The sequence below is a fragment of the Leptodactylus fuscus genome, chromosome 5 (assembly GCF_031893055.1).
Source record: "Leptodactylus fuscus isolate aLepFus1 chromosome 5, aLepFus1.hap2, whole genome shotgun sequence".
In the NCBI taxonomy this organism is placed as follows: Eukaryota; Metazoa; Chordata; class Amphibia; order Anura; family Leptodactylidae; genus Leptodactylus; species Leptodactylus fuscus.
Window position 1 is genome coordinate 36,908,507 of NC_134269.1, and position 144,179 is coordinate 37,052,685.

A 144,179-nucleotide genomic window follows, 5' to 3' on the forward strand; every position below is an offset into this window, starting at 1 on the left:
GAGACAGCCAACCTATGTACATTAGGATATTAATAGATCCCATTGAAATTGGGATCCAATTACAAAAATAATTTTAATGACTATTCATTCTGGACTTAGTAGTCCAGTGATTGGTCATCTTCCTTGCATAGCTATTCATTGAGAGATAGTAGTCAGTCTCTGATAGGTTTACCATACTCCCTTGGCCAGCAAATTCCCCAGACTTGAACCCAATCGAGAATCTGTGGGACCACCTCAGTCAGATTGTTCGCACTATGGATGCTCAACCGCGTAACCTAGTGCAGCTGGCCATGGCACTGGAGTCGGCATGGCCCAACATCCCAGTGACATCATCACAACATCCCCTCTCTTCCTGCACGTCTCGCAGCGGTCCGCTCTGCCATAGGTGGTTATTCTGGATTTTGACAGGTGGTCACATTAATGGGACTGGACTGTGTATATATCAATCTGCTCAGTGACATGCTACGGCTAGGTTCACATCTACATTGGAATCTCTGTAGGAGAGAAAAGTCTTGCACAGAGGACTTTTCTCTCCACCAGTTTTATACTGAAACCCGATGGACACTCAGTGGACCCTATTATAAGTCTATGGGGTCCACGGGTGTCCGCAGGCCACTGCTTTTTTAGCAGACGGACTCTCCATCGTTTGGATTCCCATGTGGACCCGCATGCCAGAGATCCGAGCACTAATATAAACCTAGCCTACCCACAGATAGGTCTACATGTACTTTGTGCCAGGTTCCCTTTAACCTTGTTACAAAAGGTAAAAAAAACATTGAACGTTTTTACAGTATTTTGTCTTCTAAAAATGAACCTGTGTGCCCTTGATACATACAGGCTGTAAATAAACATAGCCTTTACCGGTGTCAGAGACCTCTAGATATTGATTTTTCCACGACATTTAATATCTTTCCTAATACGCTATCAGAAGCCCAAGGACGGATATAAAAAGAAGAATCTACCCGTTAACCTGGAACCTAATCCAATATTTTGGAGTGAAGGCTTTGTGAGGCAAGAATGTAGATAAGAGTGAGCCCATCTATTTATACCCATGACATCTAAATTGTCTCCTTTTATGACTGCTGTATTGGTCATATCCATAGCTGAGGAAGTCTTCAGTCACTAAGTGTTCTGTAAAATGCAAGGGGTTGTCGAAAATACATTATATGAGTTTTCCCATTATATAAGTTTTAAGAGTTACCATCAACTCCCTCTTCCCCATACACATGCATACTTAGCTCAGCCAAGTGAGGTGTGTATTCTCAAAGGAGAGAGGAGAGTACGTTGCTGCCAAACATGGTGGCATCTCCAAGGGGAACAAAGGATTGAATGTTTACTGGGGATTTCTAGATTATACTGTGGAAATGCCCTTTAACTTTCTCATTCTTTTGTGGGTGAATCATCCAAATTGTACTGCCTATGGATTTATAGGTGTTGTGGGGAAGGTAGTTCAGTAGCAGTAATGGTGCGGACCCAACTAGTGGGAAACAGGGACACACAAAATCTGGTGCAAACAGGTTTATTTAGAAAAACACTGCAAAATATATAAACCTTCATGTTAGGTACAAAAAAAGCAAAATAAAGCACAGCCTTAATTTCAGGCAAAAGGGAAAACAAAACTCCTGCTCGTCCGAGTGCTAATACAGAATAGGGCTAATTTTATGTGTATGAACACTAGGAAGTTGTGTTCCACAACCCTTTTATTTTCCAGTGGTCTTAGTGTGAGAAAAAAATCTTTCGATATACTGCTATTGGTGCACGGATAACCATAGAACCCTGCCGGTACAGGTACTAGTACAAAGTCCAAAGAACAAATAGTAATCCAGCATCCAATCTAGCATTGAATTAAAAACAGTTTGTCTTTATTAGTCCATTTAAAATTTCTTTTTAGTGACAAGAAACCAGTGGCGGCTCCTGCCAAGAACGTATGTGCATGATTGTTCCGAAAAGTAGCCTATCTTTCAATCCTGCCTCCGAACTATGTTTGTGGAAAATTTCACACAAACACACAAACTTTCACCTTTCTAATATTAGTAGGATTATTGAGTTTGACCCATCAGCTCCACAGTCCTGTTAGTAAATCCAACAGACCAAATCACATATAGAAATGAATGGGATTGTTTATCATTAGTGATCTTACACTACACAGTTATTGTTATGATTGACTCATAACAATAATTGACAGGTGTGAACAAGCCTTTACACACATACTATTATAATATACATGAGCGTGCAGACGCGCAGTGCTTTACGATATATGCAGTGTCATGGCTCTCTGCTCGCTCCTTAGCTCAGGTTCCACGTGCCAGCTCTTTGTTTCATCAGCAATGATTCTGCGGAAGGAAAATCTGCAGAGTGAGGAGGAGGAGGAGGGAGCAATCGAACACCTTTTACGACATGGGCCTAGTGCAGAGCGTGGTGTAACCTACATGAGATCTGCAGAGCGGGCCGAGCCTTTCCATAGGTCATTCTAGTAACAGAATAATGTGCTATGTAAAGTATAATCACTGAAGATAGCCTTATAGCTTGTAAATCTCATGCCCTTCCATCCCAGACCTGCAGCGTATAATGTCAATCTTGTACTTCTCCCAGGACAATAACATTTCACAGCATTATCCAGTGTAATCCTCCTAGGCTGATCGTGTTCCTAGACTCTAGTACTCTTGGAAACACTTAGTAATCCCCCTAGACTCTAGATAAAGGTACATACACGGGCGGCCATGCTTTAGCAGACATCTAGATCATATAAAACCTGTACATCGTAGACTGGCGCAGAGACGCTGCAGAACGGAAAATACTATATTAAAGATGGTCCTCTGGAGACACAGTAAGGGAGAGAGCCGCGCTGCCTAGAGATGCTAGCTTTTCGGCAGATTCTGCTCACTAGCTCTTGCCTATAGGTGTCAGCATACCCTGTTCTTTCTGAAAGAAACAGACTGTCGGCCATTTTAGATTCCGTTCCAACCAAAGCTATTTTGTTGGAGGTTTCCAGCCGTCTGCCAAACCCCCTCCCTCCATGAGTACAACAGTCGCACCCTGAGTCAAAAGTGCATGTTAATAAAAGAGATGAGGGATGATAACAGCAGGCCATTAGCCTTCATCTGCCAGCGAGCTATAGTTATGGACAAATACCACACAAGCAGATCAGGATCTAGACCCGAATAGACGTATAGAAATATAGGGGTCCATATAGAATTAAAACCTGCAACACAAAGTGACTGCACTGCGGATTTCATTCCCCAACGTGTCATGTGGGTTTCTACCATGAATTTTGCAGTATATGGGATGAAAACCAAGGGTGGCCACAGAGAAACCTGCAAAACCTACAACCTATGTTCACATCTGTGTTGGGGACTCCACCGCAGAGAGAGAAGTCCTGCACGGAGAACTTTTCTTTCCACCAGTTTTATACTGAACCCGATGGACAACCGGCAGACCCCATTATAGTTTATTAGGTGGGCAAGTAACCGCTTTTTTTAGTGGACAGGCTACTAACCAACACTACAGTGAACCTAATATCAGATGGGTGAGGGTGTGGTGGGTGGTAGAATTACAGTGGTGGTCAGCCTGAGGCCGGCTTCACAGGGGCAGATCTGTAAAATATGGACTGGATGTCAGCCGTACGTTCCAGACCAAACCCTGAGTGAGGACCGAATGCCCAGCTTTAGGGTAATCTCTGAGGCTAGGAGTCCCTGCTTCCCTTGGGCACTACTGTCCCCATATTGTAATTGTATTTTCAGTATAGGATGGTGTCAGAGAAGCATAGATGAATATGACGCTGGGAATCCGGGTCCTGCTTCGATCCAAGAAATACAGTCACTATCCGGCCCGTGTCTCACAGAACCATTACATCCATGTAGAACTGGCCTAGGGCGAGTTGCATAGTACCTGCATGTGGGAAATCTGGAGTGTGTCTATACTTTTATTGGTTTTCAGTGCAGACATCACTCTTTACAGTTATGCTGTGGGTTGAATCACTTTAAACAATCCTATTAAAAAGTAACTTTTAGGTTTTCTTCACATAATTTTTGTAGTGTTTTTTGGGATTTGTAAAAATTTTCTAGTTTTAGGCTTAGGCCCCATATGGTATCCTGCAGCAAAAACTGTGGCGGCAACGCATCGGGTTCTTCCCACAGCACTTTAGACAGAACGTTTGCGGAGGTTTCCTCTGCAGACTTTCTGTTTCAGTTATACCTACGGGGAAATCACTGGCGTTTCCACAGGTATAATTGACATGCTGTGATTTCCAAAAATGTGCCACAAAGTGAGCATGGGATTCAATGGAATCCCATTCACTTTGCTCTGACTGTAAAACACCATGATTTTTTGCGCCTTGGGCAAATCACAGTGTTTACGCCACATGGGCCCCCCCGGCTTTATTGTGGCTTTGTTGGCAAATTAACGTGCCTATAATTCAACACATGATAAAACACCATACCTAGAGCATGAAGTATTTCATAATTCCTAAAAGGGCTCTTCCATTAAAGACACTTATCCCTTACCCACAGGGTAAGTTTCACATGGCTGGTGGACCTCCAATGATAAGGAGAATGGGCCTCTATTCACTGTTATGGGGCTGATGGTGCTGCCCCGTTGTAGTGCATGGAATACTGGTCACTCGCACTTCATTCACTTGGAGGAAGAATGGGAAACTTTCAGTCCCCTGTTTTCCTCATTGCTAGGTCAGCAACCTTCTCCTCATTCATAATGCATGCACACGAGGATGAGCATGCATGTCTTTGGGGGTGGAAGGAACAAGCATCCTTGGGATGGCCTGCTAATGGATGGAACGGCGGAATTACTGCCCTTCTCTCCCACAATAGTCAGGCTCTCCTCATCTATGAGGTGTTGCAGTTTCCGAATTGAGTGCCTAGAATTTAAAAAGCTACACTGACTAGGGCCCACTTAGCTCTGTGACCAAGATGATTGTGAGAATAGGAGATAGGGTCCAGGAGGGGGCATAATGATGGACCTTCCTCTGTGCCTAGATGCCATCTTAGCCACCCAATGCAAGTGCTGTATATAAAATACCCTATAGATTGTTAAATATTCTACAGTGTGAGATGCTGTACACTGCCTATCTGTATTCAGTGCAGTGCATGTACTGTGCCATACACCAGTCTTGCAGGGGTCTAGGGGCCCACAATCCTCCACTAGGTCAGGGGCCCACCGGGGGGATTCACCTGTACCCCTGTGGATCAGTCCAAGCCTGGGTCCGTGTGAGGTATGATGAAATGAACACCATGGGGCCCCCTCTCCTCGTTTTAAGAACCTGGACAATGCATTTCCCACATCCCAAATTCAATACCATGGAAACTAAGTATAAAACATCCCTGCAGCCTGACTGGATCAATACGGCTATCCAAACAGTAATAATGCACTTGTACATGCACTGTAAAAATCCTATTGAATACACGGCGGCGTCTGTGGTGCAGCCTCGCGCCATTATATTAACCCCTACCTTACCTCTAGGAAATGTCTCTACAATGACCTCTGCAGACCTTACCGTACATAATACTGTACATAAGGCTCTGCTCACACTTGCATTTCTCATGTCCAGTATTCACAAATTGGACGGTCACATTACACCCCCTGAGAGACCCCACTGATTTATAATGGTTTCTGTCATTTATCTGCAAATATTATCTGTATATCTGCACATATATCTGTGATGGCTTATAGCAAGGCTGCAGGAAAGGACCAGGTAATATAATATGCCACACTCCACAGTGTATGATGGGATTTACTACTAGTTTATCTTTTTCACATTTAGTTATTGGTTTAGAGGACAGGACACGGTTATACTGGGACATGTGTCACCCTGAAATGTTTCACCCTGACTGACTAAGCCCCGCCCACTACCTTTAGCCTCTTTTTTTGGACTGTACCAATACTCCAGTCTCTATAACTACACACCTTACACTATAACCTCCCCTACTGTATAATAATCTACTACTGACCAACCAGAGCTCTAAAATAATTTAATATTACCGGATCAGTCGTTCCTTTCTTAGCGCTACTATCCGCACCCCCCCACTTGACGAGTGGTAGGTTCCCTTTAGCTCAGCCCACTCTCACCAGCGGCTACGTCATGCTAGGTGGGGACTGAGGAATGGCCGATCGGCCTCGCGCGGGATCCGTGACGTCACGGGAGGGAAGCTATAAAATGCTCCATACCTGGCGCCATCCTGCATTCCACCCGGCGAGGACCAAGCAGAAGCATCCGGTGTATAAACGCTACAGAAAAACCTACACTAGAAAAATGAACGGACAAATTCTGAACGGTTTCCACGATTCCCTGATCGATGAGGGCAGCTTCCTTTTTACCTCAGAGTCCGTTGGGGAGGGCCACCCTGGTGAGTATGGGGGCTAGGATTATGCCGGCTAGCCGGTGCTCGGGGTGACGTCATCGATTGTTCAGTGGCGGTTTTTAGACGATAAAGTTTTTTGAAAACATTATGGAACGTAATGAGGTTCAAAAGTGTTGTAATGGCGTTGTGGCGTGTCAGGGAGCGCGCCTGTGGCGGAGGCTCCGCAATGCAGCTGGAGAGCACGTGGTCCGGGGCGGCCCCTCCTGTCCTGTCTCCCCGGCTGTCTGAGCAGCATTGTCTAGGGCTAGAGTAGTGGGGGCATGTTATACCAAGAGGGGCTAGGCTAGCTATGGGGATAGAGGACATGTTATACTAGGGGAGCTAGGCTAGAACTGGGGGGGGGGATATATGACATGTTATATAATAAGGGGATAGCCTAGCTTCTAGTATGGGGGAATGTTATACAGAGAGGGACTGGGCTAGCTATGGGGATAGAGGACATGCTATACTAGGGGAGCTAGAACTGGGGGGGGGGGGGAGATAAATGACATGTTATATAAGGGGGATAGCCTAGCTTCTAGTATGGGGGAATGTTATACAGAGAGGGACTGGGCTAGCTATGGGGATAGAGGACATGCTATACTAGGGGAGCTAGAACTGGGGGGGGGAGATAAATGACATGTTATATAAGGGGGATAGCCTGGCTTCTAGTATGGGGGGGCATGTTATACCAAGAGGGGCTAGAGGACATGTTATATAATAAGGGGGATAGCCTGGCTTCTAGTATGGGGGGGCATGTTATACAAAGAGGGACTGGGCTAGCTATGGGGATAGGGGACACGTTATATAATAAGGGGGATGGCCTGGCTTCTAGTATGGGGGGGCATGTTATACCAAGAGGGGCTAGAGGACATGTTATATAATAAGGGGGATAGCCTGGCTTCTAGTATGGGGGGGCATGTTATACCAAGAGGGGCTAGAGGACATGTTATATAATAAGGGGATGGCCTGGCTTCTAGTATGGGGGGGCATGTTATACAAAGAGGGGCTAGGCTAGCTATGGGGATAGGGGACACGTTATATAATAAGGGGGATGGCCTGGCTTCTAGTATGGGGGTGCATGTTATCCTGGTGGAGCCAGGCTAGCTTTTAGGAAGCTTCTAGTAAAGGTGGACATGTTTACACCAAGGGGACCTAGGCTAGCTTCTTGTATTGGGGTGCTTGTTACACCAAGGGGAGCTCAGCTAGCTTTTAGGAATGGAGCACATGTTCTGGGGTTAGCACATGTACCCTTACTAGGAAGTGTCTTGTGTAACAGTGTACGGCACTCACCTCCTATCGGCATTGCATGATTAAGAACCTTCTAGATTTGCGTGGCCGGCTTCTATTTTGCTGTGTCACTGCTAAATGTGTCCCAGTAACCCTTTGCATACCTGTAGGCTGTCTATGCCTTGCTGGTAATCTGTAGGTTACACATGATCGGTATAATCTCAGAAGCAGTGTATGGATTATGCAACATGGGATGGTTAACCCTTTGCCTGTAGGAGTCGTGTTGTGATGCATATCTGGGAAGACTATTCTAAATGGATGTCTATTTGGGTTCCCACATTTAGGATAGGGGGTAAGTGACTGATTTACCCCCCTCAGTGGCTAGTACAGATGTGACCTCCCCTCTTATGTAAAAGTGAGGTGGTCACATGTGTGTACTATACTGGAAATGATGTTGCCCTGTAATCACACTTAAAGCCTTTATGGGCTTAAGACTTTCTCCAAGCATTCACTAGCTGTCGACTACTCATTTGGCTGGCAACCGGTTTCCCTCAGACCTGTAAACGCGGTTCAGATGAGCAGTTTATCCACTTGATTCCAACAATGTCAGGCTTTGGAGTATGGGCGCCTCCATTTTGTCCAACAAATTCATTGTATAACTAAGGTGGTACCTCGTATGCAAATGTCAGGTTGGCAAGGCTCCAAAGCATGTGACTGCACAGGAAGTGTGACGCCAGCGATACACAGGGGATAGGTTTAGATCTGTCTAATCTAAGCCTGTAGCTATAAAGTAGTCTATAGGTACTTGTATATCTAGCAGCCATGATGGCCGCGTGAGGCAAAGTCATGTATCAGTGCGTCAGCCCTGTGACTGCCCAGTCTCCTCCTGTTAGGTAGGTGTGGGAGGGGATGGCCCAATGGCTGAGTGCGGCTCAGGTTTCAGGTCTGACATCCATGTCCTGGACAGCTGCACACTTAGGATTGCTGCGTTGCGTATTTGCCTATATAATCTATATTTGTTGCTGATGTTGGATCGCTGCCAGGATCTGTATGCTTTTCAGGATGGTTGTCAGCGGCAGGCCGGGCTGGTGTACGGCCTCGCCATTACTTGGATCTGTTCCTGGCTTTGTTTGGCAGCTCTAGTTTCCTTGGGAAGTAAACAGACAAGCTATGTGTTAGTTATCCCAGTGTTTTGCTTGCTTGCGCAATATTTATCAGTGGAGTTTACTCCTTGTATAGGGATTGAGCAATAAGTGTGTACGTAGAAAATGTCTCCCTATCTCTAGGCCCCTGCTATTTGAGTTCTGGATACTGGGAATTGTGCAGGCAGTTATTCCAGAATTAGTCAGTGATTTACAGGAACTTTAAATCTCCTTCCACCTAAAGTGGTTGATAACAGGGAGGTTTGACGTCTGTTTCCTGAGCAGAGGGATCGTGCAGGGTAACGTTTCAGTCACTACAGATGGGTAACTCGAGCCCTTACCCTGTATGAGGGGAGCAGGTGTTGGGTGAAGCCTCCTTATATGGAGCCAACATTTGGTAATCTCATTCTGAATTGCAATGCAGAAAGGTCAATGGCATGAGCGTTACAATGCTTAAAGGGGAAACTTACACAAACTGACACCTATCTGCCACACTGGCCAGACCTTGTAAATGCTTGTACTCCTGGCTGCTGTAAATCTGACTACTTCTAGGCTAGCTGTACACATGCCTGGAACGTAAGCCATGGCGGGACACCTGTCCTCTGTGACTTCTCTGGCAGCTCTTCCCATGAGAACCAAAACCAGGCATGTTGAAAACCAGCATGTCCGATTTCCTTTCTTCCCAGACATCCGCTTGACAGAAGTCAAAAGCAAACACTTGTCCTTTGTAGAAGTATATCCATGTAAAGCAGTGTAATCTAGAAATTATGGTCTGAGGTGTCTTCATTCCAGGAGCTTGTGTAGCACATGAAGACCTGTATGTCATAGGTGCACTTATATCTTTCTGACTGTTCTGGTTCTTTCTTTACAGACAAAATCTGCGACCAAATTAGTGATGCAGTCCTGGATGCCCATCTGAAGCAGGACCCAGATGCTAAAGTAGCCTGTGGTAAGTGTTGGTGCACAAGGTTTGTGGTATGAAGTGGGGAGCTTCAAGGATGGGACTTGAGACTGGTTGTTTGCGCTTGCAGAAACTGTGGCCAAGACTGGCATGATTCTCCTGGCTGGTGAGATCACCTCAAGGGCATCTGTGGACTACCAGAAGATTGTGCGGGACACAATCAAGCATATCGGTTATGATGATTCCTCCAAAGGTAAGTGATACTGACCTACGTGACTTCCTATAGTGATGAGGGGACGATCTGGCAATTAATGTTATGTAATGGATTCTTTAGGTTTTGACTACAAGACCTGCAATGTGTTGGTTGCTCTTGAGCAGCAGTCTCCTGACATTGCCCAGGGTGTCCATTTGGATAGAAATGAGGAGGATGTAGGAGCTGGGGACCAGGTAAGAACAAACAAGATTGAGTCACTAAAGAGTGTTCCCTCTGAAGCATGGCTGCCATACTAAATTCCTCTTGTCTGCAGGGCCTTATGTTTGGCTATGCCACTGATGAGACAGAAGAGTGCATGCCCCTGACAATGGTCCTGGCACACAAACTGAATGCCAAGATGGCAGAGCTGCGGCGCAATGGCACCCTGCCCTGGCTGCGTCCGGACTCTAAAACCCAGGTGAGGAAGACTTGCTAAGCCTGTTTGTTCCCTGCTCTTATCTCATGATGGTGCACACTTTGACAAGAGTTCTTGCTTTTCCAGGTGACAGTCCAGTACATGCAGGACCGTGGAGCAGTGATTCCTATTAGAGTGCACACCATTGTAGTCTCTGTTCAGCATGATGAGGGAATCTGCCTGGATGAGATGCGTGATGCACTGAAGGAGAAGATTGTCAAGGCCGTGGTTCCAGCTAAGTACCTGGATGATGACACAATCTACCACCTGCAACCCAGTGGCCGCTTTGTCATTGGTGGTCCACAGGTCAGTAGATGTAATACAAAGGAGGAACCTAGTTTCTGCTTGGTGCTACCTTCAATTTAGCAGGAGAATCAGCTGCTAGTGGAATGACCATCTTGTTGCATGTTGTTTCAGGGAGATGCTGGTTTAACTGGCCGCAAGATCATTGTGGATACTTATGGAGGATGGGGTGCTCACGGAGGCGGAGCCTTTTCTGGCAAGGACTACACAAAGGTGGACCGATCTGCTGCTTACGCTGCCCGTTGGGTGGCAAAATCCCTAGTTAAGGCTGGCCTTTGCCGCCGTGTCCTTGTGCAGGTATGTACAGATTCTTGGGATTGCCTGGTAACATATAAAGGTCGGCTAGACGGTATCTAGAACGTGCCCTTTGCCTGTGATGTTCACACTGTAGATGTTAATCTTTCAAACAGGTTTCCTATGCAATTGGTGTTGCCCATCCTCTGTCTATTTCCATCTTTCACTATGGGACCTCCCAAAAGAGCGAGAGGGAGCTGCTGGCTATCGTAAAGAAGAACTTTGACCTTCGCCCTGGTGTTATTGTCAGGTAAAGTCAGCAACAAGTACTGCTTTGTTTACCAAGAAGGTGGGAGGGAGGCGTTATAGACGTCCTTGATATAGATAGTCTGAACTCGGTAAGGGCTTGTCCTGCAGTGTATGCTGAGCACTGTAGGCCTGACGAGAAGACACAAAGGGGTTTCAGGCCACGGGTGGACCCTGCTGTAGGCATTAATTAATTTGGTAAGTATAGTGTCCGGGATGTCCCCAGGGTAAGTGCCTGGTACAGGAGCCATGGGGCAGGATCCTGCCATAGCTCATATTTATTTGATGACCATTTGTTCCTTATACTGTACATTAACAGGCAAACTTGTATATTCCAGGGATCTGGATCTGAAGAAGCCAATTTATCAGAGGACTGCAGCCTATGGTCATTTTGGTAGGGACAGCTTCCCCTGGGAAGTGCCCAAAAAGCTGGAGTATTGATTGTTAGGCTTTTCCTCCCCTGAGCTGCTGGCGTTATATACAGAGAAGCCTGCAGATTCCTAGGGAGGAAAAGGCCCCGTATTAATCTTTCCTGTTCTATTGGTTCACTGTAGTTTCCAGTGCCATGTCCTGCTAGTCACGGAGACGGTACCATGTATAAGCTCGTCACCACCCCCTGCATCTCCTTGCTGTCAATCTGTCTTGGTGCATTTAGCAGTCAAGGATTTTTTTTTTTCCCAATAGCCTTAAGTGTTGTATCTCTCGACCAAGTATATGATTCTCTCCCTCCCCCCAAAGCTTTCCATAGACCTCCTTAAGCAGAATTGTGCTTTCTCTGAATTAGCATATTGATGACCCATCAGGTCAGGGGGTTGACAATTAGTGCTTCACTAGTCATCTGCTTGTTGCAATGCTGCTTCTATCTACCTGCCATTTGTCTGATTGGTGCAGGATCCTAGTCACAATGGATTGGGATAAATGCTTAAGATGCCACAGCACTTGCACCAATTGTGGGGTATCTGGAGTCAAATCTTACCCTCCAAATCAATCTGGTATTGATAGCTTGTCCTTCAGATGGCCCATTAATATACTGATCCCAGAAACCCCTTTAATGCACTCTATATTTTCTGTATGGCTCTCACGTCCTAGACGTTCCTTAAGTATACAAACTATCAGTTGCAACATCCCATGCATGTCTAGTGTGCATATAATTCCTATGCATACAACTCAGCACTTTGCCAAAACCATACACTTGTAATTTCCAGTAGCTGATAAGCAGTGCACACTTGTCCCCCCCTCCCCCCCAAGAAAAGTGGCCTCTTAGTGCTGTTATTTCCTCCTGGTGCCTGTATGTGCTCCTTCCTATTTTATTTGAAGAAACCTTTTCATTCAGCCACACTGCACAACCTCTCCTTGTCTGGTATGTAATCTTCTGCCTAGCGGTGCAATGTTCACTATAGATTCCCCTCTGCAACTGGCTGGTGTGGCTACAGAGAAACTAGCCCAGTGCAGAGGCAAGGCATGCAACTAGCAACAGGCAAGGAGAGGGTAAAAGGATCTTACTTGAAAAATGGATGTGTTAACTGCTTTATTTATTGTGTTGCCATGCACGGGCGTAAGTACAGAGTAGCCTGTGTCACGGGCAACATCTTATTTTATTTTTTTTTTTATACACTTTCTGCTGTCTCATTGATACATCACCTATCCAGTTACCTCTGGCATGCTAAGGTGTAGTACAGAAAAACCTTAGCTGTGCCTTGCAGAGGTCCTGGCATGTTACCGTGTAGATCTCATTCAATCGGAGCTTCCCCTGCAGGAATAAGCACATCATACCAGTGTTGTACAGAGAAACTGGGTGTTTACACGCTTGTCCTGGAGGGGACGCTCTGACTGCCAATAGGTTACACAAACTTCCAGGTTTTTTTTTAAACTATTCCATGTGTCTGGTTCTGGTAAAAGAATACAATCACAGCAAGATTTCATGAATAAAGTATTAGGTGCTCCCTTATCTGGTGTCTTGTGTGGTTTTTAACTTCATTGTAATAAAGGTTTTTCTTTTTTTTAACCCATGCAATATCTTATGAGCATCTCTACTTGTTAGAACTATTTAAGGGGTCTTCATAGCAGCCACATTACTTGTTTTCTCACTTGCGTGTAACTTCAATGTAGTCCTGTTTAGTGGTGGCCAGGTACATGCTACATAGCAAGGCAGGTGAAGACTAGCAATAATATAGCCCTAGGAATCTGGCTAAATGGAACCAACCCACCCTGTGCGCTGGGTACTGCAAGTGTGGCCACCAGGATTTGGTGTAAGGGCGTATTCACACAGCAACAAACTTCTGTCCTGGACCTTTTCTTAGCTTCAGGATTACCAGCACAGTATAGCACACTGGGATTCATGGCATAGTCATAGTTTGAACTCTATCTCAAAGCTGGTGCTTAATTCATAGTGAGCAAGCTTATCCAGGGCAGGGGCTGTTCTGGATGACTTGTAACAGCCCCCAACATAACGCTCTTCCCAATGACCAGATCTAGCATCATGCTAAACTCTTGAGAATCTGCTAGATGTGAACACAGCATTAGAACCACACAGACTTGGGTGGCTGCAGTGACATGAGCTGTCTGCCATGGTTTCCAGGGATAAGAAATTAGAACAGCAGACACCATTGATGGCCATGGTCACTCTGAACTATCCAGTGTTCAGATATCTTAGGCCTATCCACTAAACTGAGACTGTCACAATGCCTGTAACCTACATTAGGGTTTTTTTTTCTGTCCTCCACAAGTCAATCACTTGCATTGTATAAGGTGCATGTAAATCCACACTAAGCCCAGGGCCATACCAAGAACTAGATACCAGGAGCCACAGAATAAGGGGTAAAAAAAAATTTGAGTTGCTTCCCTACACAAAAAAAGGGTCAGACTTGCTACAGGATGACTCCTCCCAGATATTGACCAAGTTTAATTTTTCACATTGAGAAAGCAGATAGGTTCTGATATTTGCACCAAGACCACAAAATTTATTGTGTCCAATGCAAGTCTATTCCTATAACGCTGATGCAGAGTATTCACAGCTGTATGAAAACAATGACAGTAGGGCTAAGCCTCATGTCAGATGGCAAGGTTCTGGATTTCTTCTGTAGATAGTGATTTACCTAAGCCAAACGCTGAACCTCTTGGATATGCACGGGTTCTCCACCTTTTTGATGGATTTTGGTTGGAATAGTCCTTGATTTTTGCTGCATCATATAGTGTAAAATCCCATGTATAAAAGTATTCTGGCTGATGCTCTGTACAAAAAACACACCCTTCCCTCATAGAAAACAGTCCAACAATCCAGGCCAGGGTCACAAGTCTGTATGCTCTGGTTCTTTCACAGTTTGGTCTTGCTGTTTAGTTTCCTGCCGCCTTGGATCTTCATACTTTATGTTGGCGAAGGCCACCTCGGCGGCCAGCTGCTCCAGGGGCGGTCTACCGATCAGAAGGTTCCGGAGCGAAATTGCCGTCATCAGAAAACTGCACAAGACAATTTAGAAGGTGAATTCCTTATACATATAGAACAATACACTGGTCCTGTAGGACATGCACATCAGCAGCTAACCTGCAGGGTAGTAAATTACATTTTACTAACCATGTGCTTTATTAAAAAGAAAAATGCACCAAGAAGTTGCTGTCCTGCACATATCACTATTAAGGATATCCCATGGCTCCTTAGATCATCACACAAGCATTGAGGAAGAGTCCTGCACTCATTGCTAAAGAGGATATGGGGTTGCAGTGCAGATTTCTCATTCTTGACAACAGTTGCAGGATCTCAAATGGGAGTGTAACCATCTGCTAAGGCAAAGACCATGTTTATGAAGATGTCTTATGTCTGGATTGTCCATGCATCACTGGATTATCGCTACTGGTGGTGGTCTGTCTGGCACACTCACATAACTTGCTCATAAGTCAGAACAGCCTAGGTGGTAGGTAAATTGTTGAACCTCTCAGTTCATTGAGGTGGGAGACAAAAGCAGCAGTAAAATATCTTTCACCAAGAAGTACACTACCCAAAAGTAACCTCCTAGAGCTTTTTTTTTTTTTTTTTAAATAGGGCAGCAGGAGAAGCACATTTCTGCCCTCTTGTGGCCTACCGTATATACTCGAGTATAAGCTGAATTTTTCAGCACAGTCCTCAAGCTCAGGGAAGGGGCAGACAGACAACCAAAACACCCCCTCCCCTTCTCCAGCAACTACTGCACCCAAAAACTCCAACCATTTTAATTCTTGAAATTTTCCAGTAGCTGCTGCATTTCCCCCCCTCGGCTTATACTGGAGTCAATAAGTTGTCCCAGTTTGTTGTGGTAAAATTAGGGGCCTCAGCTTACACTCGAGTATGTACGGTAACTAGGCACTAGGTTTTGCCACACCTGTAATCATACATACCATAGCTGCCTGAGACACAGCTATACACCCAGTTTGGCAACAATCCGACAGTTCTATCTGGGTACTTTTTTTTGTTTGTTTGCCAATGGTTGAATATTTGTCTGGGATTTTCCAGACTTCACTGGCAGATACGGAGAACGTGTAGGGGCCGATGACGAGCACCCACGGTTATTCAAAGCAGTCCCTGCTTGAGAGCAGATTCTGCTTCTCAGCCTGTGATTTCATGGTCATCAGACTCATGGCCTGTAGCAGTTCAGTTCTGTTAAGGGGTTGGGACTGCCATCGCAAACCCAGCTATACAATGTACAGCCCTGTTCTTCTCTGAGCGCTGTGACCTCTTCTCAGCTGACTGTTGGGGTTGCCAAGTGTTGGACCCTCACCGATCTAATATTTATGTCCTACCCTAAGGATTTACTTTTTTCCATATCTGGTTTTAAATAACGCAATTGATATCCTACCAGTCTTATAGCCATCATACTCCTTTAAATAACAAGCTCCACTTATGCTTAAGCTACATATGATCCTGCCGCCAGGGGAGCAATAGTCTCCTATGTATGTTATACCTACTATGAGTCTATACAAATGTATACGCTTTGCAGGATATTCATGTAGATGTAATTAATAGTCAAAGTGCCAGAAGCTAAGTCAAGACAGGACATTTCTGCCATATGTTAGAAAAATGCCACCATTGTGCATGGCGAGACAACCCCTGAATGATCCTGCATAAGACGGTGCGGATACTGGCATCCCCATTGTACTTGGTAGCGGCAGATCCTAGACTGATTCGACCGGTTTTACAAGAGCAAATACAGCACTAAGCTAAGAAAATATATATATATATATATGTATATATATATATATACACACTACAGTCACATTTGTAGGATTCGTTGCACATACAAGGCCCTGTGAATGAGGAAATACTAAACTTCCTTTTTGTCTGATACTTTGATAAGTCGTCTCCCATCTGCAGGCTCAGCAGTGACCCAAGTTCACACTTCTATTCTGTGCGTGAAAACCTTGTGGCAGAATCTGCTCGTATAGACTGAACTAAATCCTATTCTCAGGCTTATAGGAATGTTATTTCCACGTCCACAGCTCTTCAATAGCAGGCCATATCCCAATGTCACTATTCACATGGTTCTGTTCTACACACATAGGCATGCATGTTATGGCTGTGTTCACATCTGCAATGGAAGCAGAATCAATAACCTCAGACAAAACCAGAGCTGCGACTCCTTTACCTGACCGCCATGGTCAGACGGGAGCAGATCATAGCCCGTGATTGCCTTCCTATAGAAGTGAGTGTGTGACACACTATACAATACTGATCATTGTATAAAATAATTCACAATCCTTGTTTTATTTTGAACCCGGAGTAACTATTTCCCCAAATTCATCCAGGACTGAACCCGACTCCAGCTGGCACCATGACCGATAATCGACAGACCCCAAGTCGATGGAGCCCACTCAATGCTGTTTGCATCAATTGGATCAGCATTGACTGGCCAGGGGTAATGCAATGCAGTGGTCTCTGCAGGGTGCAGAGTCTGGGCCCATTTTGGGTGGCATCGGAATAAACAAAGTCACCGACTCTAAAAATTATGTCATTTTTGTTTTGAAGCCGAATTATAAAATTATTAATCTTGCATAATTAATTAGATCCGCAGCTTGTTACATATTTCTTAGGAAATCAGTCACTAGATATTTCAAGAATTAGGCTAAGTTCACATTGCACTTGGCTTTCCGTCATTGCCGCTGCCAAAACAGGGGTTACCTGCGGACATCGTAGACTATAATGGGGTCTGCCGGGGAGCAGTCAGGTTTCTGCTTGTTTCTCTCTGCTGATTTTCAGAGATTGTGATGCACATGTGAACCTAGCCTTAAAGGAGCTTTAATGCTTCTGACTGACAGTGGCTATCAGCCATTATGAAGAGTTGGAGTAAGCCTGTGTAAATATAGAGGAGTCAGACTCAGTGACTACTGACTCTAGAGCCCTGGTTCTCTGTTACTAGCCATTCCAACAGGGTAGAGGTTTACTAAAGTTCCTCTCAGAGAGTTGCTTGAGATGTTCTACATGCAGAAAGCAAGTTCAGGGCAGAGTGCCCCCTGTGGACCATATGTAATACATCTCCAGTACTGCTGCACTTCCTGAACAAATATATGTGTCAGTGCCATTGATCTAATGCCCTATTGAAGTGTACAGGGCTCCTAGAGGGGGCGCTACACTCAGCATCCCTTCGTTAAGCCAAAGCAGATTGTTTAGCAATAAGCAGTATTTCTGGCTATGGTGGACTGCCATGTACTCCATATTACCTCACTACACTTCCATCTACCTTACTGCACAATGCCAAAAGAAAGTTCCCAGTAGAGTCAGCTGGTTTGATAGTGATGGGAGGGCCTTGAGAAATTCTCCTATTGAAGTGGTTATCTCTGAAGGCCTTTTCTGCAGACTCTAAGGCTGGTCTTACACGACCGTATTGAATGTACGGTCCGCAAGTTTCTGATCAGCAACATAGACTCTGCAGACGTCCGTGTCCTGCCGCACTCGCCCATAGAGTTCTATTGGCGAGTCCGTGCAGTGCCGCAATTCACAGCCTTACGGACATGTTCTATAAATTGCAGACCACGGTTGCGGGCTGGCCACACCACAGATAAAATATCCGGTGGTGTAAGAGGCCGCACTGAATATAATGTGTCTGCAATTGAAAATCCTCAATTGTGGACTTACATTACGGCCGTGTAAGACCAGCCTAAAGCCAGTCCCTATGTCTCCAGCATTACTTGGCTGACACAGTTGCATTATAAATACGTACAAGATACATGGCCCAAATGCTTTACTAATGGTGGTCATACGCATTTCATTGTTGGATGAACTTACTGATTTCTATATATCATTCTGAAATCGTCATATCTTAATCATTATCATAATTGTCAAATATGTCATTTCTGAAATTTCCCCACTGTGGGACTATTAAAGGATGTCGTTGGGGGGAAGCAGGGCCAGGCACAATGGATTTCAACATGCTCCATCCTTCTTGTTCTCAAGGTAAGCCTGTACAGACATCTGGGTGTGCAAGTGTATACGGGTGGGAGTTGTGAGGAAAACAAGTTCCCAGCCGGCAGCTTATCTAAGGTGTATGAATAGAGACCCTAAAAGCTGCGTCTAAACAACCAGAATCAATATAAAGCTGGGCTGGTGTTTCAGCTCAACCCTGTATGGCAACTATGCTACCAGTGTAAGACTGAACCTACAGTCCAGAGCCAAAATGCCAGACATGTTGCTTTTAAGAGTTTATAGTATGGAAGTATATACAACGCAGCTCAGACACTCACCTTCGTCGCATGAGATAATACTTCTTATTAAGAAACCTTTGAAATCTCTCCGTCACTGTCGCATTTCGCCTTCGTTCTGCCTCTTCTATCCGCCTCTGTCTGTGTAGGTAGGCAAGCACCAAGGGATCGGACACATTGAGGTCTTCTACCACTCCGGTGATGAGGGGCTGTAACTCGGGTGGCAGGGGGGAGGTTTCTGGAAAGCAAATCAAAAACTGGATTCAAGGCGAGGGTTCAAGATAACAATACATGAATTGAGCCTATCCTTCAGTGAAGACTAACATGGAACCAACACCTGTGATCCCGGCAGATAAGTAGTTTGGTGTGGAAGTGGCTCTCACTGAACTCCACGTCATAGGTCACGAGACATTACATTCATTGGTCTCATGGCTTGTACACAGCTCAGTCCCATTCAAGTTTACCAAGCACAGCTCCACACACTCAATAGAGGCTAAGCGAGGTACTGCAGCTTAACCCCTTAGTGACCAGCCTATTTTAGACCTTAATGACCAAGCCAAATATTGGAAATTTGCCCTGTGTGACTTTATCAGTGAATAATTCTGTAACAGTATAGCGCATCCAAGCGATTCTGATATTGTTTTTTCGTGACATGTTGTACTTTACTGAGAAGGTAAAATTAGACTGATATAACTTGTGTAAATTTATTAAAAAACTCGCAAATGCTGAAAATTTTGAAATTTTTACAATGTTTTCCATTTTCAGCTGCGATATCTCACATATGCACAATAATACAGGGCAAAAAAGTTACTAGTTATATATTTCCAAATGTTCCTTTTGTGTTTCAAGCATATTTGAAATAATTTTAGCATATTTGAGTAATTTAGACAATTTAGAAGTTTATGAAATTTAAAAGCAAATTTTGGAAATTTTGAGTTTGTGATTTTTTCCTGTACCAAGCTATGTTTGCAGACAAGAATAGGTGACATAATGACAGAACCTCCCATTAAATGACCCAATTTGTAAAACTAGACCCCTTCAGGTATTCTTTGAGGGGTACAGTGAGCATTTTGATCAAACAAATATTGTTTTGCAAGAATTATTACAAATGCTGAAAAAAATTACATTTTCATTTTCTTCAAATATGTGTCATTTTAAAACCAGTTTTTTTGCACACAACACGTCAAAAAGAAGAAACACACCCCAAAATATATCACCCCACTTCTCCAGTGTTAAAAAATGTTCACTTTGTGGCCTTAGTCCTATATACGCACGTACAGTAGGGCCTAAGAGGTAGGGAGGGCCAAATGGATTTCAAAGCACAAATTTGGCTTGCAGATATTTTAGGCCCATTGCACATTTGAACAAGATTTGAGTTAACAAAGCAATTGAAAACCCCCATAAATGACCCCATTTTATAAACTAGACCCCTTGAGGTATTCATTGAGGGGTATAGTGAGTACTTTGACCCCATATGTTTTTAGAAAATTTGCGTCAAACAAAAAAATGTCATTTTGTTACACAAAAGTGTCATTTTATAGGCAGTTTTTTTGCACATAACACATGAAAATGAAGAAAAAACACTCCAAAATAGATTACTCCATTTCTCCTGTGTTCAAAAATGTACACTTTGTGGCCTTAATTCTATGTACGGACGCCCGGTAGGGCCAAAAAAGAAGGGAGCACCAACTGGATTTCAAGACACAATTTTTGCTTCCAAATGTTTCAGGCCCATTGCGCATTCAAGCAAGATTTGAGTTACCTAAACAATTGAAACCCCCCACAATTGACACCATTTTATAAACTAGACCCCTTGAGGTATTCATTGAGGGGTATAGTGAGTATTTTGACCCCATAGGTTTTAAAAAAATTTGTGTCAAACAAAAAAATTGTCATATTCTTTACACAAGAGAGTCATTTTAAAGGCAGTTTTTTTGCACACAAGGCATGAAAATAAAGAAAAACACCCCAAAATATATGGCCCCATTTCTCCCGTCTTCAAAAATGTACACTTTGTGGCCTTAATCCTATGTACGGACGCACGGTAGGGCCCAAAAAGATGGGAGTGCCAACTGGATTTCAAGACACAAATTTTGCTTGCAGATATTTCAGGCCCATTGCACATTCAAACAAGATTTGAGATACCAAAACAATTGAAAACCCCCATAAATGACCCCATTTTATAAACTAGACCCCTTAAGGTATTCATTGAGGAGTATAGTGAGTATTTTGACCCTATAGCCTTTTCACAGATTTTACTAACCTTGGGATGTGTAGGTTAAAAATTACTAAAATGTCCCTTTATCCCCAAAGTTTTAATTTTCACAAGGGGTTAAATGAGAAAAAGCCCCCCACATTTTGTTACAAAATTTCTCCTGAACACGGCAATACCCCATATGTGGCCATAATCTGCTTTATGGGGACATGGTGGGGCTCAGAATGGAATGAGCGCTATTTGGGTTTTGGAGGGCAGATTTTCCTGGAATAGTTTTCAGGTGCCATGTCGCATTTGCTGAACCCCTAAAGTACCAATACAATGGAAACCCCTCAAATGTGACCCCATTTTAAAAACTACACCCATCAAAGAATGTATCAAGGTGTATTATCACTCTGAGCCTAAAAATGCTTCCCAAAAATTAATGTACAAAATGAAAATTGAAATTTTGAAAGAAATCTGCCATCTCGGTGCCCAATACGTTGCACCCACTTTGTGTTGTCAGAGACCTGCACTCCTAAAACTATTAAGGGGCCATCCCGAGGGTCAAAAAATTATATATGTGGGTGTAAACTGCTGCTTGGGAACACAGCAGGGCTCAGAAGAGAAGGAGCAGTGCGCTTTTTAGCTTTTGGGGTACAGATTTAGAGGGACCCTCTGGGCACCATGATGTTTTTGCAGAGCCCTGGAGGTTCCAGTAAACTGGAATTCCCTAAGAAGTGACCCCATTTTGTAGGGGCAATTTTAGGGTCTCGGCAAATATGACATGGTGTCCAAACACCAACAATCTAAATCTGCACTCCAAAAGCACATATCGCTCCTTCACATCTGCGCCCTGCTGTGTACCCAAATGGCGGTGTATGCCCACATGTATGACACTGGTGTACCCCGGATAACGGACTTAATGCCATATGTGGGTAGAATCGGCTGTTTGGGCACAGAAGGGAAGGAGCGCTAATTTGTTTTTTGGCGCACAGTTTGGTTTTTGGACATCACTTTTGCAAAGACCCTGAATTGCCAATAAAGTGGAATCTGCAGACATGTCACCCCATTTTGGACACTAGCCCACTGATGGGATTTATCAAGTGGTGTAGCGAGCGCTTTTAACCCTTGAGGGTTGCATTTATTTAGTTTCCAGAAATGAAATCGCAACTGACAATGAGAAGTTAAAAATGAAATTTTTCCAGAGATTCGCCATTTCAGTATCTGATATGTTGTGCCCAACTTATGTCAGCAGAGATACACACTCCAAAAATTGTTAAGTGGGTATCCCGGGCACAACAGCTTTCAGAGCGTTCATCTCTGATACAAGGTGGGCACAACATATTATGCACTGAAATGACGGATTCCTGGAAAAATTGGTATTTTCACTTCTCACAATCAGCTTCGTATTCATTTATGGATAATAAGTTATAGCAACACTTAGGGGTTAAAAATGCTCTCTGTACCCCTGGATAAATCCTTCAGGGGTGTAGTTTCCAAAATAAGGTCACATATCAGGGGATTCCACTTTACTGGCGTGTCAGCTCTGCAAAAGTGTCATGGCATCCAAAAACCAAACCGTCTGTGCTCCAAAAACCCAATAACCCTTCTTTTCCCTTCTGTGTCCGGCTGTGCCCTAATATCAGTTTATACCCACATATGACATTACGTCCGTTATCCCGGGTACACCAGTGTCATACATGTGGCATAAACTGTAGTTTGGGCGCACAGCAGGGCGCAGAAGGGAAGGAGCGCGATGCGGTTTTTGGAGTACAGATTCAGATGTTTGGTATCTGGACGCGATGTCATGTTTGTAGAGCCTGTAAGGTACCAGAAAAGTGGATTCCCCAAAGGAGTGACCCCATTTTGAAAACTGCACCCCTCAAAGAATTTATCAGGGGGTGTAGTGAGTATTAGTATCCCAGACGTGACTGCACAGCGGATGGCGAAGAGGGAATATATAAGCGGTGCGGAAAACATTGCAGACACCAAATTCCCTACTATGTCCCAGTAGCTCCTATGATTGGTCGAGTCACTTTGGGGGTCATTTCTGGTGTCCGTTCCCTCATAAGGTGTAAATATGGGGTGTCCCCTGATATCCGCTCACACAGCTTATATATTCCCTACCTGCCGCAGCCAGTTGTATTCTAATGATTTGGCGATTTTTGCGGGTTTTTGTCTTCACATTGCTGGATGCTATATTTTCTTAATTTTTCTGGTGACGTGGCCATATAAGGGCTTGTTGTTTGCGGTATGAGGTGTATTTTGTAATGACACCATTTTTGGGTGCTTACAATCTATTGAGTACATTTTATTAACTCTTTTTTTGCTGGATTTAAAAAAATAAAATCAATTCTGGCATTGAGTTTTCCCTTTTAAATTTTGCGCCATGCAGCGTACAGTATAAGTAACATATTATCTTTATTCTGTGGGTCGGTACGGTTACGGCGATACCTCATTTATAGTATTTTTTTTATGCGATACTAATTCTGCAGAACAAAAACACATTTGGGGACATAAATCAGTGATTTTTGCATCGCCACCTTCTGAGAGGCGTAACATTTTTATTTTTCCGTGGACAGTGTTGGTTGGGGGCTTATTTTTTGCGGGACAACCTGTGCTTTTTATTGCTACTATTGTGGGGTGTATATGACTTTTTGATCACTTTTTATAGCATATTTTCTAAGGTGAGATGGTGAAAAATTACTACTTCCGGCGGGTTTTTTCCGTTTTTTTCCCCCGACGTTTACTGTATACATTAAATATTATTTCAGTTTTATTGTACAGATTGTTACGGACGCGGCGATACCAAATATGTATTGTTTTTATTAATTTTTAGTTGTTTTTTTTTTACATAACTCATTTTTTTATAGAAAAAAGGAGACTTTTGCGGCTTTATAACTTTATTCATTTTTTTCAAAAGCTTTATTTATTTATTTTTCACTTTTTTTCACTTTTTTATGTGTCCCTCTTAGGACACTTGATTCAGCAATGACTTCATTGCTGAATCAGTATTACAGGCTGGAGACACAGGAGACACAGGCTGCACGTGTCTCCAGTCTGTATCAGGAAGCCAAGCGATGTAGACGCATCGCTTGGCTTCCTGACAACGGGGGCAGGATCAACCAGGTAACAGGGGGCTCAGGCAGTCTGGGGTCACTGGCCAGACCCCAGACTGCATGTTTTGTATATCGGCACCCTCCGATCTCGCCGCGGGGGGTGCCGATACCGCCGGCACCATCACGGAACCGCTTCAGTTCCGTGATCATGTTTGATCACGGAACTGAAGGGGTTAAAAAAAACCCATCGGAGACCCCTCCGATGGGGGGTTATGGAGCAGGGTCTTAGCTGTAAGATACAGCTAAGATCCGCTCCATTCACGTCGGCACTGACAGGGAATCCTTCCCTGACTGCCCGACGTAGTTTTCCTATAGGGCAGTCAGGAAGGACCTGTCAGTGCCAACGTAGATTCCCTATGGGCCGGTCGTTAAGGGGTTAATTTCATTCCCTTAAACGGGACGAAGCAGCCGTGAGCTGGTACCACTTCCATCAGCTTGTGTTAGGGGTGTTGGGAATGAAACCTAAAAGGACAAGCTGTCAATATCAGTATCCCCATGCCATGCACATATTTGCTGTATACATTGCAGAGCTGTGTTCAGAATATGGTAGGTTGCATTTAAAACCCCCCCAAAACAAACAAATGTAAAGGGGTTGTCCAGGACCAGGGTTTAATAAAATGGCTAGACCCATAGAAAATATTTCCTCCAGGCCCAACATGCAGGATAATGCGGCATGTCACCTCGTTCCTGTGATCTATCGGATTGAGGTCACTGCTACAGCCAAGAGTGGTGATGTAGGTATAAAGGGTGGGCAGCCTGACTAATGGGGGAAAGGTGGGAATTTCCGAAACTGGAGCAGACAGCCTGACATGAAAGGGGAGGTGATGTGGGAGAGGGGTGAGCTTCCAAACAAAACATCACATGACCTCAGATGTACAGTATGAATGATTTATTACCTGTGATCTCATTGCAGGGGAGAGTGGAGAAGAAGGGTACACAGAGTGAGAGTAGGGAGAGGAATCATGGGAAATGTAGTTTGTCCACAGATTCAGTGATACAAGGGGCAGCAAGTAAAATAAAGCCACGAAAAGGGCGCACAAGGGAATAGTGAATATTTAGCACTGCTGTGGATGTACTTGCAGATAAAGGTTACCCAGCTTCCAAAAATTAAGTTCCCCAATAAGGTAGCACAACATGTACGCTGGGCAAAACCCAAAAGGTAGTCAGAAACATTCATCCCTGTCCTCTACACATTTGTATTGTACAGAGTGGATTGGATAGCTTAGCCCTGGCATTAGGGATCACTTACCGCTCCCATTCTCCACCTTCTCCTTCAGCTCTTGCAGTCGGGTAAGGTTCTGTTCTAGGTTCACTGCAGTGGTATTCACATAAAGATACATGTAACACGAGGGTCCGGGTGAGATGGTGTACACTTTGTGGTATTCCCCTGCTGGCAGCTGAAAGAAGGTGGTAATATTATTCCAATACTAGTGCTACGTGCCATTCTTAATATCCTTGATGACGGCTAATAAAATACAGTCACCCAAGTCAATGCAATTTAAAGGGGTTATGCAGGGAAAAAATAAAGTTTCCTGCACTGGATAATCTTACTTGGTAATATACATGCAGGTCCCCTGGAGCCCCCATTCTTAGGTTTGCAGGGTAAGAAGTCTTTTTCTTTTTTTTTTTGATACTCTGACTCTGTTACATGAAATCTCATTCATGTACAAGCAGTATATAGAGTCAGGCATGTGACCAAGATGTGGAATGTCAGAGGCGGTAGCTGAAACACTTCCAATCCTTGTTGCACTCTGCAAACGTAAAAACAGGTGCAACGGAGGACCTCATACACCTATATGGGCGAGTAAGGTTAACCAGCGCAGGGAATGCACTGGCAAGATTTTTATTTCCCAATAGAAACCCTTTAACAATGTACTGGTGAGCTAGTATCATGGAAGAAACAGAGTGAGGCTAGGTTCACTTTAGCATTCGGTTTTCCGTGCTTGCACGACTTTTGTCTCTGCAGTTTTCAAGCCTATTTGGGGACGGAAATCCCAAGTGAAATGAGAATGCTGGTGTGAAGGCGAAGAACCTCATGCAATTCCTCACATTGTTTAAATGGGTTATGAACCTCACATATAATATGCCTGCAATGTTCTCACTTTCTCTAGTCAGCCAGGATCCCTTTTTCCATAAGGAGTGTATATTGGAAGTGATAATGTTTCATCAGAGGGGTCACTGCATTACAATCCCACATGCTCATTGACTCATTCACAGTAATATGCCTTTCCTGGACAGTGAAGGGTTTGGTCACTACAGTCATCGCTGGACACGCTCACAAATTGTGACAAACCCATGCGTAGCCCATACTGTACTCCCTGAACAAGTGACAAGATTACTGTCACAGCAAATAATGTGTCAATGGGGTTCTGCAATGTAAAGACCCCACTAACAAATCACCACTTCTGAAATACACAACCACTGGAGGATCCCATCTGAAAACAGTACGAACACTGCAAACACATTACATTTTTACATAAAAGTTAAGTGTCCTAAATATCTGTGTTGCAATGCCATCTGTGCCAATGTTAACAATAAAAACACACCTTACCCAGCAGCTGTACTATCCCCAGCGTCACTGAATATCTGCACGGACACCGGGAGCGTCCCAGACAAGTCAGATGAGATACCTCGGACTCATCGCTAGGTAAGTATAAAGGCTTGGTTACTTTAATTCAGGCACGGATAGCATTACAACAAAGATACTAAACCACAATCCAAAAGGACCTGTACCTGGTTTAGTGTCCCATACTGACCTGACAAGTTCCTTGAAACTGTAATAGAGTATACAATTAAAAAAAGCAAAAGTTAAACCTGCACTTACCTGCATATGGTCCCCCGATTTTAGGGTGAAGTTCTTCAAGTCCTTCACAATTTCCACACTGACTTCACCTTGCAGCACTTGTATACTGGTGTTACCCAGATCCTCACTAACAAAATTCTCCAGGTGAAGACCTGTCATCCGCAGGGAACAGAAGGAATAGATGAAGACATTACAATGAATGAACTAGGGAAGATGGAAGTACAAGGTGAGATTAAAGATGATCTGTCACCTCTTCTGACATGTCCGTTGTAATAAATCCATGAAGTTCCCATTAAACAACATCTTTCTTACGATTCAGCATTGTGCTGTTCCTCAGTTATTCCTCCTGGATACGTATGCAAAATAGAGACAACTGGGAGTTGCAATAAGGTGCATGGTGATACACTATGCATGGAGATGGTATCAGCATGGATGCCCAGGCGCTGTAGAAACCAGTCTCATTGGCAAGGGCTAACTTTCATTACTTTTTATATATTTCCAGGAGGAAGAGCAGGAATGGCACAACTCGGAGTTATCAGAAAATGTTGTCTAGAATTATTTAATATGGAATGACAATGTTAATCCTCAGAATTAACTAGTAATAGCATCAAAAAATTTATTTTGCTTTGTATGTTCAGCAGAGATATATGTGTGAATTAAAAGTTCCCGAAGACTTTGGCATGCAAGAATGATGGATGATAACCCCCCCCCCAAAAAAAAAACGCCAACAACTTAGTAGTTGACAATCACCATATCACACCATGAAGCAACATTGTAAATAATTCACCGCGTTGTATGGACCACATAACATTGTACCTTGGCCTGCAACATTACCTGGGAAATCTGCAATGAAGACCACATCAGTCTGATTGTCCAAACTGTCCTCGACCTCCTGGAATTTCGCTCTCCAGGGTGACAGATCTACCAGCAATGGTTTAACCCAAGGTGTTTTGTGGAAGGGCGACCATTCAGCTTTTACAATGTCCACTGTGGGGTCATACAATCTGAAGGAGAATCCAGTTAGGACACGGTTATTGGGTTCAGAGGTCCATCAGCCATATTTCAGCGGTGTAGGCATGTCACAAGACTACAAAGTACTTACCTCTGCTGGAAGCGATCATTGATTGACACCCATACATCAAAGTAGATTTCAGGCTTGGAGATATTATAGGCTCCCAGCAGGCCTTGCAGGCAGGTGGCATATTGCTTCAGCATGTCAGCATGATCTTTCCAGCGCTTGGTCTGTGTAAAAACCTAATAGAGGAATTGTCATGTCCATAGGGTATAAACATTAGGGCAATAACAGCTAGCACTTTTCTAGCTCACACAGACGTCATAATGTATACTAATAATAGGTGGAGAGGCTTTCCCATTATAGATTAGACTATAGTGACATTTCTACAGGATACAGGTCAGAGTCTAACCTCTGACATGGCTGGTTCTACAGTTCCCATAGATGCTGAAAAATACAGCAAACTACAAAGGCTGTACCAATTTTAGTAATTTTCGCAGCTTCCTGCTACATCATACTTAAAGGAGCTCTATCACTGGGAAAAGTCATTTTTAACTAATCACATCCTTGCATAGGCTTTAGAAAGTCTATTCCACACCTACCTTTAGTATGTAGATTGCCTCAGTGGTTTCTGAATAAGTCAGTTTTATTCATATGCTAATGAGCTTCCAGCCAGCACAGGAAGTTCCCAGCAGCACTTGTCTCTGCTATCATCTCCTATGTGTGTACAAACAGTAAGCCGAGTCATCAGCAGAAGCAGCCTGTGCAGTATACACTCATAAGAAACAATAGCAAAGGGGATGCACGATGTATCGTGCACCCATCTAATTAGCATATGAATAAAAACGGACTTATTCAGAAACCACTGAGGCAATCTACATACTAAAGGTAGGTGTGGAATAGCCTTTCTAAAGTCTATGCAAGGATGTGATTAGTTAAAAATGACTTTTCCGAATGATAGAGCCCCTTTAATAATAAACAGGATTGCACCAGCCCTCTGCTAGCACTAAGAGCATTACTGCTATACGCACTGTATACAAGGATACATGAATGTGAGCTTCTTGGTACTTTTACATTTTGATCAAACCTGTAGTTGTAAGCCCATCTGCCCCGTCAAAGCAACCTGTTATGTGGGTCCCTAAAATGAGTCAGCTCTCTTAGGGCTTGGGTCTCCTATGAAGTAAGGGCAAATGTGTTTCTCAGCCATATCATGTCTTGCATACAACACAAATGGCCTCTCTGGACCTGTGGCCTCTGAACGACTAGGAGTCTAGATCACATATTAAAATTACAGTACAAGTACCAAGAACCTCATATTCATGTATCCTTGTACACAGCAGCCATTTGCAGCCACGTGCACCTGCATTTCTTCTTCACATTGTTTGGCGGTGCTGACCAATTTTTGTGTCTTTTACTGAATAATAAACAGTGCCATTAGAAAGTACAATCACAGTCCCAGACTTTTCTGGAATCTTTAAAAAGCAACACTTACCCCTGGGTTAAGATAACCAACTTCACCGGTGATCCCATCTTTGTAAGTAATTTTTACGTGCTGGTGTGAACGAGAATGCACCATCATATCCCACGAGTAACCGTAAAGGCCATTTGTCCAGTTATTGTAGCCCTGCAGATAAAACGAAGAATACAGATATAGAAGACTATTATACAGATTTCCCATTGATCACACACACGTCTCCTAAAATCACACTTTCAGATTTCCTCCAATAGCAGATTATAAAAGAGGTTTTCCCACCTAAGTGATAGTGTCCTACTAGGCCACCCACTGTGCAATGATCTCCCCAAACTACCCCATACACACGCACACCCTGTTCAGCTGAGAACTCAATAGGGAGAAAAGAAGAACTTGTGGTGAGATACACGGCACAGGCACACATCCATAAGCGCCTACCTGGGTAATAAAATGTGAATAGGGCAGGAAGAGCTGCTCAGCGATGTAGATGACAGTAAAGATGGCTCCGAGCTTATGTCGTAGTCCTATTGAGCTCTTTCCCTTCTGTCCTGGGTATACACACTCAGAGCTCTTTTGTGGCGGCTGGGTGGGAGGAAGTGCCCAATGTAAGCAGCGGGGTAACTTAGACACCAGTCGGCGGGGCCAGTCAGGATAGCAGAATATTGGACTTGTGGCCAGCATAGTGTAGGAGAACATGCCTGTGAGGAGGAGATAAGGACAGAAGAAACAAAGATGTAAAAACCCTAGCTGGTGTGTAATAGGTATAGTCATACAAGGTGGTGAACGGGTAGATCTTCATGCAGTATGGCACCCACTGAAGACAATGAATGCCCAGTATCAACCAATAGTCATGTAATGGCTACCGTATTTTTCGGACTATAAGACGCACTTTTTTCCCCCCAAATTTGGGGGGAAAAGAAGGGTGCGTCTTATAGGCCGAATGTGGCGCCTGGCATCCGCTGTAATAGAGAGGCGGATGTCGGCAAGGGATAGACGCCATTACAGGTGCCGGGGCCTGCGACATCGCTGCGCTCCTTTGCCCTGCATGAAGCTAGCAGCGGGAGGAGTGATGCTATTCCGCTCCTCCGTCCCCCCGCCGCTGGCTTCATGCAGGGCAGGGCAGCGATGTCTCAGGCCCCGGCGTCTATCCCTCCCCGGCATCCGCCTCTCTAGTACAGCGGATGCCGGGTCAGCATCAGCGGCCCCTTCTCCCCCGGGGCCGGTCCCCACCAGCCCCGTACCTGTAAAGTTGCAGGCCGGCTCCTGCGCGGCGGTATCGCAGGAGCCGACCTGTTCGGGTGACAGCCGGGAGCCTAATGAGGCTCCCAGGCCTGTCACTGCTATATATTAGTATTGCGGCTGGGTCTATGACCAGCCGTAATACTAATACACAATCAAGTGACCGCAGGTTCAAGCCCCGGGGGGGGAATAAAATAGTAAAAAAAAAAAAAAAAAGCTTTAAAAATATATAATAAAAATATGAAATAAATAAAAGTTCTAAATCACCTCCTGTCCCTAGAATATATATATAAAAGTAGAAAATCATATATCATAAACCACCGGGTTTTTTTTCAATAAAAGGTGATCTAAGCAATAGATATTCCCCAAAATAGTATAACTAAAAAGTACTTCTGGACCCGCAAAAAAAACCCACTCTATGCGTCCCCGTACAGCTGCAGGGTCACCTGTCAATGTGGCCTTGCAGCTGTTGCAAAACTACAACTCCCATATATTAAATATTTTACCAGTTTTTGCTTCAAAATTTTTTTTCCCTATTTTCCTCCTCTAAAACCTAGGTGCGTCTTATAGTCCGAAAAATACGGTATATACTGCAGTTATTCCAGCAATATTAGCAGATCACAGGGGTCCACAGTAGTAAATGTCCCCATATGTATAGAACAGGGGTAGGGAACCTTCGGCTCTCCAGCTGTCGCAAAACTACAACTCCCAGCATGCATATTTGCTTTGCTGTTCTTGGAACTCCCATGGAAGTGAATGGAGCATGTTGGGAGTTGTAGTTTCACAGCAGCTGGACAGCCGAACGTTCCCTACCCCTGCTATAGAAGAAAAGTTGTCTGAACCTGGCGATTTCAACAGGCCCTGCCGACTACCTAATGTGTATGTGGCCTTTGACTCTCCAATGCAGATGATGTTAGAGGAAAGAAGTATGGAGTGGAGAATGGAGTGTGTCCTCAGGGAAGATAAGCTGCTTTCATAAGTAGCTCGCGGCTTAATCCCCCTCCCCAACACATGCACACTCGGCTGAATGGAGTGCACAAGAGTGGGGAAGACCAGCTATCAGCTGAATGAGCATTCATCCAATGTGTCCTCTATAAAGGTAACATACATCACACACTTACCTATACTAAATAGCTGAGAGTTCATGCAATGGAAGTAAGAGACGAAAAATAGAGCAATAGGACGGGTCGCATCAAAGAAGAGAAGGTATCCAGCTGTCAGGTCTAGGATCAGTCCCCCCCAGTGCACAACGACAAGGCTTGTCATCTCCTCTGACAGAAACAGCCTGAAAGAGACAGAAAACATCATGTATTTAATGCTTGAGGATAGTGAAGATGATAGGACTCCGTGTGAATGATGTGCTATAACCACAGCGCAGGCGGCTGCAGGCTATTAACTACTTCGTCTCCATCATGGAGCTACACATTGCTTCATGTACTAAAACGCACTCTGGCCATTTTATGACTTCATTTATTCTTATAAACCCCAAACTGATCAATTACATTGTATTGTGACCGTGTCTAAATCACAGCTTATGTGACTGGGGTTGTTATATATCAAGTAGAGATGAGCGAATAGTATTCGAAGCTCTAGTTTCGAATACCTCACTCCCATAGGAATGAATGGACACGGCCAGCACGCAGCTGGCCGGCCGCATAACCCCTTAGTGTTCGGCCACGTCCATTCATTCCTATGGGAGCGAGGTATTCGAAACTAGAGCTTCGAATACTATTCGCTCATCTCCAATATCAAGTACTACTCTGCTTAACCACCTCAGTATCGGGCCAATTTGTGGTCCAGGTCGAGACACTTTTTTTTTGTTTTTTTTTTGTATGTGCTGTTTTGAGGGCTGTAACATTTCTCATATGTATGAAAAACTTTATAAAATAGTTTTTCCTCTCCATTACGGTAATTTTTATTTTGTATGGTGTCATCGGGGGTGGGGCTATAACCTTTAATAGCGACATTTCATTTTATTTACTTTTTTATAATTTTTTTTTTCTTTCAGATTGTGTCCCCATAAGGTCATAAGAGACCTTTGGGACATCTGATCACTTTTTTTCTTTGTTAGGGAGAATGATTTCCCCTGCAACTGGGGCTGGTACATTTAGCCTCCTGCACGTTAGTGTATAGCTTACACAACTGATCGGGGTCCTGTAGGACTCAGCAGCTTTTGTAAGACGCTGAGCCCAGCGAATCAAGTGAGCGCCAGGTCAAAGGGTGGCCCCATCATGGCGGCACCCATAGTGGTGTATACAGCACTCATTGAGCGCTGTATACACAGCAATCGAGAAGGCAGGGAAGGTAAAAAAAAAAAAACCTTCCCTGCCTTCTCTCTGGGAGCTCCGGCTGAAGTTACAGCTAGCTCCCTGTGTCAGCAGCTGTACGAACTCGTACGGTACCGGTACGTCCTGTCAGAAAAAGGCAACCACTTTCCGGACGTTTATAGTCTATGGCCTGTCGGGAAATGGTTAAGAAATAAAATAGCTGAACCACCAGGATTTCCTCTGTTTTGAAGCACTGGAGGCATTTTGATCAAGGTGTAGGGGGTCCAGGAAACTCCCTCTAGAAGTTCAGTTCTCCTAGACCCCCACTCACTCCACTTTGTATTGGTGATTTAGTGCATAATACCGAATTCAAGAGGTTCTCCTACAATCAACGTGACACCTACCAAGTGGATATGTGACAATCGTCTGACTGCTAGGGGCCTACCGATCACTAGGAAGAGGGCCCCAAGCTCAATGCTGTCACAGCAAGGAAAGATCTGAGTGTCTAACTCACTGTGCTGAGAACAGGGGACCTGGGATCTCCATCCTATGGAGGGGGCAGAGATGGAGGGGGACACTTATTTGTGGGCGCTTACGCAAGCATGCACAGTACGCTCCTGTAGTTCTATGGAGTTCTTACTGCGCCTGCTTGCGTAAGCGGCCACAAAAAAAATGGCCTCCTGCATGTGAAGTCATCTCTGCCCGAGGCCCGCTGGCAGAGCCAACTTGTGCATGCGTTAAATTTTGACCACCCACACGCCAGAAGAAGCCGCGTGAAGAGGCCGTTGCTGAAGAAGATGGAGGCGGCACTAGCGAGTTCTCTGGCAGCATTGGGGACGCCCACAGTGCTGATTGAGCGCTGAGGACCTCCCCCAGTGCTGCGACAGAACTCATTTGTATACCAACAAAAAACGGGATTTCAAGCGAACGGTGACCCAGAGAAGACATCGAAAGGTAGGAGAAGAATAGCCTTTCTTAAGGCTATTCTGATGTGCTAGTGAGAAAACAAAAAAAAACAAAAAAAAAAAAAAACAGTTTTAATGATAGGATCCCTTTAACCTCGGCCATCTTGTGTCACTTGAGCTTGACTTCTTGAAGAGGACAGTAGTAACTTCCCAAAAATCTCAGTCTAAGGCCCCACGTATTGGGAGTCAGTGAAAAAGCGCTGCGGGAAAAACCATGACAGAAATGCATTGTGGTTTTTCCCGCAGCGCTTTTCAGATAACTTCTGCGGACTTTCTACTTCTATTATACCTATAGGGAAACCTCCAGCATTTCTGTACGTATTATTGACATGCTGCGATTTCCAAAAACACAACTGCTTTGGAATTCGCTGTATATCCACTGCCTGTATTTTTCTGCAATGTGTGGATGGGATTTTCTAGAATCCCATCCAATTCCCAGGGACTGTAAAATGCCACCTTTTTTGCCACGTGGGGCCCCGGCCTGTGAAGCCCTGTGCAATGTATTTCTTACTCATTACAAGAAAGATAAGAAATCTGCTTCTATGGACAATGTGCAGCTATGGGCATGTGTGAACCCAGCCTTATAGGTGATCCCTCATATGGACAATCCCTGCTCTACATGAGGATTCCCTGGCGGTAAACTGATGGTTACGGGACTGGCAGCTCCTACCCCCACCCATCATCCGTTATAACTGCGTCCTCACCAGGTTTCAAAATTAAAACTTGGTTCACATGCACTCCAAATATTCTACCGCTGCGGCACTACGGTCTGTTCAGCGAATATACAAGGCCGGCGGACTAACGCTTCACAGTCGGACGGCACTTCCAAACTGGTCTCAAATTGCCCTTTCCAGCTTAATCAATTCTTCTATGGGATCCCATGATTTCTATGTATCGTTAATATCGCTCGTTAAATATACGTAAAATATGTTAAGTGCTCCCTACAGAATTTCTGTCCTGAATAGTGAATTATTATTGAGGCAATGCTCCATGCGAAATATCATCAACTTAGCCCATCCCAGCAAAACCAGAATAAGCCATCTATTTGGCTGGATTAACTCATTTAAACATGATTATATGATTCTGGCTTCCGAAAAGGTCAGTCATTTCTATGGCTACCATGGGATGAGGAGAAGGCCGCCCCCTTGAAGACAAAGGGCATTTGTGGAGACATGTACTGTACATGAAGATCTCTCATCAGACATTACTTACATAGGCAGTAAAGCAAATAGCACCATCTAGTGGCAATTGTGTGCATGACAAGAGACGGTCTATAGCTGCAATCTTATTTATGGAAACGGGTGAAATGCACATAATATATTCGTGAACATATGATAAAGACGAGACAATAAGACACCAGCCATAAAGCAAATGTACTTACTTAAATGGATCAAACAGCCAGTGACGTGACAGAGAGCCCATGGAATATCCCTCCACCCAGTCAGCATCCAGCTTCTTGATCCCAGCGATAAAATACACAATGAAGATCTGGAAGATTGAGCACAAATAACAATGTTAGGTGCGCACAGTGACTTACACCAGCTGCAGCCTCATCTGTTGCGATGTACCGTAACTGCAAAGTGGATGAGAGTTAGACAACCAGCAGCAATTACATTTATAAAGCAGGTTTTCATTGTGGCTTTACAATGCAAAAGGATAAAGGCAGTGGGATCCCTGCAGAGAGTACCAAAGGAATCTAGATGCAAAAACTATCCCCCCCCCCCCAAAAAAAAAAAAAAAAAAAAAAATTTTTTTAGAATAATAAAAAAAAAAAAAAAAAAATATAGCATTGTGCCCATTTTGTGTTGTCGGCCTTACAAGTCACCAACAGGTGGTGCTCAGCAATGATACATTTCCATATGTCATGCATGCGATGTTTGTCAGTGGCTCAGTCAAGGGAGTAAAACTGTGTTTCCAGGTAGTGGATTGTCTCCTAATCTGTCACATTACAGTCATCAGAAATGTCCTCTGCAATATACTGTATAGCATCACAATGAAGGCCACTATTGGATCACTACAAGCAGAGGGCCTTAAAGAGTGCATAACTAATATGGAAAGTAAATTGGAGAACTCTATAACTTCATATACACAATGCATAACCCTTATTTACTAAAATAGAAATATTGCTTTAAAGTTTGGTTGCTCGGCAAAGCACTGAAATACACAACGTCCGGTGAGTGACCTGCGGCATTACACAACATCAATTGAAATCAATGAGCTATTGGTGCAATGCACAGACAGGCTTAGTGTTCCAGAGCTGCTCTCCGTTTGGGTGTATGAAGGATGGTGCCTATGCAGAAAACTCCCCTCTATCATATCCACATACATGAGCTGCTATAGACACGGCTTGACAAGACAGAAACTCTATTTCTCCATAAACAGGAATACATTTAATATATATTCACTAGCATGGCCAACCTAATGCCAGTCTGTATGGTCAGAAGCCATAAACCTGTGCTGTTTTCATAGGCTTACGTTGCTAGTAATGTCTGAAATCACCTGATTCCTCCTCCGAAACAAATGGGATAACTCACCATTTTACTATATAATAGTATTACCTGAGTACGAAGAAGAGTATAATTCCAGAGCGGGACTTGTGCATTGCGCTTACGAGGACTAAATAATCCGTCAATCGACCTATGAAAATAAGACAGTGTACAGAGCTTGGGATGGGCAGAAAATAAACAGATATCATAAATGCAATTAAACCTTGGCACATACAAACACATAACTGCAAAAGATGCATACATGTCTATGATGTCAATGACACAGGTAATCATTACGGCAATACAACACGGACATTGCTACCTACATGAGATTGCGCTTAGTCTGGTGCTGGTGGAACAAAACTGCAGTATATGAGGGACCTGCAATCGGGTGTTCCTACAAGGCTATGAAGGACTATTCTCTCTGCTGGTTTCAGTATAAAAATGTTGGAAACCCAATAGACCCCTTTTTAATCTATGGAGTCCATGGGTGTCTACTGATTTAGCGGATGGGCTCTCCAGCAGATCCCAAATAACCAAGAGACCCGTGCAAATGTTAACTCAGATAGTTTATTCAAATCAAATTGTTGATACAACATACAGGACCTCCACTGGTCACCTGTTTGGAGAGACCTGGGTGCTGCTTTTTCGTAGTACCTTTCCTTCAAACTGTATCAGAAGCAAAAAAACAAAAAAAAGCAGTACAAGAAAGTGAACATCCTACCCCAAGGAGAGCAGGCTGCATTGATACCTACCAGTAACGATTAGCATTGATTAAGGTGAACTGGAAGCCGATCAGTCCATAGAGATAAGAGTGGTTATTCCAGGTGGTCTTATCCAGGAAGAAGACATACCAATATGGCAGGAGGAAACACAGACAACTGAGGCGGTAAAGGAATCCAAACATTATACCCAGAGCACCTGATGGAGAGAAGATGCAGTTAGCAGGGGTAGGATCCACATTTATTAAAGGAGTTTTTTTTTTCATCCATGTACACCATAGACATCTAACAGATGAGAGACATACCTATGTGACATGATCTTCCAAAGGGGAGTCCCCCCAAACTCCATCCCCACCTGCTGAGCAGCTGCTGGCCGCAACATCCAGGAAAGAAAAGAATGGAGACTTGGCTACACCAGCCATTCAGTTTTATGGGAGTTATCCAGGCAAGCTGGGCTTTACTGGTTAAGGGACCCCCCTAAAAGTAAAGGGAGGGAGGCGCACAAGTCTGTGGATGGAGAGGACAGCAGTTCCCTCAGCAGGTAGGATGGGGTCAGGGAACTCATTCTCGAGGTGTAGATCCTAGATTTAGAAACTCACCTAGTAACATGATCACATAGGTTAGATACATCCAGTCCAGAGGCAAAGGTTTTAGGGAGGTAAAGAGAGGGAATCTGCAAACATCCAGCCCATCCAGGTACTTGTGGTCCAGGTAGCTGAGTCCACGCTCCTGGGGTATGTCCAAAACCATAAGCAGTCCTAAGAGGAAGACAGAGATACATTGCATTTAAAGCAGAGTGCAAGCAACCAGAACTGTAAGGAAACCTAATGGGTTTAAGCAGGGAAGAAATTCTTAAAACTCTAGGAAATAATATAAGATACGTGTATTGCAGCTTGATAGATCAACAGTATGCCTAAAACTGCCCAAGTGTCTGATGGGTGAAGGCTGCTGCTGTGACCCCCACATTTATGACAACAAGGGTCCTGAGTCCCCCCCATTTAAAAGGAGTCACAAACATGCATTTGTGCTGCTGCTCCATTCATTTCCAAAGAGAAGCTGAGAACAGTCTTAAAGAGGTGAATGGGATGACAGCATGTACATACAACAGCTACTACCGTACTTTCCAATGGGGAACTAGTCTCATGGTCTGAGAAGACGTCCATAGATCAAATGCTTTATCTTCAACACACCGACACCTAAGCATTTATATACCCAATACCATGCCCAATAAAGAAAATAGGGGCAGACAAACAAAAAAGCCAAAACCATCTGTAGTCCGTGCTGTAATAATCTCAGGGGATTGCTGCCTGCCAGTACGTGTTAAACTGGTTGGTAATGCTGCAGGCAGTAAGGTGCCATATACATTAGATTGGTTGCTTGGCCTCTGGCAGTCAGGCATGTTACAAGTTGTATTCCTGCAGGAGCATGAAAGCCGCAGGCTGGAAATCACAGTTAAAGAGAAACTGTCAAATCGATCTGAAACACTAAACCACCCACAGGTCCTTATAGACCTGGAGTTTAATGTCCCAAATTGCCATGACAGATTCCCTGTGCGGTTACTGGAAATGTAAGATTAAAGCTAGGGCTGCACGACATCATTTGTCGAAAAATCACGCAACAAAAACTGCAATGTATTTGTATGTTGTCGTATGTGATATGCTGCGACTGTGCTGCAACGGTCAAACAAGATCTAAACATGCTCAACCCTATGTTGTATGTGACATTGCTCCCATAGACATCAACTGTGTTGCCAGTGACTCTCAAACAACTAAAACTGCTACATTTGGTTTGGGTTTCGGTGCTTTTCTCAGTTTCTTGGGCCTTCCAAGAGGCACAAAGTTTTGCAAGAATGTGGTAAAGGACTGCACATCCACTGAGCAAGACCTTCAACATGGACGTTTCATCTTTTTTCATTCTCATGTTCTTATTCTATGTACAATGACTTTCTTTCTAGTCTTTGCCTTCGTATTGCTTACTGTCCAGATCATTGCCTGAATTGTTGCTAAAGGGTTGAACACAGAGGGTAGCTATCTCTAGGGGGCGCTACAGAGACAGTTTTCATCTTCCTGTACAAAAGCTAATTTACCTACAATGGAAATAGTCTTTAAGGTCAGTGGTGGGGTTAAAGTAGTTAAATGGTGGGCGATTTCTCATCAGTGTCTTTGGAGACTGGCAGACTAGATACATGAAGTCACGCTGTATAAACAAATGAAAGGTCAGGTTATCATTGCACAACATGCACCCACTCTCTATAAACAGGATAGTAACCCCTAGTATACACAGAACACAGGAGGAGGATGACCTCTGGTCTACTGTGTACGCAAACTTATCTTTTCCTTGTGCAGCCCTATCACATTGCAAAAATCACACATCATGGCTACAATCAGGAAGTAAGTCTGCTATGGGCTGGGGCACCATGTTGCGGGAAAGCTGTGTATTGTGTTGCTTATATCACTGCAATTTATTGAGCAAAACTCAGAAGTGAATTTAGTAGAATAAGAACTATAAGAGCTTCCTTGCAGCTTCCTATTCCTTTTGAAGTCAATCTTGGCAATATCTGCAACAAAAACACGCAACTTTTCTGCAACATCTGCAGTGCAGGTAGCTCCTAAGGGGCTTTGCATCACTGCATTACCTAAAAAATTGGTTATATATAGAATGGAGCTGGTTTAAATCAGGTACGTTGGTGGCGTTGTCTTGTTCTGGAAGTATCAGCTGTGCAATATGGAGGGTTCTTCCTGCCAGCCCATCACAACTAGCACACCCGGAGCCTTGGCATTTTCAGGTGTAGTATTGTTGATGTAGTGGCTAACTATGTCTATCCTATATGCAACCCTAACCTGCCTATTATGTGGATAAAACACTAACAGTCACAGGAACCAGCGCCCCCTAATGGATCCACAGTATACCAGGCAGCACCTCAATTTACCAACTACCCCAAAAATTTCCTCCACTAGAGAATAACTAATATATTCATACAGGACATGCAAATTAGCTCATATCAACCAAACCAGTGTCACCCATCAGTACACAGCACTGTATCGGGGTGTTTGCCCTTCAGCAGTACAAAGCAGGGATCCTGGATGGCTGAATCTTCTCATCCAGCACTGCCGTGATGAGGAAAGGAAAATACACCATAGTGTCGTCTAGAAATGGTCATCTCTGGTTTGGCCGACATTGGTCATTTACATATTAGATCCCATAAAGAACTATGTGAAAAACATAAGTTTCCATACACCACTGTGTCACTAATTAAAAACAGACCCCCCCCCCCTTGAGCTATGTACACGAGGACAGACATCACAAAACACAGAGATATTCAATGACCACATCTGGACATGTGTGTATGTATGTAAGAAACAAGAACATGTATAATGAACATCAATAAAAGACCTGCGGGGGGAAAAAAAAGTGTGAGTGACCTTGCGACTAGTCCTAAGCATCCAAGACGGTCAGATGAATTTTTAATATTGCAAGGTCACAAGCAGTAATTTTTTCCCTGGTGAAACACTGTTACAGGAATCGTGTTCAAGGACTTAAAGGGGTTGTCCCATTATGGACACTTATTCCCTATCTACAGAACAGGGGATAAGTGTCTGATCTGATCTGGGGGGGGCGATCAGTGGGTCTCCCAGTGATCAAGAGGACTGAAAATCTCCTTTGTGAATGAGCGTATACAGAGGCTTAACTAGCGGGGTAGCAGCAGTAGCTGCTGCCACTGGGCCTGGGAGACCCCTGATGTGTGTGTTTTTTTTATTTTTGTTTTTTTAAAATAGGCCATTACCTGCTGGACTGACCCCAGCAGGAAACAGGTCCTATTTAAGATAAGATAACCCTTTAATAGTCCTACAGTGGGGACATTTCAGTATGTTACAGCAGCATAGTAATACAGATACAGGATAATACACAGTAATATATTACAGACGTAGACACACATATGCTGAGAAGAGAAGATATACTAGGAGTCCATAGCAGCTAAGGAACAGAAGAAAGAAGGAAGACATCATAGTCATAATCATTAGTTCTCTGTGCGGAGTGATCTTCGTTTGGTCTGATGTAGATTATACAGCCTGGTCGCGGTTGGAAGGAAGGACTTGCGATAGCTCCTTCTCACACTTGGGGAGAAGCAGACGGTCACTTACAGTGCTGCCATCCTCTTCTTGCTCATGGCCACCAACGCTTCCTTTTCTGCGGAAGCGGTTGTGATCAGGAGCGGAGATCAGCAAGTGATGCTACAGGCCCGCGAACTCCACAAACACGGCTATCATTATACTCTGGGGTCTTTTTATACCGCAGAGTATAATGATTGGAGGCCCAGGGGAGGTGAGACAACAAACATTTGTACTTACCTCTCCTGCACTCTGGCAGGCTTCAGGCCTGTTTGGTGGTGTCACGTGCCTCAGGACAACATCACTATGTGTCATGATGCCAGCCTGGGTCAGGTGACATCTGGTCCACCAGTCAAGAGATCTGTGGGGAGTGCGCCGTGCCAGGGAGAGGTAAGTAACAGTGTTTTTTATGTTTGTATCCTCCCCTGAGTCTCCGATCATTATACTCTGGGGTCTTTTCAAACCCCAGAGTATAATTGTTCATGGGTGACCCATAATGGGGCATAATACTGTGTGCAGGGGCCACTATGGGACCTAATAGTGTGTGCAGGAGTGCGGTTTGTGTGTGTGTGTGTGTGGTGCTGGGGGGAAATGACAGGAGACCCTCACAAATGAGAATAACTGTGAGAGTGACATGTTACTACAACCACTTATGACTGGATTCTTCAAGCTGCCATATGTATTGTCCAGTGATATTTCATTTATAGTGATTCCAGCAGGACAACATATCACTGTGGCCTAGTCACTACACTGGATTATGGGATATCTGCTGTGTATAAAGAGACATGTAGGTAAAATATATCAAAAGCAGACTAGAGAAGTAACGACTGGAGGAGGATTTCCTGTGGAAAATAGCCACCCCCTCTCTGGAATGAGGAAAAGCTGGAGCTGGCCCAGGACGGAGAGCGATCTAATAATTCACAATATTCATTCTACTGTTTATAGAACTCACCAAAGAGGAAGCGGAAGACCCCGAGACCAGCAGGGTCAGTGGGCCGGTTCATCAGACTCACAAACCGTTGCCAGCTGGACAGATCTGACCAATCAAAACCAAATATCCGTCGCATGAAACTGCCCTTCTCCTGACGTGCTTGGGGTTTGGGCCTCGCTGCGGCTCCGGCGGTAGCATTGTGGCTTTTACGTTGTCTCAGCTGGGAAGCCTCGGCTTTCAAGGAAGCTGAAGGAGAAGAAAATTAAAAAAAAAATAATTAAATTTAGGCATTTCAATGTGCTACTAACTTAGGAGACTTTCACAAGAAAAGATGTCATCCATCAGATTTCAAATCTGTCTCTAGAAAAGCTGGGTGACATCATATAAATGCCATTAGCTGCTATAAGGGCCACCCAACTTTTTTTGACAAACTTCTCTCCGCACTAGGCACATACTGAATACATACTGTATACCATCCAAGAGTCTGGGATAGATAAATGTCAGACCGGCCTAATCTTCTATTCACTGCGAAGTCTGTTACAAATGTGAACAGAGACTAATGGGTTGGTTTTTTTTATTTACAAGTCCAAATTGGTTCTTGCCCAACCTTTTGCTCTTGTGAAATTCCACATTATACTGCATTTTTTTGGCAGAAAGTAACTCTTTCTGCAGAATTAGACGCTGTTCACATCAACGTTGTTATTGCTGATGGTGAGCTAGATGGGAAAAATAATATCAGTCCTAGATCTGTAACATGATCGACACCAATGAAGTCCGATGGACTGAACTGACCTTAAAGGAGTCCATCGGATCCCGGTCATTTTACTGGATAAAATATTACAGCAAGTAACACTATATTGTCTGGCATTTTGATGAAATCTGCAGCACAGATGTGAACACACCCTTAAAGGAATGCCATTGTACAGATAAATCAGGAGAAATAAAATCTAACTTATCTCCTTACACTGTAGCTTCCCTGTGCAGCCGGAATCCCTTCTACACAGCAGCCCTTTATACACTGCGGGGATGTCTACACGAATCCTAGTGCCTGAATACACACATGTAAAAATCTGACACACTAGCTAAAGAATGCCTGCTGTGTCCCTGTGCCCTCACCGCTACGTGCGGCTGGAGGAAGCACATTTTTAGGAGTTAGAAAGTAACCACTGTTCTTAGAAAAGTTTCCTTTAAAGGCGCCTCTCATCACACCAACCCGGCGATCAGCAGGTCCAGCATTATTATTATTATTGCGGGGGGGGGGGGGGGGGGGGGGCGATTTTGGTCTTTGTGCCTTCACTGTTTTCAGCAGACAGCACACGGACCCATTTAATTATATGCGTCTATTCAGACTTGTATTTTTGGACGGATTGCAGTTCTATGGAATAAAAACAGCCACATGTCCGATATTAGGAAATAAAAACGAGCCCATGCAACTCAATGGGTCACTGAAAAACATGGATAGCACTGTTAAATATTATATATTTACAATATTCTCTAGCAGACATGGGGTTAACACTCTACTGACATCATAGTCTTATATTTTGGGTGCATGGGTGCGGTTAGAGTAGACCATTTTAGAAATCTCCTTACATAGCTACAAGATGGAAGGTAACACCCACTCTCATGAATATAAATGAGTAAGAAATACACATGTCTGGGTCTGTCTTTGGGAAGACCAGGGGAAGACCAGGAGGTCTGTCTTTGGGAACACCAGGGTGGGTGGTCCAGGCAGATGGACATCCATGGACGTCGTAACCAGCCCAAGTCCACCAACCAGATGACAAGCATGAACCAAGCTGTAACTACAAGATATCCAGATGATTTAACTTCTCTGAAGATGTAAGCTATTGACAATTGACTGATATTTGTGTTATTTGGACATTTTCCCTGTTCCTGTGTTTTCCTTCAAGATATTAATAAACCTCTACACTGATTTATAACAAGCTGACTTCTTCCTATCGTGGACAAGGCCAGGTCCGGATATTTAACAGTGGACACAAGTCTCACCGGCAAATACAAGATATTTAACAGTGGCGAGCCAGCCTTCCTCCGTTAATTCATGGCTATTTAACAGTGGCGAGCCAGCACGGTCGTTTTTTTTTCCTGTTTTTCTCGTTCCGTTCACTTGCAATTAAGGGGGAGGAGAGGAGTATTTTGCAAGTTGTATGAATTGCAAGATTCAGGAAGACTTCGAAAAGAAACCTATATTGGTGAGATACAGATGACTGTTGTACGTGTTATATGATACGGAAGCCTGTGTGAGGAAAGCCTGTGAGGAAAAACAGAAGGACCACAAGTGCCAGACGTACTGAGATGTTCTGATGACAGGGACCAACTGTTCCAAGGATAAGCTGAAGGTGAAGCTTTCTACAGTGGTGAGTAAAGATTTTACTTTTAAAGTATGGAAAAATTAGAGTCATTGTCTAAAAAGTGTAACGTTGATTTTAAAATTGTGCCTAGTGACAGTATAGAGAGTATATGGCAAGATTTGTATACACAATGTGAACAGGCAAATTCTAAGATTGAAAATAGAATTTGTTCTACAAAAGAGAAGCAGGTATTTAGGAATATAGCTTCTTTGGTAAAGATTTTTAATGACATGGTAACAGAAAAGAAATTAAGTAATAGTATGCATAAATCTGTTCAGACAGATGAGAAATCTCAATATGTTGATAAAGAGCACCATGTGGCAGTAATGGCCATAGATGGTGAGGAACAAATGATACAAGAAACTAAATTGAAATTAAAATCTCAGGAATATTTGATGAATCTGAGTAAAGCCATTCCCACATATGATGTAAAGATCCATGTGTGTAGAAACTCAGAAATTTTTGAAAGCCATGCAGAGAAATTTGATCTATCTAATGAACAAAAAAACAAAATGTTTAAATTATGGCTTCCTATTGATTTTACAGAACGTTTGTCTGCAAAAATGTCTTATGATAATGAGTCAAATGAATGGTTAAAAGACAGTGATGTGGAGAGATTAAAGAAACTAATCTGGTGCACTAGAGGTGACAGCATGCCAACACCTGATATACTGAATGAGATAAAGATTGGCAGAAAAGAATGTACATTTGCATTCATGTCTAAATTTGAGAGAACATACAAAACTGTCATTCAAAAGGTGAACTCTTCATCTATGGTGAAAAGTTTTGTTAAAAAGTTCAAATTCTTGGATGCACTCACCCTTGCCAGTGCGTCAGATAAGAAGACTTTATTTGAAGCTGCTAGTTTATTGGACATGGCCAGAAGACATCAGAAACATATGTCAAATGTAAATCGAGTATGTCCAAAGCAAAAAGCAAAGCCTATTAAGAGACATCTGTCAAATCATGTTAAAGTGTCCCCTATTTATAGGAGGGAAAGTGACAAAATCTATGAGAAACGTAGGAAATTACATGTTGCATATAAACCATATGCCATGCAAGAAAATCCACAAATTGAAATTCCATTATTAACTGAAATTAAAGAATTGCAGCCAGCCAAATCTATTGAGTATCTGCAAAAGAATGTATCTGGGAATGTACCAGTTGTCTCCAAAATGTCAGATCTTCCCAGTAACCAAGAGGAATTTGAGCTACCTAATATTTTTAGGAAAAGGGCAAGCTTGGCATTCTCTAATGACCTGGTGGAGTTATTGTGGGATGTGATTGACAGGAAGGTCAGGGGTCGAGTTTAAAAGTATCTCTGAAGGAATGACTGTCTATTGAGTATTTACTTATGTACTATCTGGCTATGTAAAGAGAAATCCCTTTTATATGAGGAGAAGTCCAATGATCAGGTATAATCCACATGATTATGTGATAATGTTTGTAAAATAATCCTAATTATGCTATTGTGAATAATACTATGGATCATATTATTATATATATACACACACATATAGGAGGAGAGCCTGATGTGTGGTGACAGATTTTTGTCATAGTCCACTCTCTGGATGCAGAGAGAGGAGGAACATGTTATGTACATTATATGAATATGATCAAATAGTACTAGGGATCCATAAAGTTATTAAATTTTCCATTGGTTAAAATCATTATTGTATTAATTTGGTTTTTGCTAAAGTTTATCTATTTTTTCTCATCAGATATAGATATATGGAAAAATGGATCAGTTCAATCAGTGATGTCCATTCATTCATCATTCTTTCCTTATAGCCAAAAGAATACATGGAGTGTCTAACTATTAATGAGTAAACTAATTTCACATGGTGTGACTAATAACAATGCATGATAAAGTGATAGAAGTTCTAACTTACCTCAAGCATGTTTTTCAATAGTTTCATGTAAAGTCCATGTTTTTAGGATTTTCAAGTTATAATCCATTATGTATGAAGGCATGCAACTAGGCATGGAGCTCTTACTTACTGTGAGAATAAGTGTTTGTTCATGTGGTCAGTTGATTGACAGCAACACATTGTGACCTGTGACCCTGATGGGCTGGTCAGTATAAGTGTTATGTGTCTTATGTGTCGAGTCGACTGGTGTATACAACAGATCTGTGACATCACAAATAGGCCTAAGAAAATCAGGATGCATCCAACAAGGAGAAAAAGGAAAATATATCCAACAAAGAGACGTCTATTTTCTTTCTATTTTCTATTTCTTTCTATTTTCTATTTCTATTTTCTTTTTCTATTTCTTTCTATTTTTTATCTTATGTGATCCTCTATATTAAATTGGGAAATTAGCAAATATATGTGAAATCCATTGAAAGGAACCTCATATGTTTATACCAAGTGTTTAAGTCACATGAGCTGAGGAAAAGGTGACAGCTGCACTAGGGTGAAGGTTATTTTAGTTTGTGAATATTTTGTAGCAAAAGAAGAAGCTTTTAACGAAGATACAGATAGCTCTTCAATATATTTGTTCAAACCTGACAAATAATAAAGGTTTATTGGGGTAATTGGATCATGGGATAATAAATATATTAGGTATGGTGGAAAATCTAGTTAGCTATAGCCAGTATTGTATTATTGTTTTATTGTATTATTATTGATTATGTATTCTTACATGTATGCACACACTTGCATACACTTACACACATCAACATCCACAAACATTGGGAAAACAAACATTGGGAAAACAAACATTGGGAAAACATAAGTGTCTTATATGCAAATAAGATAAGCTAATCATCTTCATGAAAGGAGAAGTATAATATCATCAAAGGATATGGGATATCAAGAGAGATAGTCTCTGGTTTATTCTTTAAACTTCTGATTATAGGATGTGACATATTTTGAAATGTTTATGTTTTATATACTTATTTTATATATATGGTATTCATATACAGCCAGTACACAAGAATATATACAGTTAAGTTTAAGACAGAGACAAGAGTGTGTTGGCACAAGTGTTGTCTCTATTCTTGGTATTGGAGGTATCTGAAAGGTTAAGAAGGTCACAGGAGTCTGTGAAGAGACGAGGTGTTAAGAGGAAACTTTAGGCACATACGTTTTATGAATAAAGGGTTAATATTGTGTCTCAGATACAGAACACAATGATATTTAATAAAGTAATGTTCAAAATAAAATTATTTCTTATTAAAAAAGGTAAATAAAGTGACTAAACTTTAGAAAATGTATGATAAGTATGATAACACATTCATATAGGAATATATGTTTAGTATAATTGGTGAAAAGTTCTAACTAAAGAATAAATATTGTGATTGTCTATAGAATGGTAATTAATGAGATCACATTATATTTCAAAGTCATGTTGCAATTTGTCATCACAAGTAAAGTACACATACATATTCATACATATAGATATAAAGAAAGAAGATATAATCTAATTGAATGAATATTGTTGTATGGTATATCTTGAGAGTTCAAACAGATATTTCACTCTCAAAAGGGGGAAATGTTAAATATTATATATTTACAATATTCTCTAGCAGACATGGGGTTAACACTCTACTGACATCATAGTCTTATATTTTGGGTGCATGGGTGCGGTTAGAGTAGACCATTTTAGAAATCTCCTTACATAGCTACAAGATGGAAGGTAACACCCACTCTCATGAATATAAATGAGTAAGAAATACACATGTCTGGGTCTGTCTTTGGGAAGACCAGGGGAAGACCAGGAGGTCTGTCTTTGGGAACACCAGGGTGGGTGGTCCAGGCAGATGGACATCCATGGACGTCGTAACCAGCCCAAGTCCACCAACCAGATGACAAGCATGAACCAAGCTGTAACTACAAGATATCCAGATGATTTAACTTCTCTGAAGATGTAAGCTATTGACAATTGACTGATATTTGTGTTATTTGGACATTTTCCCTGTTCCTGTGTTTTCCTTCAAGATATTAATAAACCTCTACACTGATTTATAACAAGCTGACTTCTTCCTATCGTGGACAAGGCCAGGTCCGGATATTTAACAGTGGACACAAGTCTCACCGGCAAATACAAGATATTTAACAGTGGCGAGCCAGCCTTCCTCCGTTAATTCATGGCTATTTAACAAGCACGCAGACAGCATCCGGTTTTCACGTACCATTGCTAGGAGATGCTCTGTTGACTCTGATGATTGCATTTTTACAGTCGTGAACTTTTTCCATTTTTATAAACACACAATACATGCATGGTAAATCACGGACTGAACTCTGACGAAAAACAGACCTGGACATGTGAATAAGACCTTAGGCTACATACAGATGACTGGATTACTAGGAGTCTGTAAAAACAGACAGGAATGGGACCTGCCCTAAGTTTTGCAGCATGCCCTAGTTCACAACCCCTACATGGACCTGTGAAAATCATGGCTATGGGACTTAGAAATGAATGAGTCAGGCTACATTCACATCAGATTTGTCTTTCTTGCAAGGCCAACTTTATCATTTGGTGATGTCTGTGAAGAAATAATAGGCACCCAAAAGAACGCATTCTTTGTCCAGATGAATGGACAAAGTGAAGCAGATGTGAATACGCCTCAAAAAATGAATGTGCATGGTACCTTATTTATGTATATATTATAGTCCAGCCAGGGATGTAGCTACAGGGGGTGCACCGGGCCCTGGACCCTCAGGGGGCCACAAAGATCCCTCTACTACATAAAATATGCTACTATTCTTATATGGCACAAAGTCGGGGCCCATCAAGTTACGGGTCTGAGAACAGCCAAGCAGTTTACGGTCCATGAGAAGCTGCAGAACCTGTATCTGCAAAAGCCATATCTGTCACTCAGCTTTCCCAGAATCGGATACAAGCAATACATACGTTTTCATAGATCCCTTGTAAATCCCAATTTAGAGCATTCACTGCATCATTTTATGAGTTTATGTCACATTTTGATTCAGATGAGAAATAAAAACATAAAACTTTTATTATATTTTTCCAAAACATTAAAGTATCTCAGTTTACGTGGTGCAATATTACAGCCATAGGTGCAATGCTCTGCTGCTGCTATATGGCATTAGCAGCCAGTGACAAGGACTATATACACCCCTAGAAATAATACATCTCCATACATAGTGATGAGACACACAGAACCCTGCTGCACCCACACAGTACTATGGCCGCCCCGGCCTCACTATCTGCACACATAAGACTTTACCTGCTCCTCTTCCTCGCTCCATCGCTGCCAGGTTGCAACTTCTCTCCCCCACTAAAAAAAAGTGCCACTAAGGCACCACCGTGTCGCAGCTAATGCGCGTGCGCATACCATTCCAATCTTTCCGGCAGCGTTCCAAGCCTCGCTAGAGATTAGAGTGCGCACGTTCTCTGATTGGTTAGTTCTCGGACAGGGGCGTGGCCAACCCGAAGCACTGGCTGGTACTTAGCAAGTATGTGATTGTGTAACACGTGTTTACCTGCTCACTGGTGGCAGGGTGTAGTCTGAGGGATGTGTGCCAGGTACTGCCCGGGCATATATATATGCCTGTATATATGTATATACAGTATATGAGGAGGGGACACCCTATGACTTTCATTGTGAGCTGAGGTCTCCATGAGTATATATATATATATATATATATATATATATATATATATATATATATATATATATTAGATATCCAGTTTTTCTCATAGACTTGCATTGATGTGATGAAAGAAAAAAATGGGTGTCTGAATAAATACATTGATATTAATCTATAGGTGTACTGTGCATGAAAAATGCAGACGCCCCACGTAGTGAGCTGCAGCCAAAAAAACGCTGTGGAAAAGACTGTGGCGGAAATGCGTTGCGGATTTTCTGCACATACTACAGGCATCTTCTGACCATACTAGTTGTATTTAGCCCACAGTGTCACACATGGTGCTTGTGCCCTATTCATTTAACGCCACGTTCACACAGGGCACGGGACCACATAATTTGGTCCTGATTCTGATGCGGGAAGCCGCGTCAGAATAGGACCAAAATGCACCTGCCGCGGCTTCTCACTCCGTAGTAGGCCCAATTGAAGCGGCATAGTCCGGAGGGTGCTGTCGCGAGGTTGAGGCCGGGGCTGATTCAGCCGCGGAATCCGCCTGAAGAAATGGCAGCTCGCTTCTTTTTTCTGTGAGCCGCGACACACGGAAAAAAGGAAGCTAGCGGTCTACATAGACCTCTATTGTGAGGTGGATTCGGCGTCAGAATTTATCCCCTCTTGCCCCGTGTGAACAAGCCCTAAAGAGGACCTTTCATGTCCTCCTGTGGATCAGTGGCGTAACTAGGAATGGCGGGGCCCCGTGGCGAACTTTTGACATGGGGCCCCCCTCCCCAAACCGATGCCGAAGACCTCGACTGACCCCCTCCTCCGCACTCTATTATGTCCCTTAGTAAGCCCTGCACACAGTATTATCCCCAATAGTGTCCCCTGCACACACAGTATTAACCCCTATAGTGTCCAATGCACACAGTATTAACCCCTATAGTGTCCCCTGCACACACAGTATTAACCCCTATAGTGTCCCCTGCACACACAGTATTAACCCCTATAGTGTCCCCTGCACACACAGTATTAACCCCTATAGTGTCCCCTGCACACACAGTATTAACCCCTATAGTATCCAATGCACACACAGTATTAACCCCTATAGTATCCAATGCACACACAGTATTAACCCCTATAGTGTCCAATGCACACACAGTATTAACCCCTATAGTGTCCAATGCACACAATATTAACCCCTATAGTGTCCCCTGCATACACAGTATTATTAACCCCTATAGTGTCCAATGCACACACAGTATTAACCCCTATAGTGCCCCTGCACACACAGTATTATCCCCCATAGTGTCCCCATATGTCCCACTGTGGACACCTGAAAAGACCCCAGAGTATAATAATCGGAGACCCGGGGGATTAAAACCATTAAAAGAACAGAGACAGTTGCTTACCTGTTCCTGTCGGCTGTCCTGTCCGCTCTTGTCCAGCTTTAATGACGTCAGATGTCACATGACCCGGGAAGCTGGCCTGGGTCATGTGACGTCAGACACGAATGACGGAGGCCTGGCAGGATCGTGGAGAGGTAAGTAACACTGTTTTTTATGTTACCTTACCCCTCCCGGTGCGCCGATCATTATACTCGGGGGTCTGCAAAGACCCCCGAGTATAATGATAGCCTCTGTGGGCCCCGCGGTGTCACTTGCCGATCCCGGCCCAGCCAGGATCGGCAAGTGAATAGGGCCCGTAACGGACTTTTTTAAAAAAAAAACAAAAAAAAAAACGCAGCGGTAGCGGCTGTCACCGGGCCCCCTAATGGCCCGGGCCCTGTGGCAGCTGCTACTGCTGCTACCACGGTAGTTACGCCCCTGCTGTGGATTTATACACTGCTACAAAGCCTACAGTGAACTAAACTCAGCCCTTGGCAGTTTTCCTGTTATGTGTCCCGGGGCTGGAGATATCGATGCCGTTAGTTTCGGCACCAATCTCTGCCCAACGTCAGAAGGGTGTTCCTGACAGTCTAGTTGGGCTATGAGGAACGCCCCCTCTGACTGTACAGGACTATGGACGAGTACAGTATCATAGCCCAGCTAGACTGTCAGGGATGCCCTTCTGACGGTGGGTAGAGATTGGTGTTGAAACTAACGGAGGGCAGAGATCAGTGCTGAAACTAGCTGCACCGATATCTCCAGCCCCAAGGCACACAACGAGAAAGCTGACAGTTTTTTTTTCCAGTACTTTGCACAGAATATTAAATGGTACCATTATGGAGAACAATTTGTCCCACAAACGGTGAATGGAAAAATAAATAAGTTATGAGGTTTGGAAGACAAGGAGTCAAAAAATAATATTGAAAAATGCCTGCGTCGGGAAGGGGTTAAAACTGCCCTGATTAGGATGAGCTGCAATATCAGAAAATCCATTTAGGCCAGTAAGAAGTTCCCTCTAGTGGTTGATAGTGGTATGACATTGTCCATGGGACATTCTATTCGATGGATTTATAAATAGGACTTGGGTTCGATCATTTATTTCAGAAAAATAAAATCTTATTTACGCAATGCAGATTACAGGGCAGCACCATGCAGATAATCTATTAATTTGTCATTTCAAAGATTATGATATTGATCACCATCGGTTAAATCCATTTTAGAGCTCATGTACATGACCGAGTACAGGCCGAGGCTCTTCGGATGGAGGGCCTGTGCCTCGTTGCATTTTGATGATTATGGTGTAGGCCTTATCCTGCTCCGTGACAATGGAATGGGGTGGAAGCCACTCGGATTACACTCCAATGTCAACTGAGTGCATTCCGCTATGATATTGGTCCATGCTCAACCTGAGCCCTGACCCGAGTCTGACATATTCCATTCAAGCTTTGTCTGCCCACTGCAAACTATGATCAATAGTTACTTGGCTGTCATTAGGGTGGTAGGATGAGAAAGCTGCATCGGATATGCCCTGTGGATAGGTCATTGATACAAAGGAGCTGCTCCACCTTTCCTATATGGTTTTTAAGACACACTCTGTTTTTGCACTGATACAGACGTGCTATGCTTTTCCCACTAACTTTAAACCAAGCCCCACAAACATGCATTCCAGTAGTGGTGCAGCTTTCCACCAAAGACACCGCTACTACCAAATGCGCCATTTGTGTGTTATATTACATCTAAAATTGTGCAGCCGCTAGAGGTTCTGGACAATCCTATAAGGAGTTATACCGCCTCATTTACAGTACTGCCGCATGCTCCCTGCTATTCCTGCATCTGCATTATGCCCTATTGATTTAGTAGAAATCTGCATGTGTTTCTAAGGGCTCATTCACACGGGGCAAGAGGGAGCAGATTTTGAGGCCGAATCCACCTCACAATAGAGGTCTATGTAGATTGCTAGCATTCTTTTTTCCGTGAGCGGCTTGTTCCCACTCACGGAAAAAAGAAGCGAGCTGCCCTTTCTTCAGGCGGATTCCGCGGCTGATTCAGCCCCAGCGTCCGCTTCACGGCAGCATCCTCTAGACTCGGCCCATTCATTTTGGAGCGGGAAGCCGCGACTGTTGAAAGCCATGATAGGCGCATTCTGGTCCTATTCTGACGCAGCTTCCCGCATCAAAATCAGGACCAAAATGCACGGTCACTAGCCCCGTGTGAACTAGCTCTTAGAGGCACTGGAGTTTGCATTTTTAACTCAAATGTAGACATAAAATATATAAGTATAGAAGAAAATACAAAACTAAAACCAACTTGTCCATATAAACAAGAAGTATTTGGCATTCTGTGGAAGTACTTAAGTATAAATATTTAGCTAAAAAGTATATACCGTATGTTGTATATACAATGTGAGGGTGTTAGCTTGGTAGCAGCAGTGGTGCAGACCCAACCAGTCAGAGACAGAAACACAAAATAGCTACATAAAAACAGGTTTATTTAGAAAATAAAACACAACAGGAAAACAAATAAACCATGACTTCAAGCACAAAATGAGCAAAATAAAATACAGCTTTAACTTCAGGTAAAAACAAAATAAAATCCTGCTCGTCTGAGCAATTAACTAAATAGTAAAAATAGGCTAATTATATGTGTGGATTACTAACAGTCACATGAACAAACCACTAAGCACGATACAGTCTCGCCGGTCTCAGAGGACAGGGACAGGGACAGGGACAGGGACAGGGACAGGGACAGGGACAGGGACAGGGACAGGGACAGGGACAGGGACAGGGACAGGGACAGGGACAGGGACAGGGACAGGGACAGGGACAGGGACAGACCCCTCCCTCCCAGGATCTGCACTGAAACACAGGTTCTGTAGGCTTTTATGGTCCAGTAATGAGCCTATGACCCACACCTGAGCTGAGGCCTACTCAAGACCAGCACATATGTCAGAAACCTGGGGCTGATATAGCGGGACTCAGCACTTTGCGTGGCACCTTCTCGCAACAATTATTAACTAAAAATAATACCACACTTAGAAATGCCCAAATAAAGCAAAATTGGAGCTATAATGTGCTTATCAGCTCTTAAAATAGCACACTAATTGCAACAGATTATAGTATACATAAGCAAAAGCACTGATGCAAATATTTAAAACATAACATTTATTTATATTATTTAAAAAGGTCCCTTCAAACAAGGTCCTCCTATTAAGACCATATTCATGAGTAGTCACAAATACAATAGACTCAAAAACATACACCGCTCAATTCTCACCAATGCAGCAGAGTCAAGATCCGTCTCTCATATAAAGTAATTTAAAACGGTCTTACCAGGGTTGTCTCACAGGTGGGAGAATCAGATAGGGTCAAGGGTCCAGCAAAGGATTTTTACCTGTAATGCCACCTAAAGTTAACCCTCAGAGCCCAAATAACTCCCGCCCTGACAAGGGCAGTCCACAGCTGCCCCTATATGTCCCTGGTATATTACATATATAGATCCCTAGTCCCTAGGGACTAGGGATCTATATATGTAATAGTCCCTAGGGACTAGGGATCTATATATGTAATAGTCCCTAGGGACTAGGGATCTATATATGTAATAGTCCCTAGGGACTAGGGATCTATATATGTAATAGTCCCTAGGGACTAGGGATCTATATATGATGACTGTACCGCTAGGAGTCCCTACTATCATAGATGACTATACTCCTAGGAGTCCCTACTATCATAGATGTCTATACTGCCAGGAGTCCCTACTATCATAGATGACTATACTGCTAGGAGTCCCTACTATCATAGATGACTATACTGCTAGGAGTCCCTACTATGATAGATGACTATAGTGCTAGGAGTCCCTACTATCATAGATGACTGTACTGCCAGGAGTCCCTACTATCATAGATGACTATACTACTAGGAGTCCCTACTATCATAGATAGTATACAGCTAGGAGTCCCTACTATCATAGATGACTATACTGCTAGGAGTCCCTACTATGATAGATGACTATAGTGCTAGGAGTCCCTACTATCATAGATGACTGTACTGCCAGGAGTCCCTACTATCATAGATGACTATACTGCTAGGAGACCCTACTATCATAGATGACTGTACTGCCAGGAGTCCCTACTATCATAGATGACTATACTACTAGGAGTCCCTACTATCATAGATAGTATACAGCTAGGAGTCCCTACTATCATAGATGACTATACTGCTAGGAGTCCCTACTATGATAGATGACTATAGTGCTAGGAGTCCCTACTATCATAGATGACTGTACTGCCAGGAGTCCCTACTATCATAGATGACTATACTACTAGGAGTCCCTACTATCATAGATAGTATACAGCTAGGAGTCCCTACTATCATAGATGACTATACTGCTAGGAGTCCCTACTATCATAGATGACTATACTGCTAGGAGTCCCTACTATCATAGATGACTATACTGCTAGGAGTCCCTACTATCATAGATGACTATACTGCTAGGAGTCCCTACTATCATAGATAGTATACAGCTAGGAGTCCCTACTATCATAGATGACTATACTGCTAGGAGTCCCTACTATCATAGATGACTATACTGCTAGGAGTCCCTACTATCATAGATGACTATACTGCTAGGAGTCCCTACTATCATAGATGACTATACTGCTAGGAGTCCCTACTATCATAGAAGACTATACTGCTAGGAGTCCCTACTATCATAGATGACTATACTGCTAGGAGTCCCTACTATCATAGATGACTATACTGCTAGGAGTCCCTACTATCATAGATGACTATACTGCTAGAAGTCCCTACTATCATAGATGACTATACTGCTAGGAGTCCCTACTATCATAGATAGTATACAGCTAGGAGTCCCTACTATCATAGATGACTATACTGCTAGGAGTCCCTACTATCATAGATGACTATACTGCTAGGAGTCCCTACTATCATAGATGACTATACTGCTAGGAGTCCCTACTATCATAGATGACTATACTGCTAGGAGTCCCTACTATCATAGAAGACTATACTGCTAGGAGTCCCTACTATCATAGATGACTATACTGCTAGGAGTCCCTACTATCATAGAAGACTATACTGCTAGGAGTCCCTACTATCATAGATGACTATACTGCTAGGAGTCCCTACTATCATAGAAGACTATACCGCTAGGAGTCCCTACTATCATAGAAGACTATACCGCTAGGAGTCCCTACTATCATAGATGACTATAGTGCATACAGGTTTTGTTCAGGATTTATGAGACAGTTACAAGCCAGAATCAGGCATAGCTCACACATGGAGGTCACATATACAGGACAGATGATTCTTGTTCTGTTTTTCAATCCACTTCTGATTTAGGCTTCAAAAACTACATAAAAAGCTGAATAAAACCTGCATGTGTGAATATACCTTTAATAAGGATTAGCAGATCTACCATATTGTCTGACTGCATTCCTGTGATTACAGGGTTAGCTAGTGAGCTGGAATGCTCCTTGAAGCTGTACCTGAAGGAAGGTGAGCTCCTTATACCACTCCCTCCGACCAAGAAGGGAGGAGAGAAGACAAGTGCAGAACAGGAAGGGCTAGTCTCATAACTCACACACAACAGGAAGAGACCGCTGCTAAAACTCACAAAGGCACCCAGGGGGAACGACAAAGAGGGACAACCATGGACAGGAGGCCGGTAAGTGCTGCACACACACACTGGGGCTACAAACTGTAAGGGGGGGTTGCCAAGACATGGATTTGTTATAAAGAAACTGACTTGAGAAAGCTTGGAGCTTGGCGTGAGAGCAAAGTGGAAAGTTCAGTGCAAAGTGTGCAAGATAACAGAGAGCTGACTCCTAAACTGTGCTGATACGTAGGGTCTGCCACAGGGGGACTTGTAGTTCTACTAAACTCCTTGGCTTTAGAGAACCCACTGACGGAACTAAAGATTTCAAGATCTTGTGGTTCAGCTCAGGGGGACGACATTACAGAAACTTCACAAGTTCAGAAGCAAAGTTGTATTGGGATTGTAGCTCTCCGCAGCAATAGCCAGGGTGCAATGCTATGGCCGGACATGTTGGGACTTCTAGTTCTTCTAGAGTTGGACAATAAAGTCGAGAAGCCTTCTTATAAAATGACGTGGCTCGGTACACTAGCAATTGTATGTCTGAGCCAGTATGCTAAGGGTGTACAGTATAAGAGTTGGGGTGCTGAGACTTCTAGTTCTACACAAGTGCCTGGCTGAGGTGCCTGCCTACGTAGTAGAATAGAAAGCTATAATGGAGGATATGAGACACCAGGAACTCTCGTTGGACTTTGTCTGTTTACTTCAGTGTTCGTGAATGGCACACAGAGACATTGTGTGTGTATATAGCCAGGAGCCGGCTATATACTGTGTTGTTAGGGACACAGCTGCTGTATACCAGATGATTTCCTGCTGCTTGTATAACAATGAGAGTGCAGATTCCTGCACAGAAGCAAAGCTTTTCTATAGGGAGCGTCATATGTTACCACCATTATATCTCGCCATTGTCCCTACACAAAAGGCCCCTTGTGCCCGGCAGTGATGGAGTTAACCCTCCATTATGTGGCGGCTAAAGGCACTGTAGACTTTCCAGGACACAGATTAGGTGTGTGCGTGCAATGACGTCAGGTTATTTGACAGTGACACATAGGGCAAGCAGTGGCCCTGCCACCCCTTCACGGCCAGAGATGTTTGAGACATTATACTGTATATTTCTGGAATAGATTGACTCCGCAAGTTGTTCTATTCATCCATCTCTTAGCTTTGTCTGTTCCTTGGAAAGTTTGGTTGGCGTTACAGGCCCAATTCCTCCTAGAGTCCTGAACAGCAATCTGCCTAGTGCAGCTATATGGTGAAGGTGATAAGGATATTTCGGGGATATGTGGATGCCACCCATCTTTCCTAGAAGCAGATGATAATTCACATGGCATATTAGACACTTTCTTAGTGACTAGTGAGCAACAAATAAGTTACCAATGGACCTCAAAGTTGTTTCTTAGTTCAAAGGTTCTGTATTTTCTGGCGTCCATGAGGGTCAAAGTACCTGTCACAGAGGAACAGATGCCAGCTATGAAGTAGCTTCTGTCCATGGCTGGTTTATACAAGTAATACGGTCTTTGATACCACCCAAAATTGGTATTGTAGTGGGGTGGCCAGTGCGCCAGTCTGGAAAATCTGGCGTTTACTGTCTATATAAATAAAACATAAAATGAACTATGGCTCCTGCGCAAACTTCTCCCGTTGCACTGTAAGGAGTGAAACCTGCAGCGATAATTGCCATATTGGGGTTTTATATCCGCAGCGAACTTCCGTTTGTACCATGGATTTTAGTTGCAGCATATATTCTCCTACCATAGGTTGCAGAGGTTTTGCTGCCGGTGAGACAGGCGATTATTGCCTGCATTGGATTGCATGCGCATGTTGCAATTGGATGCATGTGCATGTCTTGATCAATAGAAATTTGAAAACCATCAGGGACGCCTGTTCTATCACAATGGAGTCTGTGTGTGCTGCGAATCAATGAAAAATTGGTATTTAGTCTTGCGAAACACAAAGTGGCTGTTACTAAATAACCTGTTTGTTCAATGAGCAAGAGGCCAAGATGTTTGCGTCATTGTACGAGATCAGTCACTGCTACAACTTAAGGAGATATAGAACATATACATGTTGTCAATGTTTCTGCTTCTGACGTCTTCAATCTATACAATGTATGAGCATCACTGTGTGTGTGTGTATGTATGTATATATATATATATATATATATATATATATATATATATGTGTGTGTCTATGGGACATGAATATACATACACAGTCCTTTCCCTCTCTGTGTGTTATCCCTCTTTTATATAGGTGACCTATAGGCTCCATGGTATTATATATGTTATGTACCATACTAGATAAATGCCGCAGGCGCGTCCTGAATCAACCCAGCCTAAGGGCATGTGCACACTTAATCTGTTGCCATGTATCCTTGGCACAAGCAAAGCACATTGGAGCACATAATGCGAAACTGTCAACAAATCCGGATGCGATGGCATGCACTTGATAAAGTAAATTCGTTTGGCGTGCCATATTGCGTCCCACACAAATTTCAGACCTTTTTTACATTGCGTATACATTTGCCACACCATCCCTCAGCACCTACACTCAGGCATGTAACTATAGAGGGTGCAGCGGGTGACTTCACACGCGCCCTGGAGTTTGAGGCGGCCCGAAAACTCTGTGTCCCATAGTAGTACTGCAGATGTTTGGGGCCCTGTCAGATTCTGCACCCAGGGTCAGGATAGTTACAGCACTGTGGTAAGCGGTGCTTTTTAACAAGATGTCCACTTTTGCTTTTAGTTTCCAGGAAGTTGCACCCAACTGATATGTGGCTATTGCTTAAGTCACATATAAGTTCTGCAGATTTCTAACGTATTTTCGTTCTTTGTCATTGAATCTGTAAGGGACATTATTCTTTAGATTCAGAAGCAGTTGTCACCTAATCCGGCTATCAGCTATCACACCAGACTCCCTCACACACATGCATGCTCGGATGAGTAATGCATGCATAGCATACTGAAAGATGTAGCTGGCTGTGGCTTATCTCTTAGAGAACAAAAGCCAACTTGCCCAATCCTTAACTTGTCTAGCATATGCTGCTATGTGTTGAAATCTATATGTTCAGACAATACACCTCTAATGTATATGGCCAGTTTTACTTTCATACAACTGTATGAATATAGGCAACGCTTAAAGGGATTCTACCATTAAAAACCTTTTTTTCTCCCTAACGTGTCGGAATAGCCTTAAGAAAGGCTATTCGTCTCCTAGCTTTAGATGTCTTCTCCGCCCCGCTGTTTAATTAAAATCCCGTTTTCCGCCGGTATGCAAATGAGTTCTCTCGCAGCACTGGGGGGGGGGGGGGGTCCCAATGCTGCGAGAGAACTCTCCAGTGCCACCTCCTTCTTCTTCAGGAACGTCCTCTTCACCGCGTCTTCTTCCAGGGGTTGGCTTCAAACTTCTAGGCCTCAGGCCTAGGGCAGAGCTGACTGCGCATGCCCGCGGCCACAAGAAAAATGGCCGCTCACGCAGTATTGTAAGCAACCGTTTTCTTGTAAGCGGCCCTAGCATTGGGAATGCCCCCCCCCCCCCCAGTGCTGTTTGAGCGCTGGGACCCGCCCCAATGCTGCGAGAGAACTCATTTGCATACTGGCAGAAAATGGGATTTTAACCGACACTCTGTATGGTCCTTTTCCCTTCTATATCGGGGATTGCCTGGTCGAAGCAGGGAGACTCAGATGGCCGCACGTGGAACAATAATGCCTGCCGTGATAATCAATCATGGATGAGGTAGTTGCCCTGAGAGTAGACATTGATGGTTATCATACTGTCTCCTCCACATTAGACCACTGGTGTATTCTGAAATCAATATGTGTATGGCAGGGCCGAATTTGGCTTTTCTGCTGCCTGAGGTGAAAATGGAAATTGCGCCCCATTTGCCCTGAAGTTATAAAATTAGTCTTGATTACTAGAGATGAGTGAGTAGTATTCAATCCAATAACTCGCCGCCATAGGAATGCGTGTAAGCGCCCGAACACCAAGGGGTTAAGTGCATCGAATATTAGATAGGATTGATGTCAGAGACTGCTGAAGCCTGTGATTGGGCCTCAACAGTCACCTAGTTTACACTGACGCAGCGGCACACCTCCCATGAGGCGACCGCTTCAGGCGGCGCTATGCCAGGGCCCCAGGGAGGGCAGCATTTTTGCTGACCTAAGCCAGTCCAGGACAAGCTGTCCTGGACTGGCTTAGCACGCGCTGCTCCAGCAGCCTCCCCTCACGCTCAGGCAGAGAGCAGGTCCTCTCCCTGTCTGCGAACGCTGCTAAGCCCCACCCCCTTCGCTCCATCACGCCCCTCCGCTCCGCCCCCCCACCCCCCTCCCGCTTTCTATCGTCCACCTCGAGCGGCGAAAAGGGCAGGTTCACCCATGCACAGACGTCATTATGTATCATGAGGTCAGCGTCACCCAGGTATCTGAAATTATTGAGGAAGCTGGGAGACAATGGAGTTCTGCGTCGGAACCCAGGAGAGGTGAGTAACACTGTTTTGTTTACTCTCCTCCCCTGGGCTTCAGCTCATTATATTCTGGAGACCATTTTGAACTCAGTGCTGCCCTCTCAGAGACTCAGGATTTTACCACCTGAGGAGAGATCTTCATCTCGCCTCATGGCAGAATGCGGCCCTGATGCTTTAGGCCAGGGCTGATATTAAACACTGTGATAACCAAGTTATTGTGGCTATAGACCTGTAGTGTCTTGTATAGTACTCATGTAAAAAGTGATTATGGATTGAAAAACATTTTACCGTTGGATTTTCTGCAAAACTGATGGCGCATTGAACTGGGAGGGCTGGAACAACGATGTTAAAGTGAATTTCAGTGTTCTGTACGTTAACCAGAAAGATACAGTATATGAGTCCCAGCTGTATACTATGTAATATTAGCAATAATGGGATTACTAGACTCCATGACAAGGACCTTCCCATAGAGATCATAATCCATTCTTATACATATTTCTGCAAACAACAACAATAAATATATAGCTTTATTATATTCCAATTCTTTTGGGGATTTATATTGTGTTTTGAAGAATGTTGGGAGGTTGAGATATAAAATGGAAATAATAACCTGTCTGAAACTACCCTTAAAGATCATATACCTACTTCTTTCTTACTATAAAGGGGATGTAGAAGTGTTGGGACACATTTTAGATCTGTGAATTTAAAGGGTCACTTTAGAAAGCTTATAGTGATATTAGCTGCTTTGGTCAGAAAGGGTACAGAGACCCCCATCGAGTGCTGAAACAAAGGAGCTGAGTGCTGTGCTGTTTGGCATCTGATTGGTCTTAGGGACCCTGGCACAAATAGGGTGGCTCAGTGGTTAGCAGAGCTGGAGTCCTGGGTTCAAATCTGACCAAGGATAACATCTGCTAGGACTTTGTATGTTCTCCCCATATTTGTGTGGGTTTCCTTGGTGTATTCCAGAGAGAAAGCCCTCTGGAAGTTATCTTCCCTGCGCGCTCAATGATCAGGCATGTTGAAATCCAACCTCTCAATCCTTCCCACCCACACACCGGCCTGTAAACACCTAAAATCATTGGAGTCAGCTGACCTTAGATCGAATACTCCGAGCTATTAAATGGATCATCTTACTACATTATTTTCTGTCTTTTTCAACCAAATCAAGGAAAAGTTACTGGAAAAAAATAACTGAAAAAAAATAAATATGCCCCAGCCAGATTTTACAAGTTAGGCTAGGTTCACGTTACTGTTATTTAATGTCCGTTGTTCTTATCCATCACAGGATATGAGCAACGGACATTAAATGACAGATGCAGATGGAGTCCCCTCCATTGAATGCCAGTCTACATGCACTCCAATCTAGAAAACATGATGGAAACTTTTTCATTTTTCTGATGGAAGAAAAAGTCGCGTGCAGGACATTTTTCTTCCATTACAAAAATAAACAAACAAGTTAATAAGAACACAGACACGGGGGGGCTACCGTTTGTATCCATTCCTCTACTACAGTTAATGTCCGTTGCCTTCATCCTATGATGTGTGACAGTATTGGACATTAATATCTAAGAGGAAATTCTGAGTAAACTTGTATTCCTTGCAGATTTTTTTTTTTTTTTTTTTGCCAAGGTAATAAAAAAAAAAACACCCTGAACATTAGCAATACTGGCTAGGCTAAAAAAGCGTTTTGGAGGACATATTGAAACCACAGGTATCAGATAGAAGGTGGCCAGTTCACACGTGACTAACAGTATGGCCGACCGGTTAAGCAAGCAACACTCCCAGGAATATGTCATACTCACATGTCATAAGTAATCCAGAAGACATCGGAGATACCGTAGCAGTAGCTTGGAGAACAGGCAATCGTTTGTCACCACCCATGTTCATTTCCGCCTTACCAACCCTTGTCCTCTCATTATGTCTCATCTGGAGTATGACACAAGGTTTCTTATCCTGCCTGATAAAACTGATAACCCTCCTCCTTCAAGACAGTTAAACACTTATCTAGATAGGGAGAAGTATGTAGATAGTCTTAATGATCGCCGGGTCACATATTTGTTGTGATCGCACGGTACTTACATGTCATAGGCGTGATGGAAGATATAAATAGGACTCAACCCATCAGTCTGTAAATAGCCATGATGTCAGTGTTGTTTTTATATAGATCACAGGGCTCCCTATGCTCCCAGCACAATGCTGCCGGCGATGGGACTATTGTATTATTTTATTGGACTTTCCTTTTAATTTGAAAACCTGAAAGACTAGATACCTGCCATGTGAGCGTCCTACCTACGTAAGCGCAAATATCTGTTGGCGTTCCATTAAAGCTTTTGACTTGGCACTCGAACTACAGTGCCAGGTACAGCCATATGTGTATGGATGTCACTATCGTGGGTGTTACGGGGAATACTATTGTCACTTTGTTTTTCTGATCTGTTGGGATCCCAGGAGTCCGATAATCTCCGATTTTAAATAACACCTTAAAGTGAGAACGCCCTTTATAGGGTTGTCCAACCCCGTGACATTTTTAATGGCTTACAATGGTCTTAAATAACAGAGGGAGTAATACTCACTTTACCAGTCCCTTGCTGCTTCAGTACCAAGACTTCCCTGGTCCCCACCATACTTATCAATTCTCTGTGAATATCTAGAAGGCTACCCAAAACAAGGAGTAAACTCCCAGAATCCCGGAAGAGCTATCAAATCTCCTGGGCCTGGAGGAACGCTCTCACTTAAATTGGGTTGTATGTGCTGGCCATGTACTAAGAGGGAGGCATGGTCAGTATATTTTGGGCCATGTCACAAAGTGGGCATCTTGCATCCAAATAGGGCTTGACCTTGCCTTAAAATCTTTGCTGCACCGTTCTCCTGGAAGCTTTGCGGTTGGTAAGTATATGGTCTCTATTGGTCTTTGTATCATTCTTCTACAATGAAGACTTGTTGACTTGGTCGGTTACTACTGGCGCAATTCACTGACTGTATCGGTGATGTGTTGACATGACTGCCATCCCTGCCGTAGCCATAATTGGTTTCAGTACTCGCATGTCATCGCCGGACTTAGAAGAACAGAGACCGAGACCAGGAAAGCATTGGTAGAGGAGTGCCAAGTTGAGCATTACAGCTTTGGTTTTATTACACCCTTGTAAGCTGTTTTAAGAATGTCAGGGGTCTGTACGACCCTTTTAAGGAATCTTCCCATGCAAAATGTATTTATTTATACATGGATGTTGCGGTCATATGCGCTTTTTACACTGGGAATACAGTTTTGGTCCTGACACTGTTATATGATGCTGTTCAGACTGGGTGGACTCATGGCAGTTGGAGCAATTGTGCTTTATTTTACCCTGATACCTCCTGGACTATTGGATGGGGGGAACTTTACAGTATGGTGAAAATGCTGCTTAAAGTGGACCTCCAACAACTCTAGTTGTTTGCATCCTTCAATAGCTGCTGTTCCACTGATTCCTGCACAGTTAGAATTTTTTCACTAGCTCTCACCGTTCCCAAGTAGTCACTTCTGCTACTTGCAGCACAATCATATTCTCTATATTCTCTGGGTGGGCGGTCCTTGGCTGGAGCAGACAGAAGGAACCGCCCACCTGATAGTTTCAGCACAGTTATGCTCTCTGCAAACAGAAATGATAGCTCCGGCATGGAGGGGGCTAGAGAAAAAATTCCAGCTGCGCTGAAATCTGTGGAACAGCAACTAGTGAATGAGGAAAAGAGTTGGTGGAGGTGGTGAAAGATCCTCCTTTAAAGGCTGTCTTCATCCAGAATTTAAAGGGACATAGTGGCTGTAGTTTTGGATGATAAAATGACCAAAAAAATACCACTTCAAGCATCATTAATTCCAGCTATGTACATGACAGCTAGCATGTGACATAGGGTAGAGCCGTAGTCCGTGGCCATCAGGTTCTGAAGATAGTTTTTTGGTGCATTTTTGGCAACATGGGGCCTATGGTAGCGTGTTGTAAAATGCTTCCGAGGTCAAAACGACATGAAGTTTTGGCCACTAACACCCAACCCACCTACCTAAAGGGAACAAAAATTACAAAATTGAATCCAGAATGTAGTAGGTGATCTACCCATCTGTATAGCGCACACAGGCTCCATGGTGTAATGTGTATTTATGTTTTTAATAGGGTGCGGCCCTTTATTAAAGATGTTTGGTATATAATAAAATGAAATGATTCCAGGGTGTCACATACTCTTAAATTCCCTGTTTATATTAGATACAAGTGAATTGTCATTTTTGCTGGTGGCCGGGAGGATTATTCACCCTCCAGGGCAGTGACGTCAGATGTGGGTTTAGCTTTCAGAATAAATTCCAGCATGGAGCACGCAATGCAAGGATCATTTTCTCTGTAAACAGAGATATTAGCTATCTCAGATAAATGTAATACTATACAATAATCCAAGAGCAAAGGGTTCAGATCAGAAAGAAAAGACCTACTTTTGTTTTTCTCAGATACAGCGCCTCTCTTGGATTGTGCCTGGTATTGCATCTCAGCAGCTTTACCTCGAATTGCCATATCAGACATGACCATTTGACAAAGCGGGGTGCTGTTTCTATGATAAAATGTAGATATCGGGTGTAGATATATGGTGCTGATTCTGCAATGGATGAGGACACTGAACTAATTCCATATAAAAAGGGATGTCTGATTTGGGAAGTTATTTTTTCAAAAACCCTTTTAGGCAATTCTGAGTTTCCCGGGGTGTCCCAAGTCGTGTGCCGAGCTTTGTGCGGCGTTCCCTCTGGAGGACTTTGCACAATCGACCATCCGGGTGCTGGACCCATGTGATGGGGAAGGACATGAACGGTGCACACCCAAAATGGCGCAGGATCTGTTTGGTGCTGATCTGATTATTATACATGCACATTATTTAGATTTTATATCTTTATTGATGGCACTCTGAGTGTTTATATGAGAGTGTGCACATATATATTTTTATTTATTTTATGTGTTGATGTAATTTGATTTTTATTTATTATTCCTATCATCTTGGTTTTTATAATAAGTTGTACGTCTGTTTTCTAGTCATTTTTTACACTTGAAAAAGGGCTCGCGCCCAAAACACGTAGTGCTCCATTCGTTAATAAAGTTACAGTCACCATCCATATCCTCCCTCATTGCATGGGTCCAGCACCTGGATGGTTGATTAATGTATTACATGGAGTCCTGTACAGATTCTCACAGGCATGGTAAGGGTGTGGAACCAACAAGGGCTGGTACCCCTTTTTCCAAGGGCCTCCCTATGTGACGTATAGTCTGCTTCCAAGATCCTTGGTCTGATGGATATAAATAAAATAGGTAAATGCCCACCAGCCTTTTCATTGTTTGAGATATCTGCATATTTAAGGGATTAGGAAATGGCCAATGGTACCACATAGTGAAAAAATCCATCGCAGGGGCAACACTGTGGCTCAGTGGTTAGCACTACAGCCTTGCAGTGCTGCAGTCCTGGGTTCAAATCCTGTCAAGGACAACATCTGCAAGGAGTTTGTATGTTCTCCCCGTGTTTGTGTGGATTTCCTCCCATACTCCAAAGACATAATGATAGAGAAAAAAAGCACTGCAATACTACTGTATTGTAGTATATTAAATTAAAAGAAAAAAAATCCATCGCCAACCCAAGGACTCCCTACTGATCTTGGTTTACTTGGTTACAGCAAAGACGTCTCCGTGTACCCACATGATCGCTGCAGCAAATCGTTGGCCTCACCGGTGTATGGCGTGAGACCACTGCGGTGGTAGTAGTTTGGCTATAGTAGTCACATGGTAGATGGTGGCGCCATTTCTACGGCCAAGTACAGATCAGAGAGCAGTACTGGTTGTGTGTTTTGCCATTTCCTCCATTTTTCTCAGAAAACCCCCTTTACCATATCCCGGGGCGTTAGGAAATGGTTTTATAATACTATTACATACTGTTTTGACGTTGACGGTTTTTTGTAGGAGTTTATTGTGAAATTTTTCTTTATTTGCTTTATGAAATATTGAGGTTTAGACCAATAGTTACCGCTTTTATGAACGGGGTCGACCACAGCCTTACGTTAAATTTCTTAACTAATCTACATAACTCGCAAACATCTGGAACGGTGGGTATGACGTGGTATGCTGACTGTCCAGAATAATGGATGGGCCGGCATTAGTGTGAACCTGGCGTAACTTATTTCTATGGTGGTTGTACAAATCCAGGACACTGTTATATGCACGAGCACAGGAGTGGAGTTTGTAGACATAAGTATTCATAGAGTCATGATACGTTTACATGGCATGTAGGTGGCATCTTGATCAATGTGTTAGATTCCGTATACACTCATGCTCCGGTATTGTCTACTGATCTAAAGGTGTTTAGATATAAGTCAAAATACAAAATCCAGAAGGGACAAGGGTGGGGTAAAATAAAAGAAATCCTGCTCCCCCAACCCCGTGACTGGTCCCTTGTTCCATTCTGTGTAGGCACTGGCCACGCTGGAAGTGACACCATTAAGGTTCGGTACTGGTGATGTCACCAAAGCCACCCCACCTCCGGTCTGGCCTGTGCGTGCATGAAACAACGCAGGGCATCCGATGCCACTACAGACGATCGGGGGTAGGTAGGCATTGCTTCTTTTTTTTTTTACTTTAGTCCCCTTGGATTCCCCTTTCTACCTGGAAAACCCCTTTAATTGAAAATTAAAGTGGTTCCTTGCTATTTCATGGGATAAGAGGTAAATGCCTCATTGCTGGGGATCTGACCCCTGGAACCCCAGCTGTGATAAGACTGGAGGTTTCCAAGTCCCCTGGTGATCACGCATGTGCACTATTGCTTCGTTCATACATTGGTTTGTTCAACTCGAGAACCCCTGTATTTAGGGCCATTAAGGGGTCACGGCAGTGGAACATCAAATGATCACACACTTGTTACTTATTGGTGGTATTAGTGGGAAAACCTCCCCAATCTTGTATTGTACCTCTAGGTTATTACACACAAGGCCCTATAGATCCTGTTTTATTCCCTGGGCCTGGATGTAATTACACCTTCAATGGTGGATTGTTTTACTGTAACTGAATATTCTTCCTCGAGGTTTATACAAAGAAGCCATACAGAAGACTGTAGGATTCTCTGCACACCTACAATGATGGCTTTGTTCATTATGTGCACCATTAGGACACGTCAAGGACACCTAATCATTTGTGGGACCCCCAATAATCACAGGGATAAAGGACACCCTAAAAGGGTCGTGCCCTAGCTTGAGGCATGTATAATCGCTTTACCTGTGATATAGATCCTGTATATTGCGATAATGCTTTTATATCATACCTAGGATACCACTCATTTGCCAAGTTTATTTCCAAAAATTCATGTGTGAACATGGCCTTAGGGTGCACCTACCCATTACAAAATCAGAAAAATTACCTAGAAATTGAACTCAGGAGCTCGGGGTGGAAATGGAAGAGGAATTTGAGGCAGACTTCTTCCATTCCGGCTGTCCGGCTTTCACCTGCCGGTTAGGTTGAGATGAATGACTGATCAGCGGAGGGGCTCTGCGGGTTTGGCAGCTGAATCGCGACAAGATGGAGCAGGATACTTTATTTTTTCAGCGGCCTGCTTTGATCTCTGCCTTCCACTGAAAACAATGGGAGTCGGAGTCAGGGCATAATTTGTCGCTGGTTTCGAGGCGGAATATCCCTTAAAATTGATGCCAAGTTCCCTTAGATTTTTCGTATACATTAAAGGGTTATTTTTGTTTTGTGACGTACCTGCCTTCTCACATGTTTGCTTTACCTGGTCATGTTGTCTAAATGACAATCTACTGATCTGTACATAGGTTAATGCCTTCCTGCAGACTGTCATAAAGTGTAATGATGATGGTGTCGGCAGTGACTTGTACCGAGAACCGCATTTCTCTGGAGTTAGTGGTATCATTTGTGCAGGTGGAACAAGTTGTACAACTCACTATCTTGTAAAGACGTAACCACAACACTTTGGTAGCATTTCTTTGAGGTAGAGGATTGACTATTTTCAGAAGTCCCATAAAAGTGAATGGAGACCGAGCCACCCACATGCGGCGTACACTTACTGCAGCCATGAGACATTGGACATGGGGGATCTCACCTCTTGGACATCTAATGGACAGTTATAGTATCCCATGGATATGCCGGAAATTTCCCAGATGGGAATACCCCTTTAAAACTTTTTAGTCTGTGGACCATAAATCATCTGGTGTATTTTTAGTTGGGGATATCAAGCCAGTGTTGGGAAAGTTTTGTCAAGGTAGTGTTACCGTCTCAATATTTGGGACAATCGAATGACTGCACAAACTCATACAAAATAAATCCCCCAATGGTAGTGAGTAAGGGGAGTGAATTCAGACGGGTTCCTACAACATTTACAAAATCTATATAAAACTGTTGTATTATTTGTGATTGCAAAATGGCAGATCCATGACACTGCATTGTGTTTTCCCCATAGGTTAGAAATGCCCTAGTATGAAACTTCACCAAGGCTAATGCAAAGAGTGATGTAATGGTGTAGAGGCGATAAACCTAGTAATGTCTTCAAAAATGCAGTGATGTCACAGTACAGGGATAATACACACAGTGATGTCACAGTACAGGGATAATACACACAGTGATGTCACAGTACAGGGATAATAAATACAGTAACATCACAATACAGGGATAATAAATACAGTAACGTCACAGTACAGGGATAATACACACAGTGATGTCACAGTACAGGGATAATACACACAGTGATGTCACAGTACATGGATAATACACACAGTGATGTCACAGTACAGGGATAATGCACACAGTGATGTCACAGTACAGGATAATACACACAGTGATGTCACAGTATAGGGATAATGCACACAGTGATGTCACAGTACAGGGATAATGCACACAGTGATGTCACAGTACAGGGATAATACACACTGTGATGTCACAGTACAGGGATAATACACACTGTGATGTCACAGTACAGGGATAATACACACTGTGATGTCACAGTACAGGGATAATACACACTGTGATGTCACAGTACAGGGATAATACACACTGTGATTTCATATCACAGGAATAATGCGTACAGAAACACATACAAAGATAATACACATAGCAGGGGTAACCATTGGGTTTCATAGTAAGACATAAAATGAGGTTGCATTTACTTCTCCTTGGCCTCTAAATTTGCCTTGAATATCAATGCAGGTCTATGGGAGTCAGATCGAGGATCATTTTAAAATGAAGGGGAATTTTTATTTTTTTGTTCCTGGACTGCTTCTTTAATTCTGGGTACAGATTACCTTCCTTAGTTGTTGGTCACAACAGCAGCTGCTATGCCTGACACCCTGCTAGTCACACCCATGTCGTGCAGCCATGGTCTGAAAACAAAACCATCTATTAGTCCTTGGTGTAACTATCACATTAGCAGTTGTATCAGCTTTAACAATGGTGCTCGTCTCCAGGTGAAGTCCACCTTAGGCTAGGGCCCCACGTTGCGGAAACGCAGCTTTTTTTTTTTTGTCACGGTTTTTTGAGCCAAAACCAAGAATGGCTACTAGAGGAATGGGAAATAAATAGGAAGTTCTTATACTTCTACCATCTGCTCAATCCACTACTGGCTTTGGCTCAAAAAACCCCAACAAAATCTGCAACAAAAAAAGCTGCGTACAAAGGCAATCTCCTTACCAACACCCCTTCTGCAGTGCTCCAAACTGAAAAAAACTACTTAGGAGCCCAAAAAATTTTTAGTCCCTAAACCGTAATGCTCCCCTGTGGTTACACACATGCCGTACTGTATATATAATAGTTTCCCCAGTCACCCCTCCCCCCACACACAGTATTTATAATGCTCTCCCCAGTGCAACCCTACAGTGTATATAAAGTTCTCCCCAATGTTCCCCACCATAGTATATATAATGCTTTCCCCAGTGTCCCCCATAGTATAAATAATGCTCTCCCCAGTGCACCCCTACATTGTATAGAACACTTTCCCCAGTGTACCCCCCTGCACAATAAATATATATATGATTTTCCCAGTGCACCCCCTACAGTATATATAACACCCTCCCCAGTAACTGTCCATCCCCCCTACAGAATATATGATGCTCTCCCCATATGTCATATTGGCAACCATTTTGATCACCATTTGGAGCCGTAATCCGACTGAACTGGCTGAAAGTGGTCACGATGGACTGAGGACCCCATTGTAGATGTCTTTGACAGCATACATATCATACATCATAGGTATATCTATCTGAATGAGATTGTTTCAGTGCCAAGCATGTACTTCTCCTGCTATTACCGTGTACATCTATTGTGTAATATCTGTAACGTAAGACTTGGTTATACTTTCATGATGGGGCATCTGGAACTACATACTTTACCATATTGGGTTAAATTTGCTAGCTCTGCGACAACGAATCCTTGGAGATTTCCTCAAGATGTTTGTGCATTATAGGTGCAGTTGGTCCACATATGTAAGTGATGGATAATACCTGGGTACATGAGCAGTGCAGCCCATCTCAACATGACCCTTGCATGTTATAGAACGCTCCAAAGTCCTAAAGTGTCCCATTAAGGAATTTACTTCTGCAAGCAAATGTGTCCTGGAACAGCCTGTACTGTGCATGCAGACTTATGGCACAACCATATCTTCTGTACCACTGCTGTGAGGCGCTGTCCATAGTTAGTGTCAGCAGACACTTTAACCTTCCTATGTACAGCACACAGTGCAAAGTACCGCTATAGCCTGCTCATTCTACTGGAACTTTGTAGTCCAATAAATAACCAGAATCCTCTTCTTAAAACCTGTATTCAGACTGTGCATTGCTCTTGGGCTCAGTATTTGTAAAGTCCTATGCTGGCCTGCCTGCTGCCAGGTGACATTACAACATCGAGTGACTCTGTTAGTCACAGAACTCGTTCTGCCAGCAGAACAGATACTGGCAGTGTCTATGGCCTTGTATAGTTCACTGCAGATACTTCCGGAATTATCCATTGCTATTGCAAAGAGCGATAAGGAAGCTATGGAGGGTGAAGAAGTTCTAGTACCAGACTGCTTTCTTTTGGCGAAGTGGGGTATATTTGTATTGAAGTCCGGATTCACCCAACAACTCTGGTAATGGGATAAGCCTATGAATCTGTAGGAAATTCTGGCCCCAAAAAATGCCTATAGGCCATGTGTGCAAACCTTGCTGGAAGTTACCATTTAAGTGCAAATCTATATACAATACATTATAAGTGTCCATGCTCTGACTACAGATTACAATAAGAAATCGCTGTGCCTATACCCGGAGTGAAGAGGAAATGTGAGGATGGGTAGGCTTGATATGGCCATGTGCCCATACTACGACCAGTGTTTGTCTTTGGAGATGGCATGACTATGTGCCTGATTTCTTTTGCACATTTGCCCCGGTCCTCTCAGGGGTGTTCACATACATTTGGCCATATAGTTTATATTGATGCAGTTCCTTTTCAGCAGATCTTATGTTGTAGATGTGTGGACTTGAAATATTACGTCCTTAAAAGACTCCACAAGAGCAGATGGTTATTTCTGCAAAATTCCTTAGTCCTTGTAGGCTGCGGAGTATTTTTGCTGGCATGCCGAGGACGCCAGATCTTGGATGGTAACTGAAAGCCTCTGAAGGTTTGTGTGCGGTATAAAGAACTCAGTGTAAAGGGCAGAAAATCCCCCGAAGAATGAGGAATGTGTAATTACGATGAAGCTAAAGAAAGGCTGCTTTATATTACTTCTCTCTGACTTCCAAGAATGCCCACAGCCCTTCCTCCTTTCTTAAGGGATATAAGCACTTTTGACCATGGTAAACACAGGTTGTTGCTCCCTATGCTGCCCAATATCCTAGTAAACGGAAGTCCCTGTGTACTCCACCTACATGCCTTATAAAGGGTATTCTCATCTCGGACATTTATGGCATGTTCATAGGATATGCCATAAATGGCCAATGGATGTGAGTTCCAGAGATGCGACCTGTATCTGTCTGAAGAATGCACGTCTCTCCATTTACTTCAATGCAAATTCCAAAAATAGCCAAGCAAGCTTTTCAGTTATTTTAGGAACGCCTATAGAAGGAGAGAGCTGCGCATGCACAAACTCAGGGGTAGAGTACCCCCTTTCTTGCGACCCACATCTTTTGGGTGTTTATGACCCATATGGAATAACCTATTTAAGATAAGCTAATCCTTTAATAGTCCCGCCATTGGGAAATTGTGTTATAGCAGTATGGATAATACCGTAATATATTACAAGAAAGAACACATACAAGCTCATAGCAGATAGAAAAGATATGTGTCATAGCAACTGAAAAGAAAGACTTCAGGATCATTCAGTTCTTTGTGCAAAGTGATCTTCACTTATCCTGATGTAGATTATACAGCCTGATCACGGTTGGGAGGAAGGATCTCTGATATTGTTCCTTCTCACACTTGGGGTTAAGCAGTCAGTCACTGACATTACTGCCCAGTGCTGTCACCGTCTCATACATGGGGTGGGAGTTGTTCTCCAGCATGGAGATCACCACGGACAGTATTCTTCTGTCACCCACCACCTGTACTGGGTCCAGGGAGCTCCCCAGGACAGAGCTGGCCCTTCTAATTAGCCTGTGAAGTCTATTCCTATCCCTGGCTGGTAAGCTACTCCCTCAGCAGGCCACTCTGAAAAAGATGGCTGATGCTACCACAGAGTTGAAAAAGGTCCTAAGAAGTGTCCCCTGGACTCCAAAGGCCCTCAGCCTCCTGAGCAGGTAGAGTCTGCAGTGACCCTTTCTGTGCAGCACCTCCAGGTGATCGGCCCAGTCTAGTTTATTATTGAGGAGCACACCCAGATACTTATAGGTCTTAACTATATTAATCCCTGTCCCCTGGATGTCCACTGGATTTGGAGCACTTCTCCGTTTACTAAAGTCCACCACCATCTCCTTGGTCTTCCCAGCATTAATCCTGAGCTGGTTCCGCTGGCACCATTCCACAAAGTCCCGATTTAAGTCTCTGTATTCCCTGTAGTCTCCGTCAGTGATGAGGCCTACTATAGCAGAGTCATCGGAGTACTTCTGTAAGTAACAGCTGGAGGAGTTGTGCCTAAAGTCAGCAGTGTACAGTGTAAAGAGGGCAAGAGTGCAAGAACTGTACCTTGTGGTGCCCCCGTACTACAGATCGCAGTGTCTGACACATTGCCCTGGGCAATGGTTTATTCAGGTGGGAAAGCGCTCTGTGAAGAAGACGGATGATGCCATCATCCACCCCAATACCCAGCAGATAGGCAAACTGGAGGGGGGATAAGTGTGCCAGGACCAGTCTCTCTAGGACCTTCGTCAAGTGGGATGTCAGTGCTACAGGTCTGTAGCTGTTGAGGTCCGTCGGATGAGGTGTCCATGGAACTGGTGCCACACAAGATGTTTTCCACAGTTGTGGTAACATTCCCAGCTTCAGGCTCATATGGTACATGTGTGTAATATCACCACACAGCCGGTCTCTGCACGTTCTAAGAACTCTCTTGCTTATCCCATCGGGTCCTCCAGCCTTCTCTGCTTTTATCCTCCTGATTTCCCTACACACTTGAGACTCTGTGAAGATCAGATTGTAACCAGGTGGGAGTGGGGCCTTGAATGACATGCTGGGGTGGGAGGAGTTGGTGTGTGATCAAATCTTTTGAAGAATAGAATTTAGTTCATTAGGAGCCATTGTGTGTCTCCTCCTGCCTGGGAGACGGTTGTCTGTGACCAGATATTGCCTTAAAACTATTCTAACTTTACTGCCAGATCCTTCAGCCATTTGTTGCTCCATCTTCCTTCTGTAATTGGCTTTCCCCTCCCTAATCTGTCGCCTTAGCTCCTTATGCACAATCCCCAGGCATTCCTTATCTCCAGACCTGGGTTTACACAGTAATGAATTTAATAATTCCTAATTTACAACTTCTGTAAATTCTCCAGTGCTGATCAGTTGTAGATAAAGGCTGTGGGCAATATGTACTTTGTGATTTCCATGTTTCCTGGTATTGCTTCCTTTGTTTAATGCAAATATTCAGCGTCATTGATTCTGCCACAAGTGTATCCAGTCTTGGCGATCCTCCTGATCTAAACAATCTGGTCTCCGGACATTGTAAAGATAATGAAATCCTTTAAGTGGCATAAGTTATACCCAAAATTTACACCAGCATCTTGTAACAGGGTTGCATAAGAACACAGTAACGTCTCGACTTGTTCTTACTGTAGTAATTGTATTGGCCGTAAATTGGATTTTTACAGGTTTCGATAAGTCTATATGCTGTGAGTTTCTGTGCCAAAAAGAAAAAAACCTACAGAAAACGTGTGCCCCCCCCCCCCCCCCCCCCCCCCCGCAATCATTGAACCTATAAAATGCCATACTAAACCTTTGAGTCAGAAATTTCATACAAAGATACACGGAGTATTTATTCTTACATAAACTGGTTCATTGTCTACAGAGGTGCCATATGGCGGCACACGGGCTGCCTAGTGGTCCATAATAATACTGCCGCCTACACCACAGCCGTAAATGACAAGGCCGGTATTCCCAGTAATGAACGTATCTTGTGCCCCGGCTGGGTAGGCGCTGCCTGTAATCTGCAATACCACATTAGACTTGGCACCATTTGTGCCTTTGAGGCTTCAGTTGAACTCTTTCACAGAAGCGGTTTCCACATGCTTAACCCTTTTTTTTTACATTTTTGTTCCTTCTTCATTTTCTGTCTCACCCCCACCCCACATATTATGTGATGTCTGAGCCTCTCTATCATGGCTCTGTAGAGCATGGTGTTCAGTGACTTTATATCGTAGGTTACTACTTCATTCTGTATATTAATATTGCTTTATTTTTATATTCTCAGGAAGCCGCAGGGCCGGCGGCCCAAGGGGGCACGGATCGCGTGAGAGACCTGCAGAGTGAAGTGGAAGGGGTGAAGAATATCATGTCTCAAAATGTAGAGAGAATCCTAGCTCGAGGCGAGAACCTGGATCACTTGAGAAATAAGACCGAGGACCTGGAGGCTAGTGTAAGTAATGGCACCTGAGGGTTTATATAAGATAAGATAAGATAATCCTTTAAATAGTCCCACCATGGGGAAATTCAGAGCTACATGTACAGTATGTATGTATGTACAGTCCATATATTTCGGATTTATTGTTACTTCTACGTAGTAGGTGACTTTGGTTGAAAACACAGGTCAATCCTGTCCAACCTATAATCCTACAGTGTTGATTCGGAGCAACGTAAAAAACCCCTATGAGGCTGATTCCAAATGCCCCATGTCAATGTCAATCAATATAAAATACTGGATCAATTTGTCAACTCGCAGGGAGGAAAGGACTCTGGATGACTATGATGCTTGGAGTCTGGGTCTCCACATAGGGTTTGGACCAGAAAATGCAGCCACTGGACTTACCAGTATGTATTTGGTTGGGCAGAGGTGGCGGTCTGAGATTTTGAGAATTAAGGGGCGCAGTGCTGTAACCGTTCCCTGCACATCAGTATTTCCCCGTTACCTAGCTGTGCAGGGAAACTGCAGCTAGCCCCATTCACTTGCATTAGACCTGCTACAATTTCCTGCACAGATGGTGGCCATGTGCAGAAAAACAAAGTAAAATGGAAGCAATGAAGGGCCCCTTCATTCTCAGGATGTCTGGAGGTCCTAGAGGTCAAACGCCAACCAGACATAATGTTACGGAATATGGCAATATGGCATCACTTTACAGGATGGGACGGAGAGGTGTATGGCAGCTAGGTGTTGCAATATTGCACCGGCGGTGGTTTGGCTCAGGACCATTGGTGCTTGGCCAGACAACAGGGGTGCCATTGTTCCTGCAGTAGCTGTTTTGCACAAGCATTTCATTGAATGCGGTTTTCATGAAGTGGCGACTGGACGTATACAGTATTGTCACAATATATGAGTGATAGACCCCTGTGTGTATATGTGGAGCATCTCCTTTTCTCCTCTCAAGGTTTACCAGCTAGTTGTGTCTTAACCCTATTCTTGTCTTCCTCAGTCTGAACACTTCAAGACCACGTCACAGAAAGTTGCCAGGAAATACTGGTGGAAAAACGCAAAGATGATCGCCATAATCTGCATAGTGGTTGGCATCATCCTCCTGCTCATCATCCTCCTGGCCACCGGTGTCATCCCCACATAGACGTCTTCTATTTTCATGCTCTTCTTCATCCTTCCCCCCTGAAGACTTGTGCTGATTCCAAATGAACCCCAGTGCCTGGCGCAGAAAATTGATCATGTGACTGTGATTGTGACCCCTGCCGACTGTCGGGGGTATATAAATTGCCTGTATGAATGAATGGAGCCTGTTTTTGCTATCCACAATGTCTGTAAGCATAGCCTTGTGTATATGTGTACATGTTTGTACTCGGATGTAATATCTTTTCTTCTATGGCCAAATGTAAGTGCATCTGTCTCTGTTTTATATCTGTGTTCTAGATTTACAGCCAATGGATAATCTGATCAAATACTTCTGTGTCTTACAATGTGCCATGCTCTCTGGATTTTGGTGCAGGCTGGACTGACTTACAGTGGAGGCAGTTATCAGGGTGATACACCAGGGGCACGAGACATCATGGCGGTGTGATATGCCCTGCTGTATCACATAGAGGTAGTATTTATTTATGCAGATAATGGGGCAAGTCATGGTCCAAGGTGGCCAAGAGAAGCTCCGATATTTATGGGCTTTACCTATGGATCATCAATTGGGGTCTGACACCTGTGAGCTCATCTTCACTCCCTGACATCACGTTCATGAGTCACATGGCCTGTTAGCAGCTCAGTCCCATTCAAGTGATTAGAGCTCATTTGCTATACCAAGCACAGCCATGGTAAAATATACAATGCTGTGCTCGGTTCACTACACCGGATCTATAGCTGATCCCGCCAACCTTTAATGGATCACCTATGGACAGGTCATCAATTGATAAATCTCAAAAACCCCTTTAAGACTTTGAGGGTTGAAAAAATGGCAGAGGATAACAGGGTTTTTTTTGCCAAGAGTTACCCTTTAAGTGTAGATGCATATAGGATGACTTTAGAAAAATGGCTGCCTCCACTGTGATCTGTAACCGGTACAATTCTGAAGAAACTCTTTGCCTCTGTCTGTATGATATAATGCCTTACTGCTGTAAAGAATCAACTACTGAAATAACTATATTACCAATCCAGTAAATATAGGTCCTGGAGCTTTTATAGCTTTTACAAAGCAGTGTGACAACTAGTATGGCTGCTCTTGAAGGAGATATCGCCCAGCTTTCCGAGACTCCTGAAAAGTATACCTACCTAGTTGTCCAGTGATCATGGAAAAGGTAAAGTCTCTGGAATCCGTACAGTTTGTATTAAGTGTTGCCTTGGTTGTCACCCCGCTTTCCCAAATACAAACAATTCAAGGGCCTATATTTAGCGGTGGGTTATTTTTATGGGGTAATCCTCTAGATGTGAACGTCCACCCTTACATAAGAAATTCTGTGCTGATTAACTTCTTAAAGTGGTCCTAAAACCATCGGATAGAGGATAAATTTCTGATCGGAGGAGTCCAATCGCTGAGAACCCTAGCTATTGTGATTGGAGCACCAAATGCTGATGCAGCCCCTCACCACCACATTCACAATGGGGTAAAACACCCCTGTTCTCAGGATTGGTTGGGGTCTCTGCAGTCGGACACCCACCAATCAGCAAATTATCTTCTATCCTATGGAAGTGTTTTTGTGATATAACCTCAGATAAATTTAATTGATCTTTACAATGGCCTGAGCTTTGTTCTCTAAAACAGAGCTTCAAATCCTTTGCCTAGAAATAGAATATGTATGAATCGTGACCACTAGAGGGAGCTATGGAGCCCATTGCATACATTGATCCCAATAATAACATCACATGGCGGATGCTCCCATGCTCTTGTACTCCGTGATCTGCTATCAATTCCAGAATGCTTCACCACAGCATCATATGGGCCACTAGAGACCATATCATTTGTGCCTGCTGGGAGAAAGTGTACTTATATTCTTCTAAGACTCTATGCACACAGAAGATTACGATCTGGTCAGTACATCAGCCAGTTTTCCTGGACTGAACCCAGTCAGGAGACCAGGACTTCATGCATTATGGTGATCTATGATGCTAGGAGTCCCTGCTTCCTCATGGCTCCTTGGAGTTACAAGGAGTCAGGGACTCGTTGCATCCTAGTCCTCGATAAAGCCGACGTTCAGATTGGATTTTCCAGACCATATTCTGTTGTGAGTAATTTAACAGACTATAAGTATACAGTCAGGGAGGCCGAATTGTCATCTCCTCTATTAGAAGTGTGGACAGGAGCCTGTCTGATCAATAGCAGTAACTGTGATAGAAACTTGTCTCCCCCTGGTGGAGAGCCTGTGTGGTGCAGTCTATCTTCTTTCATCATATAGGAAGTTCTGTTGTAGCACAGAGCGGTTTCCATCTCAGCAGGACAAAATGAGATCACATGACCAAACTAAAGAGAGGGATCCCATCCGTTTTTGGTTAAAAAGCAATAACTAAATTTATTTTTTTCATTTGCAGTCTATCCCTTTAAATGTAATGTTTCAGCAGGGGGTTTGGAGCTCTGTATCAGTCAAACAAAGCCGAACCTGGTTTCTAAAGATATAATACAAAATGATTTGGTGCAGCGGAGATTTTTTTCATTGTAAATGGATTGTCTTGGCAGATCAGAATTGGGGGACAGGAGAATCGCAGTATAAAGGGGTTGAGGAAGACATGTTTGTATGTACAAAATAAATATATCACTCATATGGAAATAATGTAATTTAGCAAAGTGTATTTTAATGGAAGATAAATGACTAAATATATTTCTGGCAGCTCGGCCTGAGCAGACTGTAAAGTTTTTGTTCTTTTCTTTTTGTTTTATAATATATGTTTGGTGTGAGATTACACCGACGCTTTATGACTAGGGACGTATGCCGTGTATGTAGCGTGGACTGCCATCTTGTCGTTTTGTCTCCTTCTGTCTTGTGATTGTACCTGCTGGTGTTTTCACTACAGCCCAAATACATGATCTTGCTCCCATATTGGTGTGACGTTGTCTGTGGCAGATGTTGCAGGTTACATGCTTCATATATGGCCCTTTTATGTGGAATCAAAGTTTATTAAGGGTTTTTTGATAACAAAAAATAAAGGGGAAAAAAACACAATATAAACAAAACAAAGGTACAAGGCACGCAGGGCTCAACAATGAACAAGAGGCATGGGGAGGATCTCCATAGCAGTTGTTCATATCAGTAATCAGTTTAGACTATAATGGGGTCTGTGTGCTTTCTGCACGGTCTCTGCACAAGTTATGCGGACAGGAAAGTAGATCGTGAGCTACTTTTCTGGCCGCATGTTCTGTACATTATACAGTATATTGAATGGTGCCATTACAAAGTACAATTTGTCCCACAAATAATAAGCCATCATGTAACACTGTGGACCAAAAAAAAAAAAAAGAAATGGCTCTTGGAAGATGGGGAGGAAAAACAGATACGCAAAACGAAAATTGACATAGGATTTAAAGGACTATGGTATACTGATGGGGTCCAGGCTGGAGGTACTGTACATAGGCAGACGGTACAACTCAAAAAATTATACAAAAAAATCCATAAGGGTGAAGATACACAGTAATGGGCCAAAGGTGACACATAATACACACCCCTCACACATTGAAAATTTTCAAGGCTGCCACATATTTTTATAGGGTAGGTTATTTTACCACATAAAGATCATGAAGGGGGCCAAAAATAGGAACTTCTGCAAGAAGATGTGCTCTTGATGTCCTCCTCTAGGATGAGGTCCAAACCATGCATGGAAGGGAGGGCTTGTCAAATACACCTTCAAGATGATCTAACATCTTGGCCCAGAAGGAGCCCACAGCTGGACACTACAACATCAGATGGGTGAAGTCGGTGTGATCTATGGCAATGGTCTAAATCCAAGCGCCATATTTGTTGTCACCTGTCTGGGGTAATGCAGCACTGATGGGTGATATATTGGTGTCTGCTGGACATGTCTGTAAATGGAATTCCTGGGCCTTAGCTCAGTCATCTTGAGACATAGAAGGAATCGGTGCACTTAGTCAATACCAAGAAGGGCAAGTGGCGTAACACTGTAGACAATAGATGAGTGTAGATGGTAGACACCAGGCCCTGCTGACCTTGAGAGCACAAGATCCCAATAAGGCGATATTAAGAGAACTGTCAGAGGGGTAACAGGAGCTGGTAAGTAAAGCCATGGTGTATGTGACTATATCTAGACACCTCTCGCTGAGGCACTCCCATAAGTCTCCTGCAATTCTGATGTTGGTTCTTTTTAACTAAAATGGCCGGATTACAAAAATCAGGCTTGCAGGATGTTTTTCTCCAGCGGTTTATAACAGATCTGCACCGGGTGTCCATCTGTCAACGCAACCTAAATCAGGAGAAAACTAGCCGCCACTACCTGGCTATAGGGCTTTGGATGAGTGAGGACTATATAGATCACTCCGTTGGTATTCATCCTACTAATATTATAAAGGTGAAACTATGTGTGTTTGGATGTTTGTTCCTCAATCACACCTATACGGGCGAACGGATTTGTCTAAAATTGCACACATACATACCTTGGGTCCCGGATTGAACGATAGGCTACATGGAATTCCCGTACACTACCGTAATTCACTCCCGTGCCCGGTGCTTCTCATGGTTCCATTCGCTGTAGGACCTGGGATGACATCATCCCAGCCCCTTCAGCAGCTCACCTGATTGGCTAACTCTTCTCTATGCGGGCGGAGTTATCAACCGGCCGCCGTTCACACCAACATGGCGTCTCTGAGAACTCTGGAGCGTCCTGCACAAGGGCCTCTACTCTGGGGCAGTGACAAGTCCATACGCTGCCCCACCTGTGTGGCCTCACCATGGGACCCCAGAACTCTGCCGCGGCCGGACAGGGGGTCGCCTGCACCGCGCTCTGGAACGCCGGTTCGGCCAGCTGTCCCGCAGCGTCTGCCGTCTCTGGACACTACAAGTTGGAACATCGGTGCACGGGAAGCCCAGGGTGTGGTGAGCCTGGGGCCACAGGTTGGTAGGGGGAAAGGGGACACACAATTGGCAGGGTCTGGTGGGGGGAAAAGGGGGCATGGGGTAGGAGGAAGGAGTGACCACATGGGGAAGCGGGTAGGGACAAAGGGGGGTGGCGGGCACCAGGAGGGAGAGGAGGTAAAGAGTTACAGGGGGCTGCAGGGTGGGGGGGCACGGGGTAGGTAAGATGGGGGAAGGGGGCATGGGGTAGGAGGAAAAGGGGGCACGGAGTAGGTAACATGGGAGAAGGGGGCATGGGGTTAGGGGGGAAGGGGGAACGTTCCTGGGGGGCAAAGGGGCACGGGGTAGGAGGTAGGAGAAAGGGGGGTGGCAGTCGCGAGGAGGTAAACAGTTTCAGCGGGCCGCAGGGTGGGCCCCGAGGGTCCATGGACCCACAGGTGTAGGAAGGGCCCGCTGCGGACACAAGGCAAAGGAACAAGCCTGTGCACCGCTCCAGGTGGGTCCCGCAGGGGGTCAGGGTTCCACGGACGAAGTCGCGGGTAAAAGCTAGTTTATATATAAATCATGTACTCACAATTCTCTGCAAATGAAAGTACATCCAGAGGGGGCGCTACAAGAGCAGACAAACATTATAAAGCCATACATGTGGCCTACTTGATGGCCGGGATCTATGTTGCCAGACAATGTGTAAATCCAGTACCTGTGCCAATGACGGTGTCGTCTATTTGGCCGCTGTAGATGCTTTACATAAACCAGCTTAGATTAGTAATATTCACAAACTGATTTATGAAAAATTCTCTACATTGATAGTTTATTTTCTACCATAATGAGCCTTTCCTCCTATATTGAGGATAAGGACAGTGCTCACAAAATACATTTTTTTTCCGTACCTTACTAACACATTAAACAATTTACCAAAAGAATATCAGAGGACCTGACCTGTCTGTATAAATAAAGTGACAACGGGGTGTTACCAAAAATGTAATAAAACGCATATTCACCTGTCCGCGTTGCTCCGTTGTTGTCCAGCGCCTCCCAGTTCGTTCGCTCTCCAGGGTCTCTTCTGGCGTTGTGCTGAAGCCGCTGATTGTCTCAGCAGTCACGTGACCGCTGAGGCCAATCATCGGCCTCAGGAATAGGACCCATGATGTCACAAGTAGTGACATTCAGTCCCTTCATTGATTGGCCTGACCTCAATTGGGTGGCTTTTTTTGGAGGCTGGTTTTGAAGCGGATTCAGCGTCAAAATCGGCGCAAAAAAACTCTGTGTGAACTGATTCTTAAATGGGAGGCAGAGATCGTAGCAGGACGTGGAAAAAATCAACGTCAATCTTGCCGCAGATTCCGCAGCTCTTAGACCTAAACAGCACAGGTAAGCTCTGAATTGGCAGAGGAACTTCTCTTCATTTTCCACTGTGTGGACTTAGTCTTACAGCACACACGTAAGAGCTGTCCATAAAACCCATAAAAAATAAAGGACACTTGACATCCATCATGAAACATGCAGGATTTTTTTGTCCATGAAAAATAACAGACATGTAATGGAGTTGGCGTAAACGGACACTAACAGTCACTAGATTCAAATCCCATTGAAATCAAAGGAATTTCTGATGGATTTTTGTCGATTCTGCTAAAATGTAAAAATCCAATCATTCTCAGCAATGACAAAATAATCCGTTTCTGTCCTTATAATTGTTACTATTATTAGAAACATATATTTTCTAGACAACGTCTTGAAAGCTGGATGTAGTATTTCTGCAGTATAAGTTAAGAAATGAATAAATAACTATGCCCCAGCAAGAACTTTATAAAGGGATATACCCACTTTGGGAGCAAGATTCTGCCTTCCTGCATGTTTGGTTATTATTAGAAATCCTACAGAAGAGTGTCACTCAGTGGCGTAACTAGGAATGGCGGGGTCCCCCCCCCCCCGACCGACACTGACACCTTAGACCTCGACCGACCCCCTCCTACGCATTCCTGTGCGTTCTATTATCCCCCATAGTGGCCCCTTCACACAGTATTATGCCCCATAGTGGCCCCTGCACACAGTATTATGCCCCATAGTGGCCCCTTCATACAGTATTATCCCCAATAGTGGCCCCTGCACACAGTATTATCCCCCATAGTGGCTCCTGCACACAGTATTATCCCCCATAGTGGCTCCTGCACACAGTATTATACCCCATAGTAGCCCCTGCACACAGTATTATCCCCCATAGTGGCCGCTGAACACAGTATTATCCCCCATAGTGGCCCCTGCACATAGTATTATCCCCAATAGTGGCCCCTGAACACAGTATTATCCGCCATAGTGGCCCCTGCACACAGTATTATCCCCCATAGTGGCCCCTGCACACAGTATTATCCCCCATAGTAGTCCCTGCACATAGTATTATCCCCAATAGTGGCCCCTGCACACAGTATTATCCCCCATAGTGGCCCCTGCACACAGTATTATCCCCCATAGTAGCCCCTGCACATAGTATTATCCCCAATAGTGGCCCCTGCACACAGTATTATCCCCCATAGTGGCCCCTGCACACAGTATTATCCCCAATAGTGGCCCCTGCACACAGTATTATGCCTCATAGTGCCCCTGCACACAGTATTATACCCCATAGTAGCTCCTGCACACAGTATTATCCCCCATAGTGGCCCCTGCACACAGTATTATGTCCCACTGTTGACACCCATAAACAATTATTATACTCTGGGGTCTGCTGCTATGGCGGTAGTTACGCCACTGGTGTCACTATACTATAAATATTCCAGATAGAAATACCCCATTAAAGGGGCTCTATCAGCAAAATCATGCTGATAGAGCCCCACATATGCGTGAATAGCCTTTAAAAAGGCTATTCAGGCACCGTAAATGTTATATTAAACTACCCCCTAGTTTTAAAATAAAACCCTAAAAAATAATGTTATCTACTTACGGATCGTGCACGCTGGGCAGGCATTCAGGGTGTGTCTTCTTCTTCATCCACGCCTCTTCTTCCTCCGATGTCCTCCGGTCCCGTCCTCCTCCGGCGCTCGCGAACTGACACTGATAAAAAAAAATGGCCTGGGCGCCTGCGCCTGCGTAGTAGCTACTACGGTTAATATAAGATTTATGGTGCCTGAATAGCCTTTTTAAAGGCTATTCAAGCATATGTGGGGCTCTATCAGCATGATTTTGCTGATAGAGCCCCTTTAATTATCAATAAAATATATACTTGCAGTGCTCATCTCAAACACCAGAGGGCAGCCGTGCCATATTTCAGTTTAGCTCAGACAGTGCTCATGTTGTACGCTGCACACACAAGATTTATGTGACGCTATAGGATTTCAGCCCCAGCTGTAGTTAGAAATAAGTATGATCCTTGTCTATTCTATGACTACTATAAATTTGTTGAGAATTATTGATAAGATTTATATATATTTTTCAATTATTTTTTTTTACATGCGGTTTTGATGGGTATAACATTTTCTTTTTATTTTGGTTATTAACTAGTTTTTGCGTCTTTTTTTTCAGAGACACTTAGGGCTTTATTTTTATGTTATTTTTTATTTTTCCTTTTTTTTTTCATTTTTTTTATTTCTGGGAAAATTTAAACAAAAAAAGGAGGGAATACCTGTCTGTTTTTCACGTTTTACGTTTGATTTATTTTAAAAGCTAAAAAACTTTTTAAGGCTAAAGCTCCATGTTGCAAAAATGCCATGGGAAAAAAACCACAGTGTTTTACAGTACCAGCAAAGTGAGTGAGATTCTGACTAATCCCATCCACACATTGCAAGTATGGTAAGTCCCATAGGGTTTGACTGGTGGCGCACTCCCCTTTGCCCCCTTTTTCCGTCAGGTTTCCGGCGTGTTGGCTCATTGGATTAATCTCTATAGTCTGTGTAAAATATGGACATCACGTGATGCAAGACAAATCTCATGAGGTTCATCCAATAAATACTCTTACCAATCCTCGCTCCTACCCATGGTCGCTTTCACTTCCCCTTCAGCTCTCCAAGGGGCCTTGTGGTGTCACATATCATGACATGACATGGGATGTACAGGGCCCCCTAGAGGGCTGAAGAGGAAGCGGCGGCGCCATGGGTAGGAGCAAGGATCATTAAGTAAATAGGGCTCATTACCTGCCTATTTAGGAGAAAAAAGGCAATAGGGCCCCATCAGGCCCCCTAAGGTCACAGACCCTGTAGCAACTGTTATGGCAGTAATTCCGCCATTGTGCACACTATCAGTGTACCTACTGCCTAGCTTGTCAGAGGAAAAGCTGGACTATCTTCCAAAAGTGACCATGAGGTAGAAGTTGTTTTTCTTCTATGTCTCACAGTTACCCACTCCATTGTGTCTCCTCCCCTGATTCAGGTTCATTTAGGTGATGTCATGACTAGACAGTACAGCTATGTATTGTCCTTGCCCATAATTGTTGCTCCACATATTGACGATGGCGTGTACCTTCCCCCTCAAGAAATAATGGCAGCTACATATTCTCTATTGAGACTGTGCGCTGTCATCATTTGGCGAAATGCAGTGGATTCCACTAAGAGGCACGGCAGCGAATAAGCCGGCAGTAACCTGGCCAGGAATTAAAGTTGTAGACCGGCCGGATGACTGGTTGCAGAATGCTATTTACTGGACACCCATTCCTTTATGGGTGATGACTCATGTTAGGCCTCATTCAGCTCTGCGTTGGTAATCCGTTCAGGGGAGTCCACATGGTACCCACCAACAGACTACTGAACGCATTGGCAAGCGGTGTGTGTAGTGAAAGCACACGGACCCCATAGACTATAATGGGGTCCGTGTGCTTTCCATACAGTCTCTGCACGAGTCATGCGGACAGGAAAGTAAATCGTGAAGTACTTAGACTTTTTGGCACCCAGAGGCAGCCAGTTCAGCTTATCAGTGTGGTGTCCAGGTGTTGGACCGCTAGCTATCTGCTATTGATGACCTATCCAGTACCCAGGGGTGTACCTATAATGGTTGCAGTGAGCCAGTATATGGGACAGTGACTGACAATGTATGTAAAGTGCTGCAATGTCAGGCTGGGACATCTAGTTTCACTATGTATGGCTGGAAAGTGGAATGAAATGTGCACGTCCAGGGTTTCAGACGCTGTGTCTCTAAAGCAGGACCTACTTTGCCATACTGACACGAACTTGTACGTGTTCTGGGTCTGTGGTTAAAAGGCACATGCCCACCCATTCCTCTACAGGCTCTTTAATTTCCTTCAGTGACCCCGGGCCACAAAACAGACTATAAGACCTGTTCAGAATTTCGCCATGGGCTGATACACGGACCCATGAAAATATACAGGCCTGTGTATGGGGCCATAAAAAAAGAACTGCTAGCTGTGAAAAACATGGCTAGTGTACTGACAAAGCATACAAGCCTAAAGATGAACTTGTCCGTGTCCCCCCCCCCCCCCCGATGGGACCACAGGCCTCAGAAATCAAATGGGGGCCAAGTGATGTCATCAAGATGGTGGACAGAGCCCAAAAGAGTTGGAATGGTGACTGCTGTGGTAGGCACTAGGACAGTTAAGTCATTCATTTTAATTTATAATACTGTTCCCTGCTCTCAGACTACAATAAACATTCAATTCAGCCCAAATATATTTAGTTCAAAGGGATTTTTTTTCCCTAAAATTGATCAAATATTTGCAAAATTAATCTCACAAGATTCAATCACCTCTAGCTCTGACTCCATGACTGTTGGATGCTGCAGACCCGCCCCGGTGGATGAGTATATAATTAGCATATTGAGTATTATTATACTAGTCATATATCAATTGATTATGAAAACAGCACAAATAAGAAGCCAGAAAAGAGCACTTTAGGCGGGTGGTGGGAGATACCTGTATTTTTATTTCATTACCATCACAGCAGCCCTTGGCTTGAGGTACTGATGCAGTTTGGGCTCTGTCATAACTAGAGGGATGGTGACTTCTGTGACCCTAACCCTACTGTGGGCTCTGTGCATTAGCACTACATGGGCAAACTGTATGTATGTTTAGACTATGAGCTCTAATGCGGACAGGGATTGATGTGTGTGATGACTGTCTCTAAAGTGCTATGGAATGCACTCAGGACAAACTATATATATTTTAATAATTTTTAACTTAGCAAACACTGCCTAAAAGGCTGGCCTGTTATCTAGATGCTCTTACAGTATTCGCATCTTATGAAATCGGTTACTGGAACACATGTGGATGAAAGAACTATTATAATAAATGACAGGATGAAAACAACCATCTGCAGTTTTGTCTCAACTGCTCCTTTCTTTAAGTGGCCCCTCAATGTTTTGGAAATTGGTGGAGGACATTGTCTTTATTAAAATTGCGCCGCCCCCCCCCCCCCCCCTGAGGTGCTGATGCAGCTTGGACTCTCAAAGGTCTAGAAGGATGTTGATTTTCCTGAGCCTAGATCTGGTGTGGACCCCTAATGGGGACAGGAACTAATGTTTGGTTTGTATGTGAGTCAGCGATGGTTAGACCTTGTAAAAAAAACCAAAAAAAAACCACTTCTTTCTCCACATTCAGACTTCTTACCTCTGGTTCATATTAGCGTTCGGATTCCATCCGGTTAGAGTCCGCATGAGGATCCGCTGAACGGAATACCAATGCAACTGCAAGCACTGTGCAGTTAAAGGACACGGACCCCATAGACTATAATGGGGTCCGTGTGCTTGCCGCGCACTGGCCCCACGAATGATTCATGCAGGCAGTGTGCAGCAAGCACACGGGCCCCATTATAGTCTATGGGGTCCGTGTGCTTTAACTGCACAGTGCTTGCAGTTGCATTGGTATTCCGTTTTGGGGGGTCCTCATGCGGACTCTAACTGGACAGAATACATACGCACAGGGCCGCCGATAGGCCAGTACTACTGCTACTGGCGTCAGGGGCCCGGCCAAATTGAAAAATGGGGGGGCCCGGTTTTGGCCCGCCACCGTGTGCCGACCCCTGGTGCCCGCAGCAGTCGTTTGTCCTATTTCAACTCAGATCCGCGTCCAGAGGATGCAGATCTGAGTTGATCACATACGCGGCTGAAGCGAGGAGCTGACACAGGTCAGATCCTTCCTTTGCGCGTGAACGCCGCCTACTGGCAGTGTAGACGCGATGTGATGACGTCACATCACGTCTACAACTGTGCACCAGTAAGAGAGAGAGGCGCGCAGAGAGCAGCGGGGGAACGAAGGAGAAGGTAAGTGTAATGTGGAACGTGAAACTGGGGGCAGATGAAGGAGAGGACGGCATGACACTGGGGGCAGAGATGGAGATGACGGCATGACACTGGGGGCAGAGATGGAGGGACATGAATCTGAGGGCAGAGATGGGGGGCATGAATCTGGGGGTAGAGATGGGGGACATGAAACTGGGCAGAAATGGGGGACATGAATCTGGGGACAGAAATGGAGGGGACATGAAACTAGGGGCAGAGATGGAGGGGGACATGAATTTGGGGGCAGAGATGGAGGGGGAGACATGAAACTGGGGGCAGATGAAGGGTGTATATGAAGCTGGGGGAGAGATAGAGGGGGGACATATAATTTACGGGTGACTGTAGGAGGATTATACAGTGTGCGGGCACATGAAAAATTAATGAGTGGGCAGAGTCAACATAACAGTGGGTGGGGCTAAATTTCCCGAGGCGCGTAAAGCGCACCGCACATTTTGTCCCTTTTTTGGTTCTTCAAAAGCTGGGAGGTATGGGTACAGGGGGCAATGGAAAGATGTTAGAGGGTGGACGGGGGGGGGGGGTATTGTTGGGACATCAGGTGTGCGGCACTGCGGAGAAGGAACTGGGGCAATAATATATAATATATAAGTTTTTAGCTGGAGAATAATAATGATGTAGGCCGCTATGTTACTAGCATAGCAGCCTGTTTGGGGGTGGGACTTTCACTTTAAAGGAGTGCTCACATTGAGTTTTTGGCCTCCCTTGCTGGGATACGTTGGTAACCAGTCACAATCAGCTACCCACTTATCCCTGCACGGAGAACTGCAGGCCCCCCTTTTTTTTAATGGCCAGTTCTTTGTGCAGGGATTAGTTGACAGCTGATTCTGACTGGTTACCAACGTATCCCGGCAAGGGAGGCCAAAAACACAATGTGAATAAGCCCTGAGGATTTATTAAGAGGGCTCTTATAGATGGTGTTCACACGTAGCAGATTTTACCTGCAAACAGAATCTGATTAAGCCTTGGAATGCTGCTAAATAAAGGGAAATGTAATACATATTTGGTATGTCGCAAAATAAGGTAGTTTTAAAATGGCGGGGGGGGGGGCAGACACTTAGGCTGTATGGAGCCCCAAAATTCCTGATGGCGGCCCTGCATACGCAGATGTGAACTGACCCTTACCTACTCCCCTTCCCATTCTAAACTCAGACCAGTGAAAATTTGCTGCAGTTTATATTAGTCTATGGAGAGGGGAGAAGAAAGAGCAGCAGAGTGAATGAGAGCATGAGAGCTCCATAATAACAGCAAGATACTATACAGAATTTAGCTTTGGATGTGAATGGAGAACATAACATCATGCCCCAAAAATGAGGGCAAGATGAGTAAAGCAAAGTATTTACAAAATGACTCATCCTTTATGAAACATGTGTCGGGGGAAAATCATAATACCCCAGAGATATGCTGTCTGTAAAGGAAAATTAATTAACAGGCCAAGATCGGCCTCCGCCATCTTAGCCTGGAGAACCACAAGACACATGGTGGTCGTGTATCAAAATGGATTCTGGTTTAATGGTGGCTAGAACAAAGTATATATCACATGGCATAGACAGAACAGGATTGGCTAGTATAATTAGCATACATCCATTGGTGGAGAAGTTTGTAACAATAGCCCTGATGCATATCTATTGGATAAGAAACTGGAGAGAGGTCACACCCCCCTGAGGACTCTAAAATGGAGTCTTGTGAGCACATGGTCTGGTGACCGCAAACTTCACACAAAATGGCAGCCATCAGCACATGTCTCAAATACACACCCTAGATGTCTATCTCATGGTATTCTAAAGACAATAGGCATCCTGTTGGAGACAATTAGCTTAATTACCCTTCTCTTGTCCCTTTATCTTAAAAAGGGTCTTTGGTCTTTGATCCTTTCCTAACAATGCCCGTGGTTCCTGCCGAACTGTCTCCATTTTAATTAGTTTCTTTGTAAGATAGCAACACCCAATACACAGAGCATAGTATTTACATAACCAGTCTGGCAAGATCCAAACTGCATCTCTCTGGGAGAGAGAGATGGACAGATAGAACCATCTCAGCCCCCACCTCTATACACAATTTTTCATAAGATATTATTGTTCCCCCACAATTCCCCCATTAAGACATTTATTATTTTTCATATCAGATGAGTACGTTCACTTAGTTCCCTAAATGCCAGCCCTGCTGGATTCCCCATCTGATATTTTTTTTTTATAAATGTCTACCACTTATATCTATCTTTATCATAACATCTATTAAAACATATCAAAATTAACTTGAAAGAAAATACTATATACACAATATGCCCATGGCAATTTGTACAATGTTTTGCCATATCCCCATTATCCTTTTAGGAAAGCAAAACAAAAAACAAACAAATAATGTCCATTTCTTCATTCCTGCCGTGATTCAGGAATCTTTGTATAATGGGAAGCAGGTATCCTCCAATTTGACGGAGGTGGCAGTTGTCATCAGCACTTAGGAGGGGCCGTCTTTCTGATATGTCTTTTCACTATCACTCAATCACCACCTGCAAGCTATGTGCTTCTGGAAAAAATCAAAAGATCAAACAGGGTCTAGAATAGAAGAAAACGCCTGTTCATGTGTTACTTTCAGTCTTTGACACAAGTTCTGGACATAGCTGGCAGTACTTATCATACTTAAGTTGTGAAGTCTGGGGAAAATACAACCCTTAGTCTAAGCACCCTTCCATAAAGCACCTTGAATGGTGACAGACCTGTCTTAGTATTAGGAGTGGTTCCTACTGAGTATAATGCTACAGACTCTGGCCTGGGCCTTCCTGTCTCTGCCATGGCCCTTTAGATTTTTAACTTTAGTGTGCACTTAAACCTTTTCTACTTTGCCTGAACTCTGCTCAATCCCCAATACATACATTATTTTATTCATTATTTCACCTGTGACATGTGTACTTCTATCAGACTCTATCCTCTCAGGTATCCCCAATCTACACACAAGCTCAGATATCAATTTCTTGGCAGTTACCTGCGTCGTTGCTCGGCTGATCCAACCTGAGACCAAATCTCCACACAGACCAACACATTTGTACGTTGTAAATTCAGGCAATTGTATGTAATGGATACAGGGGTTTTGGTGTGCATGCGGTGTGTCTTAACTACCTGTCCTGGATTGTGTAGAGCACATATGTGACATGCTTTTATGTGATTCCCTGCAGCCCTTCCAAAACCTGGGGCAAACCATAGTTTACCCACTAGTGACTCCATGGCATTTCGAGAGGCATGCACCTTACCGTGGGCCAAACCAGCCATTTGGGGGTATGCTGCTGCGGGCAGACACAGTCTATCCCCCATTTTCCACATTCCTTCACATTCTCTGGCACCAGCCTTTGTCCATTTCTCAATTTCCTCACCAGTCACCTAAGAGTACAGCCCCTTGGGGTCTGCTATTTTTCTCACCTGGTTGAGACCCTTCCATGGTGGTAGCACCGCTGCTCAATCAGCCTTCTAATTTCCAATACTCTCAGGGTCTCTTCCCTTTGTGTGAGCTCTGACTTTCACAATTGCCAACTGCTTAGGGAGCAATATGGCCATATCTCAACTGACTTACTAAGTTTCCATTCTTAATTGGTTTGCCCTGTGCCGTCAGGAAGTTCCTGGACCTCCATATTGGACCATAACCATGTGCAATGCCAAACGCATACCTGGAGTCAGTGTAAATGTTTGCTGTGCTATCAGGCGTCTATAAGGTCAGCCTCTTATACTGACGTGTGGTGGAAGGGCTTCTTATACTATGGTGTCATGTATAATGACTACAGCATACCCTGTATTCAAATTTGCCTTTTTCTGTTAGGTACCTGGAACCGTCCACAAACATCTCATAGTCAGGATTCTCCAATGGGGCGTCAGTGACATGACCAAAGCCGCCTCTTCTGAGAGGGAGTTTAAAAATATCTCATCTACTAAATATCTCATTATCTACTCCCCCCTTTGAATCATGAACTCCTACTGGTATAAGAGTTGCAGGATTCAAAAGTCAAATAACGCTGAAATGAGATGTTTGAGGAGGATGTAGAGCAAATTCCATGTTACTCTATCTTGCCAAAGAAATATGACATCTGTCTATCTGTGTGAGGATTGCCTTACCACCGTTCTGATAGAGGAAAACACATCAGGTTCAGGTCTGTCTATCTGTAGCACAAAAAAAAATTAAAATTATCAACATATCACCATAATATTCACTTAATTTCCCATAAAACATTTGCCTAATCTTTTAATACTCTGCCTATTTCGGGCAGTGTCACATCCCCTATTACTTCTCTTGACTCTTTTTAGTTAAGGTGACAATAAGAGACACTTCTAATTAGATTTCCAGTGTCTCACTTTAAGCTACACAGGGCAATACAATACTCTATTTGCCCTTTAGCTGTTATACAATAGGACTTTTGACACTAATTAAGACATTCTGTTGTTTAAGGGTCCAGCCATTGTAAGTGGCTGGCTGGCTAAAACTTGCCAAACCTGTATTCAGACTTATTTATACAATCCTAAGTAAATTCAATTCTCTACAACTTCTAATTATTTCAGAATTACAACTAATTCATTAAATGCTCAAAATATATCAGCAGAAAAGGCAAAAACTTTAAGGGATCAATCTATCTCCCCCCTCCCCCATCATAACAAGAATTTATACACAAAAACACATTACAGAGCAGATATTCGAGTGACTTCTAATCTACTTAGTCAGATGTCTATCACCTTGTAGCAAACAATGCCGCAGAAACACCACTTTTGTTTTGCAAAACTACGATTTATCTTTACCTGCGTGTACATATTAAGATAGCTCACATGCATTGCCTACCCCTTTATGGTGCCTAATCCCATATCAGAAGGATCAATCTGAATAGAAATGATCAATAACATTTTACAAGTATTCGATACAACTTTTTCACAAAATAATTCCCGATTGTTAACATTCATGGGTTTATAGTATAAACTCATAACCAATAAACACTGAGTACCTAGTACATGTACATGGTATATCAAGTACATCTCATATTCACCAGAAGACATATATATATATTCAACGATGGAAAAGAACTCATATCTACTTGTCACCCCCTCTGTGGGACTATCAGCATTCAATTTCTTCATCTGCTCCCTGTGGAGTCTAAAAATGTAACAATATAAACATGAACAAACAGAGCATGTACATGTAACACATATGGGCCCATTCATATACATACATGCAAACTTCACACTGGAGCTCCAGACACACACACATCCATTAAATCATAAAGAACTTGTCAAATTTTCTTATTTTCCTACAAATAATCACAGAGTTAGTTATAATTCCTGCACAGCTCAATATTGAAGAAAAATAAACAAAACATGTGATTTAGATGCCTTCGTCTTCTCCTCAATGTGTATATCACTGGAAAATAAACATAATGATGATTATCTAAAATTTATGACATTAATCCAATTCTAAAGACATTAAATATGATTTAAACAGCCAATACTGATACCAACATTACATATTAATATCTTTGTGCAGTTTTTGAATATGTCTATGGCAAACCCCTCTCTTCTAATTACCACAGATGTTCAGAACCTTTTAAACTATATTTGAGGTTTCGCCTTAAGGGCCAACTGCCAGAATTTTAACATTTTTCTTTCTGAGATTCCAATCAAAGTTTTTACCACTGTTACACAAGGTTTAAAAATCAAATACTGGCATTTCTAAAAACAGCTTAAATTATACAGTTACAAATTGTTAAACCATATATTCATAATTCTCCATACATTATACCAATGATGTTACATCGTATCACTCATAGCTGAAATCTTAGCTAACTGCCGTGTCTCCCCTCCCCCCTTCTTGCTACCAAACCTGTATACCATGATACCTCTGCTGTGGATATATACGAGTCACACTGGGGGGAGGGGCCTGACCTTCATCATCACTCACATGGCACTAACAACACAATGCCATGTGCAGAATGCATTGATCTTTTAACTGGACTGAGTGTGTGTCCACTATGCATTTCCTTACACTAAGGAAAATATACACACACTTAATACCTTATTTCTGTAACCATTCCTTACTTAATTTGTTTTTCCAACTATCCAATATCTTATCAGCAGTTTCTCACCTCCATTTCTAACTGCTCTTTCCTTAAACTATCTTTTGGGTTGATTTCCATACCGGCTGACTCTGCACTCCCCCCATTCTGTTCTTCAATCAGAGCTTATTCCTCTTTGTAACTGATGCTCCTGTATCTGTCCTGCATGATCTAATCTCCATTGGTTCCCAACATTTACTATCAAACAATCCTATCTTAGGAACCCCTGCTCTCTTAAGGATTTTTATTTATTTATTTATTTATTTATTTTTCCTTTTTTCTTTTACTTGGGCGGCAACTTCTCTCTCTCTCTCTTTCTATTAGTTCATATGGGGTGTACCCTATCTCAGAGGGTCCCTTCCCCATACTAGCTGATGGCCAGTCAGCTGTGAGCTTCCCACTCCTCTAGGGCAATTAAGACAATAGAGGGTCACCCTTGACTACTCGAGGGTCATACATACTGACCTCTCTTAGTGGGATCTCCCAAACAGTCACTCTGTTTTCACTGAACTAATCTCTAATGTACAAGTTTCCGGTATCTGTGCTCAAGGCAAAACCTATTCTGAACACCCCTGAATCTTTACACGTACTTGCGCGGATTCTACTCAGTCCTTAGTGTTTAAACAAGGACTTTTCAATCACTCAGTATTAAGGATGGAGACTGACTCTCCCTTCTATGCCTCCCTATACACTTTATAACAGATGTATCAATCAAATGACAGCATGGACAGTATACAAAGAATGAGGTATAACATTCCCACCCCCTTTACAGACAATATATTCTACTGGTTCTTCCGAGCTATATAAAAATGGCGTTGATTTTATACTATATGCAGCACTAACCTCACTTATCAACACACAGGATCCGGGACACGTAGGAACTCAGATTAATTATTTGGTAAAGCACACGCTTACCTTTCTTTCAGCGCTGATTTATTCATCTGAGGTCCTCCGGGCCCGTCTCCAAATCGGTTGGTGAGTGGATCAGTACACTATCAGCTGCACATCAAACGATCATCAACGCCCCACGTTGGGCGCCAGTTTCTGTCGGGGGAAAATCATAATACCCCAGAGATATGCTGTCTGTAAAGGAAAATTAATTAACAGGCCAAGATCGGCCTCCGCCATCTTAGCCTGGAGAACCACAAGACACATGGTGGTCGTGTATCAAAATGGATTCTGGTTTAATGGTGGCTAGAACAAAGTATATATCACATGGCATAGACAGAACAGGATTGGCTAGTATAATTAGCATACATCCATTGGTGGAGAAGTTTGTAACAATAGCCCTGATGCATATCTATTGGATAAGAAACTGGAGAGAGGTCACACCCCCCTGAGGACTCTAAAATGGAGTCTTGTGAGCACATGGTCTGGTGACCGCAAACTTCACACAAAATGGCAGCCATCAGCACATGTCTCAAATACACACCCTAGATGTCTATCTCAAAATGACAGCCATCAGCACATGTCTCAAATACACACCCTAGATGTCTATCTCATGGTATTCTAAAGACAATAGGCATCCTGTTGGAGACAATTAGCTTAATTACCCTTCTCATGTCCCTTTATCTTAAAAAGGGTCTTTGGTCTTTGATCCTTTCCTAACAATGCCCGTGGTTCCTGCCGAACTGTCTCCATTTTAATTAGTTTCTTTGTAAGATAGCAACACCCAATACACAGAGCATAGTATTTACATAACCAGTCTGGCAAGATCCAAACTGCATCTCTCTGGGAGAGAGAGATGGACAGATAGAACCATCTCAGCCCCCACCTCTATACACAATTTTTCATAAGATATTATTGTTCCCCCACACATGCAAGGTGTAAAATGTGGAAACCATCTATAATTTATTGTATTTCTATAGATACGACCGTCCTGTAATGTTTGCCTTCAGCTGCGAGTGGGAGCGAATTCTAAGAAAAATGCTGACATTTCAGTAGGAAGGCATTCGTCTGGGCTGGTATTTCCAGGCAGGACAACATGACACATCTTTTTATTGCCAAAACTGGCATTTACCGTATATTTTGTCACACTGTGGGTCAACTGATAGTAACATATTGTTCTGATAGTGAGGTCTTAAAGGGGATGTCCACTTTTCCAGTCTTGTTAGAAGGGACCTTACTCTGTGTTCAGCTTTGATCTCAAGTGTTCAGATTTTCTATAGCGCCACCAAAGGGGACATGAAGCATTACAGTTTGGAGCCTGCTCCTCCAGAACGGGAGACATTCTTTGTAGCCACTTTCTATTTTGGATAAGAGATAAAGGTCCTGAACAAGAATAGGTTTATGCATAAGCGTTGTATGATGAAGTCACTCATAGTACATTCCTAGTGTGAACAAGGCTTTATAGTAAAACAATCCAATCCTGCTAGAGTCATAATAGAGAACTGTTCCAAACAGGAAAGTCCTATCTATATCTATATCCAGCTCTTATAACGTCAAATGACTTCCTGTAACACAGAACAATACAGCCTACAGGCAGGCGGTGATGTCAGCGAGCCTCCAGATCTGGAGCACAGGACCTCATAGCCAATGGTTAGTGATCTGGACAGGTGGGTCTAAATTTAGAAACATAACTGGGAGCACTGGTGCGGGCTGTCAAACTACATAGCACTGCAGTTACAGGAATATACTGCCTTACAGTGGAGAATTGCTTAAGTAACAATCCCCCAAAGTACTTACATTGCTGGCATGTATCAGCAGATTATAGGGTAGTCTTGGGAAAAGGTAAGATACTGTTTATAAGGTGACAGTAAGGACACAATCCTTAAAAAGGAACCTCTATAATATGAGCATGCACTGCATAATAAAAGTCTGTCCTATTGAGATCAATGTGTTTGCATCTGTTGTATTGATCTTAAAGGGGCAGTCTGGGCAATGACATCCTAGAAACATCAAACTATATCTTCATCATACTTATATACAAAGTGACTATCCAGTTTACTTATTTAGAATTTATTTTCCTTAGTTGCTGCTTTGTGACTCCCATAGGGCAGAGCTCCTTCTCTACTATACTGCAGGGAATCTGAGGTAGTCTAAGACACACCCCCTGCTTCACCATTGGTTCAGGCTCCTTTCCCCCGCAGCTCTTCCTCATCTGATTGGTTGCTGAATATATACATAAGTTGTTGACAAGCTCAGCACAAAGTCAGTGCAAATAAATCTTGTGAAGACTATAAAGGATGTAAAGTACACGCTATATACCCAGCAGTGAGAAAAAGATGTATATCAGGTAAATGCTACACATAATAAGCCTTAAAGGGGTTGTTCATCACCTATCCACAGGATACAACAACCCACGTGAGAGCGCACCCTAAATCTCCTGGCTATCTACAGCAGCCCCATAGATTTTGAATGGAGTTACAGTGCGCAAGTGTGACCATCACTTTACTCAAATTTGGGACACAGGGCACCTGATCCGGTGATCAGTGGAGTTCCAAGCTGTGGGACCCCCAACAATACGACATTTATCATCACCACAATCCCACTAATCCACCGATCACAGGAACAGACGTCCTATGTCCCAAGTTTGACAGAAGTGATGCTCATGCTGTGCATTTGGCCTCATTCAAAGTCTATGGGACTGATGAAGATCCTGTGGACAGGTGTTACATTGCATCCCCTTTAAAGGGAGTCTGTCAGCAGAATAGCAACCCAGCTCCACAGATAGGTAAGAGTTAAAATGTGCTTTCAGTTGTGAATTGGGCGCCAGTGCTGAGCCATCAGTGTTTTCGTCAATATGCAAATTAACTATTTGGTGCAACAAGGGCGTTCCATTGCTCCAATGACGGTGTTTCCATTTTCATATATCACAAGATATCTCAGCAAAGGAGGCACTGAGGCATAAGGGGAAAACACGGTTTGATTCAGGTCACCTTTAGGGCTGAGTTGATATGCTGGTTCACTTTAAGGTAATTGCATAGGCGACAATTCCCTAATGTATTTTCATTATTGTATTTTATAATCAGGAGAATTTTGGTAAAACGCCTATTAGGGAATTGCCCTGCATGCAGTTTCCTAATCATTGTGGGTGGCAGCGTGGGAGTGATAGTGCCCTGCATGGCATAATATGGGTGTAGCGTGCCCACATAATGAATGTTTATTCACCAGCTATTGCCTGTACACTAGTGACAGCACAACACAAACACTAGTCCCAGCACCTCCTCCACACCAGGGCTGGGTATCTGGAGCAATCTAGGAGGGGGAGGACTAAAGGACAGGAAGCCAGGCAGTCCCTGGGAGAGAGTGCACAGAGAAGTGTCAGCTGTTCTCACACTCACTGTACAATGTAACACACCTGCAAGCACCACTCATACTGCTGCTGCCAGGATCACTGCAAGCCATGGTAAGTGACCGCTGTACACCAGGCTCCCTGGCACCGCTTCCCTGTTTCCATCGATTTCTTCCCCTTCCTCAGCTTTTTCTAGCACCTTGAGCTTTTTTTTTTTTCTTGCTAGTTTCACTTTCGAGCTGTAAGCGACAAGGAATATGGGAACTTGCTGGAGGGGAGGGAGGGTATAGCTTATTGCCCAATATAGGGGTACAAAAGGGTCAGCCTACTTGTTCTCTGTAACTTTAGTCTCTGCATGTTTCTGCGGTATACATGTATGTTGCTTGTATTCAGCTGACATTTTTGTATGACTGTGTATGCTCTTCTTTATGTTATATCCTGTATAGGATAGTTTTTGCTTGTGTATAAAGTAATTGATGCTTGAGGTATATGGTATAGGACGCCCCTATATCTTGTGATCTCTGGCCGGTGTCAGTCTAGCTGTGTTAGATCTGATTTCGACAACTTTTTGTCTTTCCTCCATAGAATTGAACAGAAAACTTGTGCTGTGTTTGTATAGCTGGCACACAAAATATTGGGGCATATTTATCAATACCGTCCATCTTTCATTGTCAAACTGTGAATCCTATTCATAGTTTTAGGCTAAGACCCCATGGGACCACCCGAAGCTATAAAGCGCTGTGGGAAAAACCGCAAGAACGCATCACGGTTCTTCCCGCAGCACTTTAAACAGAAAGTTTGTAGAGTTTTCCTGTGCAGACTTTATGTTACCATTATATCTACGGGGAAGCCGCCAGCGTAGATATAATTGACATGCTCCGATTTCCAAAACTGCACCGGTTTTGGAAATCGCGTTGTGGTTTTTACCGCAAAGTGGGTATGGAATTCGCAAGAATCCCATCCATTTTGCAGTTACTGTAAAACGTCACGCTTTTTTCCAGCAGCGTTTCCACCGCGGGCAAATTGTGGTGTTTCCGGCCCATGGGATCCCAGCCTTAGATATATTTATGAATCTGTCGTGCAGACCTTCAGAAATATGGATTGTTCCTTATAGTGGTAGAATTCTGACTTGAGTACCAGCGGACCAAAAGTGTCGAGTTTCAGCATGAGACAAATATTTGGGGCAAAACATGTAGGCAAAATACTTTTCGCACACTGTAAGGAACAAATACTTGCCATATGCCTCAAGAACGTTACAATATTTGGTGCTAAATAAGCAGACACAAATCATCTCTCGCATATTGAGGAGACAAATATGTGGTGTACAATGGGAATTCAGGGAGCACAAAGTAAATTTCCGTAATTTCTTAAGTTTACACCATTTTAAACTTCGTCTACTTTGCAAATCTAAGAAAATCTGCGCCATATTTGTTCTTTTCTGTTTCATGAATGTGTCGTAATGTTAGAAACTTCTAAACCAAGACAATTCAGAGGTAAAAATTTTCAAGTGTTGAGCGTGTCATAATTTTTTTTGTTCTGGTGTATACTGTACATAAATAATTCATAAATTTTGGCCCACGTGTAGTATCGGACGTCTGTAAATATGCCCCATTGGCTGTAAATTTCTATTGACTTGTGTGGAATGCAAATGTTACACTATCATTTTGGATTCCCCTAAAGTTGGCATCAGATACATGGGTGGAGGAAGCAATTGTGATACGAATATTGCTGAATGAGCCAAGCCTTAACCCTTTCCCGATATCCGCTGTACTATTACGGCGCATGCTGGGTGTGTAACTATGGCGACCGCCCGGGAGCCGGGCTGCCGCCACAGCCGCCATGTGTCTACTGCTTTACGCAGTAGACAACCAGCGCTAATGTCTCCGATCTGAGACATTAACTCCTCTGGTGCCGCGGTCAAAGGCAATTACATTAGGTATCCCCGTGTCCAAAATCGCCCGCTATACAAATCTATAAGAATATTTTTCCTGTACAGTAAACGCCATAGCAGGAAAAATAGTCAAAAGTGCCAAACTGCCGTTTTTTCACTGTTTTGATTCTGATAAAAATTTGAATGAAAAGTGATCAAAGCAAAAGCATTTCCCCAAAATGGTAGAACTAAAAAGTACACTCGCCCCCGCAAAAAAAGACGCCCTATACATCCCCGTACACTGACGTATAAAAAAGTTACGGCCGTCGGAATATGGCGACTTTTAGAAAAAAGAATTCTAACACAGTTTTGGATTTTTTTTAAGGGGTTACAATGTAAATAAAACCATATAAATTTGGTATCCCCAGAATCGTACCGAAACACAGAATACAGGGGACATGTCATTTTGGCTGCACAGTGAACGCCGTAAAACCGAAGCCCATAAGAAAGTTGCAGAAATGCATTTTTTCTTCAAATTCACCGCATTCTGATTTTTTTTTTTTCAGCTTCCCAGTACATTGTACAGAATAATTAATGGCGGCATCATGAAGAAAAATTTGTCCCGCAAAGATTAAGACCTCATATGGCTCTGAGAGCGGAGAAATAAAAAAGTTATGGGGTTTAGAAGGAGGGGAGTCAAAAACGAAAATCAAAAAATGCCATTGGCAGGAAGGGGTTAAAGGGATTCTAGGTCACTGGAATCCACCATATCAACCCCACAGATAGATAACTTATGGTAAATTCAATCAATCTGTGTTTTCCCCTTGTGAATTCCCCTTGTGTCTCCTTTGCTGAAATATTGGCAGTTTTGCCAAAATGCAAATTAGTTCTTTGGTGCGATGAGTGCGTTACCTCTTTGGATCAGCAGCGATATCCTTGTTGCTCTGAAGAGCTCATTTGCATATTGACAAAAATAGAGATCTCTCGGCAACAGGGGCACAAGTGGAATTCACAAGAAGAAAACACTGATTCCGGTGACTCTATCTATCTATCTATCTATCTATCTATCTATCTATCTATCTATCTATCTATCTATCTATCTAATGTTTCATGTCCCTCTTCAGGTTGCCTCCACAATTTCATGCCCTCCCCTCAGATTCCCCCCATATTTTCCAGACCCCACTGGTTATCCCCACAGTTTCATGTCCCCTTCCTGGTTGTACCCACAGTTTCATGCCCCCCAAGTTACCACCACAATTTCATGTACCCCTTCTGGTTGCACCCGCAATTTCCGGTACCCATTCAGTTGCCTCCACTGTATATATTAAAGAAAGAAAAAAAACCCTTAATACTCACCTTTTCCCTTTCTCCTGTTCTCTTCTGTCTCTAGTACCAGAGATTTCATAGTGCAACAGGCGCAATGTAAGTGATGTTACTACATCATGTCTACTCCACCAACACCCTGGGAGTAGAGACAGTGGCCGAATGGTGAAGCAGGAAGCGGATGGCTCCTGCTTCACCATTGTACTCAACTCATCTGCACCCAGAGGACGCGAATGCCTTCATGACACGTCCACAGGGACATACTACAACAAACTGAGACTTGAAATGTAAAAATTGTTGAACTTTCCTAGCTTTACCTCCTGTTGGCAATAACCAGTTTTGCATATTCACAAAACAGAAATGGAAATTCCCACATCCTTAGTGGATTTACTTTGTCTAAAAGTTACACATAGTTGTTGTACGGCAACATCATGTCATATCAGGTCCCCCTCTATGGCGCCATCTAACAAAGAACCGGGGTGTCCTCCACTGAGGAGCCATGCTGATTTTGTATGCCAAAGGTGGCTACTTTGACAATGTTGATAAACATTTCTTACTGTGGGTTTTCTATAGGACAAAGGTCCTTTTACCTCTACTAGTAGATCCAGGAACTCACTTTTCAGCTCTCCACTGATCTTACTAGTAAAAACCATATTCATGTCATTGACCTTGTTGAGGAACTTGACAAAGTCATTGAATAACTCAGGGGATCCATCCCACACACTATATATATATATATATATATATATATATATATATATATATATATATATATATATATATATATCGTGGACGTATCTAACATTCCTGAGAAAGGGATTATGGATACGCTGCTGATTCGCTGCTGATTCGGAACGTTTACACGTTCAAAATTAACCAGTGTATCCTCCGTGTGAAGGGGCCCTTATATACCGTTAATCCTGGTATTGAAAGACATTATTACGCAACTCCAACATCAGTGCTTCACCTAAAACACTGGTGAAATCAGGACTCTTATCTGTTATACTGAGGGTAGGGTGGATGGCTTCTAACCCCCTGGTATGGGGTATACGTGTGTATAAATTTCCAACATTTATGGATGCCAGAAGATAACCTTCTCTGCATTCTAGTTCGAGTCTTACTCCCATAAACTCATTAGTGTTCTTTAAATAAGATGTAATATTTTTTTTTAATAAAGGTCCCAATAACCAGTCATACATATTTCATGAGGTTCCAAAACTGAGTCAACCTCAGTCATGATGGGATGACCAGGTGGTCTTTTACCCTCCTGGGTACTTTAGGAACGAAATACCATAACAGATAATAGAGCACCCTCAGAGAACTCGGGCCAGAAGACACGTGGCAGCACGAATCGGCTGATTCCCATTATCTGTATTAGGCATACTGCTGTACTTACCTTGCTGAGATAAAGTTATTATTATTATTTTATATGGCTCGTTGGTTTTGTCAAAATCGATAGGTTTAGTTCTCATTTTTCTAATGTGCACAGCCAGCCTTAGATGCAGGTATATACGGTAGCAATAGAAATATTAAAACCCAAAGGAAACCATTTAGTTGATATCATGCACAACTCAAATCATGTGCAGTGTGGATTCATGATGGCGGTAGTAGTGCTGCTGAAAAATGGCGCAGCCATGATAATCCAAAATAGCCGTTGAGTTGTCCCAACTGTATGGCTGCCACAGGTAACCATTACTTCCTACGTACATATATATATCTGTACATGTGAGCTTCTCAGTACTGTTTATATGTCCATTCACATAGTGAATAGTATCGTACAGATGCACAATGGGTATCTGGCATCCAGTAATCCAGAAAGTGTCATAATTGGAGACTATTCACACCACTGAGTTTCTTGGCTGTGGGGTTTCTGTGAAAAAATAGGATATGCTGTATTTTTTCATGGATTGGACTCTTGGCTCTGTCTTCACAAACCCGATTCACCCATAACATTAAATCCACTGACAGGTGAAATGATAAACATGGGTTACCATAAGAAGTGGGATATGATAGGTAGCCGATAACCAGTCAGTCCAAGGAAGTACAACAGGGTCATATCTGTATAAGCCGTACTGATGTGTGCCCCATCTTTTAAGGCCCCATCTCTGCTGCTAAAGTCTTGGTGCCAGCTATCACTAGATGTTTTTTGGAGGCACAAGGGGACCTACACAATATAAGGCGGCTGTGTTCAATGTCATGGCTGATCAATGTATATAATAGAAGATATGATGATTGTGACATTTGGACACAAGATTAATCTGCATAGTCTATGACATGGTAAACTAGACTGAAGGAGCGTTGCAGAAATTAATGGGACCTTCTGACATGTCATCCAGATATGGCTAAAGGTCACATCATTGGAGGTTTGTGGAGGTCTCAAGTGGATACATACATGGTCAATTGGGATCCATAGAAGTTGTGCAACTAGGAGACCTTGTAGCTTCAATGTGGTCACCACTGTCACCTCCTGCCATGTTGGGCAGATGCTATTGTTTGTATTCAGACATATGGAAGCTTTAAATGTCCCTTTCTCAGTTTTAATCTAGTAAACTTTGCAGTCACTATGGTGGAATGGTCATCTGATGAATACTATAACAGTGCCCAATCGATCTCCATTGCCTTACAATAGAGTCCATTTGTCATTTTAATTGGACAGAACCACCAATGGAGACTTGGCTATACTGCTGCAGTGTGATATCTTATCACAGAAGGAAACAAAAACCAATGAAATATCGTTGGAAAAAATGTTTTTAAGGCCTTTTCGTGGTTGTTGTTGTCCTCTGGTAATATATTACTCTGCAGATGTTTGGGTTAACTCTACTTCATAAAGTGTATAAGTACTTTATGGGTCAACATGGTGGAGTTTATTGGCATCCATCAGTGTCTAACCCCAGTAATCTGCACAGCAATGGTAAGCATATCATGGAGAAGACCTTGGGGGCATTTCTTCATTGCAAAACACACCAGCAAACCGCAAAACATTGGCATGGCCTATCGCTGAACCAGATTTCTCGCTAAATGTTTGTAGTAAAGACTAAAAACCACAAGGCCAAAGTGAAAATGGCAACTGCTGATAAAAGGGAAGTGTAGGTGTATGTACTAACAAAGCGATATGTGCTAATACAGTCATGTAACTGTGCAAATGGGGAAAGCTACAAGACTTGTGGTTGGAGTGGTAGACAAGACCTCATGGGATAGAATGTCAATGGTAATTTTCCCAATGACGCCAGTTGATGCACATTAATATGTAGATATGTAATATTAGACTATACCCCAGTCTTACATTCACTTCTCTCCCAGAGGCTTTGATATGATCATTTTTAACAAATGCCTTCCAGGAACTTTTAGGCTGATGCCCCACGTCGCAGAAACGCAGCCTTTTTTGTTACAGATTTTGCTGCGTTTTTTTAAAATCCAAAGCCAGGAGTGGATTGAGCAGAAGATAGAAGATATAAGAGCTAAAAAAAAAGCTGCAAAATGTGGAACAAAAAAGCTGTTTTTCCATAACGTGTGGCCTTCGCCTTACAGGGCTGGTTACTGAAGATGATACTAAGGAGAACAAGGACAACCTATGCCTCCATCTTAACTGAGACGTCTCTCCACAATCAGTACGATTTAGTAAAACATTGAAAGGCTTAGACCAGGGGTCCCCAACCACCGATTTGTGGATCAGGACCAGGCCATTGGGGTTTTTTTCCCGGTCCAGGGGGCTGGCCTCAGATTTAGCTGGATACTGCACACAAGCATCCTATTGCTGCTAAGGACACCATGCCACCAGTTAGTTTACACGTTACTATAGCGACGTGGCCTAGCGCGAAGTATCCAGCCTCAGTGTCCAGCGATTCGCCATGTCTGCTCAGATTCTCATGTCATACCTGCCTGCCCTGCAGAGCATCTTGGCAGAGAACCTTCCCATCCACACACAGTGGATCCCACCTATCACCCTGCCCCCATATGACCAAAGCCCCACCCCGCCCGGCCATGGAAAAATGGTCTTGCTTTTAGCCGGTCCCTGGTGCAAAAAAGGTGGGGGACCACTGGCTTAGACCACATATCTTGAACTTGTCATGTCATCCAATGAAAGCTAATGGATAGCTATAAAATGCCTCTGATCTTTAGAAGAGTAGACACAAAATATCCTTTAGTGACAAGAAAATATAGAATGATTCCTAGCCCGCTTGGCAAGGGAGAGATATGTCTCTACTCCATGGGTTAGCAACCTTCAGCACTCCAGTGGCTGTGAAACTACAACTCCCATCATGCTCCATTCACTTACATGGGAGTTCCAAGTTGAGCAGAACCAGTATGCATGCTGGGAGATGTAGTTGTACAACAGCTGGACTGCCAAAGGTTGCCCACCCCTGCTCTACTCTCTTCACATATTCAAGCAACCTAGGACATAATAATAATAAAAAAAAGTATACATAAATTTTGAGGAAGTATATTCATAATCTATACAAAGAAAACCCTGAGGTTCAAAGTAAGTGGCAACTTTCCTTAGATCATGTGTCACTTCCCTCTTTGACAGAATAATGATATCACTACGGAGTAAATCAAGTAAACAATGAGGTGCCTGCACCAGGGCAACTCCCTTGATCTAGATAGGTGTGCACAGGGGAATTCTACAAAGCACGTGGGAATCAAATTTCCCATCTCTGCTGAGCTATTTCAACAATGTTCCCCATATTGGATGTATCCCAACTACCATCAGTGAAGCTTATCACTCCGCAAAGAGAACTAAATGATCCTGAGTCTTTCTTTCTTCTTAGTTCCTATGACTTCTAGTATCTTTTCTTTCTGCTATTCTGAGCTTGTATTTGTTCTTTCTTGTAATATATTATTGTATTAGCCATACTGCTATAACACACTGAATTTCCCCATGGTGGGACTATTAAAGCATTATCTTATCTTATGCCAAACTGGTATTCAAGAATGGGTAAGATCCCAATGATCCGGGTTCGTAGAGACGGATGTCTCTATTGTAGATCTGGATGCTAATATCCAAGGTTTTCACTACTAGACAGACTCCTTGTTCCATTACATTAGAACATCTCAGGTGGGATTAGGAGTAAAGTGATGGTCAACAACATTTGTAACTGCATAGGTTTGGGAGCCATCCACAGCCAGCGGGCAACACACTTTGTTGGCACTTGACTGGTTTCTCCATAAGATGGGTATTGGGAAATTTCAGGGTTACGTTTGGCTCATACAGCTAGCCGCGATCCTTACTTATAACTTTCTTAGAAGGCTTATTTCCACAACTTTAGTTCCTCTTTGGAGTGGCGCCTTCCATGAAGGTTAGATCCTCTGCTTCACAGTAAATATGCCATGTTGCAAAAGTAACACCATCAGTCGCACAACACACCATTGTCTGTTTGAAGAAATTGCTGAAACACTTCCCTATCTCAGTTCTAAAAACATGTCTCTTGGGAAACCTGGAGTTTCCCATGGGGTTAGACAATGAATTTAGGCTACATTCACTTGATAGAGTCCTGCACATGAGACTATTGAGGGATCTAGGACAGGTTCTGTTTTTCTCGGATCTTTCACATAGACGGTTGTGCGGATAGGTCCGTTAAAGATTATGGACATGTGATGGCCCTTGAGGCTAACACTCAGCCTATGAACTCTGTCATGTAAACAACATCACGTTGTTGTTGTTACAAATTATATATTTGTTTTCTGGAGAAAAAAACAAACAAAAAAAACAGACTCCTTTTGTTATCCAGGACAGTCCCTCTAACAGGACCTCTAGAATGGGGTTGTCCAAAGAGGACTCACCAGGACTCCCGTTTTCAGTAGATCAGTACCATTGTTGCACCCACACAGTCACTGGCTGTGTGCCCACAGACACAAGGGATGATAGCCAATGAAACTTGTTTGTTTCTTATAATAGATGTGGGGGTTTTCCTTCCGAGACATTTACTTAAGTGTCTGGTTGCACAAGTTGTCATATTGAGCAGTAGTTCCCAGAAATGAAAGTGAGCGCAAAGCTTGGTAATGGTTTATTGTTCTAAAGTTGTATGATCATTGTGTGTAGGTCAACTATGATCTCTTCTACTGTAATGAAAATTAAAGGGGTAGTCCAGGATAACCGGGAAAGTAAAAAAACAAAAAAAAAAAAAAACCCTCACCTGTCCCTGTTGCTCTTGTGTCTCCCAATGCTTTCTAGCCCTGCTGCTCCGGGGTCTTTTTTTTTTTTTTTTTGGCAAGAGTCAAAAAAGCCAAGAAGTCCAATCAGTGGCCTCAGCAAAGGAATTGGGACGTCACAGGTTTTGTATGCGAGTGACGTCTTGCTTACTTTACTTAGGCTGCTGATTGGCCTCACTGGTTACGTGCAGTGGGAACTTCCGCCAAAACAAGCCCCTGAGCAGCAGGACAAGACCACAGTGGGAGACACCGGTTCACTCGGGATAGGTGAGTAATTTTTTCACCTTCCCCAGCCTCCTTGCAAGTTATTGTGGACAATCCAAGCTCATAGAGTGTTGGCCAAAACTAAAACACCATGTGGCACTGTCAGGGGTGATGCTGATACAACCAAATGTGGAGAGCATTGCAATGGTAGACCTGGGGGCATGTACCCCTGGATCACAAAGTGGTTGGGAATGCTTAGTCTTTTTTTGGGTAAAAAATATGCAAATCTATTCTCCAGGATGTAATTAGGAGAACAGTGCACTCTGTATGCTGCCCTCTTGTGGGCAGCCTCCTTAACATCATGCATGACTCAGTTAATAAGTCTACTACTTTCTGCTTCTGATAAGAACAGATACTACACTTGATCTTAGCCAAAAGGCCGAGAAGCGATACACAGCTATGGACAGCACTGTTTCGGTCTTTTGGACCTCCTCAGCACAGCGAAGGGATACTGATTTGGCAAAGTGAGAGACTATAGACCAGGGTTAAGGGATAATCATACACATTAGGGAGAGTGTGTGCCTACATAGGCGTACGGAGACTTACAAGTCATTCCTGCTCCGCTAGGGATTCTGGGTAAAAAAATATGCAAATCTATTCTGTTCCTTTTGGAATAGAAATACTAATTTGGCAATTAAATCCGCATCATGCTAGTAGACTTATTAACTGAGTCATGCATGATGTTAAGGGGGCTGCCCTCTAGAGGGCAATCCTGGAGAAAAGATTTGCATATTTTTTACCCAGAATCCGTAGCGGAGCAGGAATGACTTGTAAGTCTCCTTACTGCCTATGTAGGCACACACTCTCCCTAATGTGTATGATTATCCCCTGACCCTAGTCTTTTTTGGGAAGTATATCCCTTTGAAACTCCGATAAAGCCTCAGGACCTTTTCTTCGGATAATGTTTTTAAAATATAAAATATTTTAAAAACATAGTATAAAATAGTCATGAGGGTCCACAATATTTTTCAGCATAACCACAACAGCTGTAATGTTCTTGTTATTGCCACAGATGCCTATCAATATCCATTGACTAACTTCATGGGTACAAAGTGCAATTTTTTGGACAGAGAGCCAGCCAATAAACTGCATGAATGGCTGCAGTCCCCCAGCCAGTGTATGTGCAAACACAGATCTACAATGTCCAGTGATGCAAAGTGCGGAACAAGGTCAAGGACAACAATGTAGAGCATAGCAGTATATGTGACCGGGTCAGGGGTGCGTATAGGCCATGACTTGTGGATGCAAATATAATACAATTATGTAACATAAGTATCTCGAAAAAAAAATTTGGAGGATGTTTGGAGGATATGCTGAATGTTATTAGCAAGTTTAAGGGCCTGGTGCAGCACAAGAGAAGACCTGAGGGCAGTAAAGGGACAGGGACAAGTAGCCTCAGTGAGTCGGGGTATACTGGTGATCAATTCAGCTGTTTGCAGGTTTTTCACAATTTTCCTAAAAACTTACCCAGATGTTATTCTTCATATGTTTTTCTCTTTCAATTCCAGACGTCCCAGAAGCTGGAGGAGTGTCAGCGCACTGCTGAAGAGGTGGCCATATTAATGAAAGACAATGTGCAAAAAGTGTTTGAGAGGGAAGGAAAGCTTGAAAATCTAGACGTTCGCGTAGATGAACTTAAGAATATGGTACGTAGCGTTTTTAACATTACCTTAAAGCGTACCTCCAATTATAGAAACTTTGAATATAAGAAATATGATTCCTCCTCCTTCCCTTCACTCATGTTCTTATCATTAATGTAATCCATCTCTGCACTCAGCCTTACACACAGAAGTCTATGGAGAGGAGGAGGTTGCTGGCGGCTATAGATTTAATGCCTCATTCTGTGCAGTGATAGAGCATTATATAACTAGATAGTCAGAGTGTGAATTTTCCAGCAGTCTTCTCCTCCTCCCCTCTCCATAGACTTCTATGAGAGAAGTAGATCAGCTTGACAAGTGGAGAAGGAAACATATTTCTTTAATCCTTTTAATATTATAAATGTGAAAGTTTGTGAGTTTGTGTGTTTGGATGTTCGGATGTTTGTTCCTCAATCACACAAAACCTGCTCGACCGATTTGGCTGAAATTTTCCACAAACGTAGTTAATACACCCGATTGCGCAATAGGCTACTTTTCGTCACAATAGCGCACATACGTTTGTGCCAGGACCCCCACAAAACCCAAACTCACACCACCATCTCTGCAATCTCACACACTTTGGACCATAGCAAGCCACAAAATTCATATTGCCCTCTACAGCCTAGCCCCTAACCCCACACAATCTCATATACATATACTTTACCACTTTGCCCCTCACCTTAACGATACTCCAGGAGGCTCTCTTTAACGCTCCGGAGCAGCCATGTTTGCCGACCCCCACCGCTCTGACAATCCGCGACACCGCCCACCCATGTCAATACCCCTAGGCGGTCTAATAAATGCAAAAAAAAAAGTTTAAAAAAAAGTAAAAAAAAAATATAAAAACAAATAAAAAGGATTAAAAATTCAAATCACCCCCCTTTCCCTAGAACACATATAAAAGTAGTTAAAAACTGTGAAACATATACATGTTAGGTATCCCCGCGTCCGAAATCGCCCGCTCTACAAAGCTATACAAATATTTTTCCTGTTCAGTAAACGCCGTAGTGGGAAAAATGGTCAAAAGTGCCAAACCGCCGTTTTTTCACTGTTTTGATTCTGATAAAAATTTTAATAAAAAGTGATCAAAGCAATAACATTTCCCGAAAATGGTAGAACTAAAAAGTACACCCGGTCCCTCAAAAAAAGACGCCCTATACATCCCCGTACACGCATGTATAAAAAAGTTACGGCTGTCGGAATATGGCGACTTTTCAAAAAAAAAATTTTTAACACAGTTTTGGATTTTTTTAAGGGGTCAAAATGTAAATAAAACCATATAAATTTGGTATCCCCGGAATCGTAATGAAACACAGAATACAGGGGACATGTCATTTTGGTTGCACAGTGAACGCCGTAAAACCAAAGCCCGTAAGAAAGTCGCAGAAATGCATTTTTTCTTCAAATCCACCCCATTCTGAATTTTTTCCCTGCTTCCCAGTACATTATATAGAATAAATAATGGTGGCATCATGAAGAAAAATTTGTCCCAGAAAAATTAAGACCTCATATGGCTCTGGGAGCGGAGAAATAAAAAAGTTATGGGGTTTAGAAGGAGGGGAGTCAAAAACGAAAATCAAAAAATGCCATCGGCGGGAAAGGGTTAACTTCAAATACCTCAGTCTCAAAGTCACTATGTAAAGTTTCTCACAACACCGTATATATAGCAGCTGAAATACAAATTAACTTCAACACAAAAGTCTCACGTATTCTCTGAATTACAGAAAAAACAAGATACAAACTTACATTTCATATCCCATACCTTATACACACTACGAAAACCTTACCCGCGCCTGTATATACCCACTGCTACAATCACTGCAGACGAAGTCGCGGGTACCAGCCAGTAAGATATATTACTAAGTTTTGTATATTCACCTGTACTGTTCAGTTATGTAAATTTTAAGTACCTGCTTGAGAAATCCTATAGTTCCTTCTATATGAGCTCAAGCTAGAAGATGTTGGGGATATTCCTCAATGGTGATTAAGTGGCTATTCATTCGCTGCCAAAATGTGAGGGTGGGGATTGAGGAACCCCCATTTTAGGCAGAGGAGCAGGTACGAGAGGTGGGACCCATACATTTATAGTATATCCTGTTTATATGCCATAGATGTTGAGACGAGAATACCTCTGGAAAGTAAAGTTCAGATTTGTTGTCTCCCAACCTTTGAACATAAAGATTGTATTGAAGGACAGGCGTCCTGTGCTTTTATATGCAGAAGAGATTATACCTACATAGATAGTAACACCATATTTCCACCTACAGGCCAGCAGCTTCCAGAAGACAGCCCAAACAGTGGAACGTAAAACGCGTTGGGAGAAATGGCGGTGGTACATTATTGCTGGAGGAATCGTCGCTTTGGTTCTAATTATTGTCATTATTATTATCGCTACTCAGTTTAGTGGGGGTGAGGAGGCATCAACAACGACAGAGACAGGCAACTGAACTGCTTAGAGGACTGGTTGACTCTCTGAGCTCTCAACACGTGGGATACCATAGAGGGACAAAGACGCCTTACCTAATAAGACCTGTGAATATTGACGGAGCAATCTTCATCCATGATTGACAATCCAAATGTGAATGCAGATCATTGCTCTGCCATAATCCACTGTGCTTAGACTTTACTGCTGCCGGTGGACCTGAGTATGAAGACCCCAGATGACTCTCAGAACTCTTTGTACGTCCATCGTGGGATGCATTCAAAGTGATCACACTTTACACAGCACTGATGAACATGGGATAACCTTACTACATTTTGGCGTATGGTCCTGCCGAGAATTATTGTGTGTTTTTAATGATCGCCCATACCTCTAGCTATAGTCTGCCAGCTGAGCTACAAAAGTGCTTGGACAATGAACAGTCCCTTAAGGCTAAGGCCACATGTACCGAAACATAGCCAAAAATGATACACAAAAGTACCTTCCCCTTTTCGCTGATTTTCCGTTTCATTTTTCTGAGCCCATATAAGTCTATGGGAAAAATGCAGCATTTCCGTAAGTAAAATTAAAAATTACGTTTTTTTGCTGCCGGACGGTACGTGGGGCCTTAGCCTTAAAGAGGGCTACAAACCTAAAGTCTGAATTCTATGTTATCTGAATGTACAGGTTGAAAACTGTCCGCCATGCTAAGGGATTACGAAAACTACTCCGGTGCCTTATAGACTGTATGCATGTGAACTCCGATAACAATCTCTTGTCTGGGTTGGAAATCATGACAGATATATATCTATTGTTCAAGAACATGTTGTTTGCTTAGTGGGCAGAGTAGAATTGATGTAAAACTTTCGTTTCCATTAAACTTGGCTTAGAAAAGACTCTCAATTTGTTGTGCTTGGTGATGTACATAGGAATACATATCCAGGTAAAAAAGTCAGACAGGACAAAGAAAAGCCAGAGAAAAGAGCCATTGTCAAGTGATCGCGGCTGGACTCATGGCAGTCAGATGACCACAAGGATCCTCAAAACCAAACACCTGTAATAATAATAATAAATGTTATTTCTATAGCGCCAACATATTCCGCAGCGCTGTACAATTAGTTGGGTTCAAATACAGAAAGATACATAACAAAGAACGTCATTTCACACAATGGGACTGAGGGCCCTGCTCGCAAGAGCTTACAATCTGAGGTAGAGGGGATGACACAAGAGGTAGGAGGGGCGGCATTGCTTATGCAGAGGTCAGACAATTTTGTAATAGAGGTGACTGTCATTACACAAACATAAAACTTTATGAGCCATCACTAGTGGTGTCCTGTAACATGTGGATGGAGCTTGGACAAATAAAGTTAGCCTGAGATGGCATCATGTAATGTGGGAGCGGGGACAGAGGAGGGTTAAATTTTGGGGATTCTAATTATAGTATGGAAGGGTTTACGTTAGACATTGTGATAGGCCTGTCTGAAAAGATGTGTCTTTAGTTTGCGTTTGAAACTAGAAATTGGGAGTTAATCTGATTGTCCAGGGTAGAGCATTCCAGAGAAGTGGTGCAGCTCGGGAGAAGTCTTGTATACGAGCGTGGGAGGTTCTGATAATAGAGGATGTAAGTGTTAGGTCATTGAGTGAGCGGAGAGCACGGTTGGGCGGTAGACAGAGATGAGGGAGGAAATGTAGGGAGGTGCGGCATTATGGAGAGCCTTGTGGATGAGGGTGATAACTTTATATTTTATTCTATAATGAATAGGCAGCCAATGTAGTGACTGGCACAGACCAGAGGCATCGCTGTAGCGTCTAGCCTGATAGATGAGCCTGGCCGCTGCATTCAGAATAGATTGTAGAGGGGAAAGTTTAGTGAGGGGAAGACCGATTAGTAAGGAGTTACAGTAGTCACCTGTATGATACTTTATGAAGGTGTAGTATGATAAAAGATGCTTTACTCTTCTGGCAATCCTCAGAAATTAATATGCTCAGGGATGTACAAAAGGAGGTGATTTCATGGTTAAAACCCCCTCTTTGCTGACCCAGGCCCACCAAGAAATGGAGGCTTGGTAACTAACTATCCATCAGTAATGGATGCTGACAGAGCCCAGGGTGTGAGCAGTAAGTAGGCTTCTCACTACTCACCTCTCCTGGGACCTCTTCTAGGACCTCCTGCAGGGAGTCCTAATAGTGGTGAGTACAGAGAAACACCCTCCCTTCTTACTTCCTAGGCCCTGTACTGCGTGGGCTTGGAGTACAGCCATTATATTGTCTGGGGGAGCTTAGCGGACAATATACTGTGTGCCATCATTAAGGAGAGCATTATACTTTGGGGGACACTAAGGGGGCAGCCTTCTGTGTGTGACGAAATTCCCCTGTGATATGGACCCTCACTGCTGTCTATACCTTACATGAGACAAAGATGCTTTACATAAGAGAATATATATACTAGTGTGTGTGTGTGTATATATATATATATATATATATATATATATATATACAGTACAGACCAAAAGTTTGGACACAACTTCTCATTCAATAAGTTTTCTGTATTTTCATGATGATGAAAATTGTAGATTCACACTGAAGGCATCAAAACTATGAATTAACACATGTGGAATTATATACTTCACAAAAGAGTGTGAAACAACTGAAAATCTGTCTTATATTCTCGGTTCTTCAGAGTAGCCACCTTTTGCTATGATTACTGCTTTGCAGACTCTTAGCATTCTCTTGATGAGCTTCAAGAGGTAGTCACCGGAAATGGTTTTCACGTCACAGGTGTGCCCTGTCAGGTTTAATAAGTGGGATTTCTTGCCTTATAAATGGGGTTGGGACCGTCAGTTGTGTTGTGCAGAAGTCAGGTGGATACACAGCGGATAGTCCTACTGAATAGACTGTTAGAATTTGTATTATGGCAAGAAAAAAGCAGCTGAGTAAAGAAAAACGAGTGGCCATCATTACTTTAAGAAATGAAGGTCAGTCAGTCCGAAAATTTGGATAAAATTTGAAAGTGTCCCCAAGTGCAGTAGCAAAAAACAATAAAGCGCTACAAAGAAACTGGCTCACATGAGGACCGCCCCAGGAAAGGAAGACCAAGAGTCACCTCTGCTCCGGAGAATAAGTTCATCCGAGTCACCAGCCTCAGAAATCGCAGGTTAACAGCAGCTCAGATTAGAGACCAGGTCAATGGCACACAGAGCTCTAGCAGCAGACACATCTCTACAACAACTGGTAAGAGGAGACTTTGAGCAGCCGCCGGCCTTCAGGCCTTGAGGAAACATAATACATACGATATGCCTGTAGGCCATGTGAACCCACTACTTATGATCTGTTTGCTTAATGAAAAAGGAGTGTATTTACATAAGTCAATTCCCCGAATACTTTCTTTTATTGCGGTATATGCTGTAACTTTATCTGCTCTCTGCATTTTAATCTAGAGTCACTCACATACAGGTCCAAAAAAATCATGAGAAACAAGAGGTCATTAAAATTGGGACACATATGAGTACGTTCTGTTCTTCACTTAAAGTAAGTCTGTCATTGGAAAATTCAATACCGGACCAACCAAAGTACATTGTAAGGGAGGTTATATTAACCACTTCTGGACTGCCCATAGAGTATATACATCCGGAAGTGGTTGCCTTGTGGTTATTGGTGCAGCCAAGCAGTTTTCAGCAGCTGCAGCTGAACAGGGAGCTGGCTGTTACTACAGCCACAGCCCCCATAGAGAATGCAGGGATGGTTTATTACTGTCCCTGCCTTCCCGATTGCTGTGTACACAGCGCTCAATGAGTGCTGTATACACAGCTATTGGCACCGCTGTGATGCAGCTCTGCTTTGATGTAGACGTCACGTGATCCGCTGGGATCAGAGTATATTAGAGGTTATTGCTGCTGGACCCTACAGGACCCAGATCAACTCAGACAATCATAGGCAGGAGAGTGTATTCCTCCTGTAACGGGGGCTAAATGTACCAGCTCCAATTACAGAGGAAATCAGCTTCTCCCCCCCAAAAAAAAAAAAAAAGTGATCAGATGTCCCCAATGGTCTATTATGACCTTATGGGATCACAATGTAAAAAAAAGAATGAATAGAAAAGTAAAAAATCAATAAATAGATAATACATCAATAAGATATCCTTATTACAGGTTCTAGTCCCACCCCCCGATGACATCATACAAAATAAAAATTACCGTAACGGAGAGGAAACACTATTTTAGGCTGAGGCCCCACATTCCGGAAATGCAGCCTTTTTTGTTGCACCTTTTGTTGTTGTTGTTTTTTGAGCCAAAGTCAGGAGTGGATTGAGCAGAAGGGAGAAGTATAAGAACTTTTTATAGAGTCCCCATTCTTTTTGTAGCCATGCTTCGCTTTGGCTCAAAAAAACGCAACTCCCCCCCCAAAAAAACAAAACAAAAAAAAACTGTGTTTCCGCAACATGGGGCCTCAGCCTTAAAAAGTTTTTTTTTTTTTTTTTTTTTAAATAAAGTGTTATTAAATAAATAAAAAATTAAAAGTTAAAACCAGACACGCTTTCCGTCTTCTTTTGTTTATATTTTCCTGGATATAAAAAAATAAATAAAACACAGACAAAACTAAAAACAAGATAAAAATCAAACCCTATGTGTCACCGAAAAAACCCCACAGAAATTAGTTGAATAACCCAAATGATAAAAATGTTACAGCCCTCTAAAGGAAACATACAAAAAAAACAAAAACTAAAATGTGTCTGGTCCTGAACCATAAATTGGCCTGGTACTGAAGTGGTTAAGTACTGTCATACTTTTAGATAATCCAATACATATACCATTTCCTTGAAAAAGCCAATTTTTAAAATATGTGAGTGGGGATCAAGTGCAGTGGGGGCGCCCCAAGGCATCCAAAGGCCCTTCACACATGGTATCCTATCAGTTTTTCCTGTTGCTAATAGCCCTATTATGGCTGCAGCACATTTTACATATCTCTCTCAGGCTATGGGCCTGTATTATAAGGAGCAGTGTACCCCTTCACCTATCCATTACTTCTACTACTAGGGGTTTCTTTACCATAATATATTTGATCCAGGGACTCTGGGCTATAATGCAGCTAAACGTGTCCCTGACGCAGAATTAGAGCACTATAAGGAAATCTGATTCATGTCTGTTAACAACATCCCACCAGCGATAACACAAACTGCTAGTCACAAGTATATAGAAATACATAGTAAATTCTGATTACATTGTAGAATCCTCTCAGACTTATAGAGGACATTGGGACACTCAGCTTCTCCGCTCTCCATTTACTATTTGAAGAAAAATAGACCCCCCTCCCTTCACTCACTGTGAACATGTCTTGATATTGAAGATAACGAATGACGTAACTTCCCTTGTAACAGGGAGTGAACTGCAAGTTAGCTAGAAGGGAGACACCTTGTGGTTGGAGAGGATTTTCAGGCAGAAACATTTTTAAATTAAATGCATTACTTTTTTGTCCAGATATTATTTTGTGCATGAACATTTTCCAGTTGTAAGGCCGGGTTCACATCTGCGTCCCGGTCTCCGTTCTGCAGGTTTCCGTTTCCTGCCCAAAACTGGAGAGGAGACGGAAACCTGCAGGCATTTTTCAAACCCATTGAATGGGTTTGGAAAGTGTCTGGCCATAAGCACCAGTGAGCGTTTTGGGCTCTCCACGGCGAAACTGGTTTTTTTAACCAGACACAAAGTCAGACATGCATTACTTTGTGTCTGGTTAAAAAACCCATTTCGCCGCAGAGAGCACAAAACGCTCACAGGCGCTCATGGCCAAGCACTGTTGGGTTTCCATCTTCTGTCTGCAGAAGACGGAAACCCAACAGACGGAGATCGGTCGCAGATGTGAACGAGCCGTGAGATAACATATCTGAAGGATCATATCCAGATGGCAGCTGTGGTCTATGGACAGCCTTATTTTGGGGGCACCAACAGCAGGACACCCTGTAACCAGCCTGCTGTCAAAAATCCCTTCTGACAAATAACAGACTGCCAGAATTGTAGGAACCCTTGAATATTTATATGTCAGACTGAAGTGTTGCGCTGGTTTGGATTTTTCCGGAGGTCACTTGTGCTTACTCCTAGGATAAGATATTACTGGAGCCTGGTTTCCTTCCTGCCTGCATTGACATAAACATGTTTAAAGGATGTCAAGGTATGTGTGCTAAGAAAATCATTTACGATATTTGGGTAGCTGGAAAATTTTACAATATTTTCCAAAGCTCTACATTCTGATTTGTTTTGCTTACATTTAGGTCAAAGGGGTTGTCTGGTGGGATAAAATGGTGGGATGGGCTAAAAAATATAAAATAAGCATTACCCACCTCACTGATCCCCGTGATGTTCCGACACTTACCGAGTCCCTGCTTTTTGGTCCCCTTTTGACCCACAGGAAAGCCATTACAGAAAATAGAGCCCAGAAGGGTTCACCGGAACTACCAGGGTTGAGGAGTCAGAGTCGTGGGGTCAGAATTCAAAATGCTACCAACTCTGACTCCCGCTTCAAATAAAATAATTAATTATTTTTAATATATTATGTTATATAACGATTAATTTTGTGTAATTAATTAGATGCATAGATTATTGCTATTATCAATGCTTTTTTCGTCAATTAGAGGAGCTTTATTGCGTCTGTCTGACTCCAACTCCTCCAAAAATGGTGGCCATGGCGGTCAGATGATGAGAAAATAGAGGAGTTGGAGTCGGTAATTTGACCTATAGTCTCCAGATCCCAGGGAACAAAAGTGATGGGTGAAAAGTCATTTTTTAACTCAGTTCTTCAACCCATTTCTAGGACATTTTATCCCATCGGACGCCCTTTAACATCCTTCGCTGTCTGCAGTGTAGCAGCTCTGGTGTCGGCTGTCTTCCAAGGAATCACTGTATTCTGTGCTGCAAATACCAGGAAAGGAACATGGTTATACGATAGCTTGAATCGTGTGAATAATACTGAGAGCAGGGACGGTATGAAATGTTTATAGTGGTAGAGACTGCAATTGTCACGTAAAATGTGACACGAGCCCTCCGGGATGAATAAACAGGACTCCATAAATAAAAGGACTGTGTAAATACTGCATTGTGCAGAAGCCATCTTGTATCCTGTTCTGTCATGTTCCAGCTTCAGGTCATACAAGTCAAACCTAATACACGCTACCCTGTCACGCTGTCAGACTAGATTTCCCAGACTATGTTTGCCCAAACAATTTCAACATCCTGTTTAATCCGACATTGAACTACTACTAAAATAGGGAACGGACGGCCTCATGTGACAGGGAACAGCTAAAGAATTGGTTTAGATGTTTAAAGGGACTTTCCAGGCTTAATAAATTATGTCAGGGGCAACACAGTGGCTCAGTGGCTAGTATTGCAGCCTTGTAGCACTGGAGTCCTGGATTCGAATCCTGCCAAGGACAAAAACATCTGCATGTTGCGAGTTTGTATGTTCTTCCTGCGTTCCTCCCATACTAAAAAACCCCAAAAAACTGATGAAGTCATCAACTGAAGGTCATGGGCGGCCATAACATTTGCGTATGTGCTGCAGCCTCTTCTCTACCCACCAAGCACAATGCCATACAATTGTATAGTGACTGTATTTGGTATCTTAGCTCAGCCTATTCCCTTGAATGGGACTAAGCTGCAAAGAGGACATTAACCAATGAACGTGACCTCACATGGTCTATGAAGTGGAGGTGCTTCAAACAGAGCGGATCAATTCTGAATTTATAAGGATTGTCTACCAGGAAAATTCTGGCAAATTCAGGACTGTTGGCAAGTTTGTAAGGAGGCCTTTCTATGATGTGTCAGGAGTCTACATATGATTCTTTGTGCAGAGGACCCACCAATATATGCAATGCTTAAATTGGGAAATTTCCCCCCGCCGAAGACCATGACAGACAAAAGCCCATCCCCCCATTTCTGCACACACTATTATAATATTTTGTGCAGGGGCCACTATGGGGTATAATTTACACCCCATAGTGGCCCCTACACACAGTATTATTCTCCATAGTGGCCCCTGCACACAGTATTATACCCCATAGTGGCCCCTGCACACAGTATTATTCTCCATAGTGGCCCCTGCACACAGTATTATACCCCATAGTGGCCCCTACACACAGTATTATTCTCCATAGTGGCCCCTGCACACAGTATTATGCCCCATAGTGGCCCCTGCACACAGTATTATCCCCCATAGTGGCCCCTGCACACAGTATTATCCCTCATAGTGGCCCCTTCACACATTATTATGCCCCATAGTGGCCCCTGCACACAGTATTATCCCCCATAGTGGCCCCTGCACACAGTATGATGCCCCATAGTGGCCCCTGCACACAGTATTATGCCCCATAGCGGCTGCTGCACACAGTATTATGCCCCATAGTGGCCCCTGCACACAGTATTATGCCCCATAGTGGCCCCTGCACACAGTATTATGCCCCATAGTGGTCCCTGCACACAGTATTATGCCTCATAGTGGCCCCTGCACACAGTATTGTGCTCCATAGTGGCCCTTGCACACAGTATGATGCCCCATAGTGGCCCCTGCACACAGTATTATGTCCCATAATGGCCCCTGCACACAGTATTATGCCCCATTGTGGACACTCATGAACAATTATTATACTCTGGGGTCTTTTCAGACCCGAGTATAATAATCGAAGACCCAGGGCCCGGGGAGGATACAAAAGCACTGTTACTTACCTCTCCTTGGCTCTGGCGCACTCTGCACAGATGTACAGGACGCCGGACGTCACGTGAGCAGGGGCTTGTGTTGCGATGCATAAAGATGCAAGCCCCAGCCCATGTGACGTCTGGATGTCACCAAGTAGACCCGAAGCCTTCCAGAGCCAGGAGAGGTAAGTAACTGTGTTTTTTATGTTCCACACATTCCCTTCAGACACATTTATGCCCGATTTAACCACTGCCTATATGCCTCTGCCCTCACTATTATTTTATAATGATATGTCAGAAAATGTACGGTGCACGTGTACTTCAAGATGAACTTTTTTTGTGGTGTCTTCCTGTTGTTGAGTATGAGGAACCCATGGTAAGCTGTATTGTAGTTTATGGTATTGCAGGTGATACTTCCTATCATCACATCTGTATATGCGGCTAATCATACTCAGATTGTGGTCACCAAGGCAGGAAGTCGCAGGCAAAGTGAAGTGATGCAGCGGAAGTAACAAAGGAGCAATGCACAGAGTATATACAGTATACTAGCTGTAAACGTCACAGAGAGATGATACAGTGTGCAATGTGTGCCATGGAAAAGCTCTTGGATATAAGTCTATGGTCATTTACCAGTAACTACAGACTACAATCAAGAGTACTGAGGGCTGACAATAAATACAGGAATACTGTAGAAAAGCTTTCTTAGCCAGTTCTGGGCCGCCCTTAGACTATACAGTATGTCTGGGCGCTCCACCTATAGCCCAGCAAAAACGAGTATATACATCCTTGCAACATAAGGCCTGGTTCACATCTGTGTTCGGTACTCCGTTTGGGGTGTCCGCTTGGGCCCCCCCGAACAGAATACCAAACGCATTAAAGATAAGATAATCCTTTAATAGTCCCACAGTGGGGAAATTTCAGTATGTTTCAGCTGCATAGTAATGCTAATGATAATACACAGTAAATATTACAGAAGTAGTAGACACACATAAGCTGAGAAGAGAAGATATACTAGGAGTCCTAAGGAACAGAGCAGCTAAGGAACAGAGAAGAAAGAAGGAGGACATTCATAATCATTAGTTCTCTGTGCGGAGTGATCTTCGCTTGGCCTGATGTAGATTATACAGCCTGGTCGCGGTTGGAAGGAAGGACCTGCGATAGCTCCTTCTCACACTTGGGGTGAAGCAGACGGTCACTTACAGTGCTGCCAAGTGCCATCAAGGTCTCATACATGGGGTGGGATTTGTTCTCCCGCATGGAGGTCACCACGGACAGTATCCTTCTGTCACCCATCACCTGTACTGGGTCCAGGGGGCTCCCCAGGACAGAGCTGGCCCTCCTGATCAGCCTGTCAAGTCTATTTCTGTCCCTGGTTGATATACTGCTCCCCCAGCAGGCCACACTGAAAAAGATGGCTGAGGCAACCACAGAGTTGAAGAAGGCCCTAAGAAGTGTCCCCTGGACTCCGAAGGCCCTCAGCCTCCTGAGCAGGTAGAGTCTGCTGTGGCCCTTTCTGTGCAGCGCCTCCAGGTGATCAGCCCAGTCTAGTTTATTATTGAGGAGCACACCCAGATACTTATAGGTCCTGACTATCTCAATACATGTTCCTTGGATCTCCACCGGGGTCGGAGCACTCCTCCGTTTACTAAAGTCCACCACCATCTCCTTGGTCTTCCCAGCATTAATCCTGAGCGGTGAGCAATGAAAGCACACAGACCCCATAGTCTATAATGGGATTTGTGTGTTTTCTATGCGATGTCCGCACAAGTCATGCAGAGAAAAAATTACTGCAAGAACTAATTTCCTCTCTGCATGATTTGTGTGGACACCACACGGAAAACATACGGACCCCATTACAGTCTATGGGGTCTGTTTGCTTTCATTGCTCACCGCTTTTTAATTTGTTTGGCATTCTGTTCAAGGGGGCCCCAAGCGGACTCCGCAAACGGAATACCAGATCTGAACCAGGCCTTAGCCTACTGCACAAAAAATTGCCATTTTAGGAATGGGATGTCAACAGTTACTACAGCTGGAAAGGTAACCTAGAGTCATTTTGATTGCATGGACCCTGGAGGATCTCTGATGGACTAGACACACCCGGCTTCCTCGGTTCCAACATGTCACAAAAATTAAAAGGTATTCCCAGCCCTTTGTATAGCGAGTCTCCTGGCATGTGCTTAGCCATGCCTCCTGTCAGAGTGCCTCCCTCTCCTACTCCCTGAGGGGGATGAGCTAATTCATTGTCACCTGGAAAAGTTGGGGCATGAACTGTTCTATCCCTACCTTGGAAATCTGGATTCCTGCTAACTCTAGCCACGGCTCTCTTAGACACACTCATCTTCCTCCTCCTTTCCCCCTCTCCATAAACTTGAAAGAACTGCAGCCAGATCTGAGCAGTGAATGGAGCAGTTTAGCATAGAGAGGGTTAATAGGAAAGGCGTCTGATAAGTGGAGAAAGAAGCATTTTATCTTACACGATATATAAAAGGTTTCTTATATCCATTGTGGGGAAGGTCAGTAGCAGCAGTGGTGCAGACCCAACCAGTCAGAGACAGGGACACAAAATCTGTAGCAAATAGGTTTATTTAGAAAAAAAACCCCAGCAAAATAAATAACCTTTGACTTCAGGCACAAAATGAGCAAAATAAAATACAGTATTAGTATTTTTTGCAGGAGCAGTGAGGTTCTGGGTTGGTATTTAACTGTATAGCTTTTCCCTGCTTGTCTGCTCCAGTTTCCTTCAATAGCAAACCTCTGACCGTACGTCACCCTCTTGTCTGTCTGTACCTTTATTGTTCCCAATGTCCCTCCGGCTTTGTATGGGTCATGCGCCCATGCCCCTGCACAGAGAAAGCCACCTTTGTGTGAGTGCCAGTAAGTCATGAGAAAGAAGCAGATGACAAATGACGATATGTATCATGATGAAATAGGATGAAAGAAGGCGTGAGGATACAGGACGAGACGAAAAGGAAAGTATTAACAAGGACTTTCATGAGAGAATGGATGTAGGGTGAGATGTGGGAACAGACCAGACATGAGCTGGAGAAACAGCATTGACATGAATCATTCTTAAAAAGATTAAAAAACATATTATGAAAGGAAATGTGATAAAATAAAAAGCATTACTTATGGGTTAAATCCCACACTGCCCCAGTGCAGGTGCATCTGTGGTCCCAATATGGTACTAGTTTTTGTATCAGTCTTTGCTGAGGCCATTGAGTGGTGTAACCCAGGGTTCAGTGGTGGGTCATTTGTTATATGTCGTGTACCCCAAGTATCAGTGCTGTGTCCTCTGTTATATGTTGTGTACCCCAAGTATCAGTGCTGTGTCCTCTGTTATATGTCGTCTACCCCAAGTATCAGTGCTGTGTCCTCTGTTATATGTTGTGTACCCCAAGTATCAGTGCTGTGTCCTCTGTTATATGTTGTGTACCCCAAGTATCAGTGCTGTGTCCTCTGTTATATGTCGTGTACCCCAAGTATCAGTGCTGTGTCCTCTGTTATATGTCGTGTACTTCAAGTATCAGTGCTAGGTCCTCTGTGGAATCTGCCCTTTAATCGGGCAAGGGGAATTAAAAAAAAATTCAGTATTTTTTCCCATAAAATGATTAGATTTTTATTTGTTTGTTCCATTTTTTGTTTTTAACAAATTTTTTGTTTCAATTTTTCAAGTATTTTAGTATTTTTAAAATACTTTTGAAGTAGTATTTAGTATTTGTATTTAAAATACTTCAGTCATAAGTATTTTGTATTTAAAATACTTTCCCAAAGTATTTTCCTGAACACTGAAGGGAGACTGTATAAAGGGGTAAAACTGTATAAATATATAAATGGCCCATACAAGAAATATGAGTCAAAGCTGTTCCATGTAAAGTCCCCTCAAAAGACTAGGGCGCACTCCGTTGTGTGTGGGATGCCTCATAAAGATCTCATACAATAGGAGTCATATGGTGAACAACAGATAGGACAAATTGAGCAACACCATGTGGCGGAATTGCTCATACAGTGAAACCTCTCCAAAAGACCCCTTATTTGAAAAAACAAAACAAAAAAAACAAAAACATTACCCCAACTACATTTTCTGTGATTTTCAATATTACAAATCTTCTTTGAGAAGACCACCCTCCTAGAAGACCACTTTTGGGTGGTCAAATGAAAGACGTTTCACTGCACTTGTTTCTCTGTTCGGGATGGTGACAAGTACTAAAAGCCTGGATTCCTCTTGCCCGATTAAAGGGCAGATTCCACAGACCAGTGCAGAAGGAGGTGACATACGAGGGAATGACAGAAATAATAAGATGAATTGTCTACAGGGTGACAAGCATGGCGAAATTCACCACTTAAAATGAATAAAGGTTCAGTGATCGTTGTTCCTGGCATAAAATACAAGGCATGAGAAGTAATCCTGACTGTGTGTCTTGGCAGAAAAGGAGTCATAAAAAGCCTTTCAGGATGTTGAATTCCCCTTTATTAGAGACAAAGCAAATATTATTAGACTGTGTAACCTAAACTGAGTCACTGAGTGTGAACAGCACAGCAGATATGAGAGTGTCCCATACACCATCTACAATAAGAACACCGCCTACAGTGTCCCCATGACAGTGACACCCACAGTGTCCCTTAAAGAGGATCTTTCATGTTTCTCGGGCACATGCAGTTTTATATACCGCTAGAAAGCTGACAGTGCACTTAATCCAGCACACTGTTGGCTTTCCCATTATGTGCCCCCGGGCTGGAGATATCGGTGTCGTGAGGACGTCCCTGACAGTCTAGCTAGGGTATGAGGAACGCCACTCTGACAGTACTCGTCTATAGCCCTGTACTGTCAGAGGGGGCGTTCCTTACTGCCCAGCCATGACGCTAACCTGTGAGGAATGACTCCTCCCTCCCTGACAGTAATCGTCCATAGATTAGTACCGGGGGGCGTTACTCACAGCTTAGTGTCATCGCTAGGCAGTAAGGAACACCCCCTCTGACAGTATAGAGCTATGGACGAGTACTGTCAGGGGGGAGCGTTCCTCACAGCCCAGCTAGACTATTAGAAACGCCCTTCTGACAGTGAAGAGATATCAGTAACGGCACCGATATCTCTTCCCCTGGGGCACATAACGAGATAGACGTCGGCTTTCTAGCGGTATATAAAATCGCATGTGCATGAGGATATGAAAGGTCCTCTTTAAAGAGAACATTTCACCATCTCCATCAAGTTCTTCGCATCTGTGAATAGGTGTCACGCCACTGAATTTTTTCTGTAGTCTCCCCCATTCCTGAGCAACAAGTGCTGTTAGTCTTGATACCTGATGTGCCTCTCCTGTTTAAACCCCATAACATTGTAATTTTTCCATTCACAGAGCTATTTGAAGGCTTAAAGGGGTATTCCCACGTCGCATACTCACCAGTCTTCACTGCTCTAAAATCTTCTTTCTTCCTGGTTTCTTGCATCATTTGGAGGGCGGGGTTTCACATGCAACCTGCCGTTTAGCTACGCCCACCCACATTGGACTATGAAGTACAGGCAGGAGCAACTCCATTCTGTGTCACATACTGAGACTGCCTGTCTCTGCCATAATGAACACAATTGAATTAGCTAGCCTGATAACTGGGAGAACAGAAGAAATGAAAGCAGCTCCTCTCCTCTATCTGAGAGCAGGGAGCTAGGTCACATGGTGCAGACACAGGAATAGCTAGATACACAGGCTCGCTCCCTGCACTTAGCCCCTCCTCCCTCCCCCCTGAGAGCAGCAGATACATCACTTGACTTTTGAGCAGATAAGTCAAGGGCTGTGTCAACAATGAATTGAATAAAGTAAGATAGTGGACAAACAAAGCAGTTTTGCTGAAGCAATGTATTTAGGAAAAGTCTTAAATCCACATTAACAAGCAGTATAGATAGGATCCTTGTGATGGGACAACCCCTTTAATGTTTTTTTAAAACTGTAATTTCTATTGAAGATTTTTCAAGTAGAGTAAACAAACAGAAAATTGGACATGTAACATAATAGTAAATAAACAAACCATCAAAAAAGATTCGCTAACAAAGTGAGTTAAAGGGAAAGGGGGAGAGGGAGAGGGGGGGGAGATAGGAAGGAGTCAGAGACCACGTAAAATACAATTAGAGTCCCAGGACAACCAGATGGCCTGAAAGACATCCATGGTGTGATGGAGAGATGCCGTCAGATATTTCATACTACGGACATCTTTCACTCTAGCCACAAGGTCCGCTTTGGAAGAAGGCTTAATGTTTACGGGACAAATTGTGCATTGTAATGGTATCATTTAATTTTCCATACAATGTACTGGGTAGTTGAAAAAAATTCTGAATGGGATGGAATTAGAGAAAAACTGCATTTCTGCGACTTTCTTATGGGCTTTGTTTTTATGCCGTTTACTGTGTAGCCAAACTGCCATGCTGCCTGTATTCTTTGGGTCGTTACCATTTAGGGGATGTCAAATTTATTTAGGGTTTTTTACGTTAAAAAAAAAACATTCCGAAACTTTGCAAAGAAAAAAAACTCTTGGAGTCACCGTATTCTAACACCCATAATATGTTTGTATGTACAGGGATGCATAAAAAATTATGCTGGGCAATACATAATTTTTAGTTCTATCATTTTGGGAAGTGTCTGATGTTTTAATCGCTTTCAAATTTTTATGGAGGTGAAACGGTGGTTTTGCTCTTTTGTTTTTGTTTGTAGACCCGGTGATGTAAAATTTGTTCATGTTTAGTTATTTTTATTTCAGATCTAGGGAAAGGGTGGGGGGGAGTTGAATTATTATTATTGTTATTTAATGATTTATTAGCTCAGATCCTTTAGCTGTCCATTTTGAGACTGGGGCTCACTGAAGGAAATGAATGGGTCTGAGGAGGCCCGGACAGCGCACAGATATCATCCAATTGTCGTCGTGCCATTTTACCACAAACCTGACACATGTACACACTTGTGACACACGTGACAGCGAATAACGATAAGTGGCGGCTGTTCTTATAAAGATTGTTACAAGGCCGCATTAATCTCTGGTTTCTCTGACGTCTTGATGGTCCAGACTGTCAAAATATAATTCATCAATTTTTGGACATTTTCATGGATCTCTCCATACACTGCAATGTAAGAGAGATTGTTTAAAAAGGACGTCCCTCAGGTGCAAAAGTTGCGAAAAAATGTACGTTGCTCACGTATGATTTGCATTTTGCAACCCACATTGTCATGCAGTGAGCTGAGCGGCTAATCTGCTATGGATTAACCCTATCCTAATGGGAAAGTCTGCAGCTTTTTTGTGCAAAATCCATGGGAATAAGGAACATTTAGAAAGTTCTGTAATGTGTGAAGAAGGGGCAGTGAATTGTGGGAACTCTATTCACATACACTGGTGAAGACTGATAATGTGCAGCTTCTTGACATGTGAACAGGCGCCAACACCTGCACGGGTGAGACATGGCTCACACTTCAGAACAATGAGCAGTGTCTTAGAAAGCAAAACATAATGTAGTATAGTAATGTTATATATCCTCCATGCCAGGGTCCTGTGTCTCCCATATGGCTTCTCACACAGCCCCATCTCTATACTACAATGTTCTGCTATTCACAATACTACACATGCCAATATACGGAATCTTCTACATATAGGGACACATTGCGCTTCCCTGTTTCCCAATCGGGTACCAGGTCGCGGTTCTGTCGCGTTTTTCACACTCGTGGCAAAACCGCACAACAACCGCGCCAAATACTACAACTGGGCTCTCTAGTCACGTGACACACCAGCACCACGCCCACTCTGGTCAGCTGACCGGCACAATTCCAGCGTGCGTTTCACCGGCTTCCATAGAATCCCGCCCCCCTAAGAAGCTCATTGGCTGCTAGGAATAATCTTCCTCTCTGATTGGCTAATCCGCAGAGCGGTGAGTGGACTGGCGAAGAGCTGTGTCACCGGGGTGCTGGGCACTTCCTGGTTGTGCTGTGACTGTGGGCTCTGTCCTCCTGTGAGAGCAGGTAACAGCTGAGTATATAGGTTACATAGAGGCGGCCTGTCACCACTGACTGTGGGAATGTGGAGAGAGTGTAGGATAGGTATCATTCAGGAAGAGAGCTGGGTGACTGCAGGATTTAAGGGGTTAAGTGGCACCTCCTGTCCTGGCCATTGCACCCAGGTGTCAGCTGAGTCCCAGCCATGCTGTAATAATACAGAGTCTAGGTCCTGCCAGGGGCACAGCTATAGGGAGTGCAGAGACAGCAATAGCTGCAGGGCCCTAGAGCCTCAGGGGGGCCAGTGTGGGGTCCTGTCATATATTTTGCATTGGTGCCTAAAGCTTCAGGTTACGCCTCTGGCTCCTCCTATTTTGTGAGACATCGTTGAGTCCAGTATTTTAGTGGTTTGTGTGTCTGTTGTTCTGATCCTCCAATCACAGGATGTGATCATCTTGTTAAAGCAATGATCACATCACTGTGTATGCACTGGGAAATGCCAGAGAGGAGTTATGGAATAAAAGTGCAGCAAATGGGACTGAAGTTATTAGGTTGGGGGCTTCAAAAATGGTCACTATGACATTAATCTCCTGTTCTTAGGATAGGTTATGAATTTTATCAAGGTTATCAATCAGATTGCTGAGGTCCAACACTCAGATCCCACAATGGTCTTTTCACTACTTACTGATCACAGCACCGTACATTGTATAGTCACTATGCTTTGTTTTGATGCTCAACCCCATATGACCAATTAGTTCCGATCATGTGACCCTGGGGTCGGAACGAGCCTGGAACACCCAACTCCTGCATAAAGAAACCTAATAGTATCTATTGTCTGCTGGCAAATCGAAACATTGTAATAGTTTGCTGTAAACAGTCTTCTGGGTTTTTTTCTTTAGCGTTCCCTCCCTATGGCGTCCTACTTTGATGAACACAACTGTGAGCCCACAGTCCCCGAGGAACAGTACCGACAGAATGCCTTGTTAGAGTTGGCCAGGTCAGTCAGTACACCATATACATCCTCGTATATCACATGTACATGAGTGTTCAGAAAGATCGCGTGTCTCAATTATGAATATTTACTATGGAGCAGATGACACCACAGACATGGAATAGATTTTGTGTATTGTGCAAACAAGAATACTTTAGCATATATAAGATTCAAACATATATAAATAAATATATATATATATATATATATGGAAATATTTATGTAAATGTTGTCATTAATTTAAATAAAGAAATATTATATATATATATATATATGTATATATATATATATATACACTCACCGGCCACTTTATTAGGTACACCATGCTAGTAACGGGTTGGACCCCCTTTTGCCTTCAGAACTGCCTCAATTCTTCGTGGCATAGATTCAACAAGGTGCTGGAAGCATTCCTCAGAGATTTTGGTCCATATTGACATGATGGCATCACACAGTTGCCGCAGATTTGTCGGCTGCACATCCATGATGCGAATCTCCCGTTCCACCACATCCCAAAGATGCTCTATTGGATTGAGATCTGGTGACTGTGGAGGCCATTGGAGTACAGTGAACTCATTGTCATGTTCAAGAAACCAGTCTGAGATGATTCCAGCTTTATGACATGGCATTGCATTATCCTGCTGAAAGTAGCCATCAGATGTTGGGTACATTGTGGTCATAAAGGGATGGACATGGTCAGCAACAATACTCAGGTAGGCTTTGGCGTTGCAACGATGCTCAATTGGTACCAAGGGGCCCAAAGAGTGCCAAGAAAATATTCCCCACACCATGACACCACCACCACCAGCCTGAACCGTTGATACAAGGCAGGATGGATCCATGCTTTCATGTTGTTGACGCCAAATTTTGACCCTACCATCCGAATGTCGCAGCAGAATTCGAAACTCATCAGACCAGGCAACGTTTTTCCAATCTTCAATTGTCCAATTTCGATGAGCTTGTGCAAATTGTAGCCTCAGTTTCCTGTTCTTAGCTGAAAGGAGTGACACCCGGTGTGGTCTTCTGCTGCTGTAGCCCATCTGCCTCAAAGTTCGACGTACTGTGCGTTCAGAGATGCTCTTCTGGCTACCTTGGTTGTAACGGGTGGCTATTTGAGTCACTGTTGCCTTTCTATCAGCTCGAACCAGTCTGGCCATTCTCCTCTGACCTCTGGCATCAACAACGCATTTCCGCCCACAGAACTGCCGCTCACTGGATGTTTTTTCTTTTTCGGACCATTCTCTGTAAACCCTAGAGATGGTTGTGCGTGAAAATCCCAGTAGATCAGCAGTTTCTGAAATACTCAGACCAGCCCTTCTGGCACCAACAACCATGCCACGTTCAAAGGCACTCAAATCACCTTTCTTCCCCATACTGATGCTCGGTTTGAACTGCAGGAGATTGTCTTGACCATGTCTACATGCCTAAATGCACTGAGTTGCCGCCATGTGATTGGCTGATTAGAAATTAAGTGTTAACGAGCAGTTGGACAGGTGTACCTAATAAAGTGGCCGGTGAGTGTATATATACTGTATGTATATATATATATATATATATATATATATATATATATATATATATACACAGTAGCCTCTGCCCGCGTCTTCGTCTGCGTGTTGATGACGTCGATGATCTGCCTATAGTCAGCAAATTGCTGCCATCGATGTATTTTGGCAGTTCTCAAGCTGTCCTGCTGCCTGACTTGTTCCTTGTTCCTGTGATTGTTTTGGCATCTCAGCAGCTCGCTGGGACGCCGTATAATGAGTGTTTTGTTGGCTTTAATGATCTGCCTACTCCGACGTTTTAGCTGCTCTAAGAGCCGCTTGACACCTAGCTTGCTCAATCCTCCTGAGTTCCGCTTCAGGAGAAGTCTCTTGACTTCTAGCTACTTTCATAGCTCTGTTTGTTTTAGAATTTTGCCACAAATTAGATTTACTTTTTCCGAGCATGTTTAAAATGGGGAAACTGCCAATTTGGATTAAAGGTGTTTTCCCATCCAGTGTGTCAGCACTGCCTGGAGCAGATCAGATAATATGCAGATGCATGCATACAATGGACTGAGGGTTACCTGAGTGTTTACATAGTGAGATAACAGACCTGGCTTTATCAGCCTGCAGCCAAGAGCAGTGTAATATACAGTCCTATGAAAAAGTTTGGGCACCCCTATTAATCTTAATCATTTTTAGTTCTAAATATTTTGGTGTTTGCAGCAGCCATTTCAGTTTGATATATCTAATAACTGATGGACACAGTAATATTTCAGGATTCAAATGAGGTTTATTGTACTAACAGAAAATGCGCAATATGCATTAAACCAAAATTTGACCGGTGCAAAAGTATGGGCACCCTTATCATTTTATTGATTTGAATACTCCTAACTACTTTTTACTGACTTACTGAAGCACAAAATTGGTTTTGTAACCTCAGTGAGCTTTGAACTTCATAGCCAGGTGTATCCAATCATGAGAAAAGGTATTTAAGGTGGCCAATTGCAAGTTGTTCTCCTATTTGAATCTCCTCTGAAGAGTGGCATCATGGGCTACTCAAAACAACTCTCAAATGATCTGAAAACAAAGATTGTTCAACATAGTTGTTCAGCGGAAGGATACAAAAAGTTGTCTTAGAGATTTAACCTGTCAGTTTCCACTGTGAGGAACATAGTAAGGAAATGGAAGACCACAGAGACAGTTCTTGTTAAGCCCAGAAGTGGCAAGCCAAGAAAAATATCAGAAAGGCAGAGAAGAAGAATGGTGAGAACAGTCAAGGACAATCCACAGACCACCTCCAAAGAGCTGCAGCATCATCTTGCTGCAGATGGTGTCACTGTGCATCGGTCAACTATACAGCGCACTTTGCACAAATAGAAGCTGTATGGGAGAGTGATGAGAAAGAAGCCGTTTCTGCACGTACGCCACAAATAGAGTTGCCTGAGGTATGAAAAAGCACATTTGGACAAGGCAGCTTCATTTTGGAAACAAAAATTGAGTTGTTTGGTTATAAAAAAAGGCGTTATGCATGGCGTCCAAAAAGAAACAGCATTCCAAGAAAAACACATGCTACCCACTGTAAAATTTGGTGGAGGTTCCATCATGCTTTGGGGCTGTGTGGCCAATGCCGGCATCGGGAATCTTGTTAAAGTTGAGGGTCGCATGGATTCCACTCAGTATCAGCAGATTCTTGAGAATAATGTTCAAGAATCAGTGACGAAGTTGAAGTTACTCCGGGGATGAATATTTCAGCAAGACAATGATCCAAAACACCGCTCCAAATCCTCAGGCATTCATGCAGAGGAACAATTACAATGTTCTGGAATGGCCATCCCAGTCCCCAGACCTGAATATCATTGAACATCTGTGGGATGATTTGAAGCGGGCTGTCCATGCTCGGCGACCATCTAACTTAACTGAACTTGAATTGTTTGTCCAAAATACCTTTATCCAGGATCCAGGAACTGATTAAAAGCTACAGGAAGCGACTAGAGGCTGTTATCTTTGCAAAAGGAGGATCTACTAAATATTAATGTCACTTTTCTGTTGAGGTGCCCATATTTTTGCACCGGTCAAATTTTGGTTTAATGCATATTGCGCATTTTCTGTTAGTACAATAAACCTCATTTCAATCCTGAAATATTACTGTGTCCATCAGTTATTAGATATATCAAACTGAAATGGCTGTTGCAAATACCAAAATATTTAGAACTAAAAATGATTAAGATTAATAGGGGTGCCCAAACTTTTTCATAGGACTGTAGTATGTGAACATAAATTCATAACAGTTGTGTAGCCATGTCATTTACCAGGATAAAAATCCGTTCAGCCATTTTTGTGTGATTGAGAAACAAACATCTCATTGTCCAAACCTACAAACTTTCACATTTATAACATTAGTAGGGTATACATTATTATAGATATGAGTATATATATATTAGAACTAGGGCTACGTACAGTTGCAATATCTACCTGAAAGCTGTGGAGGAAAAAAGTCCAGCATGCACTGCATTTTCATCTGTCGCTTTCAGTTCTTAACCATAATGTTAGCAGTCCACCTATCCGCTGTTCTGGTCCTTAAACGGACCAGAACGATGGAGAGCTGATGCTAATGTGAACTTGGCCTAAAGCTTTTTTTATTGCTGCATTCATTTATTTGTATATTTAGTGGTTATTTATTTGTACGGTATATTTAGTGGTTATCAGGCCAAGTTATATTAGGGCCCATAGACTATAGTTAACTAAGGGTTCATTCCCCTTTGCTGATCATTTGCTCACATCTGCTGTATATTTGTACCTGAGAGTTGTATACTGTACCATGCCTGATATAGAAAGCGGTCCTGGTACTGCAATACATAGCACATGTACCCATAAACAGCAGTTTTTATTCAGAACTTTGCGCTCCTTTTTAGCCATAATTATTTTTTCTAATATATATATATTTTAAAAATTCTACAGCATGTGTAGTAATTAGAGATGAGCGAGTACTGTTCGGATCAGCCGATCCGAACAGCACGCACCATAGAAATGAATGGATGCACCTGGTACTTCCGCTTTGACGGCGGCCAGCCGCTTAACCCCCCGCGTGTCGGCTACGTCCATTCATTTCTATGCGAGCGTGCTGTTTGGATCGGCTGATCCGAACAGTACTCGCTCATCTCTAGTAGTAATATCTGACCTTTTCCCTGTATGTTACAAGCAAGACTAAGCTTCTTGACATACGTCAGACTGATCAGACTGAAACGGCAAGCAAATGAACGTACTTATGGTATCTGCTGGGCCTGGACAAATCTTTGATCTACTTCTCAACCTGGCACCATAGATGTTGTTATCATTGGGTCAGTCTAAGTTTGAGTACGGCCTCTTGGGCTATCATTTAGTACGGTCTGGCCTACCGGCTTATATTATATACAGATGCCAGATTTTCTGTGTTGCTGTATGTGTGGCCGTAGCTCAGTATAACAGCACAGTTCATTAGGTCAATGAGTATATCATCTTAGTATTAGATTTTCTGCTTTTCCTCCGTTGCAGACTCGGCTGTTCCAGTCAGTAAAGCCAAGTCTTGTCTTCCTTTTTGTAAAGTAAATCTTAATTAATTTGTAATTCTTTGGGGTTTTCCTGGTTTCTCAGTTCCAAGTAACTTCCTTCTTTGTGACCTGTTACGGTAAATCTTCTTGGGAGTAGACTGGTAGCATTGTTTAGATGGAACATAACTTGACCCTCTTCCTTCCTTTTGGGAGCCACAACATGGATTACCTGTACTGCATTTCAGGACCGGTTTGTCACCTTCAGAGGTGTTATATGAGATTCGGAAAGTCCCAGTGTATTTATTTACTTTATTTCCTGTAGCACCAACACATTCCACAGCGCTGTACACACATTGTCATTCACATTAGTCGTTCAACATCTGTTTTCCTTATCTCCAACACTGAAAGGTCAGCTTCATAGGAAGCCGATTAATCTATCAGTATGGAGTATAGGAGGGAGGTAGAGAAAACCCACACACATACTGTATGGAGAGAAAAATAGGGCAATTGGCATGAGCTTCATGGGTTTTTTTTTTGCCTGCACCTGGATCAACACTGTAGGGATTGTAGGGTTATAGGTTGGACTTGATGGACTGATGTCAACCTCATCTACTATGTAACATACAAACTCTGTCTAGATCTTTCCCTTGACTGTACCAAGGACCCCAATGCTAACCATACCTTTAATGCTTTGTACTCCAGTCAATCCCAGAGCTATATTCAGACCATACTGCTGCAGATAAACCAATAAATATGCACCAGAGTTCTGGCGTAATTTGCACCAAATCACTGATGAACATGTTTTACACTTTAATTTTATTTTAGGTGTTTTAGATCACTAACCCTTTCAAGCTAATTACCCACTTGTGAAAAAAGTTCCAGCCGAGTACCCCCTATTGATATTGTGATGTCCATCGTGTGACAGATCCTGCTCCCGATCTCAAGTGGGGGAAAAAAATAGCTGCAGATAGCGTACCAAGCATATTTTTTTGCTTATAGGGGCACCTCTGGCAGGCATACACTATAAGTAGCGGAGACCTGTCCCCTTAACCCTGGCCTGACATCTTCTGGTGCCTGTCATTGCTTAGCAGCCACTGACTGAAGATGGTGGGTGGTTTGAGGAGCCCCCAGGAGCCCAGAACCTAACCACTTCCTAAATCTACCACTTCCAGAGGGCATGTACCCCCTGAGAGTCAGACATTGCACAATCTAAAGGTACGCCAGATTAGTTTATCTGCACTTGTGTGTTGATTAAAGGGGTTATCCAGTTTCTACCATTAATGGGTTATCCTGCGAGTCCTATTGTCTCAGTATTTGTGATTTGCAGCGGTTCTGGGTGTCGGACCCCCACCAAAGGATAGGACATCAATGTTAGGCTGGGTTCACACTTGCATCGGTGTCCGACAGCTAGTGTCCGATGCTAATGTCCGCGCAAGATTTTAGCATCAAACACTAGCTGTGTCCGTTTGCAATTTGCATTATTTTAAATGGGACACCATGTAGTGTCCTTAAGTGTCCGTGTACAAAGATCTCCGATGCGCAGACACTAGCTGTCGGACACTGACGCTAGTGTGAACCCAGCTTTAGAAGCCGGATAACCCCTTTAATACATAAATAATAGTTTACATAGCTCATACAGTACAATGCTCCTTGCTAACCAGACTGAGTTGAAATTGCATAAGAATCTGAACCATAAGACACTTCCTGCAATATGTTTCTTCAGAGCTGATAGAAAGTCAGGAGAATTGTGATAGCCAAAAATGGGCTATATTGAGGTGATGTGACTCTTGACCAAAAAACGGTATTTGTACACTTACTCAGCCTTAGGCCTCCTGCAGACACCTGTGGGAACATTTTAGCATAAAAAGGGTCTTCACGTTAAAAGGTTTTCTGCCCCCCCCCCAGTCGTATGTCATACTGGTCTATGTGTAGTCAGTCATCAGTATCTGATCAGTGAGGTTTGACACCAGGCCCCCACACCGATCAGCTGATCCAGTCTCCTCTAGGCACCGGAAACTGCAGTGAAGGATGGGGCTGAAAGCAGCTTTGCTCCTATTCAGATAATAGGAATAGAGCTACAGTGCTCACCGCTGTATAATTGATAGAGCCTGCAGCTGTGGTCCTATTACCTGGATATAGGCAAAGATGGTTAAAGCCCTGTCTTTTGCAATAGCTTTCACCATTCAGATTAACTAATAAGTGGGTGGTCTGGGTATGAGGCCCCTCTGATCATATACTGATGACCTGTCCTGCAGCTAGGTCATCAGTATTAAAAAATGACTCGCGTAAGGAAAACCCCTTTAATGACAGTAATCCACCATGCACAGGGCAGGACATAGTGTCTGATAGCTGGGGGTCTGGGTACCTCTCTGAGTACATCATATGAATGGAGTACTGGTGCGGCCCCCTCCTTCATTCACTTCCGTGCAACAGAAGGCGATATACACCCCAAAAGTTCATTATAAGTAAATACAAGGACCCTTGTTCTCTGATCGGTGAGGGTCCCACTGGTTGTACCCCTAGAGATCAGACTCTTATCCCTTATTCTCAACTTCATCCGGTTTATATTAGAGCATGTTAGCGCCAATGTCATAGCTATAAAGCTTAGGGGAGGATATGGGGTGCAGGGTTTACAGCCATAGTTCCAGGGCTAAAATGCAGCCACGTGCAACAATTGTATGCAGGCGGAGTAGCTTAAACTCACAGCTGTTCAGTTCCTGACATGTGACTTTAGTTGCTTGGAATTGCTGGCTTGCAGTTTTCGCTGATTTCATCAGATTTGTAAGATCTTTTGCCCATATGCTTACCCTAAGGCCCTAAGAATTATTTTCATTGCCAGTGTCTGCTGTGCTCCTGACATTTATCAAAGCTATACCCCAGGAGCTCTTGTACTGCTAGCAGAATAAACAATGCCGCCTGACCGTACACAGCTGAACATCACAGGAGGGTTGTATGTATGGGGGAGAGGGGGCTACACATTCAGAGTGAGAGTCATTGTCTTCTGATGTCAGGTTCTCAAATGCATCGGTTATCCTATCCTACTAATATTATATCCTATCCTACTAATATTAAAATGTGAAAGTTTGGGTGTTTGGATGTTTTTTCCTCAATCACGCAAAAACGGCTATACGGATTTGAATGAAATTTGGCACAGATTGTAACCTCGATTAAAACATTGGCCTCTTTTTATCCCAGTAAATGACATGGCTTCATCACTATTATGAATTTATGCTCACATACTATATTACACTGCTCTTGCAGCAGCTTATCTCAGGTCCTAGGTCTGTTATCTCTCTCTGTGTAAACACACGCTAACTTTTGCATATTATCTGATCTTCTCAAGGCAGTGCTGACAAACTTGTGACTTCTGGCTACTTCATAGCTCCCGTTGTTTGCGACAAATTAGATTTTCTTTTTCCAGGCATGTTTAAAATTGACAAACTGACAATTTGGATTAAAGGTGTTTGCCCATGTCAGTTTGTCAATTTTAAACATGCCTGGAAAAAGAAAATCTAATTTGTCGCAAATAACAGGAGCTATGAAGGAGCCAGAAGTCACAAACCTCTCCTCAAGCGGAGCTGAGGGAGATTATCGATGCCAACAACACGCTCATTATATGGCGTCGCAGCGAGCTGCTGAGATGCCAGAACAATCACAGGCACGGTGCGAAGAACAACTTCAGTGCCAGGCCAACTTGAGAGCTGCTGAAACGCCGCAGCAGGTGGATCATCAACGCCAACAACACGCTCATTATATGGCGTCCCAGCGAGCTGCTGAGATACCGGATCAATCACTGGCACAGCGCGAGGAACGAGATCAGCAGCAGGACAGCTTAAGAGCTGCCAAAACGCCGGAGCAGGCAAACCATCGACGGCAGCAATTTGCTGAATATAGGCGGATCATCCACTCCAACAACCCGCAGACGAAGTCACGGACAGAGGCTAGTATCTGATATATTCATACTTCTATGGGGATTGTCAACAAGTTTTCCAAAAACCTGATACTGACAATGAGGCCATAGATATACTTAATTACTATATTATTTCTGTCTAGGAGTCTCCTCAGTGGGATGGATATTGATATCGGAGGTCTGGATGTAACAGACTGGGACCATAGACTCCCACCACCAGCTGCCAAAAAAGTGGTAGACAACTTGCCCAGGGTTACGGTGACGGCAAAGCAAGCAGGTAAGGCGCGTAAGACAAACAATACATTACAGATTATGCCATATGTAAGTCTACTAGAGTGACATAGTAACAGTCAGGGGTCCCTTTTTATGTAAATGGTTATATAAAAGATCATGTTTGATGGCACAAGGATCTAAAGTTGACCAGACATATTAAAGGGAGTCTACCACCACCCAAATAATGTCTAAATCCTTCTATACTGTTATAGGGGGAGTGACCTAGTGAACAGATCTGTGGCCACTGCACATCGGGACCTGTCAGTCTTTGTTATAGGTCAGCTGTGGATTGATCTAGTGTATATGGCGGCAGCCTGACTGCAGACGGTGGGGAAAAGAAAGATGGTAGTTAGGATTGTAATAAGCCCAATCCATTGTTTCTCCACGAGGTATACTGTACCTCTCATATAAATATGAACTTGCATACTAAACCAAGACGAGTATTCTTGTGAACGGGGGTGTCAGAGATAGCGGTCAGCTAACAGCTATGTAATGCCTATGGACAGCTTTCTTTGGTTAGGGCTGCTGTAGCAACAGACAACAACTGGGTACATGGATTTCTATAATGCATTTCCAGTGACAGAAACCTTAAAATATAACATTAACTTAGGCTAGGTTCATATGTACATTGGAATATCCATAGGAGACTCAGCCGCATATTCCACCTAAAAGCAATGGTGAGAAAAGTCCTGTGGAAATCCAGCAGACCCCATTAGAGTCTATGGGGGCCGCAGGTGTACTCAGGTAACCTTATTCTTAAGCCAATAGGCTCTCTGTCTTTCAGGTCCCCATGCAGACCCAAACACTAGTCTGAACACTTTGCATAGAAGTCATGAACATGATCTGGTATTTCACTTTCAATTCTGCACCCATGTGCAAATGTGGCTTTCAAGATAAAGGGAGGGAGGAAGATAAAAGTTCTGCAGGCTATAAAAAAAAAAAAATCTTGGTTGCCAAGCCTAAATAAGATAAGATAATCCTTTAATAGACCGTGGGGAAATTCTGTACATACATACAGTATATAAGTAATATCGAAATAGAAAAGACTAAGGCTACATGTAGATGAATGCGCGTATGTATGAGTCCAAGAGTAAATGGCACGGATGGCACATGGATGATATCTGTGTACCACCTATGCCCTCCACAGACCCATACATTTCATTAATAAGCTCGGGCTGCAAAATGGGCAGGAATAGAACAGAAAATAGAATAGAAAATGTAGTTTAAGATAGGCCATCAATATGCGATTTAAGTGGCTGCGCACCCGAGTGAGCTCCGCTTCCTCTTAGCAGTCCAGTAATATTGCGCTACAGGGTAACATGATCATTTTGCAGCTATGAACCATTCAGATGTATGGGATCAAAATGCAATACCAGCCACAGCCACTATACAATGTGTAGCGCTGTGCCAGATATACAGTGAAGAGGTGGCAGTACTCATCTGAACTATGAGGCCTCTGCAGGGGGTGCCCCACCAAACCCACATGAAACTGTGTAAAACTGGAATCCTGTGAACATTGCACCATCATATAGAATAACAAGCAAGTAATATTGATTCACCAGTTTATATCTTATACAGATGCCGGCCTGAAGTGTCCGGTGTGTTTGCTGGAGTTTGAGGAGGATGAAACTGTGCGGCAGCTACCCTGTGAACACCTCTTCCATTCTGCCTGCATCCTGCCCTGGCTTGGGAAGGTAGTTACATTTTGGGAATATTTTCGTCTTATTAGAAGAATAATAGAACAGAGGTGTCAGACATATCCCAGAAAGTCTGATTATTAACCAAGCTCCAGCTATAAATAAGTGGAAAATGGTAAAGACAGGAATCCAGCAAGGGAACTACTGTGGCCATGATGACTGCGCATGTTCAGCTTAAAAGAATGGCAGCGGTGACTTGGCGACAGAATACATAATGAGAACCAGCGAGTGAGACGCATCTACCATGTCCTAGCATGACAAATGTGTCCTATAGCCCTCAGAGTACTCAATAAGCATGTGGGTGACCCAAAAATTGTTATTGTATTGGGGAGGTGTTTGATGAACATTTTTTGTAACCTAGCTAACTTCCTTTTAATAGAAAACAGGCTCTAAAGTTCATCTAGCAACTTTCTAACTGAGCTGTCACTGGGGAAAATCTATGCACATTTGTATTCTGAGTATATAGCCAGTATGCTACAGCTCTACTCACTGCATGGTGTACGGAGGGAAAGGACAAGACTCCCCCTGGAAATTCTTATTTAGAACCTTGCCAGTGGGAACTTGTTTTGTATTAAAAGGAAGTTGGATAGGCTAACTAAGTATATTACAAAGATGGACACCAAACACCCCCTAATACAATAGCAAGAAAAAATGTCAAAAAAAGAGAGTTGCAGGTATTATTGACTAATAGCTCTTCCATCATCTACAGACAAATTCCTGCCCACTGTGTCGCGATGAGCTGCCGACTGACAGCCCAGAGTATGAGGAATACAAACAAGAGAAGGTAAAAAGGGTGTCAGTGGGGTTACATTACAAGTCGTCTTGGTGGATATTGTTCATTGAAAGATTTGCGCGCTTCATCACTAATTTTTTCTAAATGACTAGGTTACTGAGCAAACTTTCTTACTTACCATTCCTATGCAGATCTATGTGTTTCCTTTGTAACAGACTACAACCAAACTCTGTGTAGTCTGCTCCAACAATCATACCCTTTCCAACCATACACCCTTTCCCTGTAATCCTGTACTGACATATGACTGCCACTCTGTTTTACAGGCAAGAAGACAGCAGAGGGAACACAGACTTGAGTATCTCCATGGAGCCATGTACACTTGACCTCTCTACGTCCTACTTGTATAAAGCAACGTATACAGAACTGAAGTCTTTGGCGCAGCTAGAACCGGTCTCCAGGCTGCTACACCCATGGGAGATCACAAATGTGGTTCAGTCTGAGGCCAGCTATGGGCACATCATCCCTTTTATTGTTAGTCTCGTGTTGTTTTTTTCTTTTTTTATAAATCACAGAAGCCACAGAATTGTAGTTTTCATTCTAGTTTTATATAAATTGACATCAGGACGAGCAATAAAGTTATCCTACTGCTGTCTGCAGAGAATGCTTATATTAAGGACCATCTAATGATATAGCACAGGATGATACAATATAGGAGCTGGAGATAAACAGGTTCTACAAGTATTAGTTAATGATCAGATCGTAACGGAGTACAATGCTGTGCGCTCCTTAGTATGGATGCCTCTATTTTGATGTTGACACCTACATTTCCATCAATAAGCCCCTAAAGCGGTTTTCCCACTAATGACAGTTATCCCCTGTGTACAGGATAGGTGCTAATGCCTTACCCCTTGGGCTCTGGCCAGTAATCAGAAGGATGGGGCTGTAAGTTTCCAGAATACTTCATGTGTGGCCACTTCTCCATTCACTTCTATGGAGCTGCTGCGACCACGATCTCTGCCAGCCCCATAGAAATAAATGGAGCGGTGGCCTCCATTTATTTCTGTGGGAGTTCTGTAAATGACCAAGAGGTAACACATGTGGCCACAGGATGTGCTGCAGATATTGCTGAGTGGTTATGGGTACTATGGATGACCGACTGTTGTATGAGATGGTGCCGCAC

General features: G+C 43.2%; 4 protein-coding genes and 1 pseudogene across 5 annotated transcripts; 3 read left to right on the forward strand and 2 right to left on the reverse strand.

Annotated features, from left to right (window-relative positions):
• Positions 1-6,181: 6,181 nt before the first annotated feature.
• Positions 6,182-13,082, forward strand: MAT2A (methionine adenosyltransferase 2A). Its single transcript, XM_075272923.1, has 9 exons — positions 6,182-6,356; positions 9,594-9,671; positions 9,754-9,876; positions 9,958-10,070; positions 10,151-10,294; positions 10,379-10,597; positions 10,709-10,891; positions 11,005-11,138; positions 11,473-13,082. The coding sequence occupies exons 1-9, from the start codon at positions 6,263-6,265 to the stop codon at positions 11,573-11,575; spliced, it is 1,191 nt and encodes a 396-aa protein (XP_075129024.1). The 5' UTR covers positions 6,182-6,262; the 3' UTR covers positions 11,576-13,082.
• An 857-nt stretch (positions 13,083-13,939) lies between these two features.
• Positions 13,940-63,504, reverse strand: GGCX (gamma-glutamyl carboxylase). 2 transcript variants are annotated; one of them, XM_075272926.1, is made up of 15 exons: positions 63,301-63,504; positions 42,139-42,363; positions 37,677-37,835; positions 37,111-37,276; positions 36,428-36,506; positions 35,251-35,357; positions 31,759-31,922; positions 29,837-30,096; positions 29,420-29,551; positions 28,018-28,169; positions 27,750-27,919; positions 26,937-27,067; positions 25,362-25,509; positions 18,839-19,034; positions 13,940-14,590 (listed from the first exon to the last, which is right to left on the reverse strand). In XM_075272926.1, the coding sequence occupies exons 1-15, from the start codon at positions 63,422-63,424 to the stop codon at positions 14,422-14,424; spliced, it is 2,382 nt and encodes a 793-aa protein (XP_075129027.1). In that variant the 5' UTR covers positions 63,425-63,504; the 3' UTR covers positions 13,940-14,421. The 2 variants fall into 2 exon arrangements, with proteins under 2 accessions (XP_075129027.1, XP_075129028.1); XM_075272927.1 differs by lacking the exon at positions 63,301-63,504 and adding an exon at positions 49,684-49,767 and having other exon boundaries at positions 13,982-14,590.
• VAMP8 (vesicle associated membrane protein 8) lies at positions 56,993-80,554 on the forward strand. The gene is made up of 3 exons (XM_075272938.1): positions 56,993-57,108; positions 76,355-76,519; positions 77,511-80,554. The coding sequence occupies exons 1-3, from the start codon at positions 57,094-57,096 to the stop codon at positions 77,652-77,654; spliced, it is 324 nt and encodes a 107-aa protein (XP_075129039.1). The 5' UTR covers positions 56,993-57,093; the 3' UTR covers positions 77,655-80,554.
• Positions 80,555-109,935: 29,381 nt separating this feature from the next.
• Positions 109,936-110,080, reverse strand: LOC142205623 (U2 spliceosomal RNA; annotated as a pseudogene).
• Positions 110,081-130,332: 20,252 nt separating this feature from the next.
• Positions 130,333-143,646, forward strand: RNF181 (ring finger protein 181). The gene is made up of 6 exons (XM_075272936.1): positions 130,333-130,411; positions 131,284-131,381; positions 140,440-140,573; positions 142,148-142,263; positions 142,976-143,050; positions 143,323-143,646. Exons 2-6 carry the CDS (start codon positions 131,296-131,298, stop codon positions 143,380-143,382), a joined length of 471 nt encoding a protein of 156 aa, XP_075129037.1. The 5' UTR covers positions 130,333-130,411; positions 131,284-131,295; the 3' UTR covers positions 143,383-143,646.
• Positions 143,647-144,179: the final 533 nt, after the last annotated feature.

Bases quoted from the DNA above. Each gene is read 5' to 3' on its own strand.
- MAT2A (XM_075272923.1), top strand. From the start codon at position 6,263: ATGAACGGACAAATTCTGAACGGTTTCCACGATTCCCTGATCGATGAG. The intron at 10,071-10,150 runs GTAAGAACAAAC...TCTTGTCTGCAG, and splicing joins ATGTAGGAGCTGGGGACCAG to GGCCTTATGTTTGGCTATGC. The intron at 10,892-11,004 runs GTATGTACAGAT...TCTTTCAAACAG, and splicing joins GCCGCCGTGTCCTTGTGCAG to GTTTCCTATGCAATTGGTGT.
- VAMP8 (XM_075272938.1), top strand. The intron at 76,520-77,510 runs GTAAGTAATGGC...TGTCTTCCTCAG, and splicing joins CCGAGGACCTGGAGGCTAGT to TCTGAACACTTCAAGACCAC.
- GGCX (XM_075272926.1), bottom strand. From the start codon at position 63,424: ATGAGACATAATGAGAGGACAAGGGTTGGTAAGGCGGAAATGAACATG. The intron at 42,364-63,300 runs GTGAGTATGACA...CTTCTCCTTCAG, and splicing joins TTCTGGATTACTTATGACAT to CTTCCTTGAAAGCCGAGGCT. The intron at 31,923-35,250 runs GTAAGTACATTT...TGTCTCTTTCAG, and splicing joins TGGCTGTTTGATCCATTTAA to GCTGTTTCTGTCAGAGGAGA.
- RNF181 (XM_075272936.1), top strand. From the start codon at position 131,296: ATGGCGTCCTACTTTGATGAACACAACTGTGAGCCCACAGTCCCCGAG. The intron at 142,264-142,975 runs GTAGTTACATTT...CATCATCTACAG, and splicing joins TCCTGCCCTGGCTTGGGAAG to ACAAATTCCTGCCCACTGTG. The intron at 143,051-143,322 runs GTAAAAAGGGTG...TCTGTTTTACAG, and splicing joins AGGAATACAAACAAGAGAAG to GCAAGAAGACAGCAGAGGGA.